At 36.3% G+C, this 121,896-nt stretch overlaps 4 long non-coding RNA genes across 7 annotated transcripts; 3 read left to right on the top strand and 1 right to left on the bottom strand.

Annotated features, from left to right (window-relative positions):
- Positions 1-3,036: 3,036 nt before the first annotated feature.
- LOC140001825 (uncharacterized) lies at positions 3,037-117,153 on the bottom strand. The gene is made up of 4 exons (XR_011807378.1): positions 116,839-117,153; positions 72,581-72,703; positions 18,671-18,754; positions 3,037-3,131 (listed from the first exon to the last, which is right to left on the bottom strand). It is a non-coding gene; the product is annotated as an uncharacterized lncRNA (long non-coding RNA).
- LOC110353864 (uncharacterized) lies at positions 66,157-71,736 on the top strand. The gene is made up of 3 exons (XR_002405008.4): positions 66,157-66,528; positions 69,656-70,240; positions 70,726-71,736. It is a non-coding gene; the product is annotated as an uncharacterized lncRNA (long non-coding RNA).
- LOC106019067 (uncharacterized) lies at positions 95,186-102,656 on the top strand. 4 transcript variants are annotated; one of them, XR_002405010.4, is made up of 4 exons: positions 95,187-95,323; positions 95,468-95,528; positions 98,384-98,507; positions 102,534-102,656. It is a non-coding gene; the product is annotated as an uncharacterized lncRNA (long non-coding RNA). The 4 variants fall into 4 exon arrangements; XR_002405011.4 differs by lacking the exon at positions 102,534-102,656 and adding an exon at positions 98,719-100,551; XR_001193620.5 differs by lacking the exon at positions 102,534-102,656 and having other exon boundaries at positions 95,186-95,243; positions 98,384-98,734.
- LOC113842906 (uncharacterized) lies at positions 113,614-116,532 on the top strand. The gene is made up of 2 exons (XR_003495813.3): positions 113,614-114,079; positions 115,021-116,532. It is a non-coding gene; the product is annotated as an uncharacterized lncRNA (long non-coding RNA).
- Positions 117,154-121,896: the final 4,743 nt, after the last annotated feature.

The following is a 121,896-nucleotide window of genomic DNA, read 5'->3' on the forward strand; positions in this document are numbered from 1 at the left end:
AATATCAGTGAACTTTCACAGACAGACAGACAGACACGGATGAATGTAGCCAGCCATTGAGGTTTTTAAACATTTTTTCCAGATTAGTGTATTGTGAATTCAGAACAGCACATGGGGATGAAGTGAATTTAGAGACTTTTTCCTTCTCACGAACTTCCAACTTGTGAATAAATAGCTGGTTTAGTAGGTGCCTACTTAAATAAGATTAGATTTGCAGAGCTATATGATCCTTCCTGCAAATCCAAATATTTGGGCTTTTATTGTATTCTTATTCAGTTAACTATCTGCTCTCAGGTGTTAATCTTGTGACCTCAACTGACTTAGCAATAAGTCAATAAAAACTTTGCACTCTTCCCTGGTTTTACAGCTCATCAGATCAAAGTATCAAAGTTTTGATTTATCATTTCTTTTCAGGTCCCAGGTTTTCTGCTTGACTAGTCTATAAATGCAAAATAGTCTGGTATTGCAGTGCAAAATGCTGTTTCATATTACCAGGATCAGTATGGGGACCTGTTCAAAGCAATAAACAATATAATCTTTAAATATATTAGGAAAAATACCACAAACAGTGCTCTTAAAAAGGATAAGAAAACAGTGAGGTAATTCTGTAAAGATATAGCTAGGATGTTTTCTATTAGTGATGAAAATATTTTTTTTTGCTTTCTCATCTGTATTTTTCCCTTTTACAAATTAAGAGAACAAGCAATGGAAAAGCCATTAGATTTACCACAGATTTTACTAATTCCTTTAAATGGTTTATTTATAATATAATCCACTGCATCTGTTCAACTCAGACCTTATTAACTCATTTAATTGTAGTGCTAACTACTAATGTATGTTATGGTTCACCAGCAGAGAAAATACCGAATAACACATTTGTTTCAGGAGCTGTATTCTTGTCTGGAGTGGATGATACAGTTTATTACAGCAGTACACAAGTTAGTTTCAGAATTTTTATCCTCCTAGTTTTGTATTCAGAGGTGCTAGAATGACTGGGTCCCTGCACTTGTTAACCTACTGAAAATGTTGGTTAATTGTCTAGGAAATATGCCTGACTAATGCAGGATCAAGCTGATGATTTTTAGATAAACTATTTGTGTAATGTAGAACTATCAGATTGTTCATTTAGAGTTATCTAGAATAATCACATTGCCCTGTTTAGTGTAAGCTTAGTGTAAGTGACTTTAAATGAAGCCATGAAACTCTAGTCAACAGGCTTTACAGCAGAAGACAAGCGTGAAATTGTTTATATATGTGCATATATATATATTATTTATTTATTTATTTATTCCTGTTATATATCATGCCAACATGTGCTCTGTGAATTACAAGTCCTAAGAGAGTTCCCTTTGTTTATGGAGTTTTCAATTTGTTCTGACATAAGAGAGGAGTTAACAGTCACATCACTAGAAGAAAACATGATTTATAAAAAAATCCAAATAAAACAGTATGGCTATGAATCACAGCTCTAAAAAAAAAAAATGTTATTCTGTACTTCAAAGATTATTGAAACACCAAAGGAACACTACAAAATACTTTTAAGGTTTTTGTTTTTCTCACAAATTCTTGGGGGACATCTACAGTAATGTCTTCTAACAACAGTACTTTGAATTTCTCTGGTAGTTCCTCCAAAGATTTAAACATGCTTTACAAATATAAATGTACTAGGAAGTTAATCTAGTGAATATTGTGCACTCAGTGCATATAGTTGGTGTTTCTATCATGGCCTTTAAGTTATTTATTCATGTTATTTTATTATCTATTTTTTAGACACAATATTTATAAGTGTGAAGTGTATATGGCTCCATAATTGGAATATTGATGAGAATTCAATTAAAGAAACACAAAACATACAGAAAATCTCAGAGGAAGTATTTTACTATATCAGCAACTGTCACTGTAATATCTGAGTATATCTACTGTATATCTGTAATACCTATCATGCTAATAAAATCAACTTCTTTTTTCTTTGATAGGATGATCTTGAGGTCTCTTCCAACCTAGAAATCCTGTGATTCTGTGATTCTGTATTGTACTTTTTTTTTTTTTTTTTTTTTTTTTTTCATTGTATGGTTTAAGAGCTCTAGATTTCATCTGTGTAAAATATATATGTACATGTATATTAAACATCCATTTTAAGATACATGAGATTTCAGGTTATCATTGTTACTAATTTCATTTTTGTTTGTGTTTCAATAATTGTTCACTTATTATGTAGTTGTTCACCTGTTATGTAATTGAATACTTTTGAGCTGCTGTTTTTCTAGGTGTACGTTTAATTTTCTAGGTGTACACATAATGTGTACATTTTTTAATGTGTTAATTTAATGTCAATTCAATAAATTATGTTGTCTTTGTGGCAGAAGACTGTTGTCGATGGAAGGAAGACACAGACGCTCAATATGAGTGAACAGTGAACTTCAATTTTAATGGATAGCTCAGTCGCCTTTTATCTAGTTCGAACATAATCAACTCATACATATTGCAGAAACTAAGCTCAGGATTGGCTAACACTTCCCGGGCTTTTCAGTCTGTTCCTCCTTCTTTTAGTACCTGTCCCGCCTTAGGGACTTTCCTGATCGCCCAAGGGCATCGTGTCCTTGAGCCTGATTGGCTCTCAGCCAGCTGCGTACGTGCCCAGGCTCATATGAGTTGAGTACGGTACTTCACTAGCCCATTGCCTCTTAACTGCTCAACATCCACATGTCCTACTTCACTTAACCATTCCTCCACAGAAGACCAGCCCAGTTGAACAGGCAACTTCTGGAACTAGGGCAGGAAAAGAGAATTTATTCTGGAAAGCAAGCTCAGGCTTCACTGGGAGAGAACAGAGTTGCAGTTCACTATTATAGGGAGAAAACAAGAAAAGCCAAAGCTCAACTGCAGGTGACATTGGCCAGTGTGGTGTCAAGCAATGAAATAGCTTTTTTTTCAAGTATGTTAACAGCAAGAGGTCAAAGGAAAGCATTGAAGTGATACTTGAAACAGATGGTCTCCTAACAAGTAAGGATGAGTAAAATGCAGAGACATTTAATACCTTTCTTTCTGCCTCAATATTCAGGATGTTGTGCGCCTGGACCTCACATTGAACGACCATGACTGGGGGAGCAGTGACTTTCCATCTGTGGTAACTGAAATTGTAAGGGAATAGTTGTGTCATTACAATGTTCATAAGTTCATGGAGCCTGATGAGATTCATCCCAGAGTGCTGAGGGAGTTAACGGATGTTATAGGTAAACCCCTCTCAATAATTTACCAAAGGACTTGGGATTCTGGAGAGGTCTGTGCTGACTGGAAGCTAACCGGCATTATACTTGCCTTCAAGAACGTCATGAGAGAAGATCCAGGAAACTACATAACCTCAGTCCCTGGAAAAGTTACAGAGAAGATTATTCTGGTGGTTATTGAAAGTCAACTAAAGAGCAAAGCTCTTATTGGCCATAGTTAACATGGTTTTGTCAAGAGAAAGTCCTGCTTTAGTGATTTGATCTCCTTTTAGGATAAGGCCGTCAACTAGGTGGATGAAGGGAAGGCAGTGGATATAATCTTTCTGTATTTTAGTAAAGTCTTTGATACTGTCCCTCATGGCATCCTTCTGGACAAACAGTCCAACTGGGAGATAAAGAAGTTCATGCTATCCTGGGTGATGAACTGGCTCAAGGATAGAGCTCAAAGTGTTGTGGTGAATGGAGCTACATCTGGCTGAAGGCTGGTCACTAGCAATGTTCCCCAGGGCTCAATTCTAGGGCCAGTCCTGTTCAACATTCTAATGCTGATTCTTCACATTAGAAGAAAAAAAAAAAAAAAAGTCTGCAAACATGTGGTGCAAGTTCTTACTTCAAACTCTTTAGGATATGTCTATAAATGGACTTCACTGGGGGACAGAGTTGAGTGGAAATGGCAAAAGAAGTCATGTTCTGCAGAAGTTTTATATAAAAACAAAGCTATACCAATCTGGAAGATACTTTTTTTTTTTTTTTTTCCTCCCCTCCTGGTAATTTTGGAAATATCCTAGGAGTTTGTAACCCGTTTCCATAAGAAATCAATTTGATTTAGGGTTAAGAGTTACCTGAAGTGAAAGAAACTACTCTTAAAACAGAAAGCATGGTGCTCAAGTTGCCTTTTAGGACCTTATTTTTTTAATACAGTGTAATTTGTCTGTAAGATCTAGGTCTTCATTAAGTCAGTTTATTCCCTACTAAGTTTGGTTTGTAGAGTTCCATAAAAATTATAATTCCTTATTGCTACGTTAGAATATTTAAATCTTAAAAACATATTCAGATGTAGTTACTTTTTCATCTGCAAAATGAAAACCAAATCTCTTTCTGAGAAGTATAACTCTTTCCTACTTCCTTCATAATATTAATTTTTCACATCTCTATGTCCAACAATCCTGTAGCACACCCTGGTTTGGAGGGCCAGCTAGAACATAGAGGCCATCCAGCAGATTGTAAATTGACATTTAGTGCATACTAGTGTTTACTTTTATCTTGAATTTGTGGAATTTCCTATGCTTCCAACTGGAAACACTGAGTCCTCTAATGAACTTAACTAAGACAATTTATAAATACAGAAAGATGATCACCATATATATACAGCCAGGGAGATGTTGCTGAGTGATCAATCACGTTGAAAAAAAAGAGAACTTCTTCCACAATGAAGGAATTGATAAATTCCACAGTAATACTGTGTTTGGGAGTTCTCAGCTGTTTCATTATATAGACAATTTTATTATCAGCTCTGAAACAGAAAAAAAGCCTTTAAGTATTCCCTGAAAGGAACAGCTTTTGTATGCTTCTGACCTGCTGCACATCATTTCATTACAGCAGTCATTGTTCTGTCTGTAATAACTTTGTATTCTGAATGATTCTATCCTCCCGTAAAAACAGTATCTGCACTCCTCAGATGAAGTGCACAGCCTGTGTCAGTTCATCTTTCAGAACTCATCTTATTTTTGTGTAGATACCTTGAACTTGTCATCATTGGTGAAATAAATCCACATTCTTTGGCTCTCGGCTGAAGTTTTGTTGAAGAATTTCTACTCCTGTGCCTTTGACAAGCTTCCACATCAGTTGCATGCTTTTAGTATCATCATTGCTTTTTTTTTTTTTTTTTTTTTTTCTCTAAATTGTATTCCTTTACTTCCGTGCATACATGTACTTATTTTTTCTCCTTTCACTTTTCTTTTACTTAATCCAATGTCTGGCGATATCAGTAGGAGTCTTTTGGTTGTTTGCAGTGGTCACTGCACAGGAATCTTTCTATTGTTTTTATGGTTTAGCTAATCTGTGTTAACATTTTTGCTTTGGCATAGAATTCTCAGAGTATAACTAGCTTTCCAAAATTAAGAGATGGATAGATTATCCCACAGGTAGCATTCAAAAGTTATTCAATCATGATTTACTCATTTTTGCATTCATAAGTGATTTGGATGACTACATGCTCTATCCAAGAAAAGGATTAAGAGCCTGAGGGTTAGAATCCTAGTTTGCATCTGTGCGTGTAATTAAAATGAGCCATTAGGGGATGTGTAATGGTGCAACTTATGTCTGTATAGCTAAATTTTCTTTATCCTGTACCCTGTGCTGCCCCCAAACTTTTCTCAGATGCCTGAGAGTGCTATTTTTTTTTTTTTTCATGAAAAAGAAATGCACCATGAGACTTGCTAGTAATTAAAGAAATGTGAACAGTCATGTGTTCTGTCCATAATATCAACTCTTAGGCAAAATTAGTAAATAATGGTAAATGAAATCCAGACCAACCGTTTAGAGTCCAAACTCCTAATGCAAGCCACTGGAGTGATTAGAACTTCTGAACTGTGATCCAGAAATCTTGAGTTTTGAGGAACCATTGATTTATGGAACTTGCATACACTTTTATAAGGACTAAAGACAGGCATCTTTGTCTATTCAGGAGACAGAATGTGAAGTTCTCTCTGAGTATATGTACATGTATCTGTTCTTTAATAGACCAGGGTAGTATTCTTTATTATATATATATTTATTCAGTTTATTTTATTATAGAGCAGACTGTAGAGATTGCATTTCCTGACTTCTATGTAATAATACAGTAGTTAGAACTCCTTTAGAACGAACTTTTTTTTTTTTTTCCATGAGTCTTGCAATCAATGTTCTTTTCTAGCCTGTTAGGATTCAAATCCACAGGAATATACCCAGGGTCTCAGACAATGATAACTTGGGTGGGTGAATAACATCACCCACTGAATAGGAGTTGCACATCAATTTGTGTAGGAAGGGACCTCCGAAAATTATCCAGCATGACCACTGGCTCAAAGCAGATCTAGTTAGATCAGGTTTCTCGTGGCTCTGTCTAATCAAGTCTGGAACATCTCCAAGGATGTAGATTCCACATCATGGAATATGGGTGACCTGTTCCAGTATTCATGGAAAAACAAATTTTCTAATATTTAATTAGGATATACTATATACTGTGTTCCTAACATGTCTGTTGCCTCTCTTCTATCACTCACAAGAAGAATCTGGATCCGTCTTCACTGTATCTTCTGATCAGGTAGCTGTACACAGCAGCTGTGTCCCCCTTAACCTCTTCCTCTTAAGGCCAAATAGGCCCAGATGTCTCATCCTCTCCTTGTACATCATGTTCTTCATCCTTTTGGCTATCTTAGTGGCTCTTCCTGGACCTGCTCCAGTATGTCAATATCCTCCTTCTACTGACAAGCCTAAAAGGGCAAAATACTCCAGATGTGGTCTCATAACACTTGGACAGAGGGGAAGGACAGTACTGCAGTCCTTATTTAGGCAAATGTCTCATTTCAGGAGTTCCAATATTTGGAAACTTCACAGATCAGTGGGATTTCTCTCCCGTGAAGCTTGAACTTCCCCAGATCTATCTCTGAGAATTGGCATTGCCATGGTGTTTGTTTTATTTACTGACAATCAGAAACATGATACAGTTAGATGGCTATAAGCTGTTTAATAACATTTTCTGCTACTTAGACTGAATGGCGATGGATGAGAAAGCAAACTGTGCCACATGGTTTAGCAACAGATAGTCACTAAATACCATAAAAGGCAATCTTACTGTTTCTCTGAAACATTTTTGGAATTAATCTCTGGGACTGGTCTAAGCCAAAGGTATATATTCCTGTAATAACAGTTTTTGTCATGAAAGCATGGTGGCAACATTGAAGTGGGGAATAATAAAACAAACAAATAAATAAATAAACAGCAGGAAAATAAAAGCAGAATACACTTTTTTTTTTTTTTTTTTCCAGGAATAATAATAACAATGAATGTCACCTTGCTTGAAATAAACCTATCTGTGTTGCCATGACACCAAGTAACAAGACTGACCTGGTTTAAAGGTGGTTAAGGAATCACAAACTAGAAATGCATGTCCTAAATTGAAAGGTCTTCTGACTATATTGGAGGTAAAACCAGAGGACCAAGATTAGAACCGAAATGTAGGGCTCTAACAAGCAAATACTCTTTGGCAGCCTCTGTTTCCAGGTTTTTCAAGAAATGTGAAGTTGCTGGTGGTTTTTCTAAAACTATCTTCAGAAATGCTGCCACTTTGAGGAACATTTACCAGCTGGTTTCCCATGTGCTCTTGGAAGATAGAGAAGTGCCAGGTTTCCCATTTGTAAAATGAGTGAAAATACAGATTATCAGTTATAATGAATTTAACATTTTGAAGAATTCTAGTGTGGCAAAAATAGAAGCACTTTTAAGTGGTCCTGAAATCTTTACTGAACAGTTCTGCACTATTAAAAAAAAAAAAAGTTAAAATAAAATCCACATCCACTTTGAACTCTTGTAAAGAAGTACATAGAGTGATTAAGAAGGACCAGGCTCTCCATTATACTTTATTCTTTTTACCAATTTCTTCTCTGTTGGTTTTGGGGAAATTATATTTACAGTGTGGTTTGAGAACTCTGAATGGAGTTCTATAGTCTCAGTCTATAATACTTTTTTTATATTTCTGCAAGATCATTCTGTATTTCATCTTCTTCTAACTGAAAGGGACAATTAAAACAGTGCTTAACCATGTTGGAATTCTCTTAGACTAGTGTGTAAATGGAAAAAAAAAAAAAGAGTCACTTAGAATTGTGAATCACTAAAGCAATTATTGTATATGTGAGCTATTTACTCTTCTGAGTTAGCCATGATACATAACTGAGCTATGTGGTGAGGAGTCCTCGATCTCAATGTCACATGTCAGACCTTTTACGTTTGCCTTTTAAATAAATCAAACTAAAAAGCTTCCACATGCCCTTCCTGTTCAGTCTGTCAGCAAATAAAGATGGGAGACCTTCTTTTTTCATGGAGGCAACCCTTTGAAGATGTTTAGAAAAGAAAGGGGAGGCTAGGATCAAAGGACTCCAGAACCTGTTCTGTGTAGTCAGTGGGTATTGTTCTTGCACATCTGTGTCAGTTCAATGTGTGTTTTTAGAGGCAGAAAATCTTCTCCCTTAAGGCAATGAGAGATCACTACACGCTACATTCTTTAGAATTTATTATGTGAATTCAATTTTTAAATTAAGTTTATAGGTAGTGACCCTAAATATACACAATCCTAAAAAAAACTATGTTAAGCTCAAGTTAAGGTCACAAGATGTAGCTATAATTTGGAGCAATAAAAATATCCAAAGGGAATGTGGAAGAAATACAATAAACATAAAGAAGTATAAGAAACCTAAATGAGTCTGATGAAAATGCACAAGAAACATTCAAGATTCCGCCCCCCCCCCGCCCCCCCCATACTCCATAGTGAAGTCATTTGGCAATAATTTTATTTTTTTCATAGCAGCCCAAATATGATTAAAGTCTTTTAAAGAAACCTGTCTCTTAGTGGCTTCAGCCAGCAGGTCTGTGCTCCTAAAATCACTCCAAAGTCAAACTTTTATCTATTAGTCCTTCATTGACAATGATCATTAGATCTTTTCTTGCTACCTTCTCAAAAATAAATAAATAAATAGGTAAATAAATAAATATAATATTTGACAGTTTTATGTTGTCTTTAAAGAGGCAAACAATATAGCCAGCAGACCAGTATGCTCACGTAAAGTACTCTAAGCAAATAGTGCTGCATTTTTCCATGAGCTCAGCTGAATGATAAACCCCATTATCTGGGATCTGCTTCACCTGCCCGGAAGAAAGACACTGTAGAACACTCTGAAAGTCCATGGTCATTATTCTGGGCCAAAAGTTGGGCCTCCCCCATGTCCGACAGTTGCTGCCAACCAATGAACCTACATATCTGTCTGCTCCAGTTAAATCAAGCACATCCAGTCTCTCTCCTTGATTCTGGTCCAAATACATTTGATTCTCCTTGTTTGCAAAGTTAAGAATCAGCTGATTGGAAGGACAGGCAGAAAATCACTGTGAAACTATTTTGAGCTGTTATTACCCACCTGCTTTCTCAAAGCCATACTGGGGTCTGGATATTTATTTAATGTAATGCTGCAGCTAGCTTTTGTACTTTTTTGAGATAGACTGTTGAATAAAACCCTATGTAAGGGATAAATATTATCATTCTCATAAGAAAGTGATTTTATTTGTTGAGGATGGAGTCTCTCTTTCCAGACCCACAAATCTTTCCCTTGACTTCTGGAAATGCTTGGCTTTCCAGGGGCACTCTTCGAGAACTTTAGTATTTTGCACTTTGTTGAGGATCAAAAGGCACCTGGATTCAGTATAGTTTAATTATTTGGGTAGCACAACCCCTAGATCTTCTAGATTTATATATACAATACCAAAAAATAATACCTGCATAAAGTACAAGTAAAATAAGAGAAGACACTGTTTCTTGCCACATTCCTAGGCTAAATTCTCCAAGCCAAGACTTTAAGCTGAATGGTCAGGCTTCTAAGAATTAGATTTGTACCATTGACTTGAATGGAAAATTGTGTTACAGCTGCAGGATTTGTTCCTATAGCTGATTACTCACAGGACAAATAAGAGGTTTGTAATCTATTAGAAATCTGGTCATTTTTCAGAACTTAGTACATTTTCTACATCATGAACTTCTCTTTAGAGAGTTTTTTTTTTTTTTTTTTTTTTTTTTTTCTCTGATGTCACCTTTTAAAATTAATGAATTTTTATGAAGATATGAATTCTCTGTGTGAGCATTTATTTTCCTGTTCTAGCTAGTCTCGGAAGCTTCCCCAAACTCTACTTTTTACAGCCCTGTAAAGCATGCCTTGTATTTCTTACCTTAAACAGTAGAGGGCAACCTAAGAATGAATAAGGGGATCCTAATAGTTCCTTCCAACAGTTCTTGAGATATTGTAAATTTTGTACTTTAAAAGTTATTACGAGTTATTGGTATATTAAATACACGTTAAATAAATTCACTATTCAATATTGACTGTAGATGTGATATTTCTCAGTACAATCTGAACTTTTCATTCTATGTCAGTTGACTATCTGACCTCAATGAAAGGGTCACACTATATTGCATTGCATTCTCATATTCAGCATACTCTGTCATTCATGAAATACATTTTGCAAACAGGTGGAATTAATGTGTAAATGTGGATGGGGAAATGACACTGTGGAAAAAAATAAGCTTTTAATGGAACTATCCTGGAAAAATACATGGATAATACTGATATAATTTATAGAACACATATAGTTTTCTATAGACACTTCTTGATCTTGGCATATAAATCTATGATTAATTCTACAGGCTTAAGTACAAATTCTATATCACTTCTCTCCCCCCCCCCTCAGTTCTCAAATCAACATAAAGAATTTAAGAGCATTCTATAGTCTTTGTCTAAAGTTAGCTTTAAGTGCTATTATGCTATATTGGATTTAGTGGAAGAATTAAGAACTTGCTTAAGAGAGCTGCAAGACACCAAAAGACGTGAAACGAGAGCCCAAGAGAAACAATCTTTTATAACATTAAATTTCATGAGTGCCTGGACGCAGCAATTGCCTTGTTGCTCATAGTTTGACGCAAATACTGCTACGAACTTATTTGTTAAGAGCCATCCTTTAGATCTCAGAAATTATCTTCAGCTACTACATAATAGACCTTATTTATATTCAGCTGTGTTTCATTGTCTTTCTTTAAACAAAAGTTTGAATTTTCAAACAAAGGTTACAACGGTATGTTCAAAGAACATTTGCTGCTACTGTTTCTCTAGGGAGCCTGCATGCCTTCCTTACAAATTTTTCTGAGGTTTCACCAGACTTATCCCTTAATCCTACTTCTCTTTTTCCCTCCTGTGGATCTTCTTTGCAAACAACACTCCAGCTATCATCTTTATTACAATGACTCAACTGTGTTCAGTCCTCCACTCCAATTTAAATTCTTGGCCAGTTTTCTCAGAGCTCTTCAATATCAGGGTAAACTCAGAATGTCTGAAACACAATTCTTAATAATTCATTTTCTCTTTGCTTTGCTATCTTTGTATGATATCACCTCTGTCCTTCCTGGCCCTTATGCCTGTAAACTGGGGTTTGTGCTAAACTCAACTTCCTCTCCAGAGCTGCAGGTACAAAGCTGTAGCTTTAACCATCCATCTCTGGGAAGAACATTTCATTTTCATCCATATGGAAACAAAATCTTAAGTTTTAGCTCTCACAGCTTTTAAACATTCAACTTACAATAAATAAATAAATAAATAAATTTAATTTGGTGCTGGTATGCAGACCTTGTTCCCTAACATATTTTACACCCTCATATTGCAGAGGGTTACTGCAGATTTATTACCTTCCCCTTGTAACAAAACACAAGTTGTCTGTCTTCTATTGAAAGGTTCTTTCTTGCAGCCCTTACTGTCTCTTCCATGATTCTGAGCTGTTAAACATGTCTTCTCTAGCACTGTCTTCATTCTTCTACTTGTTCAGTCAAGTATTTCTGTGCCATTTGCTATGAATCTCAGAAGAAAACTACCAATTTAGAATCTTTTGTTGAGGTTAACATGAATGGAAATTCGTGAGGAAGTATTAAACCTTAAACTTCACATTTTAATCTTGTCCCACTATTTTGAAAGAATGAAAATATGATAAAAACAGCTCTGATCAGAGTATTATTATTATTAAATCAAGGCATTAAACCTAGGCAGTATGTTCTGAGTGAGGTGTTGGTAAAATATAGGCAAACGTCAGATGAAGCCCCTCCAGAATCACAGAATGGCCAAGGTTGGAAGGGACCTCTGAAGATCTAGTCCACCCCCCATGCTGAGCAGAATCACCTAGAGCACATTGTGCAGGATGGCATCCAGGCGGGTTTAGAATATCTCCAGAAAAGAAGACTCCACAACTTCTCTGGGCAACCTGTGCCAGTGCTCTGTGACCCTCACAGTAAAGAAATGCCCTCTCATATTTAAGTCCCCTGCCTTGCATTATAGAAGGCTGCAGAGGCTGAGCCTTTAGGCTTTCAATAGATCTGTATCTTCCAGGCATCTCCATCCAGACTGCTTTCCAATCAAAGCACCATTTTTTTTCATGGGATTTACTCTTTATCATTTAAGCCACATTTTGTTTCTTTGCTGATTTGTATTGTCTCTTGCTATTTATTTCTGAGAACATTAAAATAGTTTAAATGCAACTCCTTGTTTCTGGAAAATCAGTTAAGAGTTTTAACTTTCAACAAATTCCAAATCAATACACAGTTATGTAGCCTACAAGACATGAAAGGGAAGGAAAAAAAGCAATGAAGTAGCTGGATATGTTTACTGACCTGGCTAGACTCATGACCACAGTATCATCACCCATCATTTTCCTCCTTTACTAATTTTCTGTATGTTCATGTATCTTTGTCCTTGTCTTGTAGGATCTAGACTGTTAGCCCTTTGTTATAAGGTCAGTGGAAGATAATGTGACTATTTTTGGGTGACTGCAAACAAATAACGATAATACATATACATTATTTCTCAGGAAAAAGAGTGAGTATCTTTGTCAAATGAAATATGAGTGTACCCCAGAGGTCTAGTTCTTAGTTTGTTTTCTTTTTTTATCCAGTGGTATGAGATACTGGACAGACATCACTTTTCATAAAAGTCTACTAAGTGTTTGCATTTCTTAGATGTCCTTCTTAATATAATATTGGCAAAGACTATGATTTTTTTTTTATTTATTTATTTTTTTAAATATTGGCTAGGCAACCATTGGCACAAGTATTAAAACAATATTACTTAGACAGAAAGCAAAACTGAGTGAAGGATTAACATAAGAGATTAAAATAACTTTTGGTTTTCATTTGTTGAAGGTGTAGTAATTATGACCACCAAGAATTTTTCCATCCACCTTATAATTGTGCTAAGAATGAGCTATTTCAGGGCTTTTGGGCATAAAGCTATGAACCAACATGGACTTTCAGTTGCTATAAACCTGCAAAGCTAGTCTGACTACAGCTAATCCGTTGCTGTGCCAGTGTGTTCGCTCTGGCTGAGGTCCTGGCACTCCTGCCTATATTGTGTATTACTGGAACCAAAAATTTTTCTGATGGGAAAATAGAAGCTGCTATGTTCAGCTGATTTGCCTAACTTCAATCTGCCTTACCTGCCATCAGCTGCAGGTAGAAGACTTAGTTTTACACATGTAAACCTCTTTGTGTTCTGTTTCTGAGCCAAATGACTTAGTTGTGACTTATTTGAACTGCTTTCCACTGTAATGGGAAGCATTGCCCTATTCAATGACTACTTGCAGGGTCAACTTCTATGCCTTAATGCTATCAGTGTCAACAGGGATCTGACAGCTGTCCCTTCCCCTAGGAAGCACAGTCACTCTTTCTTGCCATGATTACCTAGGATGGGCTATGCTAGCTGTAGTCCTGGGAACCATGGCTGCTAGTACATGACCCACTCTGTAGCCTAGGGGTACATAGCTCAAACTGCATGATACCTCTCCTCTCCTCTCCTCTCCTCTCCTCTCCTCTCCTCTCCTCTCCTCTCCTCTCCTCTCCTCTCCTCTCCTCTCCTCTCCTCTCCTCTCCTCTCCTCTCCTCTCCTCTCCTCTCCTCTCCTCTCCTCTCCTCTCCTCTCCTCTCCTCTCCTCTCCTCTCCTCTCCTCTCCTCTCCTCTCCTCTCCTCTCCTCTCCTCTCCTCTCCTCTCCTCTCCTCTCCTCTCCTCTCCTCTCCTCTCCTCTCCTCTCCTCTCCTCTCCTCTCCTCTTTCTTGATATTTTGTAATCTGGTGGTTATTAAACAGCTATTTTTTAAGTTATGTTTCATTATTCTTTAAGATCTTATCTGGAAGAAAAAAATGAAGTGTTTTCAGTACATGCTTTTGGTTTTACAGGCATTGGAGAGTGGAAATTTTCAAAACACAATGAAGGTAGCTTTATTCCAGAGAGGCAAAGGGTATTGTTAAATAGCAATGTTTGGGCCACTTGAAGAAATGGTTATTTATTTTCATAGGACAGGAAAAAAAACAAAGATTTTTAATGAAATTCTGTGTGGAGTCTTAATTCACTGGCACCTTCTTATAAATATTAAGTTTTATAGGAATATTATAATATAAAAATTTAATAAAATACAGTAATAGAAACAGACTAATGCCAAAAATGGAGTTGAATAATTTCTTTTTGAAATTCTAGTACTTCATATATATATTCAAAGATACTGTTTCCTTCTGTACTTATAAATACATACAGTGAATTGTTCAAATACATATATATTTTCTTAATATCTAAATATGGTCAGGGCTCACATACAATGTGTGTGGGCATAATGTGATGACTGACTGCTTTCTACTTGTAAATGGGTCCTACAGCCTGGGAGGCAAGCCTTCTATGGCTCAAAGGGCAATTCAGTTTTTATGTTTATTTAGTCCTCCAGCTTTTATTAGCTACAACTGTTTATCACAGTGTATCATGCATACACTTGTTCAACAGAAGATGAGCAAACAGCATTGAATTTATGATCCTTGTTCAATTCCAGCTGCAGAGAGAGGTATGAAATGCTCAGTGTTTGGCAAATACCAAGCATCCAGTTGAACACAAGTCAGAAAGAGTGAAAGTAACCCCTTGTAATCAGCCTACCATGTCAGAAAAGATGTTGTCATGTTGCAGCACAGAGATTCATGGTGATTGAAAGGAAGATTATAAACATATTTGTTGGTGCTCACTATGCTTCCCCTTGTATAGCTTTTCCAGAATTAAAAAAAAAGTGAGTTTGCATGTGGGATCTGGACTATGGGTTGCTGAAGTTCTATGGGTAGACTAGGTTTACTTCTGTCTGATGTTTCAGAATAAAATCATTTTACAGTTTGCAAGTGAAAATCCCTTGCAGGTGGGAAAGACAATTTTGTGTTACTAGATCTAAGCCTCAGAGCCTTGGAGCACTTTCACACAACCCTATGTTGTGAGACCCTGGTTTGTACTGTACATATTATCTTCCCCATATACTTTTGCTTCCATAGTGGGAAGCTCAGTTTTTTCATTGGAAAGAAGGTACAGTTTGTTCTGATTGGGTCCTTGGTATGGTTGTTTAAGGGTACACAACACCTGTGTCCCTGGTACCTAGACTAGACATAACTTTCATAACTCAACTTAGTCCACAAGTAGATAACAGCCTACCTTTTCTAATTACGGGAGATGTGTTGAGATGGGTTATGGTATTCACAAAGTTTCAGGCAGTTCTTCGGTCCTTTACCAAGAGCTCATAGTCATGGTACGTTAACAGAAAATATTTTAGTGTGGCATACCTATCCTGCCTGCATGATTTATGATATCCACTGTTCCCTCCAGTGGTTATATTTGGTTATTTTTCATAGTATATTTTGGGAACTGAAAACTTGATTACATCAATGCATTGATTAATTTTTCAGTTTCCAGTCCTCGTGTTTTTACAGGCTTCATTACCTCTGTGGAGTCTGCTATGGAGAACTAAGAACTATTCTATCACCAGTAGGATGATTCTCTAGTTAATTGTCTATACCCCTACTGAAAATTTTTCATACGGTGTCCCAAATAAAATAATGATAAAAAAGTTCAAATGCCATTAGACTAGCTATAAGTGTATACTCTGAACTTGTTCCTCTTACTGTCACATGACAAAGTGGCATCAGCGATTTGCTGTTTATTGTCAAGTTCATAGGCAAAGTTGGGCTAACTCATGATTTATGTTTGCACATTTTCTGCTTCCATGTATGGTTTAGCCATTCCCTCAGCTTAAAAAAAAACAGCTGCCTTTTCATTTCTGGAAATCCAAACATTGTGTATCTAGCACTGCTCTAGTGGCACTAGAGAGGTCTTCACTCTGTTTTGTTTCAGTGTACTTGTTTTCAAGAAAACTTGAATGATGAACAGAAGCATATACCAGCCACATCTGTGAAACCATCTTTTGCTTCCACCATTGTTTGGAGCAGTGGGTGGCCTTTCTGATGGTTTCAGTGAGCATTGAAATAACTCTACAATTGTTCATAATCGTAGGTTTAGTGAGGTAGGTTTAACTGGAAGCCAGCTCTGAGGTCTCTGTATATAAAACAGTAAGGCCATGGGAAGTTTAAGTCAGTTAGTGTCATCGAATTCTATTAAAAAGAAAATTATACTGACTTCATTGTCTGCCAGTAAGGTTTTTTGACTCAATCATTTTCATAGTCTACTTAACATGAAATCTTGGCAGAGTGGAAACAATACTTTCTAATTAGCATTTTTACTGATCAAGTCCAGATGATGATTACTATTATTCTCATTATTGTTATTTACATTGATTTGATACTTTTAGCTAATGGAATTTTTTACACCAAGAGATAAAAGCTGTACACTTCCCACTGTACATAATAAGGACATAATTTCAGGTCGAGGTGGCACAGTGGGCTTGTGTGCTGGTCTTTGATGTCTGGAGAGTTGAACTCACATTCTGTCTTTGATCTCAAGTGAAAATAAGCTCGGTGGGTCTTGTTTTAGCCTTCGTTCTCCACAGTATAAGTGCTCCCACAGTTCAGTATAATTGGCATTCTCTGTGTAAGAGAGGCCCTAGGCACTGGGTGTTGTGGGGGTCACTGCTGACACTTGTTGGCAAAGCTGAATGGGTGGCAAAACAGCTTGCATGGTGCCTGGTTTATATTTAGCACTACAGTGCAAAATATACTTATATTATTAATATAAAAGTGTATAGTTCCATAGCAGTTGACAGATATATCTCAGTTCATCCATATAGAATATTTTACAATATTATATAATTTTCATTATTTTTTAATTCACTTGACATACACCATACAGTATTTTTTAGATTCTCTCTATTGCTCTATCATATGCTTCATCTTAGAGTAACCCTCTAGTAAACCCTCCAAAGATTGCTAGGACCACATGCACTGTATATTTCTTCCTAAAAATGAATGCAGTAAATCATGGATTCTGAATGTTCAGTCAATTTTTAGCCTTGCATTTACCTCATTTTTTCACTTAATTCTTCTCAAACACTGCTCTGTCAAAGCTCAGTTTTGGATACTAATTACTCTTCAGCTGGTCACTGAAGATGTGGTGTATGTGGTGTATGTCCAAGCATCAACTCCTCAGCTTTAGGTGCAAAGACTCTTGTTTTACTGTGCATTTGTATGACAGTATCTAGCATAATTTGACCCTCTTGTTGCAATAGATAATATAAAAAATTGACAAGTGAAATACGTAACAGCAATTCACTACATTTAAAACTTAAAAATACTTTTAAACTTTTATTGTGCAGTTTACTCTCCTCAATGCAGTGTTAAAAATTGGGAGGAGGTTTGTGGGTGTGTAATTCATAGTTCTTTTTGATATTTGCTGCATTTCAAAGGAATTTAACTAAATGAAAACTAAGAAGCAGAAACAAAGACCCACATCACCTTATTTGTTGTTCAATAAGCCAAAATTGATCTTGGCTCCAAACTGTGGTTAATCTGTATGACTTTTCTCCCATAAAAGAAAGTCTAAATGTCAGTGTTAACCTTGTAATCATTTTTATGGTTTAAAAATGTGGAATACTTCACCATGTGATATAAAATTAAAACATTAACCCTCTCCCCAAACTGTGCCTCTTCCAATGTACTGCAGAGATTCTGGTGATTCATTTCCTATTTTAAACACTGAATAACTATATAAAACTGAGGAAACTTCCAGAAGAAATTCCATAAAAATATAAAGCAAGAGCTGTTGTACTTGAATCTAGAGTCCATGTTTGACTGCCTCCTACTTTCGATAGCTACCTAGTAGTTGATGCTTTAAAAGGATTTTTTTTTTAATATTTTTTTAAAATAGTTTATGGTTTAGGGCAAATAAGTTTAGGCACTCAGCTTCTGGAGACTCTTGGAGCTAATGGATGCTTAAAGTGCTATCTCAGGTTTTGCCTCAAGTCATACCCCACAGCAATATAATGTCCAAACCATTTTGGAGGGGAAAATACAGAGAGATTTTGGTAACCTTGATATTGTTGTCTTTTTAGACACAGTAGGTTCTGAGGAACTGGGAGCTTTTTTCTTTTTTGGGGGTGGGAGTAGGTAAGGGTGTGTCTTACCTCACAAAGTTGGGAAGCAGTCCCAAAGGTACTCCTGCCTACTACTTCTCAAGACCATGACAACTGTCAAGGACTGAAATTTCCCATTTCCCTTCCCTCCCCCCCCCCTGCACCCCACTGAGACTACTTGCCTTACATTAGTAGACACACAATTCACAAAAAAAAAAAATAATTGGATGATACTTCTAAACTTACTTATCCCTCACATGCTTTGGGCTATGAACGTTTGTTGAAGGGTTACCTATTTTTTCAGTTGTCTAGTTCCATGTGGCACCACTGCTTCTTCCCCAATGGACAGATGAAATGTGAATGGAAAAGCAGTGAGCTGCAAGAAAGAAGGAAAATAAATATCAGTGCTTCATCCTTTCATCTTTAACATACAAGCATATAAAATATATTATACATACAAACATATAAAATATATTTTATAGGGTAATCAGCTTTTAGGCATATTCTGTGATGAAATAGATAATCCTTTTAGGAAAAACAACAACAATAAAAAACTAGCGTCTTTCTCTGAATATCTGGAATTGGGTCTAGTATCACAAAATAGCCATGAAACCAACACTGTGGATCTAAATAACTGTTTAAGCTTCAAAATGTTCAAAGGTTTCTCATCTGTGTAGATATGCCTGAAGTATCTGTACACATTGTTGTTCTTTGTCTTTTTCTTGGGCTACTGGCTTCATAAATCCCAGCGTGAGCAGCAAGAAGCATGGCTGAATCCTTTCTCCCCTCAGTTTTTGGGAAGTGCAACATGTGTGCTGTACCTGAACCCTCACCTTGCCATTCTGCAGGACACCAGCCTGTCGGACTGGCGCAAAGACATGACCGCAAGGACATGTGTTTACTGGTGGGTGTGGGCAAACACAGGAAATTTTGCCCGTGTTCTAAGACAGTGAGACAAAAGCCAGCCATTTCATGTGCTGCACATTATGTGGTACACATAATGTGCTAGCATCACACTACATTTTGGAACTAACAAGCTCCAGTCAGAAGACGGATATGTTTGTTCATTGCACTATTGCAGCTATGCAGCTTCTAAAGAGAACTATCTCATATCTGATGAACAATTTATATCAGTCCTGGAACAAGGCGAGAGCTGAAGGTTACAATGTGTGTTAGTCCTGAATTCACTTTTCTTTCCTCCAAATGGGTAATGGGCTGATAATGATATGAGTGTGAGTTTTGAGAACAGCCCCTTTATTGGCCAATGAGATGTCTTTTAAAACTGTACAAGCTCATCTGTCTGTCTTTCTTTCTGTCTGTCTGAAACTTTCTGAGTTTGTCCCACTTATATATCGTTGAATATAGAATATAGTATATAGTATATAGTTGAATGCCTCCTCTCAGGGTTTTCAGCCAGGGTGCTGACATCCCATCATGTTGATGAGTACTGATGCTTCAAGAGTACCTGAATTTAGCAAGGAGGTTTACAGTGCCAGGGAAGAAAAAACGTGGAAACAAAGGAAAACCTGTCAGCCTGCTGGAAGGAGGCTGTGCTAAACCTCTTTGGGGATATCTCTACCACTTTTCAAAAAATTTGTTTGCAATAGGAACGATTTTGTTAAGGAATAATGTATAAGAGAGTTTCTCATAAGCAGTGACTCCAGCAACACAGAGGAAATAGCCAAATAAACATTAAGGAACAAATACCAGCTAGACCAAACTGAGAGATAATACAGAAGATGGATGACCTAGTAGTTTTAGTACCAATCTAAACCTGAAAAATTCATGTCACTTCCCTGCTCTGCCAAAAATTGTTTGTATGACCACAGGCCAAAGACAGATACTACAAGAAGATTTAAATTCACAGCTTAACCTTAGGCAAACATAATCTCTCTACCTACCTAATTTCTCCTGAACTTGGTAATTAGGAGCATTTGTTTAAATGCCTTTGTTAAAATTGCCTCCAGTACCTCTGTGCCCTGCAGATGAACACACACTTCTATATCTCTCTATTGAAGGAATAATGGCTGTAAGAAGCTTAAATAATGAAGAAAAATATGCTTATCTCAAGATGAAATGATTTGCCAGAAATGGTTATTTTTCTCCATGAACTATAATGGGAGACTGTATACACCACACATTGATGTCTTAACTGCACATGCTCAAGTTCTGGCAGGGAAATCCTGTCTTATGATATTAAATCATTTTAGAAGTTAGTATGAGATCTCTGTGATGTTACTATTTGAAAATGAGTAGTGAATAAAACATAGAGTTGTATGTACCTACTGAAATGATCTCTGTAGGGATCATTGCATGCAGCTTACAGAAGTCACACAGAAGCCAGTAGGACATCCATATTTTAATAGGATTTCATCGTCCTTTTTGTCATTTGGGCATTTATCCTGAGCAAAGGATATTTCAGCAGAATAATACCTTGCTTTTCTATTATTATAAATTAGGCACTTTTTACTGCCTGTCTGAAACCTCAGTCCAAGTAATGATGTGACTGAGCTGTGGCTTTATCCCACCATTTTGTTACTTTCTCACATGGAATTGGTCTAATTTTCTGTATGATATACAGAAATTTAAAGTAAAATGTACACGGTTCCCTTTATGATGAGCCTGACAAGTTAAATTAGGATGGGAATGTGTGGCTGTGCCAAAGCTGTTATTAGAACATTTACAATACTGTGTAGCCAGAATATAATCACGTTCAAACTTTATGCCCAGCAGACCTGTCTCTGACAGACCCAATTTCACTGGTGTTTTAGGTTCGTTTCTACAGTTCTCCTCATCACTTCTGGTCATAGGTCATTGAGACAAATGTACACAAAGTTTTTAGAAAAAAAATTGTTCTATGATGTGAAGAGCCAGAACAATGAAAATAACAAAATAAAACCAAACCACAAAACCACGTTATTTAAAATAAAATGATATTTCTAAATATTTATTGTGGACTTAGTTGTCCACAGTTGTCCTGGCAGGCCTGTGTGCAGGGTAGATGTGTGTGCATAAAGAATGGCACTTTCAAGTTTCATATTTAGTGTTTCCTACTAAGTTAGCTGACTGCCAGGCTTGCAGATTGAGCCCAGGCTTTGACAACTGAGATGAGGTCTGCCTAGCCCACCTTAACTGGTTCTACAGTTCAAATTGCCAATACTTTCTTGAAGATGCATCAAATTCTTAAGATCTGCTCAGGGATCTGGCGCTGTAGTTACCTACACCTCGAGGGCTGATAGACTCAGGTCAGTTAAAAATAATCAGATGGTAAGGCCTTATTCAGAAAGGGAAATGTTTTAATAAACAGGTAGAAGTTTCACCATAAAGTCCAAACCTCAATGCCACTTATAAATTAACAGTTTATTCTGAAATTGGGACTTAAACTCTTAAGGTGTTTTGGTTATCTTAAGATTTATCTTTTTATATTCTGTTCTACGTACTATACGATGTCATTTGGATTTTAATAACAAAGCCAACACTGAGATATATGTGTAGCAATGGTCAAAGTGTATCAAATTTTTCTCCTTCAAGTAATTAAAAATGGAATTTGGGACAGGCATTTGACCATCATCTGCTTAAGAATCTTTCCCAGTGAGGAGCTACTGTAACAGCTGGTATTTTTTGCATTCTCACATGTAAAACTGAATGCAGAGTAATTTACATGCTAAAAGTTTTGGAATGTGGTAAAACTGAAGAAGCAAAAGTATAGAAATACAAGGATACAGAACGACATTGCTTAGGTAAAAGGTACAAAGAAATTTACATTTAGAAAAGCAATATCTCTGCTTGATTATCTCCTAAGGATTTAAAATACAAAAATTTCACCCAGTTTTCAATAATTTTCTAAATTCAGAGCAGCATAAACATCAGATAAACACATTAACATTCAGATACTCTGAATAAACTAGGATGTTTTTTTTTTTTCTGGATGAAAAGTAGAACGTCTGACTCCCAACTATTCCTACTTATTTTTAGGCAAAATTGTGTTTTATTTTTCAGAAGTGAATCCTTCTGCTGCCAGACAAAGAAAGAAAAAAAGAAAGAGAAAGAAAGAGAGAAAGAGAGAAAGAAAGAGAGGAAAGAAAGAAAAAACAACAACAAATAATTTATACTAAGACTCAGGACATATTTGTGAAAAAGTTTATCTCTGTGAGACAGGGAGACAGGAGCAGCTGTAACAGAATTTTTTATGCTTCCATTTTTTTTTATTATTTTTTTTTTTTTTTCATGTAAACCTTTGTGGTCAGAGAAGGATCTATGTAGGAACAAGAGGAATTTTACAAAAAACAGACACTTCCATTTCCCTGATGTCTCATTCTTCATCATGCCAAGAGGTTTTAAAAATATGTATATGCTCTTTGCTTAAAAAAACATTCTGTTTATTTCGCCCTGACAAAAATGTGCCAACTGTTTTTGCCTCCACAAAAGATTAGTGAAATCTGCAAGTTGGAATCAGTAGAAAGATCTGAAGCAATTTGCTTAGACGAAGTACTGTGCACTTTTGCTTTTACTTTCTTCTCTCTCCTCCTCCATTTCTTTCTCAGAGAGTAGTGCTATACATAAGCTTTACTAGGAAGTATCTATGTTAGCAGATGTAAGAGAGTTACTGCAGAGTGTGTTTCAACCCATTGGGCTATTGATGTATATACTAGCAGTGTATTTTGGCTAATGATCTAAACAATACCACAGCTGGAAACCTTCAGATCCTGGACACTTGCCATACTGTAATGATATCATACAAACATGTATATGAAATGCATGTACATATACATGCACATACATGAATAAATGCACACAGAAATGGTGGCTAAGTATTTTTACAGATCATAAATCAATTTATGAAGCCTTTCAGCTTCAATGTTATGAAACGAAGCCAAAAATTTTCTAATATAATATGATGTGACTTAAGCAAAACATGGAAAATCATAAAAAGAATGTTCAGCTGGGGGAGAATTCATAAAGACCAAACAAGAAGTGCTTTCATAAATCTACTTGCCTGTGTTAGGATGAAGGCAACAAATTAAAGGTCTGTTCATGTGTAACAATGATATTTTGCACATGTAAACAGACCTTAGCTTCATTGTAAGATGACGATATTAAGGGGAAGAGGTAAGCAATACCAAAAAAATAAACATATCCCAGAGATGATGAATGTAACCACAGAGAGCTAGAAACAATCATGGGACAATGGTTGTATGCTGGCCTCTATCATGAAATGTATATGGGTTTCTTCAGCCTGTCGAAGGAAGCTGGAAAGGGAAGGGCTAGTGAAGGCTCTGCAATAAGGAGAGAGAGATGAAGAGCAGCAGCAGTGAGGTGCCAAAAGTGAGCATAACAAGCCACCCTTTCCTGCAATACCAAAAGCATTTGCCTTGAAACAGAAACAAAGATAGATAAGCACTTTAAATGTTCAATGAAGAAATCAAAGTTTAAGAAAGTTTTCCAGGTGGAAACCACCTGGAAATGTTGACCTTATGCTCAGAGTGACTTCAAAACTCAGGTTATTCAATGTCCAGTCAAAATGGTATGATTTTTCAGATAAACTGATTACTTAGTGCTCTTTTTAATGTGTCTTCATAATGTGTCTGAAGTTGGACATTCAAAATTAGCAAGCACTTATGAAACTCCTGATTCTTCTCTTCTTGCCATCTCCTTAACTATAAATAGAGACAATATTTATCAACTTTCAGAGAATAGTTTCCAATGCATGGAAAGAAGATTAAAGTAAATTTTCCATGAGGCAGTGGCTATAAAATAGAAAACATTGGGTGAAAACTTGAAACCTTCTTGAGGAAAAATCTGAACAAAGAATTAGCAAATGGTTGCAGAGTATTTTCCAAACATTCTTTTTCATGTCTTGAAATACAAAAAGTTACTGAAATCTACTTAATATGTTCATTTTTCTGTCAATTTATGATGGAGGAAAATGTTAAGAATAATAAAACCCAGTAAGTTTGTTTAGAAATGAGTGGAAGATCATGATGGTTAACGAGGAATGATTTTTCGTTAGATCAGTGCCCTTTCCTGCCTTCTGAATATTAACAACCAGTCTGTAACTCTCAGTAAGACTCTTTTATGCAATAAATGCAGACTATTTATGTGTTTGCATCAAACCTGCTATTACAGTGAATGAAGAATTTTGGAAATGTTTGTAGGGGAAGACTTTACTGACAAAGACATTGAAGAAAATGGGCAGCAACACACATGAAAGCTTTTAAAAGCACGCTGAAAAATTAGGTCTGAAAAATGGGTAGTTATAACAACTAGAAATTTGTGAATTACTGATCTGCACTGTGTATATTATCCTTTGCTTCTATATCTTCTAATGTTTACTTTATGAGTAAAATTGTGAAATTCTGATTACCATTTGTTGATTGAGAGTCTTCTGATTACAATAAATTAAAAACGTTGGTTTCAGGATAAACATGTACATTGGTCCTTCTTTATGGTCAGAAGACTAAGACACAGCATTTTAAAATGGCTTACCTCACACTTAATCAGTAATCATGGTTTTATTTCTAAGCAGCACTTTTAGGTTTAGAAGATGGACAATATCTTTTTATGTGTGTATTTATGTAAAAATCAGTTTCCTCAGTCTTCTGGGAAGATCTCTGTGCAGAGAAAATTAAAGGATAGTTCTGTAAAAAGGCAGAAGAGCACCAACAAATTTTGGTTTTAAAGTAATATCCTTATAGGATGTTGACAGCTGTTTTGTGATGGTGTACAACAGAAACATGATTCATTTATACCAAATGAGAGCCTCATGATAGTTTTGGTCAACATCTCTTCAAGTCATAGGTTTCCAGTGCTCTAGGTTAGGTTTTGGATTCATAAATTAAAAAATATATAAATTAAAAAATCATATGACTGTAAAATGGAGGTGAGTACAAATAATCTGGACTGTTTTTTCTGTCTCCAGAAAAGAAGTTTTAGGAACGAGTAAAAATACACTCTCTGTCTCCTCTGTTTCCGTGTTCAAAACCCCTATCTACATTCTCACACATGTTATCAATCACTCCACATCCATCTTAATAGAGTCAAACTTCACTCTCTTGCCTTTCAGCACCATGCATACTCTACATATTCTTGTAGGTCATCAACTTTCCTGAGTATCTGGGAGCTTAAAACCTTCAGCTGAAATGTACTTAATTCAACAGTGGCCTTACCAACCAAAACCAGGTTCAATCTGTTAATGTATTTATCTTTCTATAAAAAACAATGAATGGTGTCATAGTTGCAAGTATTTTTGATGCAGCATGATACTTTACCAGGCCCAGAGGAGATTTCCAACAGTAGTGTTCTTGCCTCCTTCTTCACTATGTCTGAAATGATTTAAATATAACATTTCAGAAACCTAAGGCCTCTTGTGTACAGTGGTATTCTTTTAATTGAATTGTTTATGTCATGCTATTACAAGCAATAGTGACTAATGCTATGCCTTTTTTATTTTATTATTTTATTTTTTAAAGAGTTCTGAGAGAGGCCAAACATCTGAAAATATCTTATGTCTTTTTTTTTTCTTTTTTTTTTTTTTTTTTTAACTTCTGAGGTGTCATTAGACTATTCCCATTATCTCTTTAAATATTACACTGTTTAGGCTACAAGAGGAAGTACATCTTCTAGTGCATCCTATTTGGTATTATTACATGGATGAACCAGTTCCAGACAGACTTGGTTTTGGATGACAGAATCCCCTTCAAAATAGATGGTATCAGATGTGCAGGCCACAGCTTGATCCCAAGATCTGATTTGCTCTAATCCCAAGATTCTACTTGCTTCCAAAATAAAACCTAAGACCCAGAACAAATTCCTTTATAAAAGCAGCAGCTGTTTGTTCACACCTTCCATGGCTTGTTTGGGCCACCCAGAAGAAACAGTCACAAATCAAAATGGAACTCACATTGTGCTGTTAAACACTCCCCAAAGATAAGAGAAACAGGCCTGTATCATTGATTATCTCACCAGCAAGAGACAGCAATGGGGGTTCACAGTATCTTGTTCTTCTGACAGTTAGTGTTAAAATAAAACAGGTTATGGGACAGAAAAAAAAGAAAAAGAAAAAGAAAAAGTTAAATATACTCAAATCTTTGTTGCTGTTGTACATAAAAGCAGTTAAAGAATGCAGACTATAGTAAACTTAAGGTGAATTGGTTTTAGAACTGGTTAATTACATAACAAATGCATTTAGTTAATGCACTGGTCACTGGTTAATGACATAACAGATGCAGGTGATGTGCTTCTATTTCAATAGTAGACAAAATCACTGAAGTGTTATTGGGCAGATTTAGGCTAAAAGTGAATTTGTTTTTTGTTCACAACATTTCTTTTAGAAAAAGGAAAATGCCTCAACTCCTTCCCCCCAGTCCTATTCTTTGGAATGCTTTAAATTAAATCAATTAACTTTACTTGAGAGCCAAGCAGGATTGTTGAGAAAAGAGCTTTCAATTTGTCTGAATGTCTGTGCTAAGTAGGCACATCTTGCCCATCTTTTCATTTGTCCAAAGATTGTTTAATGATTCCCTAACTCACCTGCAAAACCCATCCTGTATCACTTCTGATAAAGTATCCATTTAGCCCTTGGCACTGTTTTTCATTCGCGTGCATTAGGACCAGTAACTATTACAGCACTCTGAGTACCAGTAGTCATCCCAAGCTGTGTTTCTCAGAACATTTGGCTGGATGTTGGCGAGGGTTTCATATGGCTGTGGTGAGCAACACACATTCCACATTATTTAAAAGAATTTAGAGATGCAAAGTACACTAATGTGAGGAAATACTCTGTGGTTATGCTGTGGTTATGCCTTTTCTTACTTTTTTTTTTTTTTTTTTTCCTCCTGTCAAGTATAGTGTATGCAGTGTTTTATGTGCTGAGAACTGGCAAATTCGCCATGTTAGCAGTACCATACCACATTGTTGTAGGACATAGTAAGCGTTTCAGATCATTTGGGCAGTAACATATCTAAATTCATCAACGTGTGTATGGATTTATAAATATAACAATGTTAATGATATTTTTTAATTTCTGAGAAAAGAACTCTCCTCCCTCTTTGTCCCCCCTCCCCCCCCAAAAAAAAAAAAAAAAAGTGGGAATTGCTACCATTTTACTGATTTATAGTCTTTCTTTCAGCAAGAACATCACTATCTAGTACTAACTGAAACATCCAAAAGTATTCTGTAGTGTAAGACAGGAGTAGCAATATCTAACTTTAGTGTGCAAGAAGTAATAAATTAGCTAGTGTTGGAAAATAAATAGTTAATATACTAATCCTCTTCTTTATGCATTTTTCAAATGAACATAAATTCATGATGATGAAAGGTTAAAGAAAAAAAAAAAAGCATAATCTATTTTAGCTTTAACAAAAAAGGTCCAAACAAATGAAGCAAAAGATTATTCTATCCTTTTTCGTCAAAGAAAATAAAAATAAAATAAACATTTTAATTGGAGGATGGCATGACAGGGAATTTCTGGAATTCTCAGAATTGCCAGTGATGCTTCAAAATAGTAATTAACACCAAAGCACTCCTTTTAACTGTAATTTGAATAATTTAGTGTATGTGAACTAATGCCTAAATTACAATGTTTTGTCATACCTGAAATAGTTTGCTTCTATCTCTGTTTAGTTTAACAGGATAGAAGGATTCCTGCATGGTAATTTTATATAGTGAATTAACTAAATTTATGAATAAGATCATAATAATAATTTGGAGAAGAATAATAATATCCTCAGAATGTGACATTTCTTGACTTAGAAAAAACAGTGCATACTTCATGTTTTCTTCCTTAAGTTTTGAAAGATTTTCACCACTCAGATAATTTTTCTTTGCCACTTGTGATTGTGGCTATAATGTGACAACTTTAGTTGGGCTCTGCTCCATTCACAGTATTTTGTAATCAGTAAATTTTCCCTTTCTACTCTGATATAGCACTAATAACATTTATTTTAAAAGACAACTTGACACTGCAGATCTGGTGAGAGGCCTGCTGCACAGACTTTCTACGCATTTGTTCTCACTTGTCAGAGTGATTCTTACCATCCATGTTCAAAGTCTCAGCCATCCGCATGGCCTACTGTATCATGATGTTGTGTTCCCATGCATGGTCATAAGAATCATACCTAAAGAACAACCTTCAATCATTTTTATTAAATAATGTGAAAGCAGCACAATCTTTTTTTTTTTTTTTTTAAATTTTATTTTTTTCCCCTGGAAGTCTTTCATAAACCTCCTATCAGTGTTTCTAAGTCTACATAACACTAGACAGCCGTGTGGCTCTCCACTTTCAATGTGATTTTGAAGGCAGGCTCTGGAAAGTTGATAACATATTTCACGACCTTCGTGTCTGGAAGCAGTTTCCCCTGATTGAAGTCATATAAGTTCAGCTAAGTTGGAGTGTGTTGTAAATATTTATCTGGCAGTCTGACATATAAAGTTGTTCTGAAATTACAAAGTACATTCCTGTCTTTCATGTATTATTACCACTTTTTTCACTACACTTGTGAGCGATATTATTTAGAGAACCTTCTATAAGTGACTTATCATTGCTTGTTAAAGTTCTCACACTCTGTTGTACAGTCATTTTTTTAGGATGGTAGCTCTTAAGTTGTATCACTTCCCTATCTTTTAAAACATAAATATGAGATTATTTCAGAAGTGAAACAAGAATTTATGCAGTGAGGTAAGCATTGTTGGCACATTTCAATTTAAAATCTGGTTTTGTGGCACTTATTTCCACATACAGCTCCAGATGCTTTCTATTCCTGGCAAATCTATGGTGCTGACAACTTCTCTAATCATTAGGTCGTTTGTCATTACCTATCAAATAATTATATATAAAGTAATGCTTCTGGGTAGAAATTCTTTCCCAGAGAGAGAATAAATTCCAGTCCAGCTTCTCCTCTATTTCCTTATAATTTTTAAAATTTATCTTCAAAACTTTTTTTTTTTTTTTTTTTTTTTTTGGTGTGTGTGTGTGTGTGTGCGTGCTATACAGAGTGCTGCTTCTGAAATACACAATTTCTCTTTACAGAGATGTAAGACAGTTTCAAACAAAGTTAGTGTTAGGATGAATTATGCACTGCTGTTGGGCTCACAGTTAGAGCTTTTTTTCAAGTCCAAACATAGTTTTGTTTCTAAATATTTTGCAAGGCATTTAATGTGCTTAAAATGTGAACCATTTCTCTCAGTTATTGAATATATTTTCTAGACAAAGGAAAAACAGTGTTGGGTTGAAATAGCTTCAGATCACCCTCTGACATCTTGGTTTTCAAGGGCTTTGCAGTCCCTCAAACTCCAGACATTTTGAAAACCTTGTCACTGAGAGCTATTAGGATTATGTTGCTGACTGTGATGTATAGTTCCTCTAAATATTGTAACTATGGATAGTTTACCCCAATAATACTAGGAACAAATTCAGACACACCTATATTAAAAATGTTGACTCATAATGATAGGGTAAGATTTATTACTAGGTATTTTTTAATTGGTAATTTTTAAAAATAATTTTGTAAATACCATAAAACTCAGTAAATATTCTTAGAAGCCTGCGTCACACTGAATAGAAGGCATGGCTTCTCTTTTAAATAATGTATTACTGTAGAAACAATAGGAGAGAGTATTAACATGTAAAAGTTGTATTGTACATATATAAAAGTTGTATTGTATAAAAGTTATATATATTATATACATATTGTACAAATAAAAGTTTTATTGTATATGTAAGAGTATTAACATGTAAGTTGTCACTTACTTCAAAGCACTAAATTTTGCCATTAATGCAGATGTACCCTAAAGAGACCTAATGCGCAAGAAAAATTACATGATCAATTTAAAACAAACAAACAAACAAACAGAAAAACAATAATTCTGTGTAACAAGAGCATGAATTCTCACATTATACATGTAAATATAAAACTGATTTAAAAAGGTCGTATATCTCTAAGACAATTTAAAGTTTATGACCTAGTTTTTTCTTTTTTTTTTTTTTTTTTTTTTTTTTAAGTCGGTGTGCAGAAAAAATTAGGACTTATTTCATTTGCCTTTGGGCTGACAGGGAACTGAATAGCTGCAGAAATAAACAAGTTTGCTGAGATGTAAGGAAGTAATTTATATTGCTATTTAATTATCACTGTTGAAGAATCTCTAAATGTCACTGACAGACTCTGAAAGCAACTGTACCCAAATCCAGAGGGTTGATCACTGTGGCACAGGATTGTTTAGAGAAACACAAGAAAAAAGCCTAAAAAGGACACATAAGAAGGCGAGTGTGGAAAGCAGGCATGGGCCAGCCATACAGCAAAGTGCTTTCTGCAGCTCAGAATGGTTGGGCAGATCGGTGACTGATCCCCAAACTTACTGAGACTACGTAAACAGTGAAAAAAGTCTGAAATTCTTTCTGGTTCATTTAACAACAACAAAGTAGGCAGTTCCAAGACAGTATCATGATTCTAGACTGAAACATATAACATAATTTGGTGCTTTACATTCTGTTTAACACTCAGGGTATCACTATTTTGGTTTCTTAGGCAAGCTGAGAAAATTTTAAGAAAACCACCTGTGTATAAATAAATAATTTTGGACCATTTAAGAGAGATTGTCTTTTAGAGGACACAAGCTTTAATACAGAATCTGTTTGTCTGCCTAGCTGTCTTTCAGGAAATTTACAAGAAAATGATGTCTTAATTAAAACTAACAAACAAACAAACAAAACCAACAAAACGATAACAAAACTTTCTAACTATTTATTCAGTTAAAATAATTCCTAAAACTTCAGTGAAATATGCTGATTTTTCAACACTGGTATAAATTATAGTTATTTTGTATTTGAGTTCCAAGTTCAATAAAACATTTGTGTCTATAGAAATGTGTCTTCAGGAATATCACCACTAAAAACCAGTGGGACTCTTAAACAGAAAATTTTATGTGTGAAAATTTGTAGCCTATTGCTTTATAAAAACTGTGCATTACCTGTGTGCATACGGTAAGACATTCATGTCTGATTACACAAAGGGAATCGCAGTAGTGACATAGTTCTCCTTCGAGGTGTTTCATGTTGTAGGGCAAAGCATACCTGATTCGCTTATTTGTTTCAAAAGAAATGGAGAGTGAGGGATGGGGTTGGAAATAGACCGCTATGTGACCCAACAAAGAACAAACCACTCATGATCCAGCTAAACATGTGGTCTCATATAAACAAGAGTTGATAATTTACACTCTAGCATATATCTTGAAGGGATTAAATGTGATATTGATTCAATATATTGTGGTAGTTTCACTTTTCATGAAGGTATCATTCAATAGCATGAATATAAAGACATTAGGAAGACCACAAACTATTAGATTCAGAATGATTTGTATTGCCGTTATACCCAGCAGAGATATAATATAACAGAAGGTATGTGTAAGGAAGACTTCCCATGAAGTAGTCAAATGTTAAAAAATGAAGATTTAAGACTAGGAGCTTGGTGTTCTGTTCTTGGCACTTGTCACTAATGTTGGTATGGGATGTTTGGATGGCCAATACTTTATAATTTATTAATTAAATTAATAAAATAACCTCTTCAATAATACTTTTCTTGCACCTTTCATTACCCAGTTACACTGTGGTTTTATTTTCTCTCTTACAAGATTTATAAAGTACTTTGCAACTCTCAGGAGAATAAATGAGCAATAGAAGTGTAAAGTTATGAGGTTAATACAGTATTTACCAAATTTTACCCATATATTTCAATCAATAAAAAAACTGAGAGCATAGTGTTAAATATTTTTCACTGAACTAGCAGATATCATATGACATGCAGAGTAAGCTTGTTGCTGTGGTTCATATATATTTCTCTGAAAATATCTGATGCTGTTTTTTGTCAAAAGTAGATTATGGACTAGATAGCAGTAGTTTGATCCAACTGGATGATTTCTGTGTTCCAAAACCTAAATGTTTCACACCATGGCGGGGAAGAAGATATCGTAGTGTTTCTTGACTGCTGTAATGACACCTCTCCAGTATTACCAACGTTTCAGTTTAATCACTTTGGAGAAGTGTAACACAAAATGTACATCCAAGAAATATACATTTCATTTGGCATCTGAATGTATGGCACTACTATGAAATTGTTTTATTTATCTCTCATAGTCACTGAAGTACAAATGAAGTACCTACTTCCCTAGGTAGATTACTGTGTGTGATTCATTATAGGAAGAGTGTTTAACAGTAAAACAATTATTTATTTATTTGTTTATTTATCTGTCACAGAGGTTTCAGCACTTTGCCTGGTCCTGAGATTTTAAGCATTTGAGCTTGAAAAAAGTAGAATCTTTTCTGGATTGCTCTCCTTTAAACTTAGGTAGTTCACTGATTTATTCATGTATTCTACTGTTTAAAAATAAATAAATAAATAAAAATTCTTATATTTTTTGCTTCTACCAGTCTTTTAGTTAAATAGCTATACTATTAAAGCTGAGATTATGGAAAACACTTGAAGAAAGGCATCAAGCTCAATGCATAATTTGGTGTTCCTCAAGAGATTTTGCTTATTTCCTCAATTTTGCTTATTTCATATGACAAATCCATGAACATCCACCTCTATTCCAAGAGAGTTTGAACACTTGTTATATTTCAGAAATACAGAAATACATCTATCATTACTGTGTACCTTTCCTTTACTGCCATTTTTTTATCCTGCGCTTTTAATCTTGCAGCTATCGCATTAGAAATTCTTGATTAAACAGTTCTGTCACATATCATTGTTGGTAATGTTTCAGTGCAACATTCCTGTTGCATGCAACTCAAAATTTCTTTATTCTTAAAGAGGAAAAGAAAGAAAATATTTAAGAAAGAGACTCAATTTTTCATTAAGTGTTGAAACATCTTTATATTGGAAACAGAAGAGGACAAATTTTACCTCAGAGATTATGCTGTTGTTTTTGAACTTGTGATCCAATGGATTGTAATGTCAGTCTCACTCCTGTAAGTTATAAGCAACACTCGCCCTGAGGAAACTTCTTTCCTCTTGTGTAGGAAATGTAGCCAGCTTCAAATACAGAAATATATTTGCATCACTCCATTGGAAAGAAGGATATTGTGCTTATGACTCTATTTCTGGCAGTACTCTAAGCACCTTATTATTTCTATTCAAAGAAATGTCTTCTGATACTAAATAAATAAATAAATAAATCTTTCACAGACTTTTAGTAAAACTAAATAACACCTTCAATATTTGGTGTATCTTCAGAAATACTTTATTTGTGTCTTTGGTCCTGAGACTCACGGATATTCTGTTAAGGTGACTACATTCTGCTCTTCTGTTCTCTTAACAAAAAGTTGAGAGCTTTTTTTTTTTTTTTTTTTCACATTTTGATATGTCAGAGATCTGAGATTTGTAATAATATCAGTGGGGACTCAGTTTCTGTACAAGAAAACATAATCTGTCTTCACTCTGTACTTTCTGAAAACCTGTCCCATCTGAATCTTGGCAGCATTAAAGATATCCATCACTACTAACTATGCTTGTCTTGAAACAATGCGCTGATCAGCCTGTTTAAGAAGTCTTGATTTAAACATTTCTATTTCATCACCGCACTTGAGTATCCCTACATGGAGTCACATGCATAGTCCTGGAGATGTACTTTGTAATCTGATTAGTGCTCCAAGATGATGGAGGTGGACGTGGCTGCCTGCCTTTCCACAAGCATCTCTGGAGGGCTGGCCTGAGCAGGTTTTGCCAGATACAAGGAATGTTGCCTTGAACTTTACAATTATTACTCAGAAAAATTACTCACTCTGGCTGTAACCCAAAATTGGGCAATTTACTTCTGATGACTACATTGCACATTCTGTATTTTGTTTTACTGTAGCTATGTAAGTCCCCTCCAATGGCTCTTTTCTCATTTTCAAGGAGCTTACAGGTATGCTTCTCCATAGATTAAGGAGTGCATCTGTGAGCTGGAGAGACATATGCATATGGTTAATCAGCGGATGATGAGAAATCAGTGCCCCGTTTTCATTGTTTTATGTGATTAAAATTTCCTATTCATGCAAAGAATGACTTTGAGATGTGTAGAGAAATCACCATCTGGATACTGCTGAGTGGGGATGAGTGTTTTTTTTTTTTTTTTTTTTTTTTTTTTTATGAGGGAGCTGTTTTATTTTAATTTTCTTTTTAGAGAAAATGAAAACTAAGGCTATCCTTTACAATAATACAGGGTTGTGGGATCAGACTGTCAATGTCTGGTTCTGTCGTTCCCGCCAAAAATAACTTTGAGGGCTAAAAGAATTAAAATATTAACTTACCCAGAGAAAGAAAAATAATCTGCTGTTTCTACAACAGCCTTTCACTGTCTCTTTGCAGCTGCCTCAGAAATACTCAGTAGGATAAGAAATAGGTCTTAGTTGCTATTAAAGATCATACAAAAATATATGTGGGAGTCTCCTCTGAAATAGGAAGCTGATTCATTTTATTGTATTTTACAGAGATGAATTATGTATTGCTACACAGCTTCTGAAGGATTTAATCAAACTCTTTATAGATATTTAGATTTATCTGAAAAACATATGAGGTACATAAAGCTTTTTTTATATATGTTTAGGGTTGGAGATGAAGATTTAAGTGCTAAATGCTGAGGTGCTTCTTATCTATTTGAATATAATGGTCTATGGTTTTTAGTGCTACTGTGCTACTGATATCTGAGCAAGAATAAAAATATGGTTTTCTTCTTTGTGTGACATGTATTATTTATTTTCAGCTTGTGTTTGTATATATATTCTTAGAGGTATGAACGAGAACGTGGAAGCTGGCATGAAGCGAGGAAGATATATAGAACAAGCTAACACTGTAATTAGCAATGTTTATTGTTTCTGTCTACTGCTCCTCTCCGGTAATAGAGATAGGTAATGCTTGAATGAAATGCATGGACATGATTAACCTGTTTTCAGACAACGAGCACTGGGATCGTAGGAATTTAGCAAATGTTACTTCAAATGGTTGTTGTGTTTTATTTCTTAAAGTTTAACTGTCTTACCGAAATAAATATATGATACACTGTGACACTCCATCTGTGAATCTGTCTGTGTCTGGAGTCTTTCCCAGGACCTCCTTGAAAGGAGATTTTTTTATGTCAAGGGATTCTGTCTCATTATATAGCCCTAAATATTGGAAATATATTCACCAAATGGCCATATGTCATGACATCCCATCATTACTATCTAACAGATGGTTTAATGAAAATCTAGCTCTATGCTTTCTATCAAATCCAGTTATAAGCAACAGCTAATGAAAATTATGCCTTGAGAGGAGCGTTTGCTTTTTAAAATTAAATTGATGTTTAGATAAATTTATTGCTAAGGTGGCTGAGCATTTTGACATGGGGGCCCACACAACCACTACACTGAAGTCAGGAGCTTGCTTTTCTCCCTTGCTCTCTGGCTGGTGCAGTGGAACCTTTTTCAGCTGCACTAGAGACAGAGGGATTTGTAGTACCTTTATTTTATTTTTATTTATTTATTTATTTATTTATTTATTTATTTATTTTTGTGGTTTGGAAAGTGTGGGAGAAAACCTCTGACTAAAAATCTCCCAAGAATGATAAAATATAGAAGCAGTGTTGAACCCTGCTAAGGGAGAGAAACTCAAATCAATGAATGAAGTCTATGTGAAGCAGTGAATTTAGGAGGAAAAAGGGGAACATCAATAGCAGTGGCCAGCAACAAATGCATCTTTTTACTTTGTACTTAGTAAGAAAACAAGATACAGGCACGGAAGATGGCATAGCACATTACCACCTCCACAAGACCTGTTCTCAGAGCAGTGAAGATTCTGTGTTGCTTTAAGTAATAACCTCAAACTGATATGCTATGATATGTTATGCTACTGATATGCTGATAATGTTACTTTATGCTGTAATAAAAGCTTCTACAAACACAAAAAGAAGCAGCAGTAATATTTTTATAATTCTGCATTCCCTGATTTCTGAGCAGGTTTGTACTGTACTTTCTCCCTGCAGACTGAAATCTGCTGCAGTCCAATAGCTATACTTTTACTGGCTCATTCAAACTGTTCCTCAATCTGTAGTTTCTTCCCACGAAGATCTGTTGTAATATCTATTCAATTCTTGCTTGCACACAAATCACCAATGTCTGGTATCTATATAGGCAGTTTCTATCCCACAGTGAATCTGGAGATTAAGGAGGCACAGAAACATTTCTCCACTGCTGTTAAACCCTATTTTTAGATATCTCTGGTGTTTTAAACTCTGGATTTGGACCCACATCATACTTGAGCTATTTCTGCTTTTTAAAAATTCCTGCAGACTGGACAATCTTTAAAGGTTTTAACCTGTTAGATGTGGCTGGCTTCCAGGAAATTATGGCATAACATAGTTCAGAGCATGAAAAATGTCTTCTGAGGTGGAAATAAACACTCCAGGGGGAAAAGAGTGTCACTTCCATATAAAGGAATCATCATTCTTTCCTGGACTTTCTGAGGGACTGTGGAAAGCAGGATATTGTTTCTAGATTCCTTCACTCAGAATCAGCACAGTTTGTGGCAGGGTTTGTGGAGCCAGTGAAGCATATGTGGATAGGAGGCATCATTCAAAGTGTAGCTTGGGACACCAGGTTTAGATCATCTCAGATTGATCTAAAGCCTTTAAAGCTTAGATCCACACTGTGATGGCTATGGTCATATGGTCATAGAACCACCAGAGTTCAGGGTTTCTGCCACTGCACGGAGAAAGTCATTTCAAAATGAAATGATGTCTGAGAATACGTTTGCTGTAAATTGTCACACCCTAAGGCAGTTAATACACCCCATTTTTTTGCATACAGTTAAAATAGAAGCAAAAACATGGAGCAGACCACTTTTTGAACACAGCTCCTGTACTTAACTTTATTTCATTAGGTTTGAAGGTAGATTCTAGATAAAGTATTTTCCCAAGTATGTAAAAAACAAAACAAAACAAAACAAAACTAGTTATGCATTTCAAATGAAAGAGAACTTAATTTTAAAAATGGCTAATTTTATACTTGTTTTCATTGATATTTCTGCATTTTTTTGCATTTTTAAAACAAAGATATTTTATTTATATAAATAAAAATGTTACCAAACCCCAACATTATATAAATTCAATAACCCAATAATTTACAAATTTTAAATTAAATATGTCTTCTTTATTCTGAAAATATACAAACCCGTTTGATTTTCCTCCATTTTCTTTCACATTTTTAACAAGCAAACCCAGCATTCCAATAAATCAGTAAAATAATAAAAACTATTGCATTAAAGCACCCTTTATGCACTTCAAGCCCACAACTGCAGCTCCAGCTGTCTATAATTTAAAGAGTCAAAAGCTTAAATTTCTGAAAAAAGCTGAAGAATGGGTCTTGTATTCTTCCAGTGGATTTAATCTTTCAGGGTAGGAGACATGCCATGTCAGACCATGGCAGATTGCACTTTCTGGGTACAGCTGCACCTGCTACTTGCTTGGAAAATTTCATATCAGATTCTTAATGGCCATTCCAGAAACAAACAAACAAAAAACCCCACAACTTCACAATTAACTACATGAGAAATTTTCAAAAGATTTAATTAAACATACACAATATCCCTGCAAAGGCTTTTAACTTCACAATATGCTGTATTTTACTGTTAGTGCTCCATGTTTCAGTTAATGCATCCAGTTTTCCAGAGTGTGTTCATTTTACTCTCATTCAATCTGCTTCTCATGTACTTCTTTTAAAGGTACATTGCAAGTAATAGCAATAAATCCCCATAGAGTGGTATATATTGAACTGGCAACTCTGCAGCAGACATATGTTTGAAATACACTGTAGACTGAAATAGTAAGCATCTAAATTGATATCTACAAAGACGGTATCTCCTTGTTTATGGTTCACAGGCTGCCAAAGAAAATACTACATTCTCACAGTGCGGCCTAAAAAATCTCCTGGTACTTGCAAAAAGAATTGGACAAAGACAGGAAAATCCATTGTTGGAGGGTTTGACATTTGCTTGAAATGAAAACTTAAAATTACAATTTTTTCCAGGGGGAAAAAAACAAAACAAAAAACAAACACTATTATATATTCAATTTCAAATGAACTAAAATATTTGGTTTAAAAAATTGTAAATTGAATTTAGAATCACTACAAGAATACACATTTTTTAATTTTTTGAAATACCCTAAGTTAAAATTGTGTTCTTCTTCTTATGTACGTATTTGTATTACTTTTTAATTTTAAATGTATTTCCTTATTTACATTCAATTTATTTTTTTTTTGAAGCTTATTGTAAAGAAAAATTATTTCAGACATACATGTATAGCTTATTTTATTTTTCTCATTAGACTGCCTCGTGTTTAAAGTTTTCACAGAAGAATCTGAAATTTAGAAGTAGAAAATAAGATGAGCTCTCAGCACAATTCATGTTGAAGCCTGTTTTTAATAACTGAATGGCAGCTTGGTTGCATTTAGCTGCAATAATAAAACATCTGCTACTCTAAATTGTATTCAGTGAGGCACCTTGCTTTCTTGTTCCAAGTATTTCTTCCCTTGTTTGATGTTATAACTGAGCAGTTTTACACATCGCTTCAAGGTGTCAAATTGTTTTATTACAACAGAGGAGATACTTTGGAGAAGGAATTATAATTAAACACTTAAAATGCCAATCAAAGCTTCTATTCAGAATGTTTAGCATACATTTAAAAATGTAATAAATAAAATGCGTGGGAGATGTGATTTAGAAACTGCTGAAACCCAGAGGAGCTCATTCCTGGAACAGTTTGAAGCATGCTGGGGGCTGAGAATTGTGAATGCCTAGCTGTGCTGAGGAACTGGGATTTCTGTGGCACCCACTTTCCCAAGGAGGTGGCTCATGATTCTTGAAGGTCAGGCAGCCCAGCTGGGTCAGGAGCCGGAGCTATTGTAGAGAAGACGTACATGCTGTCAGATAACAGGGATTCTCTCATTTCCAATGGGAAGACATTGACATACCTTCCTATAGTATCTAGTATTCTAACGATTCAGTATTTTTTCATGGGAAAACATTGTGTTCCCTAACCAGCTCTCCTAGGGAGGCAGCTGCCTCATCTGACTGTAACACACAAGAAACTTGCTTCTCCATTCACTTAATTCATTCACATAAAGATCACTCTAAACTTCTGTATGCTCATAATATGGTCTTTATGCACATAATATATTATGTATGTTTATAATATATTCTGTATGTTCATATATGGTATAATGATAATTATTATAATAATAATTACTGTCAACCACTGCTAAAACTGAAGTCAACACCATTGGCTAGAATAAATCACAAGTCTGATTTAAAAAAAAAAGTTTCTGTTTAAACTTGGTTTCCAGCTTATTTTCCCGAGCGAAGCTATCATGTCATGTCTTTGTAATAATAAATGAAAAGATTGCTTGTGAGGTTTAGTCTAAATTCTAAGCATGCACAAATCTTAATAGATCTATGGTGCTCACGTAACAAAGATTTCTGATATGCAGTGTAAAATACCTACTTTTTTACTGAAATTTAATGAAAAGCTTCAATACTTTGCTCTCAAGCTCTAGTGAGTTCAAGTGAATTTTGCCAGGCAATTTCCATTCAGCTGAAGATCAATTATATCTCTGACCTTCAGAGTTTAGCTCTTTAGGTCAGATTAGATTATTACAAATCTGGAGATCATTTTGAGTTCTTGGTGTCAACTGACATGACAATTGTCACATAAACATTAACAAAAACTTCAGTTTCAGATCACTTACTGATAGGACTTAGCATTAAATGTATCTAAATATAGCTGTGGTGGGTTACAGCTCTTAAAAAGCTTTGTGTTTTATTATAGGACAGTATAGCTCTCATACTTTTGGCTGGGTTAGAGTTAATTTTCTTTGTAGAGGCACACAATGTTGTGTTTTGAATAAAAGCTGCAGTAAATAATAAGGGGAAGTGGGGGTGGGGTGAGGTGAGGTGGAGTGGGGGAAGAAGACATGACACGTTCAGAGTGATGATGTCTGTCTTCCCAAGAAACCGTTATATGTGATGAGCTCTGCTTTCCTGGGAGTGCCTGAACACCTGCCTGCCAATGGGAAGCAGCAAATGAATTCCTGATTTTGCTTTGCTTGAGCGCCCAGCTTTTGCTTTACATCATAAACTGTCTTTGTCTCAACCCATGATTTCTTTCCCTTTTATCCTTCCCTTTCTCTCCACCATCCCACCTGGAGAGAGTGAGTGAGTGTCTGGGTTGTTCTGAACTGCCTGTCTGGTTAAAGCACAATAGCCAAAAGGTTAGTCACTATATGCAGAGTGCACAGTTGGTGATATCAGTACAGTAGCAAATAACAGACTACTAATTATAATTGTGGAAAGAAAAAATCATAAATAATTTTGCCATAAGCTTCATAATGATGATTTATTGGTGTTTTCAGCAAAAGATAGCAGACACCGCCTGTTTATTTCAGATGCTGTAATCCACACTTTTTCATGCCAAAATTGAACTACTACTTTGTGCTCTGCTTCTACTTAGTACTCAATATGAACTTTAACTTATTACATTGATGATTCTTTTTATTTTTATTTTTTTTTAAGTTAACTAGACCCTTACTCTGAGGTCTTTGTTAATTTCTCTTGTTTTCAAGATTGTTATCAAAGTAGCACTCCTGGACTTTAAGTGCAGGATCTAATATAGAATCCAGGTACGGCTGAGGCTTGCAGAGAAATCTGGAGACCACCTGTGCCACCCCTGCCCAAGCAGGGACACCCAGAGCAGCGTGCCCAGCACCACATCCAGGCAGCTTCTGAAGGTCTCAGAGGAGGAGACCCCACAGCCTCTGGGCAGCCTGTGCCAAGGCTCTGTCACCTGCACAGCACAGAAGGGCTCCTGGTGCTCAGGAGGAGCCTCCTCTGTGCCACTTTGTGCCCAGGGCCTCCTGTCCTGGCACTGGGCTCCACTGAAAAGAGCCTGGCCCCATCTTCTTTGCACCTTATCTTCAGGTATTTATTGGCATTAATGAAATTCCCCCAAGCCATCTCTTCTCCAGGCTGAACAGGCCCAGATCTCTCAGCCTCTTCTCATAGGAGAGATGCTGATGATAGGAGGTATGTCTTGCTACAGACCTTTTCCCAGGTCTCTGGTGCCTGGTGTTGCTGAAGACTGGTCATGTTAGTAAAGACTTCTGTGAAGAAGACTTTCAGTACCTTAGGCTTTTCTATGTCTCATGTAACTAGGTCCCCCATCTTCCTCAGCAGCTGACCAGTATATTCCCTCGTCTTCCTATTGTCACCCATGTATTTATAAAAGACCTTCTAGTTGCCTTTGATATTCCTTGCCAGATTCAATTCTATTAGAGCTTGGGTTTTCCTAACCTCCTCCCTGCATACTTGGACAGCATGTCTGTATTCCTCCCAAACTCTGTTTTTTTTGTTGCTAAATAAAAAAGACCTGGGAGTGAGACAAATAAATGAACTGCCATTCACCCATATTCCTTAATTGTTATCATACTTGTAGGTACAGTTTTGACCAAAGGTGACTAATTTTCTCTGAGACAAAACCTAGGTATGGTTTAGTGGATAGTCTGCACCCAGGATAATCCCAATAACCAACATGGTCAAGACTGCAGCAGATGATGAACATTTACCCATACATTCTTGTTTATTCCAACAGGCTTTTCCACCTCAAATACTCTTACATGTCTTCCCACCATCCTCCTTGGCATGCAATAAGCACTTACACCATTATACTATGAAGAAGCAACACCACAGTAGTGGGCTTCAATGTTACTTGCAGACAATTTGAATAAAACAAAACAAAACAAAACAAAACAAAACAAAACAAAACAAAACAAAACAAAACAAAACAAAAACATACAAAACTTAACATTATATTCCACTCTGCACAGCACAGAACTGAGAAGAGGCACAGACCTACTGCTAGGTGATGTAGATGTGTGTGGTCTGTGCTACTTGGCATCAAAGCTGGTAAGCTATTTCATAGACTTGAGGTATATGACTATGTAAGTGTAGCCTAAGAAATTTCAAGTCCTCTTGTGGCATATTTTGGTCAGTAGAAATGCCTGAATTGAAATTCCTTCTGTAACAAGACACAGATTGCCTGATAGGTCATTCTCCATTTGGTCTTCATATACATATATATTTCTCCTCCCCCCCCCCCCCCCCCCCCCCAAGTGGGTCTGTAAACTCCTTAGTTTTTCTACTGTCAGAACATTTTACAAGATCCTCTTTTTATTTACTTTGTCAGAAAACAGTTTTATGTGAATGTTGGGCAGTGCAGGGCATTACTCTGATCAGAACCATATGGACAGGTAGGTTATTTTTCATTATATTTATTCTGACTCAATCTGGAATAGTGGCAGACCCATTTACCATTAACGTTAGATAAAAATATCTCTGTTTTCTGTTTCAATCAACCATTCAAGAGATGCCTAGCACAGGTGGCCACTTTCTAAGACTGGAATAGAATTATTTGATATACTTGGAGATGATCTGGCATATTTTCCTGAAAGAGAGAGGCAGCCAGTAAAAAAGTTGCATCAGGTGGAAGTTTTGTTACATTGATGTCATGGCTTAACATAAATTTTTTGCTCTGATGGATGGTATTGTAAAAATGATGTTGTTAATTTCTCCTTTTTCTATCTTCATAAAAGATGCTTCCTTTGCTATGAAGAAAAGCTGCCAGCCTCGCATATCTCTGAGTCCAGCTTAGCAGATCTCAGTTCTACCCATCTCATCTTCCTGTTTTAGCAGCTATTATCAAGTCTTTCATTTGCTTCATATAAAACTTTGCTTCTGATAGTGGCATGTGTTAAAAACTCAGTAGAATGGGAACCAGCTTGTTCAGCTTACACTACTGCTCAAAACTGAAAGGCACATTATGATATTGCTGAAAGCCTTTACCAGCAACCCTTAAAAGGAAGGAAATTGCATCATCTGATGGACTTCTGGACTTCATAGAATCACAAAATGGCCAAGGTTGCAAGGGACCTCTGAAGATCATCTAGTTCAAGCCCCCTGCCAAGCAGGATCACCAAGAGCACATTGTGAAGGATGGCATCCAGGCAGGATTTGAATATCTTCAGAGAAGGAGACTGTACAACCTCTCTGGGCAACCTGTTCCAGTGCTCTGTCACCTCACAGTAAAGAAGTGCTCCCTTATATTGAGCCAGAACCTCCTGTGCTTCAGTTTGTGCCCATTGCCTCTCATCCTGTTTCTGGGCACAACTAAAAAGAGACCAGCTCCCTCCTCTTCACACCCTCCCCTTAGATATTTATACACATCTCTTTTCCAGGTTAAACAGGCCCAGTTCTCTCAGTCTGTCTTCATAAGACAGGTACTCCAGTCCTCCAGGCATTTTTGTAGGCCTCCTCTGAACTTGTTCCAGTAACTCTATGTCCCTCTTGTACTGGGGAGCCCAGAACTGGACACAATACTGCAGGTGTGGCCTCACCAGGGCTGAGCAGAAGGGGAGGATCACCTCCCTTGGGCTGCTGGCAACACTATTCTAAATATGGCCCCGGATCCCATTGGCCTTCTTGGTCACAAGGGCAAATTGCTGACTCATGGTCAGCCTGTTGTCCACCAGGACTCCCATGTCTTTCTCTGCTGATCTGCTCTCCAGCAGGACACTCCCCAGCCTTTACTGGTGTTTGGGGTTACTCTTCCCTAGGTGCAGGACCCTTCACTTGCCTTTGTTGAATTTCATTAAGTTACTCTTGGCCCATCATCCCAGCCTGACAAAGGTTCCTCTGAATGGCAGCACAGCCATCTGGGCTATCAGCCACTCCTCACAGATTTGGGTCATCAGCAAGCTTGCTTCGAGTACACTCTGTTCCATTGTCCAGGTCATTGATGAGTAAGTTGAACAACACTGGGACCAGTACTGACCCCCGGGGGACAGCCCTAGCTACAGGCCTCCAACTAGACTGTACCACTGAGCACCACACTCAGAGCTCTTCCATCCAGCCAGTTGTCAATACACCTCACAGATTTCACACTTTATGACTGTCAGAAGGCCAATAGGCAATCCTCACTGCTCAAACCAAAACCAGGGAAGAGTGAAGCAATGATGACCATAAAAGGGAAACCCTTTGAATATCTAATCAAAAAGTTTGCTTCTACTTGCCATTGAAGAAATACAGCTGCCATTCATCTAAATGGTGAAAAGATTAAAGGCTGCTTGACTCCTTGTTGACATTAGATGAGTAGGTAGCATCAGTTTCCAAAAATGCCTCTTTTTTCTCTCCAGTTGGCTGGAAGAATTCCCTTCTCTGTGATAAGAACTTTACTGCACTAGTCTGCAGTTTTTCCTGACTCCCATGAAGACTACTTTAAATGTGTGTTTAGAAACTGAATGTAACTGTCATGAGCAGGTTCCAACTGGTACAAAATGTACCTTCCCACCTTTCCTCTGGTTCTGGAAACAAAAGAAGTTTGTGCAAAAGTGACAGAATCACAGAATTTTTGGGGGTTTAGAAGGGACCTCAAAGATCCACTAGTTCCACCCCCCCATCATACGGAGGGACACCACCCACTAGATCAAGTTGCTCAGGGCCCCATCCAGCCTGGCCTTGAATACCTCCATGGGTGGGGGATCCACAGCTCCTCTGGGAAACCTGTGCCACTGCCTCACCACTCTCTGAGTGAACAATTTCTTCCTAGCCTCTAATCTAAATCTCCCCTCTTTTAGTTTAAAACCATTCCCTCTTGTTCTGTTATTACGTGATTGAGCAAAGAGTCATTCTCCATATTTGTATAAGTCTATTATGGTAAATTACTTCCTCTTCCAATTTAAGGACTTCAATTCTCATCATGAAAGTCTTGAAGGTAGTTTTCAGAGAGGACAGGATTTGGTTTGGCAAGTTCCATAAAATACCAAGTTGGGGATGAATTATTTTCCAATGAAACCAATGCAATAGTGTTGCTTTGAAGACATTAAGTGGTGATAAAATCTGTTTGTCCTTAAGAAATAGGTAGCGTCTTTCCTTTTCTATGTACTTTATTGAATATATTTAACCTCACAAAATGATTTCGTTTCCAGGTTTCTACCGTGATTTCTCTTTCTTCCTGCTCCTCCAAACAAATCTTTTTTCAAGAATTATTTACTTCCCAAGGGAGGAAGTATTAATGGCTTTTGGAAGATCACCAATTTCTGCATTATTGCCAGTGATTTTATGGGGAATTTGAGCAGATAATGAGATAAACTAAAGTATGAAATATTTGGTACATAGGAATACAACCATAGATAGGAAGTATTTTGATAACTGACCCAGAGGAGTATGAACAATTTCAGAAGTACTTAATGAAAAGGAGTAAATTAAAATGGATTTCAATGCTGAAAAGAATAAAACAGTAGGAAAAAAACCTGAAGTACTTTAGAAGAGTCTAAAAGTAACAACATCAGCCCAGGTTAGGGATCTGCCTATCGCTGCAGGTATATTATTGAGTGTTCAATAGGGTTAGTGAGGAATCAGATGAAGAATAACCCAAATCATTAGGGTTTTTGAGACCTGGGAAATTTTATTTTAAAAACAGCATTGCCATTATATAATTCATCGATAGATTTATCTGGAATACTGTATATGAAAATGGCCACCCTGTCTTAAAAAAAAAAAAAAAAAAGAATAATTCATAACAGAGAGTGGACCATATATGTCTGATGAAATCACAAAACCTTTGTCTATAAAAATGTTTATCAATAGAACATTCAAAGTCTATTTTGCTTGCCATAGCCAGTCATGGTAACAGATAAAATAATCTAAAAAAATGATAAAAAAATATGTTTGTAGCTTCTTTTATCCCAGGTCTTAAAAATGCAAGCTATTTATAAAACAAACAAACAAACAAACAAACAACAACTGTGTAACAAATTAAAATGTATGAAAGGTAATACTTTTCCACAAAATTCTTTGTTTTTTATTTTTATTTTATTTTATTTTTTTTTTCTTCACACAGAATGTTCCTAGAAACAGCCCAGGAAAAGGAAGAGGAAAGTCAAGAAAGTAAAATAACACATTTGTATTAGAAGGATGTAATGTATTTAAAACAGTTCTAAAATGGGTAATAAGTATTAGGTCTCAATGATTGTCTGTTTCTACTACTAAACTCCCACTTACTCACTTTTTAATTTATTTTTTAAATTTATTTTTTATTAATTTTTTTTTTATTATTATTTTTTTTATTTTATTAATGTGAATTGTCTGACACTGGTACTATTGAAAATATATCTGATATAACGTAGAAATGTCTATGTTTTATACCACTGATAAGAATTTGGTAAACAATTATTGCTACAGATGGTGAAAAGAAAAACAAGAGTTTGCTTTGGCAATGATGCTGGGTCAAATATTTCTCAATACAGATCCATCTGCTAAACCCATCTTAATAATGGATATGCAGTTGATGGTTAGCGATAAAGAAAGTGGACAAAACTGACACAGTAGGTTAATTTGAATATTTGGTGCAATATTCATAATTTTACCACCTCTTTTGTATTTTACATGCCAGTTTTGTCTTGCCCTAACTGAGACTGCAAACACATTGGGATGTCTTCATATATCACCTAGCACAATAATTGATCCTGATTGCCAAAATATAAACAGAAGTATTTGGAGAACTGAAGCATATCTGAATAATAATATTGACTTTGTCTCATATTATTGTATGTTAAAAGCAAAACTGAACTTTATCTATTACTAATACCATGATCAGATAAGGAATTTCCCCAGGTCCCTTAGCTATATCTGCAGATCCCATTGAGAGGGCAAGAAGAAAAACACCCCTAAATTATTTCTCACTGTTTAATAAAACTCTGAGCCAAATCTACTCATGTATATTTCCAGGGGATACAAGTCTGCCAAGTCTTTTTACTTAAGTAAATTGTTCTGAAATGCTTGGTCTGTAAATAATCAAAGTGATGCTATAGTCCTGTCAGTCACTCTCAGTGAAACAAATGGGGTATTTTAATTACTGCACATAACATTTTTTGTAACAACAAATCCCATCTTCCCTGCTTCCCTTCTGAGTTCTTCTCAGACCAGTTCAAACAAAACAAACAAACAAACAAAAAGGGATTTCCTACAGTTCTTTATTTGAAAGAAATAAAGGATATCAATCCAATAAACCTGTTATGCTACATTCCAGATGTGTAGCATTTAATGCACGATGGGATTGTGTAATGTAATTAAGGGACTTTGACTGAGAGACCAGACAAACAAAACATTCAAAGTTAATGGTTTGACAATGTCCTTCTTTCTCCAAGTCATGCAAAATTCTGCTTCCCTCCACCCTTTCCTTTAAAGGAGACAACTAAATAAGTGGGTACCTACCATAGGATAGCTACAGCAGGAATGAAATGGTGATGAGTTTTAAAGCCTTGATCAAGAACAGAAAACTCTTCTAGAGTTTTGGGTGTTTTTTGGGTGTTTGTAACAGAAGGAGAGGGAAAGGGAGAGGAAGGAGGAGGGAGAGGGAGGAGGGGGAGAGTGAAAAGGGAGAGGGAGGGGGGAGAGGGAGGTGGAGTGGAGGGTAAGAGAAGGGGGAAGGGAAGGGGAAGGGGAGGGGAGGGGAGGGGAGGGGAGGGTAAGAGAAGGGGGAAGGGAAGGGGAAGGGGAGGGGAGGGGAGGGGAGGGGAGGGGAGGGGAGGGGAGGGGAGGGGAGGGGAGGGGAGGGGAAGGGAAGGGAAGGGAAGGGAAGGGAAGGGAAGGGAAGGGAAGGGAAGGGAAGGGAAGGGAAGGGAAGGGAAGGGAAGGGAAGGGAAGGGAAGGGAAGGGAAGGGAAGGGAAGGGAAGGGAAGGGAAGGGAAGGGAAGGGAAGGGAAGGGAAGGGAAGGGAAGGGAAGGGAAGGAGCTGCATATAGACATGAAATCATCTCTTAAATAAACCGGAGGCATCACTTAATATTTACATGCAAGAAGTCATTTTGGTGTTCATTGTGTTACCACAACAAAAAATCCTGAATTTAGTCTATGAAAATACTTTAGCTTGTTTCTCAGTTCAGTGTTTAACTTTTTAATCTCTTAAGTCTTTTGAACATCTTCTTAGAATAGGACAGATGATACTAGTATACAGAACACAGTCTCCTGAGGTTCTATATTTTAGCCATAAGAGAACTGACAAATGGAGTTAAATCTTTGCACAAAAACATATTTCTACCTAGCGGTTATAAAAATGACTAGTATGCCACTGGGGCAAAATTTCATTGAAATTGATCAGACCATTAACTTTTGAAGTCATTTGAGCTAACAGTGTAGGTAAGGTGGCTGCGATTTGGTGACTTTATTACTTCAATGATGTCATCAATTATTACTTTGAAGAAGAGAGGGAACATAGCTTTTGTAAACTCCCAGGAGTGGAAATAAAACCCATTTTTATTGTAGGAGACACTAATGGCTTTTCATGGGCCAATTAATCTTTTTTATGGAAGTAGAACACTAAAGTCAAAATAATGACAAGACTTAAACATAATGCCATTCCTTATGACTCTTCAAACTGATTGTTAATACTTGAAGATACAGTCTGAAATCAACAAAGTAAAATATATCAAAAAAGGGGATGTGTCTGTGAAGAAAAAACATGATCACTATCAAGTTATTTCTTTTTTTTTTTTTTCTTCTGTTTATGACAGAAATTGGTCTGCTTATTCAAATGGATAACAAAATAAATATAAGTTTATGAGGCAGCAAAATAGCTGAGCAAATCTCATTCCAGGATGAAGACTCGTTCTTATATCTGGAAAGTAACTAGTAAGTTGTTTTCAGGATTTGTGATGTTTTACCTAGATGGCTGTCTTCAACTGCATGCCACATTTCTAGAAAGATATATATCAACTGGGAAAAAAGAAAAAAAAAAAGTAAAGAAGAAGAAAAAAGCAGGTTTTGAAAACATGAACTGCCAGGAAACGTTGAATGACTAGGGTATGTTTCATGTAGGAATCAGAAGACTGAGGAAGGGAGACATGAGTCTTCCAGCACACAAATTTAGGTGCAAAAATGTAATCACTTGCCTACTGATTGGTACTACATTCATGACAATGAATTTGCTTTCAACTGATATGTCAAACAGACATACTCTTTATATGTTTTTTATTATTTTCATATATATTTATTATTCATCATTCTGTTTTGTTTGTTTGTTTTAGAACAACGAAAGTCACATGATCTGAGAAATTTATCTGTAATTTCAAAATCTTAATTTTCTTAGCTGTATTGCAAGGGCAAGACCACAAAACTTTCAGTGTTGTTAAGAAGATATCTAACTTCCTCAAACATAGAAGACATTCAGAAGTTGTAAAGTGAACTGTTTGTACATATAAACTTCCAAGGTTTTTAACTCTGTATAAGATAAAGTCATTTTTCATCTCACTTTAAAGGGTGCTGACTTTGTGCTTAAGTTCACTTACTGTGAACATTTTCTAAATATTTATCATTATACATAATTCATGTAGGTTGTTAATTCATGTAGGTTGTTGCCTTTTCAGAATCTTCTGTTTGATTTCTGTTTGATTCTGCAATTTCATTTATTTATTTATTTATTTCTGAATGGAAAATTAAGGGAGTTCTTTATTGTGTAGCTGATATCTCATTTTAGTATATTTCTGTGTTTGAGAAAGGCTGTAGGAGAAATGAATTACTATCAGAGGAGTAATACTGAATTGTCAGAGGAAACAGCTTTGCAGCTGAAAGTTCCTCCTGTGACTGGGATGGGAATACAGGAAGAGAACAAGGTGCCATAAATCACTGCACTCAGGTGGTGAGCAAGGAATCAGTAAAGAGACTTGGCTATGCAAAACTTAATTGTCGCTCTTCGTTGTGGAATCTTATCTCTGACTCCACAGCAAGTTGGATGGCTTTAATTTTTCAAAACTAGCAGCAGACTAAGACCCTGTTAAAGCAAGAGTTGAAAATTCTTGTGCAACTCAACAACACGTTTGTATTCTGCTAGTATAACTGCAAAATGCAATGGACTGTATGTGAAAACTGCAGTATATTTGGACAAAGGAGTGAGACTGTGTAATTAGCTCCCAAAGGAAAAGAAGACTGATTTATGCAGTAAGAGACCATTGACATAATATATTCATTATGAAACATATCTTCTGAAATATCAGTGAGCAGGAAGAGGGGATACAATGATAAAAATGCAGGTTAAATCTTAGCTCCTTGAACTGATGCAGTTCCACCATATATAACATCACATTAAATACCAATAAAGACCTGCTCTGTTGTATGAGAAATCTTTCTGTCCCTGCATATCCCCTGTATTTCTGCACTGTAGAAAGCAGAGTGACAAAAAGGTTCTGTGTAAAGCACCAAAACACAATATCTATTTTCATTTGTGAAAATGAAAGCTAACAATTTTTATTTAGTCTTTATAATCTTATTTTTGCTTTGCCTTCACTTAGCAATTTTCAAGTTAATACCACTTGTCTGAGTCAATTTCAATAGTAAAATCAAGATTTTAAGAGGAAAGTTGGATTGCAAACAATGGAGATTTTAGTAAAAGTAGATTAATATTAGCACAGAGTTTAAACTGCTATGGTAAATGATTTAGAAAATCTTGCAAAATTTTGAGTGTTTGTTGGAAACTTCTTTGGCCTGCTCTATTTTGAGAAATCACTCTGGTAGTCTTGCAACTATACTTATTCTCCTGGGAATTTTGATTAGGACAGAAGCACTCTGTCTTTGTTTCTCTATCTCTTCTGCTTCTAATCCCAACTGGAATCAGAGAGGACATAGCCTGAAAAACACAATAAGTATTTTTAATTTCAGCTTGGTAGGATGCTTGAGTTAGATCTGTTCTTACTTTATCTTTAATGATCTGCTCGCCTATTCTGAACTTTCTGAGAAACAAACAGGAATCTCTTTTGTGGTAAGCTTGTGGCCACTGAAGTGGATAAAGGAAAATTCTTTAGAAAGTAATGGTCTGCTGCTATTTCTGACAGGTCCCTATAAGGATCCTTTTCTCCTTCACTTTTGACAGTGCTTGCATTGTCTGTCATATCAATACAGGCTGTTTGAATTGATCTGAACTGTTGCCAAGGAAAGTTGTTGCAAAATAATGTGAACTCTCCATGTGGACAAGCCTAAACAAGCTTCTTCCTAAAGTGTACTAAGTTGAACTGTACAAAGGATCTCTTGTCAGGAATAAGATTTTCCATATTCTTTAATTCCATGTTATTTCCCTGCGGTCTGCCTGGATGGCTTGCCCTTGCTACTTTCACTTCCACAAGGCTGAATCATCCCTAGCTAAATCTGTCTGTCTCTCATAGTTGTTCTGTACAATCTTCACAGATTTATGAAAAGATTTTTTTTTCTTATCCAAATATAGAAATATTAATGATTTCTGCCCAGTATTATTAGATTGCCCTGAGGATTTTAAAGTAGCTTACTAAAATTACTGCTTGAGATATGCTTCAAACATACATGATAAACTTTGCAGAGTTATACAGTTGAGCTTGTGGTTTTTTAGATGTCTTAGGTCTTCTTCCAATGGCTGTCATTTACCCACTGAGCTCTTTTAGCAACTACATCTTTGGGGACTAATTGGCTGTAAAGCAGCCTGGCAGAAAAAGACCTGAGGCCCTCTTGGTATACACAAGCTTGAACATGAGCCAGCAGTGTGCCCTGGCTGCAAATAAAGCTAATGGTATACTGGGGTGTGTAAGGCAAGCTATTGCTGGCAGGCCAAAGTAGGTGCTCAGCATTGGTGAAGCCACATCTGGAGTGCTGTATCCAGTGCTGGGCTCTCCAGTACAAGCGACGCATGTGGCCACTGGAGAGAGTCCAATAAAGGGCCACAAAGGTAATTAATGGACTCTTCATAGGAACATCTGTCCTATGGGAAAGGCTGAGAGATCTGGGACTTCTTTGACCTAAAGAAGAGAAGGGTCATGGGGGAATCTCATCAATGTCTATAAATACCTGAAGGGAACGTGCAAAAAGTATGAAGCTAGGCTCTTTGCAGTGGTGCCCAGTGCCAGGGCAAGAGGCACTGGACACAAAGTGACACTAACTGGCACACAGGAGGCTCACTTCTAACACCAGGAGCACTTCTGTGCTGTTTGGTTAATGGAGCCCTGGCACAGACTGCCCAGGGGCTGTGGGCTTCTGAATGTCCTTGGAGACATTCAGAAACCACCTGGATGTGGTGCTGGGCACCCTGCTCTGGGTGTCCCTGCTTGGGCAAGGGTGGCACCAGAAGGCTACCAGAGGCCCCTGCCAGCCTCAGCTATTCTGTGATTCTCATATATCTAAATGTCACTTGAAATGGAGTTGTGTGAGATTATAAATGTCATGATACATAATTTAAACTTGGTTTGGAGGGGAATATAAGCTTTTGTATTGAGTGCCTTGGGTATTGCAAACCTAGTTGTTTTTGAACGTAGGACTAGATATATTGTAAAATTTTATTTGAACCAATAATGTGATAAGAACCTTCTGTTCACAGTTTGTTACAGTTCCTGGATGAAGAATATGAGATAGATACCTGAAAAGATAATAAAATGAAATTTATAATAGTTGGCTCAGCTTTTAATGATTGACATGATTTGGGCTCAGCTTAGTTTTAGAAAGTTCAGGTTTGCTCTGGAACTTGCTCTATTGCCTGTCCATACTTCATAGCATATGAAAACGATAACACACCATATGGTAGAACTTTATTTTATAACTATTTTTGACCTTTTTTTCAACTCCCAGTGTTTGCTTCAGGACAATTCCACCACTCTTTACCAAGACAGCAAGTACTGCAAGTTGGAACTGCACATTGCATGATGGTTGTTTCACCTTAGCGTGCATAAACTATTTACAGTGTGTTTATATAGAGATTATGGAAGCTCTGTGATATAGACCATTCACACATTATGAGCAGATTCTGATGTGTTTCAACCCCAGCAGTTCCTCAGTAGAAACAATACTACTAAAATCAGTGGGGCTCCTTTTGGAGTAGTTAAGTATGACTTAACATGAGGAAAGGCATTGGGATCTGGCCCTGTGTTTTCCATAGTATAGCTAACCATTATCTTTACAGATTCCTTTGTTCACTTTTTAGAAGTGATTGTGATCTCAGTACAACCATAACTGCAGTATAATGTGCAAGTAATGCTTCTTCCTAGCAACAATTTGTTTTGTTCATGTCAGGATCTAGACATTGCCCCTCCCTGACCCAAGCACAGAACAAGCTGCTCCTATTTTTTTCAGTGGAAAAATTAAAATTTCCATCACTTCAGCAGAAATGAATGAAGCACTGGGAGAGCAAAATCTTAATTGCATTTGCAGTTATATATATTGTACTTTGGCCATTTTTTAATTAGTAATAAATATATATTAATTAACATGTATATATTAATTAATTATATCATTTCAATTTCCCTCGATATCAGTACCTTAAAAATTTACTTTCCTCCCTTTCAAATTCAATTCTGAACAAATCCATTAAGATTTTAAATATAACAGTACTATTTGATGTTGTGTCTTTCCTTCTGAGTGGTTATTACGTTAATATTTTAGTCAAAAATTAATAACTACTGATACCTACAACTACAACTACAGTCTGCGATGTGCTCTCAGTCTTCAGGGGGATTTGAGGAGGTATAAAACCTGGAGAACTTCCAACTCTAAAGCACACTCATTTATCAATCTGTTGTCTCATGCAGACAGAGATTTTGCCTGTTATCCAATTTAAACATTCATTTAGAATGAATCTAATTTTTTATGCCTTGCTAACCTCAGTACAGAGCTTGTGGTTAACTCCAGTAAGACAGCTGAAGCCTAGAAAGGGTATTCAACAAGAGAGAGCCAAAAACTTAACTAGATACCATTGTAGAAATGACCATGGCAAATTTCAAACACAAAACAAATGTACTGCTTTTTGTTGCCATGACACAAAGTTTTGTAGTAATGTGTTAAGGATGTCAATATTGCCTTTTAATGGAGTTTGGGGAATTCAAACAAAATGAAAGGCTAAAGGCTATTTTGTGTTTTTAATTTACCAATAGGAATAATGATTTGGCAAACAACTGTACTGTAAAATGAAAAATAGTCATATTAGGACAAATACCACATTGCAATGTCAGACCAATGCTGTTTTGTCATTAAGTTAAGATAAATGCTGTACTTCAATGTCAAACTAACATTCACCACTTTTTCACCATAAGTAGGAAAGGCAACTGACCTTTGAGGTAAAAGTGACACATTATTCTCACCAAAGAAAAATAAAACATTGTCATTATCACACCAAAATTGTTGGAGGAATAGAGCTAGAATGGTTACAAAATCTAGATAAAACAATAATTGTTGTTTAGTATTAGAATTTCTGCACATAACAAAATTACATTACCAAATTTGTAATTATTTTTTAATGAAAAAGCATTTATATATATTTTTTCCAGTAACCCTTTTAAAATATTATAAATATTATTTATTATTTATTTTAAGAATCTATTAATCTGCTTTGACCTTCATTTAATTTGACAAACACTCACTCCATGATGTACCCTGGGTTCCTAATGTGTACCAAAAATTATATAAATTTTTTGAGTCAAATGTGATTTCTTTTTTCTTTTGTCTTTTTTTTTTTTTTTTAACTCACAGCAGATTTTTAACAATCTCAGTCTGTGTTCTTAGATTTGAAAGGGAGATTCAGTCAAGACACAGAAATACAGCTTAGGTCCTGAAATGACACTGTAAATAGAAGCAAAAATGGAGCATATATATGGAGTACCACTAAAAAAATCCTAAACCCACTGTACCAGCACTTCCCCTTGTCCCTGGCACTCCACTGATTGTAATAGATTTGCACTTGCACAAACAACAGCAGTGAATTTAAATATGGTAGACTTTCATCTGCATAAAAAGGAAGGAAAAACTGTTTACTGAAGTGTTGGTGATTTTGTTTTCTGTGAAGTGCCTGTATATGTCTCTGTGAGACAAATTACTGGAAACACATAAAATCCTATGGAAAAACCCTGCAAGAGCTTGTATCCATGAATAAACATATGCACTGTGAGGCATCTAATCTATTGAACATACAGATTTTGAAGGTACTAATCCTAGCACGAAAAGCTCAGTAAATATGCAAGTCTCTGAAGGATTATATCTGCTGTACTGATTTCCTCTTCTCCTTGTTTCAGTACTGTTATACCTTCCTTTTGACAAATGCAAGTTGGACCACTCTTTCTAACTCTCGTTATATATGAATAAACTCAGCCTGTTAACAGATATCTAACAAAATCTTATAATGTTTATAAGAAATTGATACCAGTGCCATTTACTAAAACAATTTATACTATGTCGTCTCTGCATGCGCTAGTATTTCTAGTCTAAGGAAAAGGAATAGAAAATGGAAACAGAAGTGTCCATACAAAAAAGGATAGTGCCATAAAACACAAGTTCGAAGTATTGGTGGAGCAGCTCTGAATTTCACTTGCTCATTTCTTTAAAGTCCATGGAAGAGGCCAGCAGAGTAACCAATTCATCTCTCAACTTGAGACATACATAAAATGTGTAAATATCAAACAGGTGTCTCTGTTGTGAAGATTTCAGTTTTCCTTGTTTTTAATGTCAATAAAATTATAGAAATAGCCTGGGTACTGAAAATGAAACAAGTGAAACACTTTATTAGGATTTTATGTTCCGGACTTCAGGTAGTCAGATGCAAAAATATTTTTATGAATGCTTCTTTACAAGTTCTTTGAGTATGTATAAACACAAATGTCTTTACATTTGAAAAGTGAACAAACAATCATTTAAAACAGGAAAAAATACCCATGAGTACGACATGGACTTGCAGAAACACAGTTCTTAGTATCTAAAGAGAGTAAAACAATATAAAAAATAATTTATGTAGACAATTTTGAATTCAGTTTTCTTATAAAACAAAACAAAACAAAAAACAACAACAACAACAAAAAACACTATGCTAAGAAAAAAGATTTTGACAGGTTTTGCTATTTGACAACACTTGTACTTTCTAATTGTCATGAGTGCTAACATAATGAAACTTTTTATTATTTATTTAGTATTTTTAATATGCACTCATAAACAAAGAAATAAATGACACTTGCATGCATATATCAAGCCTGGAGCAGCTTCACCTTAAGGGGATACTAAAGTTTCCATGGTTGTATGAATTGTGTATGTTAATGACATTTTTTAGACAGGGTTATACATTAAGTAATAGTGAACTCTTGCTTTTCAGAGTTAAGTGGAATTTAATCACCCAACCTTTGGATTTTTGGGGAGTTAAGCAATTAAATTCTCTGAACCTCTGAAAATTTGGGGTTAAAAGGGTCTGACAAACATAAAAAAAGGAAATTCATAATGATTGGTGACCCCAAAAGACTTGGAATTTGGGTAAGCTATGGACAAGTGTCTCAAAGTTCAGATGTTTATCTTATCCTCTGGAGCCTATGTAGTTGGGCTTGCAGGAGGATGATTACTTTTAAGATTTCTAGCACTTTTGCTTCTGGTCATTGCTGAATATAGTATTCCTCCTATTTGTTTCTGGAAAAGTGGTTTGAAGGGACTATATTTTACAGCAATTTTCATCTTTTCCATCTTAATCAGTAATTTCTCATGTAAAACTGCAGAAAATGGGAAACAATAAGTAACTTAAGGTTATTATTTAAGCCAAGGAAAATGGGAATTAGTAGTACAGTGTGTTCTGACTTGTCAAAGAGCAGACTTCAAAGTATCATGCTTAGAGGGGACTTTGGCTGAGCTCTTCAAGGACTGTCTTGGGATTAATGTTAAAAGTTTCAGTTATTGACCTGAACACGGGGAGGTAGAAGTCTCCTACTAGATCATGTCACAAAACTGGCATTTTCGGTACAAATGAGAATGAGAATCATTCAGGGAGAAAATGTGTATGTCTGAAGTGATAGGTTGAGAGGAAATATAATTTATATCTATAAATCCAATGTGCTATTTAAACTAAAGAAGAATGCTGGCACAAGTAAAAATTAGTATAAATTTGTAATGGAAATTAGAAAAATGTTCTTAAACATCAGAACAGTGAAAGTCTTGTAACAATGCTCCCATATGAACAGTGGAGGCAAGAAATATAATTGCTTTCAAGACAGAGCTAGAATAAATATTTTAGGAGATTACAAATTGTGATTGCCTGTGATTACAGATAACAGGAGTCATTGATCCAGAAAATGGTGTTTCATCCAAGTATTTAAAATATTCCTGTGAATTTGTAGAACATATGCATATGTTTTAAAATTTCAAAACTGTTACTAATGCTAAAGCTCATATATAGTGGACAGGTGGAAGTGGAAAATCAAACAAATAATTTAAACACACTGACCTTTTCTCCTGATGTTTGGCAAAAACAAAAAACAAACAAACAAAAAAAACCTGTTAATGGCATTTACTGTAATATTAGTAATTGTTCTGAAAAATCATTAATAATTAAATAAGATGCAAACATAATCTGCCTCATCTTAAATGTCAGCCTTTCTTAATTGACAGTTGTTAAAATTTTTCAAATGTCCTGTGGGAGTTGATTTTCCTCCTCAGAGGTCCAACTCTCCAAAATACAGAGCACAACAGACCTAATCTAGTACAGCATTTAAACTCAATTTTCAAAACATGATTGAAATCAAGCTGTAGCTGACATCATAAAGTCTGTGTGCTTAGGCCTATGTTAATTAGGGCAACATTTTCATATGGGATGAAGAAGAGAACATTTTGATTTTTCTGTTTCCTTTTTTTGTGTTCTATATTTTATTTTATTTTTATTTTTTTCAGGTAGCTTATGTTTTAGATGATCAATCCATTTTAAAGCATTTCCAAATGCAACTTCAGGTAGAATAACTATCCTTCCACTAATTGTTGTATGTGTTATCTAAAGGTAAATTTCTCTCCTTGTTACCTGGATGCTCTATAAATAAAGAGAAAATAATGAAATGTTTTTATTTATAGTAATGTTACCTGATTAGAGAAAAATATGAGGCAAAAGTTTCAAACAGTATTGCATTTCTGTCTTTATTAATTAATACTATGCTCTATGGAAGAAATACACTAGCAAAAACAAACTTAAAAATTCTGATTTTTTAGTGCTTTGAATCAGACATATCTATACAACAAACATTGATTTAGTGAAAATATGTGGAAGACTTTCTGCTTTTCTTGCATGCATTTGTTTTCCTTAAGCTTTGAGATAAAAATAAACAATTACCATCATAGTACTAGTAAATTTGGTTAGAAGATTAGAAGGCTGGTAACGTTCTACAACAGGGTTGCAGTATTGGTGGATAGGGGAAGAGCAACTAACATCATTTCCCTGGACTTGTGCAAAGCATCTGACACTGTCCCCAGTGATATTATTGTCTCTAAATTGGAAAGACATGGATTTGATGGATGGACCACTTGGAGGGTAAGGAGTTTGATGGATTGTCACACTCAAAGTGTTGCAGTCGACTGCTCAAGGTCCAGGTTGAGATCAATAATGAGTGGTGTCTCTTGGGGGTCAGTACTGGGAATGGCATTGTTTAACATATTTTTTGGTGACATGGACAGATTGAGTGCACCCTCAACAAGTTTGCTGATGACACTATCCTGTGTGGTGTGGTTAACACACTGGAAGGAGGGGATGCCATCCAGAGGGACCTGGACAGGTTTGAAAGGTGAGCCTATGTAAACTTCGTGAACTCATCGTCATGAGACCAAGTGCAAGGTCCTGCATCTGGGCTGGGGCAATCCCAAGCACAAATACAGGCTGGGCAGAGAGTGGAATGAGAGCAGCCCTGAGGAGAAGTCCAGGGAGTCTTGGTTGATGAGAAGCTCAATATGAGCGGGCAATGTGCACTTGAAGCCCAGAAAGCCAACCATATCCTGGGCTGCATCAAAAGTAGCCTGGCCAGCAGGTTGAGGGAGGTGATTCTCCCCCTCTACTCTGGTCTTGTGAGACCCCACCTGGAGCCCTGCGTTCAACTCAGGGGCCTCCAGCACAAGAAGGCATGGAGGTATTAGAACGACTCCAGAGGAGGGCCATGAAGATGATCAAGGGTCTGGAGCACCTCTTCTACAAAGATAGGCTGAGGGAGTTCGGCCCAAAACTGTAGAAGAGAAGGCTCTGGGGAGATCTTATAGTGTCCTTTCAGTGTCTAAAGGAAAGGTGGGGAGGGACTGTTTGTCAGGGAATATAGTGATAGGACAAGGAGTAATGATTTTAAACCAAAAGAGTGTAGGTTTAGATAAGGTATTTGAAATAAATTCTTTAATCAGAGTGTGGTGAAGCATTGGAAAAGGTTGCCCAGAGAAGCTGTGGATGCCCGACACCTGTAAGTGATGAAGGCCAGGCTGGATGGGGCTTTGAGCAACCTGGTCTAGTGGAAGGTATCCATCCCTGCCCATGGCAGGGGGCTTGGAATTATATGATCTTTCAGGTCCCTTACAAACCAAATCATTCTATGACTTTATGATTCTATGAAAGCCTGAGCCAAGGGAAATTAATTTAGTAAAACATTGTTGGTTTATGTTTGTTGCACTGTGTTTCACACAATCATTTTTCAGTAAGCCAGACTGGTGTGCAGAATGGAAAACAAGATGGACAGACAAGAAGCGTTAAGGAAGCAAATATTTGAAATTACAAAAGACAAATTAGAATATTATTTGTAGAACAGCATTTTCTGACATGATTCAAGTTTTTGATTTAATAAGTTTTACATTACAGTGCAAATATTATGCAAGTTATTTAGTTGGCAACATAACAATACTTAGGTTTTGACTGCATCACCTTCCCCTGACCAAGAAATATACGGAGAGTTGTCTTTCAAATAGTGTTTAAAACCCCAAAACATTTTATTCTGAGGAAAAATTTTGAATTGGTATTTGTTCTAGATTTTTAACTGACTCATAAACACAGCCATTCAAAACATATGATATTTGAAAATGGTAGGAAAGTCTGTTAGAGGCAAAAAATATATGACCTCTAATGCATAGTTTCTGATAGAAAGAAAATGCCATTTAATTCTAAATGACTTACATCTATTAAAAAATAAATAAAAATTAATGAAGGCACATAGTTTATAGTCCTAAGAGCAAGAATAATCAATCTTAACTAAGAATTTCAATTATAATCTAGATTCATCAAGACAAATATACTGTTTGGAGAAATACTATAGTTCCAGATTATTTCTTTTTTAGTGATTATCTTTTAGTAAATATAATTGTCATTATTCTCTGTACTATTTTTGAACACCTATAGGAGAAATACCATTATTTTTCATCTGAGTTGGGAGTGAATAAATAAGCTTGTAGATTTGAACATTAACTTAAAATTATAATTGCCTCTATTTTTCAGGCACGAATAGCACTATCTTCCAAAACACTTACCTGTGTCTCCTTTCACTCTTTCCGCTTGTATACATATAGATAAGGATAACTTACTATAGGTAAGAATGAATGTTCTGAGGTTATATGAAAACTGAGCAAGTATTAGAATACTCATAAGAAAAAGCCATCTTTCTCTCATCAGAGTTTTAAGCATATTTCTGGATTGCCAGCATTCAGATGAGGCTTACATACACAAGCTCTTTGCCTGTATGAACCTCTGGGACACTTTTGGCATTTCACTTGTGAATAACCTGTACAAGAGATCATGGAATACAGTTTTTGGTAGATGACAGAACCCAAGTGAATTGAGTTCATATTTGAGGCTGTCAGAAAGCTTTCTTATCCATATGGGCTTTACATTCTGGAAGAGGAGAAAATAGAATCTTTTGGCAATATTTTATTGCATTTGTGCCAGACATATGATATTTACATTAAATAGATGTTTATATGTTTTTGCACAGGAAGATTCATTCTTTTGTGTTAAAGCTCTCTCAGACACCAGTCTGGAAAGGTTTAAACACATGACTAAGTTTATGCATTTTTGCATAGTCACATTGAATCAATGCAATAACTTGTTGGGTGCCAAAATATTTCTTGACTTAAGTCCTTACAACATTTTGGCCAAAAGTACAGTATAGTTTTAGTAGTTCTATGCATTAAAATATATCAATTTTACAAGAAAAAACAAAAACAACACAAAAACAACAACAACAAAAACATAAACACAAAAAATGTCTGCTAGGCAATTCTTATTTCTCAACAGGTTGCACAAAAGTAACCTCAAGATGATCAAATACAATGTCATATTCAGGATTTTCCCTTATAAACTGTAAATGTGTCCTGAGATCCATATTTTGTTACATTAAAAGCAGAACTGAATTAAGGAAAATTTGCATAACATATGCCCAGTCTGTGGAATCAAAGATTATCTCTGTTCACCTATGGGATGAAATCTTCCTCAGACAGATGCAGGCATTTCACGATTAATCCATTTTCAGAATAATGGCAGTAAAAGGAAGTCTTAACATTTTAACTGTACATGAGGGAACAATCTAAATTCCAGTGTTGCAGTTTCTTTATTGTTTTATTTGATTAATCTGAAGTGAGAAAAACATTAAAAAATAAATAAAAAATAAAAAAGAGCTAAACCAGCAAACTGAATCATTTCCTCTTTTACGTCCACTTCTGTTAAATTATTAGGAATGTTTGCAATGAGACATGTTAGTTGGGATTCACTAAGTTATTTGAAATCCTTTAATAGTGGAAAACTAAGGTTTTTAATTGGCTTGCACAATGAATTTTATAGTTCAGATCCACTCCATTAGCAGATTGCTGGATTTTTTTCTTGTCACCATGCAAAATGTGAATTAAGCTTATTATTAAGTGGAGCGGATTTGAAGACAGGATCTTGCTTTCCTCCCAGATGTTTATAATCTTAATTTTGTCTGTCTACCAGTGGTTTGTGTAAAAAAAAAAATGGGGGCGGGGGGGGGGGGGAATTTAATCATAATAAGCACTGTTTCATGAAATAAGCTTTTTATTTTCTCTCTAATTCTGGCTAGAAAAAAATGCGTACACTTGATTTAAGAAATCTTCTGTCAAATACTGTCTAAAGTGAAGCATTTTAACAAAATATTTCAGTTTTAACAAAATTACATATTTAACTACAAACGTTTTCTCGCGTCCTGCCATGAGCTCTGCTAGTGAAAAATACCAGTTTAAAAATATTGTCTTGAAATATCACAACCTTCCAAAAGTTTTTTCAGTTCTATGTGCGTTGTTCTTCCATGTGCCATTAGAATCGGATAAAGAAATAAATAGCTTACATTACAAAGAAGGTCCTTGTTGTGGTTTATCAGTCTTGGAACAGGGAGTACTAGAAATATTGTGAGATAGGCGATTCTCAAGATTGCCAGCTCAATTTTGCAGGCCCAAGAGGGATCTCATTGCTTAGATAAACCTTTTAAGGCTTGTCCAGAACCAGACTTGGGTCACTTAAGAGTTCAGGAGAAAACTTCTGTTACATGAGCAGTTATTGCTGTACTCCTGCAATCTTATCTTCTGTACAGAGATTTGGTTAAAGTGCTCAAAGGTTTCAATATAATTTCTAATGATAAAATTTGTACCATTACTCTACAAAGTCACTATCTGTCACTATCTTACAGCTAAAGTACCCAATTAAAAAAAAAAAAAGAGGCAAAACAAAAATGTAATCCCCCCTCCCTCAAACAAACAAACTGTGAACCTAAAATGCATAAAGGGGCTAAGAGTTGCTGTTATATGATAGACAGACAAAATCAGTCATTACAAGAGCCTCATTGTTAATTTGCTTTCATATGTGTCTGGGCAACACCTGATATAACCTCTTGTTTATGCAGATACTTCATTGCTATGTTGTATGTTTGAAGGCTGTATAGCTGACCCTTTAAGGCAGAAAGTAGGCATTAGTGAAATACACTTTCATTATCTTTTGAGAAATGAGGAGGGGAGATTAGGAAATACCTCTGGTATGGCTTATATTTTGATCAGGTGCATTTGCAGACACATCTCTTATCCCTCCCCAAAATTACAGGAGGATTTACAAGTCTTACTGTGAAAGTGGTGTCAAAGACAGCTCTAAGACCTGACTCAAAAAAGACATTCTTCAGAGCTTCAATCCATCTGTTGAGAGCTTTCTTGGCAGGCAGCTCTCATCACAACAAGGTGTTCAAAGAGAGGGATTTACTCTGAACTGGCGAGTTGCAATGATGCTTCACAGGCATCATATGAATTGTATTAAAGTGTCTCAGGATTTAAATGAAACTGCATTGTTCTCCCTTGTAATTGACAATTTTAGGGAATATGCTATTGTTGAAATATGTTGAGACAGATGTTGACAGAAGAGACTTCTGTGAACTGTACTGAATATAATAGTTTTTGAATGAACTTGAGCTTACTGAAGAACAGCTTATTTTAACCTACCTGTCTACTACGTCATTTTACCATGATTTGGTTTCATTACTTCAAGGGATTCTTAGTTAGATCAAGTATATAATATATTTTTTTGCTGCTCTTACTGTTACTGTTATATAATGGAGAAGTATGTGAAATACAGTAACTGGATTAGTCAGTGGATGTTCATCTTCAGATTTTGTAGTGTTGGTATTGTGGTTTAACCCAGCAAGCAGCTCAAAACCACACAGCCTCTCACTCACTTCCCCACAGGGGGGTGAGAGAATCAAAAAAAGGTAAAACTAATGAGTTGAGATAAAGATAGTTTAATAGGACAGGAAAAGAAGAGATAATAATAATAATAATAATAATAATAATAATAATAATAATAATAATAATAATAATAATAATAATAAAAGAATATACAAAGCAAGTGATGCACAATGCCATTGTTCATCACCCATGGATCATCCCATAATCACCCATAGATCATCCCATCCCTGAGCAAACACAGCACCCAGATGAACCTCCCAGTTTTATTGTTCAGCATGATGCCATATGGTATGGAATATCCCTTTGGCCAGTCTGGGTCGGCTGTCCTGGTTCTATCCTCTGCCAGCTTCTTGTGTACCCCCAGCCTCCTCACTGATAGGACAGCATAAAACTGAAAAGTTTTTGTCTTACTCTAAGCACTGCTCAACAACAACTAAAACATTAGTGTGTAATCAGCATTATTTTTCTCTTAAATCCCAAACATGGCACCATACCAGCCACTATGAAGAAAATTTACTCTTACCTCAGCTGAAGCCAGGACAGCTGGATATTGAAGGGTAAGGAAATGTCTGGGGGATTTATAATGGGAATTGTTGCAGTGTTTAAGCTAATTTCTCCAGGATGCAGGAATCCTGGTAGCATCATTTCCTGATGCTTTTGAGAGAGGTATAAAGACAGCCAAATGAGCAAAATTGTGTCTGGGTAAAACTACTTTCCTTCTCATTTCACCAGTTGATTTAGTCCTAAACCTTCACAAGCTTTTATCCTGCAAGAATTATTGAGATAAAAAAGTAGAGAATACTCAAACATCATGCTAGGTGAGGGCCAGCATGAATAACATGTATCATCAGTGTGTCATGATTGTCCAAGACTCATCAAGCTCCAGCCCTAGGTCTGATGTTACCCCTTTGTATGTATAACTTGATTTTGCACCAAGCTCCTCAGCCAAAATGGAGGGCACAGCTGCCACAGAGGGGTTGGCTTGCCTGCAGAAAACGTATCCAAACTATGATGAGGCCTGCAAAAATATGTAGTTAACCAGAAGTGAAGAGAAGTGATAGGTGTCTTGAATTCTTGCCACTGTTCCCCAGACATCTCAAGACTTGCCCACGTAATTCAGGAGCATTGTATTTCACCATCTACATCTATTGCATATCTTCAGATGTTTTTATTTTTATTTATTTATTTTTAACATTACTCTCTGGAACACTGTTTTTTTACAAACTAAGTGCTGAAATTTACTGTCATATCTCATCCTGCTGACCTGCTTTTCACAAGTCTAACATACAACAGGAAGCATTTTGTCATAATCATGGTGGTCTAATGGCATAAGGAAATAGAAAATTGTAGAAGGGTGGTACTAGCTGGAAAACAGATGTATTTTCAGGCCAGATTTTTCACCTATTCTCTGAAGTTAAACATGTATATTGAAGCTCTGCAGAGGTATATTCATGGAAAGTTTGAAAAACTCATCATCTGGATAATTTTCAGAGGATAACATTATCCAAAAATTTTTGGAAACACTTTTGACATTTTAACACCGAAAACCAACTAAAATGGCTTACTGAATAACTATGGATTAAGGAATTATATTTTAAATTAAAATATTTTAAAAGGTTGAATAGACATTTTTTAATTGTCCACACAAAATACATTTATAACAGAACTTCTTGGTTACACTTATATGTTTTCTTTAATTTATTTAGGCTGGATTTATGTAAGCTTTAAATCAATGTAACAGACCAGAATTTATTTCTTACAGATGAAGATCATGGGGCTAGTCAAATTACTTAAAGGTATACTTTTATATAATTTACAGAATAAGATTTGTTATCTTGCCCCTCTCAAAATAGCTCTTTTTCTTTTGCTGACATGTCAGCAAAAACAAAGTGTTCAGCAAAGCAGAAATGTTTTACAGTAAAATATCACGTCTGGTTCCAATGAACAAAAATCCCCCCCAAACCTACTGCACAGAGATAAGGCTGTGCCTCTTTATTTTAGATAAAGTGTTAATGGGATGTTCCTGAGAAGGATGAGTTGGTTAGAAAATCTGTAGGAAAAGATTTTTTTTTTTTTTTGGTATTAAATAAAGTTACACTATTCAATCCTAAATACATTCAAGAATGTATTGGTTTAAAAATGTTTTACCAGGTGTAGTTGTTTAGGTCTGACTTCCTTTTCTGGAAGGATAAAAGATGTAAAATGCTTTGTTGCAAATTAAGTCCTTTGTTGTGTAACAGTGTCTGAAAGGCTTAGTTTTTGTACGCATACAAAGCAAAAACATATTTCAAAGCCTTGAAATTTAAAACGAAAGTTTATAAAAATAAATTTATAATTTATTTTGTTGATCTATAAAGGAAAGCTTACCTAATGGATTTCTACAGAGGATAATTTCCATATTCCTGTTCTCTTTCCTGAAAATGCTGGAATTTGTTAACTTCTCATTAATTATTTTATAAACAGTATAGAAACAAATTGAAGATTTGCACTAATCTGTGGAGAATAATGGGTGATAAGTGTCAAGAGTCCAGTTCAGAACCTGCAGTCAGTCTGTTACAGAAAAGCACTGATATTTGTTCTCTACTGCCTCCCTTGAAGGTGCACAGTCAATGTAAGTTTTTGTATAATAATATAATACGGTATGTACTATATTTATAGTGGTATGGAAATTCTATTTATTCTGCCTAACAAGGAAGTTCTCTCTATATATACACATATATATTTATATATATACATTTGAATTTTTGTTCTGGTTAGCCAGTTAGGTGTTTTTGTTTGTTTGTTTGCTTTTTTCTTTTTAAACTGCAGCAGCACAAATTTTCAGTCTCCGTATATTCTTCTCTGCTCACAGGTATGTTGCAGTTAATAGCTTTTTATATCTTTGAGACAATGCTCAAATTTATGGTGTTTTGTTGTTCTGGCTACTTTTTCAGTAAATTACCTTCATTTGTTCCATTGTCATTGCTCTGTGTTTCATCCATACACTTTTCCTGAGCTCTCTGTCTTTAATCATCATTCTTTTTTAACAGTGTTAATCGTATTTGAGGGGCTTTATTTTACTTTTGCATTTGAAGCAGTTTGTTTACTTGCATAAGGGGAGAAGTAAGAATCCTGTTTTTCAACTTCATAAATTAAAAGAAACCTAGAAATCCAGTGGAGGTCTTAAATCACGTAAACTAAGTAACTAGGTTATAAAGAATTTTCTCCCAGACAGGGAATCTGTTTTCTTCTTTCTAAGTTTTCACCACACCTGCAAGCTGACAGCTTGTGACTATTACAAGACACAGCATCTATCTATCCATCACTGTTTGTTTTGTTAATTAAGAACAGATGGCAAGTGCTAAAAATAAGTAAATAAATAAATAAATAAAATTACATGTATGTGGCTGTTGATTAAGAATAAAAAATAAAAAATCCATCTTGAACAAGTTATCCAGTGCATGCATGCACAAATGATGTAAGGACTAGAACTTTTTGGAAAATATTCAGTTTTGTTTATTTTCAGTTAATGAAATTGTTTTCTGTCCACAAAACATGCAAAAATGGTTTTGGTTGAAACTGAAAAGACTTCATTAGGTCAGCTGAAAGAAAGAAAAAAAAATAGCTTAAGCCTGAGTGGGTTCAGTAAATTAGATGAGCCCATTTAACGCTGAACAGAGTCCACCTGTGTCAGGTCAGACGTCCTGGTCAGATAACACCAGTCACATACCACTAGTTCTCCATTTCTTTGAAGTGTATTATACAAGTCAGAATGTTATGGTGCATTTGGCTAATAATATCTGATCTTTAAGATATTAAGGAATTTTCTGCAACAATTTTTAGATATCCTTGGATGTGATTGATACAAATTATTCAAATTGCAGCTTTCTTCGTTCTGGTCAGAACACTTGATTGAAAGAGATAAATCTCTCAAATGTAGTATTACTTCTACAAAGAAATATGAGTGTCCCTGATTACATCAACAAATTATAAGGTTTATTTTCATATAAGTATGGTAAAGAAAAGGATTCAGAATCCTGCAGAAAAGGAAATCTCAACAGAAAAACAAGTGGGTCTGCAGAAATACCTACACCTTCTCTGAGTTCATAAACATACTGAGCTCAGGATCTTGCATCCTTCCAACAGCCAGAAGAGTAATATTAAAGTAGGTCCTGCCTAAAGCAGGAGTCAGAATCTCCAACCAAAGTTGTGAAAAATGTATTTGCTAAATCTAGACATGTAACCATAAATCAAATATTATCTTAATTTTTCAGATGACATCTGTCTTTATTATTATTTTTATTGTCATTATTATTATTTTATGCACTGCTCTGAGACTTAAATGCATTTAGAAGGCTCATGTGCACAAGAAATACTTATTTTTAGATAGAATTAGAACTGGGTCATCTGCATTTCAAAAAGTCTGCTCTCAGAAGAGTTTCTCCAAGTTCCAAAGTTAACCTTTATCTTCTCTTACTTGAACCTTTTGCAAACTTTAAAAACATGGTAGTTGCTAACCTATAAATATAACTGTATGAACTACATGAGCTTAGGTTTTAACAGCTTTGATTCAAGACCGTATTTTCTGATTTTGTGCACTGTACTCTTTTGTATCCTAGTTCATGAAAAAAAATAAAATACAAGAATCTATACTATAGAAAGCCAGAAGTTCATGAAGCATGAAAACTTTTCTAGGAATGTTATTGTCGTATTATTTTAAAAGCACAAGTATGTTAAAATAAGCGGGAAAAGAAAAGATTATGATGATCAAGGAACACAGGGTAGAATTTTGCAACAAGAATTTCGTAAGAAGAACTGTTTGTTTGCTTGCTTATAATATATATATATATATACTATATCAAATATATATATACACCATATATAATAATATATATACCATAATATATATGGTATAACCTAACTGAAATTTGAAAAAGTAAGCTAATATTTAAATTGCCTAAAGGGATGAGAAAATATCTTAAATAGGTTAACACAACTTAATGTTATGGTCCCATTTTATTTGTTACTGCTGAGACTGGGACACAGTAGTAACTTTCTTCTGCCTGTCAGGAAGTATGCATGAAGATATATTGAGAAAGATATAGAACTCAAACTCTGTTTTGAGTCTGGTTCATGTTCTTCAGTCACAGGAGGCAGTACAAATAAATAAATAAATGAAATAATTATGGAATTCTTTTGGTATTGAAAACTCCAAATGTATCAAAACCCCAGCAATAACTGAGGTTTCACAAGAAAGAATTCCCGCTGAGAATGTTCATTTTTGTGTCACAAATGTAACACAGCAGTGATGTCCAAACTCCACTACTTCTTTAAATTGTGATAAACCAGGGAATATGGATATTATATTTTCAGGAAACATCCCCAACCTGAAACTTCAGAAACCTAGAAAAATCTGGATCCTTTGTTTACATAAATCATTTTCCATACAGCAGTTCTTACAAGGCAAAAAGTTAAACAAACAAGCAAACAAAAATAGTTTTTCTTTCTCTATGGACTTGATTTGAAAGCAGATGAAACAATGATGATTCTACCTGCTGCCCAGCTATGGGAAATTAGCTACTCCACCTGTTAGCTTGAACCCCTGGGAGCCAAATACCCATTTTGTTTCTCCTGTGCACACATTCACACTGACTTGCACACATAGAAACATATATTTTATTTGCCTGTTTGTTAGTTGTTCCTTTTAATGAAATAAGTTGTTCAGTTTTATTTATTTATTTTTTATATTCTTCTTTCAGTGTGGGAAAAATGAAGAAAGAAAAAAGAAAAAACACAACTTGCAAAACAATTTTGAAGTGCTGTCTGCCATGGATATAAGCCAGAATAGGCAGCTGGGCTTTATTTTTGCTTTGAAGGGTCCAAGGATGCACACAAACTACTGCACTCCCTCTTTTTCATGTATCCACCAAGTCCCATGGAGTTCTGGGCTGCATCTGAACCGTCTTGCTGACCCTTCCACTCAGTCCCCAGATTAGTGCTCCAAGCAGCCCTGCGATTATGCTGCTCAATACTGATTACAAAGAGTAAGGAGTGGGAGTATAGCTGAATTTCAAGTAAAAGACTTCCTTGCAAAACTTTGATTTGCAGATACCAGTGAACTTTGTGGGAAGAAGAACATCAGCTCTGACAGAAGGGGACAAGGCTGGAATTTTCCCCTGCATGGCTGCCTGCAAGCATGACCCAGTGCCAGCTGGCTCCCCACACTGAGCCACCATAGTTTGAAGCCTCTGTCTGAAAACACCACACAGACACGGATGAATGCCAGGAACAATGGAGTCAGCAGCTTTTTGATTTTCACTCCAGTGCTATTGCGAGTTTCTTGGGTACTTATGAAATCTCAAACTTTTTCAGGATGAGAAAAGGGCTATGAAGCTGGTGAAAGGCCTGGAACACAAGTCCTGTGAGGAGTGGCTGAGGGCACTGGGGTTGTTTAGTCTGGAGAAGAGGAGGCTCAGGGGAGATGTTATTGCTCTCTACAGCTACCTGAAAGGAAGGTGTGGGGAGCTGGGGGTCTGCCTCTTCTCACAGATAACTAGTGATAGGACTAGATGGAATGTCCTCAAGTTGCATCGGGGGAGATTTAAGTTAGAAATTAGGAGACATTTATTCTCAGAAAGAGTAGCCAGGTATTGGAATAGGTTGCACAGGGTGGTGGTGGAGTTGCCATCCCTGGGGGTGTTTAAGCAAAGGTTGGACTTGGTGCTTAGGGACACGGGACATGGTTTAGTGGGTGACATTAGTGGTAGGGTGATGGTTGGACCAGATGATCTTGGAGGTGTTTTTAACCCTAATGATTCTGTGATTTCAGGCTGAAGTTCTTTATACAGATTCCTAAAGATCGCTTTAAGGAACTCCATACTTTGAGGGTTGGATTTGAAGATGTGCATCTGTTGCTACAGAAGACTTGCTCCTGAGCTCTCTATCCAGTCACTTGGTCACTGTAGAGCGTACAACAATGAATCACAGTTATAAAAAGTTACAAAAAATATTTTGGTATAAATAATAAATAGAAAGAACTTTAAAATAAACTTCTTTCAATTTATTTCCCTTGTGATATGAGATGAACACTCTGTTATGTGGACAAAATTTGAAGCCTCTGACTCAAAAAGTGTGTTAAGCTGTCCTCTGTCTACTGGGGGAAAACAATTCCGTTCTCTTTCAACATGAATCTCATGCTTCATACTGTATTGGAATATGCGCTCAGAATTTCAGACTTAAGTCCTTCCAGTCTGTGACTACTGCAGGAATAAAAAAAGTGACTGTTCAAATGCTAACTAAATTTTGTTCAAGTGAAAAAACTACTGTTTTCCATTTTCTCTAAAACCATGTGCTAAGGTGCTTATGCATAATATTTTTTCTCCTTACATGAGCTCCACAGGCTGAAATTACTCAGGCCCACCAGTGGGTGATAGTTTCTGCACATAATGTGATTTCACACCCTATTAATCCATGTGCAACATGTTTATCCTAGGAATTGCTCTTTTGTATATGCTTGTCCACTTCTACTTTCCAAAAAACAACCAGAAAGACTTGTCTTCGATCTCTTATAGAGGCAATGTGGGTAGTTAGGGTCTGGTGGCCGGAAGATGTTGCGCTGTATGGAAAGATAGAGCCCATCCCTTGATGGGCAGTAGCGCGTGGTCTGTGACGTAAGCAAGCGGAAGCGACGTTGTGGGCCTAGGCTAAATAACACCATGTGACTCGACAATAAACGCCATTTGCCATCCACCACATTGGTGTCTGTGAGCTGATGGACCAAGCGGCCTGGGGCTGGTCGCCGTGCCGTTCCTGAACCAGGTCGCCACTGCCCCCTGAAGGCAACAAGGCAAAAAGAGTGGAGAAATGGGTTGTTAACCTCAGGCTACCACATGACATCCTAGCAGGCTTACTGTATAATAAAATGTAAGGTTTAGGAAGAAATGTGTGGTATCTTATCCCCAAGATGAAGCTCAATCTTTATAAGGCATGGCCACATAGGCATAAGTTGCTAAGCCAGAAAGTGGTGGCTGTCCAGGATGTCCAGTGAAGTTCACACTGACTGGAAAAGGGGAAACATAACCCCCATTAAAAAAAAAAAAAAAAAAAAAAAAGCTCTGGAAACTACAGGCCAGTCAGTGTCACCTCTGTGCCTGGCAAGATCATGGAACAGAACCTTTCAGAAAATGTACTAAGGTACATGGCGGACATAGAGGCAATTGGTGACAGCCAACATAGCTTCACTTATCATGTCTAAGATCACACAAATCATACCTAAGAATTTTAGTGGCCTTCTAAAACTGGGTTACAGCATTGGTGGATAAGGGAAGAACAACTGATGTCATCTACCTGGATTACTGCAAAGCCTTTGACTCTGTCTGGCATGACATACTTGTCTCCAAATTGGAGAGACATGGATTTGATGGGTGGACCATGTGGTGGTTAATGAATTGTCTGGATGTTCATCTACAAAAAGTTGCAGTCAATGGCTCAATGTCCAGGTGGAGACCAGTGATGAGTGGTGTGGCATCCCTCAAGGGTCTGTTTTGGGGCATACAACATAACTGTAGGATTGCTTGAAGAGGACAAAGTGAGACAACAAATCTTAATTTCTCTCTAAGGTTGAAAGGGATGTTTCTAGTAACAAATTATTTTTATCAAAGTTGCTGAAGAGCAGCCATACTTACAATTAATTACTGCAAGGTGTCACCAAGACTGCGGGTCTATCAAGTGAATGGGTTCTTGAAACCATAACCTCCCATGACGCAGTGCTAGGTGGTTTCAGCTCAGCTCTTCCTGATGTCACTGCCCTGTGGAAAATGCAGTGGGAGATGTTAGCCACAGTCCCTTCTAGCAGCTTAGAAACAGCTGCCAAATTTGCAGAATTCACAGCCATGTTCCTCTCACTGAGTTGCAGGAGCATGCAAGCTCTTTATCAGGCTAACAAGTACACCCCACGGTGATAATATGTAACATATTCAGTACTTTCAAAGTTTTGTGTGGTTTGCAATATGTATGGTTTGTTATGAGACCAGGTCTTTGATCATTTGCTATTGCCCATGCATTGAGGCATTCCATTTATAATTATGCCACCATTAAAACTCTTCAGCCTGGAAAGGTTTACCACCATAAGAGTATATTTTGCCGACAGTCAGCTGTCCAGTACTTAATAGCAACGTTGAACCCTCTGTGCCAGGATGTTCTATGGTTCACAATATATTAACATTTATGAAGTACTGCTAGATTTATTCAGCTGTGAAGTAAATGCTATTCCCAAGTAAGGAATTTCACATACACAAGGCAATTTGTCTGTATGGGGGAGAATTAGAGCCTTGGAACCAGAGAAATTTTCAATATATAGCCTCTTTATTAGCATTATGTATGAAAAATAGATTTCTGGATTTTTACCAGAATTTCAAGAAACCATCTGCTCAATGGCTGTATTTTAATACTTCTACAAAGGAGGCTGAATGTGGCGGCAAAATAACTGCTCTTCCTCTAATGTGAACATCAAGAGGCTGAGTTTTTGTTTCAGAAGAAAACTGAAATGACAGGAGCCAATTTGAAGATACAAGCCGTTTTCAAGGTGGATTAGAGCTTGCCCAGTGAGCAGTAAAAACGATTTTCAGAAGGTGCATCAGAAAAATAGAGGTTGTTCAAATGGATGGAACAGTCCCTCCATCCATCAGACTATCCATGGTCAGGCTTGGCAGGGAGCAGAATAAGCAGCAGATGAAGCATGACTGCAGGATCCTTCCTTGCTTCCACCACAAAATGAGATAGTTTTCTAAAAATGACACCTTTGTAAACTGAAAATATTTTTTTTTGTTATTGTTTTCCTTTATAGGTCCTTGAAAGTGCTCCTATTTAATTAATTAATTAATTATTTTACTGAGACAAACTAAGCTAAATCTGTTTACATTCTTTGTCCACTGGTCCATCAGTCATTTCAATTACTTTTTGTTCTCATCTTAGGCCTTTCTGTTTCTTCATTTTGTGTGTGTTTGCAGGTGTACGTTTATGTGTGTGTGCATGTGTGTGTGCATGTGGTGTGTTCACATTTGTGCCAAGTATGCCAAGAAGACTAGGTCTGACAGCATGTCTTCCTGGGGCTAAAAGGGCTTGAGCATGGGCTTGAAAAGAAGGCTGTATACCTCAGAATAAGGGCTTTATAGACTTCACAAGATATGTCTACACAAAGAAAAGTCTGAAGCATCATATTCCTGCAGCTCTCAGCATTTAATTCCACTGTGCTATTTTCATTCATCTGTTCCAGCTACCTTTGCCTGAAATTCAACTCTTTTTACTATATATATCACAGAGACTTTATTTCTACTCCTTAAACTCAATGTTGTCCAGGATATTAAAAATAAATATTATTTTAGAAATTGTAAAGATTTCCAAGATCTCATTGCAAACCACAGTCATTTGTGAATATGCATGGTTTGGGTGATTGATTATACTTGCCTATAATAAGTCAAAAATCACTGAATTTTTAAGTAACAAGTATCCATGATGTATTGATTTTAAGAATACATATATACATTTTAGCAAAATTAACAATACAAATATTTTAAAAATAAATAAGCAATACTTTTGTACAAGATAAAAGGTCAACTGGAAAGCTGTTCTCTATGTGAACTTTTTATAGCAAGATATTGGCTGCTTTTTATTGTTTAAGTCAGAGCAAGCATCGGCAATGATACTAAGTGATATAAAATGATATGGTGAATGTGATGCTAAAGTAAGTTATTGGGAAGAATGAACACCAGTATTTGCTCAGTTTTTAAATCCTTTAACATCAAACCAAAAAGTAAATTTGGCTATCCAATGCCAAAGTGATGAGCTTGTTCAAAATTCATAAAATCATTTGGTTGATCTTACTATGGGAAAAACATGCAGATGAGTAAAATGACCTGCCTAAAGTGCCTTTAAAAGATCTGTCATTAAAATGGTGAAAACTCCAACATTAATAACAAACAAAGGATTATGAAAATCCTGAAGGCTGCAATCATGTGTGCATGAGTCATGGTGGCCTTGACTGTGTGGAGCACAGTTTGTACAAAGGGCTTTGTCCAAACTCACATTCTGCTGTGCAAGTTGCAGCTATTCAGTTGTAGCCCAGAGGACTGTAACAGTACTTTCTGAGCTGGAAATACTAGTGTCCTTTTCTCATAGGTAGAGATTTGGGGAGATGTAGAGATTTGAGCAGCCATAAGTGGAAAAATAGAGAGCTTCCAAGGTTTGGACTGATGTCAAAGCAGCCTTTTGCCACACAAAGAAATTTGTAAACGTGGCTTATCAGTTAATTATGTGTTCAGGGGTCTAACCTAGAACATTCATTTTCTGAAGCCTTGATCTTAGAGTTCTATTCAGTCATGTTTAAAGCCATCAGTTCAATATATATTTGACTCCTTTGCAGACTAATATGCCTCACTGTGAGAAGGCTTTGACATATTCAGCCTAAACTTTTTATTCTTAGCTCCATCTTCTGATTCCCTAAACAGTTCTTTTTTTCATTGTTCATGCCCTTAACTGTCAACTATCTGTGGAGTGTTACCATGCCTCACCCCTCCTTGCTCTTTCTCCAAGATAAATACATTTAGGCTCTGTTATTAATTTATATATGTGTCATGTTTAATGTTCTTCTTTCAGCAACCTCTAATTGCCATAATGTTCTAGAAGACTTACTGCAGCCCAACTGCCTACAGAAGACCTGTCTCATCTTTGGTACCTTTCCCAGGTACAAGCCAAAGTATGCTAGTTCTTTCATTCAGCTTCTGTACTGCATAGTACTTTATAGGATTATGTCTGTTTTGTTATATATATAGAGAGAGAGAGAGACAGAGAGAGAGAGAGATAAAGCTTATATGCTACATAAATATCCCTAGATTTCTTCCTTCTTCTGTACTACATATAATTCAGTTCCAATCCTTCTCTCTCCCCCCATCCCCCTCAAGATTTATGACATTACAGTTATTCAAACAAAAAATTGCTTCCCTTAGCACTTCACTTTCCAGCTGGTACTAACACCTCTTCTAATTCTGTGCTGTCTCAGAATTTCATCCATGCTTTCTATACTATAACTTCCACATGGAGACATTCAGTAAGGCCAACTGCCAATCTAACTAGCTGTCTCTTCCAATATGATATTTCTTTTTTATTATAATCCTTTATTTGCTCTCTTTGCCAGTTCTGAATCTACATTTATACCTTTAATAATATAAATTGGTTTGGATAAATATGTCAAGCTAGCTTTTCTGACCTAGAATATCAAATGCTTTATTAAAATTCAGTTCTAATATATAACATTCATATGATTCTGTGATCTTTCAATACATGAATAACAAATTATCAAGACTTTTTTTTCTTCATAACTGACTATTTGTAGCCCATTCTCTTTTTCCTCTCATTAGTTTTCACATTATTTTACTCCCTTTCAATTTATTAGCTGATAAGAATTTTTCTCCTTTCATTTTTGAAAGCAATACACTTATTTTTCTCAGTATACTTGCGGCCTACTTTGTTTCCAATATCACGTACAAATAGAATTCTTGGTACTTCAATGGTTTGTTTATTGTCTGCCTTTCAGTACAACAGAAAACAAATCTGCCATAAGTGCATCTTATAAAATTATATGACTTTTATATATATTTATATTCAATAATACTTTATTAAAAGAAGATACACTAGAAGAATGAGTGGGAAGGGAAGGAGGTAGTGGCTATGCCCAGTGATGAGACAAGTTATCCAATTTTCTTCATCCAACCCATTTGAAGATGCTATTTGTATCTTCAGAGCACTATAGCCAATGTTAATGATCTTTGAGATACAACAGAGTGACAGCCTGTAGCAGCTATACTGCTTCTGTTTTTAGAGCAGCCATTGTCTCTATTAGTTTCAGAGTCTTTGAAACACAATTAATTACATGATCAGTATGCCCAAAATGTGGTGGTTTTCATTACTGGTGTTTCCAAAGGTTCAGAACAACCTGAAGACAAAAAAGTGAGGAAAGAGAGACAAGCACTCAAAAAAGTATAGTATGACACAAGAGTGTATTCAGACATATTTATTTTTGCAGTGTCTAAATCAACTTCACATCTTGTCATCAGGATAGATAATTAATATAACCTGTTAAGGTTTTAATGGATCAATATGTAATTAGCAGAACTAGCCATTTTGGAAAGACGAGACCTCATTATCTTCACTTATGGATGTGTATAATAAGCAAACAAACAAACCAACCAACAACAAAACTACAAAAAAGCAGAGTACAACAAAACATACAAACAACTTCCCTAAAAAAAAAATCAAGAAAAAAAGCAACCCCTGAAACATAGAAAAGGATATGAAAGCAAGGAGAATGGAACATATTGAAGAAAGTGTTTCTTTAATAGAATTGTCTAAACCAGGTCTGGGGTAGGAATTGACTGGGACTTTTACCTAGTTCCCACCACTTAGAGCTGCCACAGAAAACTGTATTACGCTGACTGCAGGGACAGTGAGTAAATGCCTGTAAGAAAATGGTGTCAACACAGTCAGCTAAAATCAATTCATCACTTCCAAGACAGTCAGTGTGAGGAACATGTGCTTTCATGAGAAAAGACAAAGATGGTAAACAATGTCATTTTAGCACTTGCAACTCTCTGTATACCTTTAAATACACAGAGTCCTGCCTACTGAATGCCTCTAGGAATTAGTTTAAATTTGCAGTGTTGACTATTTCGTGTTTCCGTTCTTCTTCTAGACTAGAAGTATGTTTGTATACTAAAATCAAAACAATAAAATTTTACATGGGATAAAGAAGGTGTGACATGAATAACATCATAGTCATAAAAATAGTAGTTGCATACTGCATTAAAAACAGTCTGGAAGACAAACCCTGTTTATCAGCAAGTTTCAAGGTTTGAAATTTTGGTTCTATTTTGGGACAGATCCTAAACCTACTGAAAACATAAACAAAACAAAAGGATGAAGAAGTATTAGCTTTTGGTTTAAAACTAGAAATGGTTTAATTTGAGAGGAGTCTTTGTCTTCACTATCTGTGTTCATATTTGTTTCTCTCTCTTGCAGTCTGGGATGGCTATTTTATTGACTGAGTCAGACTAAGAATTTGAACATGCATTTCTGTTATCGGGTCATATGAACCAATGAAATGTGAGGACGAATCTTGATCTTTCTTCTCATTGCTTGTTGAACAACTCAGAAGGTTTTGGAGCAGCAAAAATGCTCTTGTTTCTGGAAGACATATGCTTCAACAAAATTTAATTTATTTCAGAATATTTGTTCAGTTTTAATCATTGTCTCTTCCTCCTCTTCTATTACTATGGCTATGTGCAATTTTTAAAGAGATCTAAAACAGTAGTTGTTCAAATGTCACCACAATGCAGTGAGTGTTAATTATCTAAATCCTGCATTTTTAAAAATATTGTATATTTAATTCATTTTTATTTATTTATGAATATTTTTTGAGTGAGGTCTGCATCTGATTGTTTCCTGTTATTTGCCTACATGCTTACATTATGCATATCACATACTAATTATACTAGTATTGCATTAATATGCACATAAATGATTAACTGATTCCTGGAGGCAAAGCTATGCTTACCTGAACAAAGGCTTGTTTTCAAACTGTGCTTATATTTTCACTTACCCCTTCATGATTACAATACTTTCTTCTTTATGTATTATAATTATTTCCATAACCATTAACTATTTGTGGGATATTGTCTCAAGGGAAGAATTTCTTTATCACAAAGATGAGAGAAATCTGGATTTTCTGAGTCAAGGGCTACTGACATCACAGGAGAAAAAGGGGAGCAAAATAGAAAAGATAACCAAATGAACATTCTTGTCCCAAGATCAATGCTCGTCTTTGATGTTCTTTACCTTGACCCAGGACCTTCTGAATCTAGAAGAAAAACTAGAGGAAACAAATGCCATTTCAGAGAGATGGGAACAGAAAGCAAGGGGTCCCTCCTAACCTCTCCATGCACTCAAATGCTTTGGAGCATTTTTTGCATTTGGAGCTAGGCTGAGGCTTTATTAGGACTGTCTTGTTGTCAGAAGTCTAATAACCTCACTTAAAGTAAAAAAGCTGACTTTGGTAACATGGAGGTATGGAAATGACTCTGTCAGAGGTAGGTTTTTGCTTGGGAAGAAGTGCAGAGACATATCACACTTGAATTTAACTGCTGTTTCACTGTTAACAAAATTCAATGTGTGAAAACATTAGGCATTTCAAAATGGAAATTCTGAATATCCAAGGGAGAGTAAAGAACAACATATGAAAAATGGAGATTAAGACTTTAACTTGGCCTATGAAATAGGAGCACGAAAAGAATAGACTAGACTGTCATCACAGGGTGCCCGTTCAAGACTGACTTTGACATTTTGTTAGTTCAGTGGCTTTCTTCAATGCAAGAAAGAGCTGTATTCAGCTCTTCTTGTCCAGAAAGAGGTTTATCTTGGCCTTGGAATTTCATGAAATTAAATTTGAAAGAAAAACTGAGGTTTGGGTGAGAGATGTCTAAAAACCCAAAGGGCTCAGGCCTTCGTAAGGTTTCTTTATAACAAGGTTTGCAATGCTTTCCCTGCTTGCAGTTATAACCATGCAACATGAGAAAACTCTTCAACTATACCTATGCTTATGAAAGCTCTCCAACACTGCTGTGTGTGATGTACGTTGTGACCTCTGAACACACAGCTTTGCGTAAAAATAGCTTAGAGAGAACTACTGAGAAATACTAATGAATCCTCATATATGTGAGGTTGTGACCAGTATCTTTTGAAGTCCTAGCGGGAGTTATTTTTCAGATGGGAGTAGCTGAAAGACTTTGTCCCCATGGAGCTGCAAAAAATAACTTTTCTTGCCTTTATTGATATTAGTGGTATTGCAAGAGTTGTCAACATTAAGGTTAAGATTTTGTTTCCTTTATAAATCTTGTTTGTGGGGGTTTTCACATCTGGGTTATTTCAAATTACATCAAGCTTCGAGAAATTTGGTGTCTAAACTGTCAACATGAGTGTGATTTTTTTTAAGAAAAAAAATGTTTAAGCCCTTTAAAATATTAGAGCAATGGAGTGGGAAAGTATAATGTGTTCCCATGAGATCAATGGGAGTTTTGCCTATGACTTCAATGGAAACAGGAAGCAGGCCATAATTTGTAATCAGTTTCAGAATTCCCCTGCCCCATCCCTTGCTATAGTCTTTAGCTAATATTTAAAAGCAAATTCTGGGGTGTGTAGATGCATGTGTCTTTTCCTTCTGCCAACTTTTTAATAATATTTTTGTGGTGTTTTTACCTCAACTCACCTCTGGCTACAGTGTCAGTGTACCTCTACTGAAATAACACCTTTGCCAAAGCAATGGTAAACAAGCTACAGGTGCCCTTGAGGTGCCTCCAGTGCCCTTGATATGAGAGACTGGTATCCTGTTTCGAATCCCCTGAAACACCCAGCCACAGAGCTGGAGTAACCAGAGATGGAAAGCTGAGTATTGGGTCACGTGTTACTCTCCCCTGGCTGTCTAGAATTGTTCCCTGCAGTTTACAATCTAGTTTTAAATGACCTGAGTATTAAGGGGCATCCCCCTCTTTCCTCAGGAGTATATAACATTTTAACAGACCTTGCTTTAGGAAACATATCCAGATAGCCACTAGATACTCCCTGAACTCAGTTTAAAGGTAACCTCTTTGACCGCACAAAACAAATACATCGTCTTTGGCTTCTACATTCTTTCAGTTCATGCAGATGATGATGTCTGCTTCTTCTCACCTTCTTCAGGCATTACTTTACCAAGATATACATATAGGGATCTTTTTAATGTTTTCTTATAGTGTTGTCTTTATTTTATTTTGAATGTAAAAATATTTTATTTTGATTTAATTGTATTTTTTGGGGCAGCAAAAATAGATAATATAGGTAGTTTCTGTGTTTGTCATAGATCACAGTAAAATAGAAGTATCAACAACCACTCCTTTAATTGGTAAGATTTTACAGTTTATAAGTACTTTTCCTTTGTTATCTATTTGTTCTTGCACAAAGACTGACTACAGGATTTACTATCCAAAAATATGCCTGACAGCTGAAATAACATTCAGCTTTCCCCATGTTCAGGAATGTTTCATTATATCATGTCAGGTTGCATCATGGAGTACAAGTTACCTGAAATAATACAGCTAAAGAAAAGAAAAAAGTATAAATCAGGAATTTGAGCTTTCATCTTCAGTGTAAGATAGCACTACTGATTATGAGATAAAATGACTTACCAGAAACACGTGTTTTATGCTAAATTTGTTGCTCATAACAGTTGTTGTTTTTAATAATAAATTACATATCTGTGGTGTACATACCAGCTCATCCATTGCCAGATTTTGCCACATTCTAAAGTATATCTTAGCATGAATGAAGATTGGTAAAATATTATAGAATGGTATAGAGAACAATGCAGATTGATATACTCCATGGGGGCAGTTTGACTGTTTTATTTAATATTTGAGTTTCCAGAACAAGGTCTCTGGTAGAATCAAAGTTTTTTTTTTTTATTATTATTATTTTTATTTTTATTTTTATTTCATTTATTTCATGTAGTGCTTTTTTTTTTTTTTTTTTTTTTTTTTTTTTTTTAATGCTTTAATCAACAGCTCAGAAACCTGCAGGAATTGGTCCAATTATGTTTCTTCCACAAACTCAGTGAAACCGTGAGTAAATGATCCATTTTGTGATATAGCATTTTATGTTCATAAAAAACAGTATTTTGATAGTAGTGCAGACTGATTTAGTCCCACTGAGTGAAATCTCAGTGGAAAATTAAAGCTATAAAGTCCCACTGGCTAACTTCAGATTAGCCAGTATGGCTGAAGAAGCTAGAAAAGGAGAGAAAAAAAAATTAAAAAAACTGAGCTAGGTGAAATCCTGACCTCACTGTGATCAATGAAATTTCTTCCCTGATATCAATGAGGTAAAATTTTCAATATTTCCACACAAAATCTGTACTTAGGTACTACTGTGAAAGACCAAAATATATCTATCAGGTCAACATTTTTGTTAAAGACAATGGAAAATCTTAAATGGATTTTAAAGAAACAGCTTCCAACAATTCCCTAAAGAACAGTAGAAAAAGGAAATATTTTCTCAGTCCATGTAATATGAAATATTTCAGACTTTTTACAGTGCTTGCAGCTCCTTTTGGATTAGCAGGTCAGAGATTGCCCTATGAACATCTTTATTGACACAGCTCTGGTCCAAACTTATTCGTCCTTCCAGCCCTCAGCATTCCATATGTGTCACCAGTAAAGGGAGTAAATCATTATAAAATTAAAATGGGAGCTATGCATTTATCAGCTTTGCATCCTTTAATGAGGAGGTCTGATCTGGCACATTGGGAATCCTTGTCTTTTGTTGTTGTTATTGTGAAAGCCGAAGTGGCCCACGTAAAAAGCAGCCAAATTCTCTGTCTTTTAGTTTTAAACAAAGTTTTAACAGAACTGTCAACCACTGCATGCAGTATGTCAGTTAGCACTGTGGAGTAAAATTGACAAAGAGCACTTTATGTACCTTCAGAGCAAGTATATCTTTACCAACACTTTTGAGCTATTTTAAGTTTCTAAGCTGCAAGTATCTCCTGCTCTCTAGATTTGATAACAGTACAACCAAGACTGGAGATGAGTAGCACCTGGTAATTAATAATCTGGCCAGTCTGCAGTCTATAATGTGCAGAATGATTGAAGTTTGAAGTGTCCTGACTTTATTAATCCCTCCTCCAGAAGCTGTGAAATACTTGCTTCACAACCTAAGGCAAGCTTACTTTCTCCTCCTGCCATGTTACTGGCATGTGATGGTCTCTTAGAAGCATGTGAGAAATCAGAAAGGGGTTAATTCTGAGATGATATGCAGAAAAAGTAGTGGAATTCTTCATGACACTTGTCAAAAATGAAAATTCTCCTATAATTTTTTGAAAGTGAGTGATTTTCATAATGCTTTAATTGTTACTTTCAACACCACTTTATTCTTATCATGTCCCAGAACAGCAAGACCTCTGCATATGATGTGGTTAGCTATTAAGAACCCATGACTGAAATGAAAGTGAAATAAGATAAGGTATATTTTAAGAATTCTCTAGCTTTTCTTGTAGTGTTTTCATTTAATAACTTCTGTTACTCATAAATCATGAAAGAAACCTTTAATACCTACTAGGTAGAAAGCAAGAGTCTTTCACCTCTTGCAGGTAGACAAATACTTTTCTGTTAAAATAATTAAAGCAGAATGTTAATTTCTACCTGCCCATTCACTAATGCAATCTGACCTCAGTGGTTCCAGCACTAGGGTCTTTAACGTGGCATGCCCTGACAGCAGTGATGCTGACCTTCAGCAGCACCACATCCATACTGCACGTCATGTACCAGGCCCAATCTGCACTCATGTTTGTCTGCACTGCTCCACCAGCAGTGCCATGGCCACTCCTGCAGCCTTGGGTGCCATGCTGTGAGTTATCCTGTCGCCACTGCACTCCTCCATGTGCCATACCGTTGTGCTCTTTTTTTTCAGTAGTGATATGAAGGAGGCTCTGCCCACTACATTTTCTCTATGTGTGCATGGTTTGCTTATGGCACAAAAGTGTGTTAGTGTGGAAGATGACCTCTTTTCACTGACTATCATGGTGATTTGAACAGTTCATTACATATATATATGTTTATAGATGTAATATATATGTGTGTATATATATGTACACATATAGCTAAACACTAAAAGAGTTGTGAATTTCAGTTGCTGTGTATAACCTAATAGAGACTCCAGTAATCTAACTAATAGATTCAAGTAGAGACTGCAAAACCTGTATCTTAAAAACACTGTTAGACTTTGAGACATCATCAGAAAAAAGTGTGTGAGGGGTCACAAAACAGTGAAGTGCTGTCTGTGAGGACCTATTTATGGTAAAGTGTGATTGATGAAAGAAAAAGACAAAGTTGTGTGGCTGTGGGTAAATACAAACAGACAAAATGATACAGAATAAGACTTGACTTTCCATACTAGCTTTTTGACTAAATTTTCTGAAGTCTATTTTTAATAAATATGTTGAGTGCCATACTCCAGGCACATCACCCAGATTTGATATGCAAAATCAGGAGTGTTATTTAAAAGCTCTTTGTCAGATATAGTGGTAACAGAGGAACCAGGTCAGGTGCTGTGTGTAGGCAGGAGGCAAGGTGGCAGCTCAGGTGCTGTTTTTTTCCAGCCACCAGCCCACAGTTTGCACCACTGCAAACAGCACTGATGTGTGGGATTACCCCATCATGAGTGCTAAACTGTCAGGGTGCAGTGGGGACATCCTAGAAGCCAGGGATTGCAGGAGCTCCATGGGCTGGTCAGCTAGACAGGGCCTGTCAGCTAGAGTCCACCCCACCACCTCATCCAGGACCAGACCTGGGCACCATGTACCTCCCTGGGGATGGAGGTAGGGATGGGCAGAGGCCAGTTTGGGATTTAAATCCATAGGTCAGGGTCAAGGGTGACATCTATTTCAGTATTTCCAATATGGTTTTCCCTATTGTTTATTACCTGTCTGTGTAGTTTCAGTCCTTTAAGTGAAATTTCATTCAATGAAATGAAGAATTCTCTAGGACAGTTGATATTTCTGTCCTATAAGAGACGTCCTTTTTATGGCCCCAGTAGTCTTGGAACTAATGCAAATTAACAAGATCAGTTTTCGGAAAAGAGAAGCATACAATTCCCATTGTTTGGATGCAAAAATGATAAATTATTCTAAAATAATTAGAATTCCTAAATATGATGATCAACTTTATAGTTTTTATTAGAAATCTGGTGGACCAAATTCTATTTCAAAAATCTGATTTCTCATTGAAGAGGAACACCTCTTTTATGACTTACACTACAAAGGGTTTAGTTACAGAGAAACTGGTAAATTTTATTTAAATTCTCTTTTTGGTAAAGTTCCATTCTTTAAAAGGTGCTTCCAAATAATCTACTAATTTTGCAAAGACGTAGTTAGAGCTTCTTTGTTATAATATTTGTGTACGTCAAGCAAGAATGTTTAAAAAAAAAGTTTGTTAAGCAAGAAAACAAATAAAAGATCAAAGGTTATCCTGCTTATTTATGCCATGAATAAACCTAAATCAGCCCTTGCAGAACCCTTTAGTCAAAATACTTATGTTCTGTTGACACAAAAATAATAACAATCTTATGCATTTTATTCTTTTAGCTCTGAAATCTACATGTATATCCTTTTCTACCTACATTCCTTTAAGACAATATTCCTCATTAAATTGTATCCATTAGCAAATCGTGTGCTGTGGTTTTCAGTTCTGCAGGAATCCATATAATACTTTGTGAAATGCTGCCAAGGGACATTGCAATGCTAAAGGTATTGGATGCAGATATTGGCTCTGGAAATGTGTTGGAGAGAGAATAGATAGGGTCAGTTTCATTGTCTGTGGCGCCACATGGCATTGAGTGCTAATCAATATGAGCAATAATCTTGCAAACTTTTGAACAGCTGGGGTTCCAAGGACACAGTGCAGCATCCTGTTTTTTATGGCAGCACTTCCTATCCGAGCAGCCAAGTTAGTGGTATTGTAGAAACACTACAAAATCTTGACATTTTCCCTTCAAAAAGTTATTTTGTCTATGCTCCTACACTAGAATACTCTCTATTAGTAAAATAAAAATGGTTACTGTGTTGACCTAAGCACAGGCATATGATTAACTATACTATGAAACTGTTGGTAATTGGCAACTGTTATACTTCTGGCCTTGTCCTGGGCCCAGTAACACCCTTCCCCAAAAATCTTGACATCGACCCCTGACACAGGTCAGAGACTATTCCAGGGGAAAAACTGGATGTAACCAGCCAGTTTTTGCACAGAAGGGCAAAAGAATGTAGATGTAGGAATGCAAGCTCTGGCATCTGACATGGCCTCAGGGTCTTAGTTAATTTTCTTTACATTATAATTTGTAAACATTTTATCCAAAGTAGCCTTAAAGGGGAAAGTCTCCCCCCTAAATATTTCCTTAGCTAGACCTCTCACTGGTGTCCATATTGAAGGGCATTGGCACATTGCAATGCCTCCCAAGCATGCCAGTATCCACAACTGATAACACACCTGGACATTTATCTCACAGGTTTTAGCAATATTAACAACAAGGTATTTTTTGCCTTCCTCCTAGACACATCTTGTCTGCACCTTAGCCCCACCGGCCATACTCCTGTGCCATCTGAACTGGTGGGGTATACAAATACCAATACATATTGGTATTTGTAATGTTTGAGAATAATGGACAGACTGAACTTTCAAGGTTGAACCATTTTTTGTTACTGCCAATTTGATGGAAGGTTGAAATACCTTGCCTTGTGTTGGCCATCGGGAAGATCACATATCCTCTTTCACATGTGGGCTCTTTGATGCTAAAGAGCAATTCAAACTTTCAGGATTATGCTGTTTTTTGTTGTTGTTGTTTGTTTGTTTGTTGTTTTTTTTGTTTGTTTGTTTTTGGCAACTTAAAAGTGACTTTCTTTTATGTACATGGTAGAGCTAATCATCAGTTGGAGAGAATGTGCTGTGCTAAGTTATACTTGCAAACACTATGTCTGCAAGACAAGCAGAATAATTTTAAAACAATCTCCATAACTATAATTTGTTTGTTTTACAGAGGAAAACATTACTTCGTATTTGGTTGGGATCATTTATAGTTTAGGACATTGTTAAATTTTAACAGTAATGTTTTTCACTGTGACAAGCAGAGATAATTAGAACTATCTTAAATATTCAGCTTGAAATAACTTCTTGTTTTCCTTCTATGGGAAAAAAAAGTCAGTTTTATAAAAGAAGTAGATAAACAGCCCTACTTCTTTAGAGGGACATAGAGAGAAATAATGCTGTAAATAAATTAGTTAAATAATCTTTTAGGGCTTAATGAGAATATGGAAGCAACTATTAGTCTTACAAGCCAAATAATGTTAAACACATGACTTCCCTAATTAAAAACATAAAGTAATAGAGCTGTGACTAAAAAAATACAAGAAAGAAAAGTCTGTAATAGATTCTGTGGAACTCTATATGAAGACTCTGTGGAAATCCACATAAAAATACTGTTATAAAACATAAAATACATAACAGTGTTAGAAGAGTACTGTAAAAGTTTTTTTTTATTGTTTATAAAAGTCATGTTTTAAAACAAACAAACAAGCAAACAAGCAAAAGTCCTTCTCTGGACTCTCTCGAGCACTCGGTGTCTTCTTTGTAGCGAGGGGCCCAAAACTGAACACAGTACTCGAGGTGCAGCCTCACCAGAGACGAGTACGGGAGGACGATCTCTTCCCTAGCCCTGCTGGCCACACTGTTTCGTATACAAGCCAGGATGCTGTTGGCCTTCTTGGTCACCTGAGCATACTGCTGGCTCATATTCAGCCAACTATCAGCCAGTACTCCCTTCTCTGCCAGGCAGCTTTCCAACCACTCATCTCCCAGCCTGTAGTTCTGCTTGGGGTTTTTGTGCCCCAGGTGCAGGACCCGGCATTTAGCCTTGTTGAACTTCAGACAGTTGGCCTCAGCCCATCGGTCCAGCCTATCCAGATCCTCCTGCAGAGGATCCTGCAGATCCTCCTACCCTCGAGCAGATTGACACACACATCTAACTTGGTGTCGTCTGCAAACTTACTGAGGGTGCATTTGATCCCCTCATCCAGATAATTGATAACGATATTATTATTATTATTTTAAATTTTGCTTTTAAGTAAAAATATTTATTTTGTTTTGAAGACCAAGCATGCCTTCCATGTGGTCTTTAAGCCTGTAAAGAACCTCTCTATTAAAACAAACAAAAAAAACAAACAAACAAAAAAAAACATATAAGGTAATCTATTATCTGTTGGGGGTGGAATTACACTTTAATTTCACTACATTTTCAAACTGCATAAGAACACTAGAATGACCATAATAGTTTTGATGAAAACTCCATCTAGCCCAGTACTGTGCCTGTAGCAATGGCCATAAGTGGACATCAAGGAAAAAGACGATACATGAAAGTATCAATACTTTAAAATTCTTTAGAAATCCTTTAAAATTCTGCCATCTTCTTGCTACTTCCAGTTCAGGGAAATTCTTTTTTTTTTTTTTTTTTTTTTTCTTTTTTTTTTTTTTTAGTTTGTCTCTACATGGGCTTTTTACTTCATTGAGGAACAAAGGGGGCAATTCATTATTTAAACCCTTTTATTTTTTTTTCCTGTACTCTCCACATTTAGTATTCTGACACTCCTAGAGAAAAGATGGGTTTAAAAATGACTATGCATGGATGTGTGGTACTTTCTTCAAAATATCCTCTTGTGTTTTAACAGAAGGTTACCTCATGTAGAAATTGGAGATTTTACTAGTTCCTTTTGTTTTCATTGAAAAAAAAAATGAAGATGAAGAATAGTATCTTTCCTAATTTTCAGGAACAAACAGCATCAACCAAGCCAATCCAAACTTGATTTACATATTTGATAAACATATTTCCTTTTATCAGCTGGAAATGGTCAGAAAAGACTGACATAATGTTGGTTGCTGACCTTGTACACCACTCAGGAAAATTGCAATGGCTATTTAAGAAGTGAGCTCTTATAAAGGCAAAAATAAGAATTATACAATGCACTGAAGTTTCTTCTCTGTTCTGTTAACAGAAATACTCATCATGAGAGGGTAGGTAGATACAGGATAGGAACAGCATGGGTCAGTCAGTGTTTGAAAATGGTGGAAATTTTCAGTATTCCTCTATAATGGAAAACAGAGAGGTCAAATCTGTTAAATTTTCACTTAAACATATTTCCAAAAGCACACATGTATTTGATACTTGTCTTTATGAAGATTTTGCATGAGTTTCTCAAGACAGCATCTATCTGTCATGCCTGTTAAATTCCATGTAGCATTACACAGAACAGACCTATTAGTATCTCTGAGTGGGGTGGACCATAAACAAATCAAACTTGAGACTCAAATTGTTCTTTCTGAATGGAAGAGGCTGAGATAACGTGCAACACAGATAAAAGCAATACTATTTCTAAGTTTTCCTTACATATATGTCTTTGTGCATATATGTGCATAGCAGTACACTTGTGATCTCATAATGCATATGATATATCATATCATCCATATCATCCCTTAGCATTTGTATATTTGGAGTATGGTTAAGAATATAGCCCTTTCAAAGTCATGATGAGAAAAAATACCCCCTGAGAGATTAAAAGTTTACACAGTTACTGTGTTTTGTGAGATATATTGTAGCTACATATATTAAAATGCCAAAATGCTGATAGTCTTGTTTACTTACATGTGCTTTTTTTTTTTTTTTTTTTTTTTTTTTTTTTTGGGGGGGGGGTTGAAATATTGCAATACTGAGAGGAGGTGTAAAGATGGATTACAGACTGCATGAGTATAAATAAGTAACAGCATGTCTAGGGTGAATTTACATACCGGATTCATAGCATCTGTTCGGGGCTCAGCTTGTAAAGAACAAATCTTAAGGCTAAGCAATAGGAAGTACCCAAGAGCTCCCAACCTCTGTTACAGCCTAGAGACTCCCACTCATGATCCAGAGCACACAGTCCCCTCCTGAGTACAAGCCCTTGATTGAACAAGGGAGGAGTTTTTGGGAAGAAGCTGGAGGGATAGGGACCTGAAGCACAGGTCTAAGCTGGGTGGCTAAGAACTGGCTTCTCAGAATCTATACTTGCAAAGTTGATATTGCCAAATATTACCTGTGAAGAGGAGTGGCCACTTGGTTAGCCCCTGTGAGCTGCATTTGCCCTGTGGGCTGCAAATGATACCCTAAAAGTATCAACACCAATTCTTAAACAGACTTGAGCAACTAGAAATCACAAAACAATACAACCAAAGACAGGAATGTGCAATTATTTCAAATTGTTTGGACAGCAATTAAATGGATGCTTCTTTATTCATATTGTTATGTTAGCTTAAACATTTATAAACTCTTTTGCTCAGCAAGTATTACTTAGAATTGTAATTTTCACTAGAGCTTCATGAGATGATGTATTAAAATTAAGTTATATAATAAGGCCATTTGCTTAACTTTAGGATATATTAAGTTTAAAAAACAAATTTCAAAAAACATTATTCTTTGGACTACACCTGAAGAAGTGTCATGAAACAGACCTCTTATGGATGTAGACTACAGGGAGATATGAGATTAAAATACAATTTTAGATTTGTTGATTTTCATCTTTATTTGCACATTTTCTTCAAGTGAAGTTGGATACGATTGGGTATGATTCCGAGAAAAATCAGTCAAGAAAAAGAAAGAAGAGAAACCACTGACAGCAGAATTTTTCCTTTGAGATTGTGCAAACTGTACCTCGAGTCTGCTAACTTTCATTAACAAGTATTCTGGCCCAGCACCTCTAAATAAATACATGAGTGTTGCTACCTGTGTCTCCACTGTTTTACTGCCAAAATTCTTTATGACGATAAAAGAAAGGGGAGACAGGCATTTTATCTTCTTTCATCCCAATTCAGTATTATTAAGACAGTAAAACTGTGCCCAACATTAAGCAGAAAAACTTCGCACTTTGTTGAATTCTCCAATAACGAAGATCTGTAGCATTCATAACACTGACCAGATCTTCACTCCCTTTTCTTCTTCCTTTCATTCCATCTTCCACTTTCAGGAATATCCTGTTCTCCACTTGTTGACCTATCAGGTACTGAAGCTGTTCTAAAAGGTTGATTAAGTCTGCTGTGGTCTGTTTTTGCCAGTCATTTATAATCAGAACATTTAAAAAATATTTTAACTCTTAGTGGATGTTCAAAGTTTCAGTAGGAGTCTTGGCACATTTCTACACAAAAATTGTACTCAGTTCTTTCCTTGACTGCTGCAGAAACATTCCGGATTTACACTCAGAAGAAGCAAGATGAGATTCTGGCTTGGTATGTCAACTCATCACGGAAAGGAAACATCTGGATTCAAAGCTGTACTATAAGATCTTTTTCACAATGCCCAAGAAAACAAGGAAGCACTAGTAGCAGACACCCTCCTCTCTGCCAAGATTCTGCAAAAAATGATGGAGTATTTGTTTCTTGTTGAAAAAGATTATGCAGCAGCTACAGTGCAAAAAACATATTTTGCTATCTAAATATGCATTTTCACATTAAAAAAAAAAAAAAAAAAGATCATGTGAGAACTGGCATGCTTTATCTTGCAGAGAAACAGATTGCTGCCTTGGCTGACTGCAAACTTAACATTACAAATTACATTAAAAGCAAATTCGTTATCACTTAATTTGTGTACATAAATATGAGTGCACCCATACTTTGCTGTAGGCATTTCTGACATCTTCTAAACTAGAAACAAGTATGGATATGGCTGCATAACTTCATTTTCAGTACTTAAATTGCAAGCACAAAGATTATTTTTTTCCCTTTAAGACAAGACAGGAGACCTCCTGCAGCTCTCTTTTTTGACAAAAACCAGAACACACAAAAATCTGTCTTGTTAAACTACTTAGTCATTCGTAAAATTAAGAGTTGATTGAGATTTTTCACTCTTTTATTTTTTTTTTTTAATTTTTATTTTTTTAAAGAACATAGAGTTCTTGAATATATGATTTCACAGTGTTCCTTGCAGATCAACAGAATCAAGTTAACTACAATTCAGAGAAAAATCTGTCAAAATAAAGGAAGTATCTTTGCAGAAAAAAATGCTTACAACAAATATTTCCTGAGCACCAACAAAATACCTTGTACCTTGTGTGAAATTTCTAACCTTGATCAGATGATGTGTCAAATACCTGCATCACACCCTCTGTAACAAAATTAGGGATCATCAAATGTTTTCTATCAAAATTATTTTAGCAGAAAACGGAATTTTCTAAGAAAATTTTTCGTACTGAAAGTGTCTCTTTTCAGTCTCTTTTCATAACACCCATCATTTTTTTTTTGCCAAAAATCCTAAACCAAAACCTTTTCTGCCAACCCCAATACTTCTTTCTTCAGCCAATAACTTTGAGTTTTGACAAAAATCTGACATTGTTCCAGATATATAATTGTTTTTATATTATGAGACTGAGACTATATTACATAAATTCCATTTCATGTTTTTATCATGTCTCATTTTATATGCCTTCTTTCTAAAGTCAACAACTCCAACCTCTTCACTCTCTCTTCGCACAAATTTTTCATGGCCCTCAGTCTTTCTCAGAACTGTGAACTTTTGCAGTATCTTTTTTTTGGTGGTGTGACTTGTTCAGTACACCTCATTAGCAAGGTAAAACAGCCAACTTCTGAAAGCTGGAGTAACTTTTTTATCATTCTCCAATGTTGCCTTTTTAATATTTTGTCAGCTCAGCTCTATGTTTAGTTTCTTCTCCACATTGACAAAGGTGCTGCCTGAATATCTACGTTCATCTCCTGAGTTGACATAATTAAGTCAGTCATCTGTACTTAGTTCAAGTATTTTTCTTCAGTGTGCATTATGTTGCATCCGTCAACACTAAATTGTCATACCCGTCAACATGTGCTCATTTAGAAAACATGATTAAGACTCAAGCAGAGTCAAGATTTGTGCTTGGTCTTGTTTCATTTAACCCCTTACCCCCATCCCAACATTTTAACATATCACTACATGCAGTCAATGCTGAAACTATAATAATTTAGATGTATTCTCTACCTTTTTATTTCTCACCCGTCTTTCCAATTTGTAGGCTCTTTATTTAAGGATTATGCCCACAAAAATAAATAAATAAATAAATAAATAAATAAATAAATAAAAACTTTCATAAAGAAACACTAATTCATCATAAAATTCCTTTTTCAGATACATGAGATATGTGGAAAGAAACAATAGAAAAAGCGCCAAGAATGGTGCCAGAAAATTTTCTGGTTTTAAGAACAGAGATTTTTGAAGACCAGCTGAACAGAAGTAGGGAAAACAAATCAGAAGCCCTAAGTAATGAATAGTCATTGCTTGCTACATAGTGCTAACTACCTGAAGCATTGAATTTATGTTTATTTATGAATTATTTCTCCTGCACTACCAAAAACTATTTAGAGCTAGGAATGATATTGGAAGAAACAATAAAATTGGTTTCTGGATTAAAAAGTGATACAAATAAGTGATTTTTGAGACAATAAAGGTCTTAATTTTTTTTACTGAGCCAAACAGTTCCTTCAGTAGCGTTCAGCTTTAATCAATTTTTTGAAGTGATGGATAATACTTAGCACTTCAACAGACACAACGATAGAGAGAAACCTTATTTCCAGATATCTCATTATCAAGGTATAAGATATCTTGTTATATTGTTGGTGTTTTATGTATCTTGATACAGCTAAACAGGCATCTACTTACTAAAATTTGAATTGATGTCTATACATGTAAGAAAGGTAATTCGAAGCTCTCCAAAAACTTATTAGTAATGGAAAACAAACAAACCACAGTTATCTTCTCTGTGTCACATCTTTTATAGCATTCAGTTCTATTTTCAGTTTCCATTAGTTTTCTTTTAATGTTGAGATGAAAAGTTTAACCTTTCAGTTGCAGATTTCTATGTGAATAAATTATGATGATCTATTGTTGAAATATAGACTTGAAATATAAGTCTTTGTTTGTGCTCTCCCTTTCTGTTCCATAGCTAATATTTTATCCAACATATCTCTGATGTTTATGACTTAAAAATTATGCCAAAGTCTCATTTTCTCCTTTGCAGTCTCTTAAGTAGGACACTCATCTGGTCCAGTTATTATTAATAAGTTGGGCCATGTCTATGCTTGTCTGCTAATTGATGTTATCTGTCAAACAAAAGTAATAAAGCAGAGGGTGATGTGGAAAACTTTGGTTTCCTGATTCATCCAGATTATTTAATTTTGAGTTAATAATAAGTTTACCAGAGGATTTATTATTATTATTATTATTAAAGATAAGCTAAAATACTACATGTCTAAATCCATATTTAAACATTTTAAATGTGACTTGACTATCAGAGATACTGCCAACATATATTTCACTTCAATGAAAATTACAGACATTTGGGCTAAATGCTTCAGCCTTGTGATCAGGATACATCTGTATTGCACATTGCATCTTGGCTACCACAAGCAATCCGAATTCTGCAGAACTGGGCAGATTAGCCTGCATAGAGCACCCCAGAAACACAGCTATCATGTTTCTGATAATCTGTAACATACTTCAGCGTGTCATGCAATGTTTATGTTCCCTGGTATGGCAGTGTACAGCTTCTAGGCTCCTGTCTGTGAACTCTCTTGGGAGTTCACAATGAATATATTAGATATATTGGCTGTCCATACAGCATATGGAAAGAGGCGAATGCCAGAAATCTGACCAGACAGTAACCTAGGCAAGCCAACAGGAAATGTTCCATGTAATCCCTTGCCAAGATTTAAGCAATTTACCTTTGCCACAGGGAGAGATTTTGTGTTATATATGATTGATGGTCAATTGAACTGATAAACCCTGTATTTAAGGAATGAGTTAGGGTCAAAGCAACTTCTGTCAGAAGAGGAAGGGTTGAGTTTGTAACTTATTATTTCTATATAGCTCTATGTTACAACATTCACCTGCCATCAGGAGACTTGACCACAGGTTCATCTGCTCCCTAAAATGATTTGAAGCCACATCGCTGCTTCATGGAAGAGAATCTTTTCCCTAAAGCTAGCAGCTACACTAGTGTCATGTTTTTGGCTTGGGACAGAGTTAATTTTCATTGTAGTGTCTCACACAATGCAGTTTTTTGATGAAAAAAAAGGTGCTGACAGCACACTAATGTTTTAGTTGTTGCAGAGCAGTACTCACACAGAACTAAGGGCTTTCCAGCTCCTTGTGCTGCCCTTCCAGTGAGGAGCCTGGGGGTGCACCAGGAGCTGGAGGGGACCCAGCCTGGACAACTGGCCCAGACCGATGTCCCATGCCATATGGCATCATGCTCAGCAATAAAAGCTAGGGTAAAGAAGAAGAAGGGGAAGGACATTCAGAATGATGGCTTTTGTCTTCCCAAGAAACCGTTATGTGTGATGAGCCCTGCTTTCCTGGAAGTGCCTGAACACCTGGATGCTGATGGGAAGTTCAGAATGAATTCCTGGTTTTGTTTTATTGCACACCCAGCTTTTGCTTTACTGAGTAAACTGCCTTTGTCTCAGCCCATAAGTTCCTGCATTTCTACCTTTTCAATTCTCTCTGCCATCCCACCTGGGGAGGGTAAGTGAGCAGCTGTGTGGTGTTGAGATGTCTGCAGGTTTAAAGCACAACAGATGGGAAGGGGCTGTTCCTGTCCTGCTGGGATCTAGCACCAACACTGGTCCCATCTGGATTAGCAGCTGAGAGAAGTAGAAAGTAGACAACCAGATAGGAATTACAAGAATCTTTTACCACATACCCTCCCAAACTTTAACTTGTTATTGCTCAGGAAATTTGTGAGCAGAAAAAGAATATTAAGCTATTTCTCTTTCAAGGCTTAATTAAGTCCTCACTGGGGTAGGGGTAGAAAAGCCACATATATCTTTAGGGCTTCATAGTTTGAAGAAGGACTTTTTAAATCTATATTTCCTCTTTCTCAGCAAAGTCAGAGTGCAGAGTGTATGAGGCACCGCATGCCTGTGTGACTGTTGGTATGGAAAAGTAAGTATTTGTTCCTTGGGAGTAAATTAATTTGTTTGTCTATCTGTTGAATAATGGTTTGTTTGATTGCCGTTTGTCAGATCTGTGGTTTGGCTGCAATTTTTTGTTTGCAAAATCTGTTTGGGGCTGTCTGTTGTGAGTAGGAAAAAGGGCTTGCAGCTGAGGGGTGAAAAAGCCTTTCTGTTTTTGATCACTGACAACAGTGTTAACAGTTTGTTAGCTGTCAAACTTATGTGGCAGGATAGGATTGACCTAGGCAGTAGTTTCAGAAGCCCAAGAGGCAGAAAACTAGCAGCAGGTAAAGGATAACTTCCAGTGGAAGAGTGTTGCCTTAGACGTCTTCTACATGAGGAAAGATGCAAAGGAGACAAAATTAAAAAGACAGCAAATCAAGAATTTAAATGGAGCCTAAAATTTTGCAGATAGTAGGAAAACAAACAAACAAATAAATAAATAACCTTTTTATTTCAGTGTTGAAAACACTGTCATGATATGTGTGAGGTGACATGAGAGCTGAGAATTTGACTCAGAGAGGTTATGGAGGATGAAAACGTGGTTTGCATGTACAGCAGTATATTTCAGAACACATTAGGCAGGCATTGATGCTGGACCTACACAGATGTGATCCAGTTAAAGGCACAGAAATGCACTTTTCAGTTAGTAAGACCACAAAACTGCTATTCTGTACTGACAAGAGATCAGGATTAAGTGCCTGGAGATTGCAGCATGCAGTGTATCCACTTGCCTATTTGGATGTGGGATGCCAACCTGAGTTCAGCTTCTATTTCCAAAATCAGCCACCGTTTTTGGAGATGATCTCACTAAAACGTCTTGCTGAACCAGCCTGCACATTTCCTTGTAAGACATACACACCATTGTAGACATCTGCTTGGGCAACTGACATAGCGGCAAGAGAAAGAGTAGAAAGGTTTCCTGCATATCATGATTATGTAGATAAATATATATGCATTTACTATGTTTGCTGGACTGGCAGCTAGAACCTCAATCATATATATGACAGGTATCACTTACTGTATACTATTCCTGTTATGTTCCGTTAGAAATGGAGTGGTTGGGCAGCAGAAAGGCTACCTGTTTGCTGTGACATTGCAGTTGTGGTCTGGAAAGAGAGATCACTTCTTCAAGTGTAGCCCTTTATTTTTGCAGTCAAGTTAGGAAAATTGAGAAAGTGGAATGGCCCGCGAGAAGAGCAGGGAAAAAATTTCAGTAATGGAAAAGAAGAGTTTCTGAAGAAGTGATGTACTGCATTAAGGGGAAATCACACTTGACCAACTTGATAAATTTCTATGATGAAATGACTGGAGTAGTAGATGAGAGCAGAGCAATAGGTGTTTGCTTTTTTTTCTGTAGGGTCTTTGACATTGTCACCTGTTAGACACTCATAGACAAAATATTAATGTATGGATGGGATGAGAAGACATTCAGGTAGATTGAAAACTGACTGAACAACCAGGTTCAGAGTGTGGTGATCAGGGAAACAAAATCTAGCTGGAGGCCAGTAACTAGTGGTTTATCCCAGGGGTCAATACTGGGCCTAGTCTTGTTCTTAGAAGGTGATGTGGATGATGTGGCAGAATGTACCCTCAACAAATTTGCAGGTGACACAAAACTGAGGCAGTGGCTGATAAGCTAGAGGGTTGTGCTGCCAGTCAGAAGAACCTCAACAGCCTGGAGAGTTGGGTGGAAACTCTAATGAGGTTGAGAAGAACCTCATGAAGTTCAACAAGGAGAATTGCAAAGTCCTACACCTGTGGAGGAACAACCCCAGGCACTAGTACATGCTAGGGGAAAACCAACTGGAAAGCAGCTTTGCAGAAAAGGATATGGGGGTCTTGGTGGACATCAGGTTGAACTAATTAGTCAGCAATGTGCCCTTGATAATGGTTTCCTGAGTTGCATTGGGAGAACGTTGCCAGCAAGTTGAGGGAGGTGATCCTTTTCCTTAACTTAGCCCTGGTGAGGCTACACCTGGAGTACCATGTCCACTTCCGGACTTCTCATTGCAAGTGAAACACATACATAGCAAAGAGAGTCCAACAAAGGGCCATCAAGGGGCTAGAATAACTCTCATATGAGGATAGGTTGAGAGAATTGGGACTGTTCTAAAGAGAAAGTTCTGGAAGGATATTTTCAAAGTATGTAAATATGTGGAAGGAGGGTGCAGTGAAGATGGAGGCAGCCTGCCCAGTGACAGGACAAGCGACAATGGTCACGAACAGGAATGCAGCAGGCTCCACCAGGATGCACTTCTTTACTGTAGAGGTGACAGAGCACTGGTGCAGGTTGCCCAGAGAGGTGGTGGTCTCCCTCCTTGGTGATACTTAAAAGCCATCTGGACCTGGTCCTGGTTGACCTGCCCTAAGTGTCCCTTCTTGATCAGAGAAGTACAAGATGATCAGGTAGTACAAGATGATTTTAAGAGTTTGCTTCCAACCTCAACAGTGTTGTGATTTGTTGAATTTGTGGGGCCCACTGAATCACTGAAAATCATATGTTCAGTGCAAATGTAGAGAAAAGAACCCATGAGAATGCACTGTAGAGGTTTTTATTTCTATTCCATCTTACGGTGAATCTTATTTTTCAGAAAAGGTAATTGTTGCTCATTGTAGCCAATTTTCATTCATTTTAGTGAATTCTTCAATTAAACCTTGCTTTTGTTTCTAAAAGCCCTGTTCACATTTTTGGCATGGAACCATTAAGAAATAAAAAAAGATATTTCAAGTATTTAACTACTTTTGACTTGCCATCACAGTGAATATCATTCAGCAGCAAGAAACACATGCATTTAGGGTGGGAAGGGCTTAAGATTTGTCATTGTGCTGTTCCTCTTTTAGTGCCCTTGAGAAGAGTGAGAGCTGGTGCTAGAAGGATGTTCTGTAAATGTGGAAGAACCCATGATGGAGAGAGGACTCCAAGATGGAGGAGATTTCTCATGGAGATTTGTGTTGAACTTGTCCTGTAAGTGGCATTTCAACTGATGTGTCAACCAATGGAAAAGGGTCATCAAGAAATTCAAAACTCTTTTCTTAATTTTCACTTCAAAATTGGGGTAATAATCCACTGTTATCAAGACACTTTTCTGTTTTCATGCTAAGTAATTCTTCAATTATTTTTCACTGATTCTGAGATTATTGCTCACCATAATATTAAATGTCTTGCCCATCTGAAGGGTGAAGATGAAAGAACCTGGTGTCAGATTGGTCTGTACAGTTTTCACAGATAAGAGTGCAAGAAGAGTAGGACCTTCGAAGCCATAAATCACATGTATTTGACAATCTATTGACGACTGTAAAAAAAATCTCACTCCTGAGCTCATGCCTGGGTCCTAGTCATTCAGACTTAGATCCTCCAGGTGCACATCCCATGGGATGGATAATAATCATCCATTATATGTAAACACCAGTTCTTTCTCGGGTGGACTTTTATGATGAACGATCTAGATGCTCTGTGTTTTGGCTCTGGGAAAAAATCACTTCAGAAACCCATCTCTACAGACAGCATGAAAGATACAGCATCAGGTTTGCTTTCTTATGTGCTCCTTCAGCCTTGTCCTTACAAGATTTGTTTTTCAAATATCCACATGCTTTTATGCAGCAGCTCAGTTTCATTCCATAGAAACAATACCTCAGCTGTGAGTTGCAGCAGTTATATACAATGATATAACTTTTTTTTTTTTTTTTCCCCACAGATTTTTTATCTTTCTTACTTTTCCCTCCAGTCCCTTTTGTCCTACAGGTTCTTATAGTACAATTCCTACAGTCTTTTAATTCCCCAAATAAGTTAGCTTCCTTATTCTAACACCAAAGGTTCTGGGATTTTAAGTACAGAAATAGAGCTTAAAGTCTGTGAAGGGGGAAAAAAAAAGCACAAAGACTTTAAAATAAATAATTTTGGAAAGCAGATGTTGCAGAGAGTGCAAAATAAAAGCCGTACAAGTTTTAGAGTACATTTTGTTCCCAGAATTGCTGAACCGGACTGGATCTCAGTATACACTGTTTGCAGACGGCTTTTGTTCTGCCATGGGAGCTAATGGAAATGAAACAGGCTTTTTGTTGAGAAAGTGTATGAGACATGGACTGGGGAAACTGTGCTCATGAAGTAGATGTCTTAAATATTGAAGAGATATGTGGGTGTTTGAGTAAGAAATAGGTGCCAGCAAAGACGGTCCTACACATTATGCTAGGTCTCTCATTACCTACCTACATTATCTTCTGGCTCTTCTCCTGTTCAGAGTTCATGCCCAAGTAATTGTGTGCAGCTGTAGCTGTCATTCGGCTCTGGCCCAGGACAACAGAACATTGTAGTGACTCTGGGCCAGACCATGTTTGCTTGTTTGAGTCTTCTTCCCATACTTCTAATTTCATATATTACCCACCCACTTGGCTAAAGACCAGTCTCATGTGCCCAGCTGGCTAGCTTTGACTACTGACACCAAAACTGCTTCAACAGAAAATAAAAATGGACATTGTAGATCCCCAGCTAAATAAGCAACTTTGCTCTAGGCTGTCATGGACTCCCAGCTTATACATCCTGTCTACATCAGCTCTGGTAACAGTAGATTCTGTCTGTGGGATCCTGTGCCTGGCTGATTCCCCAGTGAGAAAGAAGGAGGGAAAAGCCTGTAACTGTTGGATCTAGCAGGCTCTCTGCTGACTCCTCCAGTAATTGGTCTAGTCCATGGAGAACAAGGACTTCAAAAAATCCATGATAAATCATGGGCACTACCAGACACAGATGATTCTACGGTTACTTTCGGTATCCACTCTTCATGATGGCTATAAGTCACCCATGCAGGGGTATGCAGGGTTATAGAAATATACAGGGGTATAGAAATATTTTACCAGCAGCATATGCCCTCCCTATACAACACAGAATGTTCCGAAATGCTGAATGTATGGGAAGAAGAAATTCACCTCCATGGAGAAGCCTATAATCCCAAGAAACATCTGGGTATACTTTCTACCTATCTCAAGCTGAAGTGCAGCTGTATAATCTTTTTGTGCAGGAGAATTCATTATTATTCTTGTTCATGTGTGTGTCTATCTATTTATCTATAATATGGTCTACTGTGCAATTTCAGCTATATATGCCAGTGAGGTTTTCTTTTCTGTGTGTAAGTAAACAAGAATAGGGTTGTTATTCACAACTTCCTGGGATGAAACAAGTGTAGGAAGACATCAAAGCGTCCTCATGTGGGAGACATGGGGTTCTAGATCAAGAAAGCTTATTTGGAGAGGGGGAAGCATATGGTAGCATATGGCCAGTCCCCAGTTTGTGACAGAATAGTGGGGACAGAATTGACAGTAACACTAGACTATTTAATTGGCAAAATGCCTAGAAGCTGGCTGTATGCTTAGAAAATGATAAGAAAATAGAAACAGGTCTCTAAGGCCTTCAAAAATGATGCAGTTTGTCCTCAAGTGCTCCCTCTGTTCCTCAAAGAGGGCAACAAACAGGAAACACAAACTCACAGACATCTGCATCTGTCTAGATCTCAGAGAGGCAGTTGACAAGTTTTTCACAGTCTTCCCACTGTCTATTCTGTCATTATTATCCCCATTCCACATTAACATTTCTCCAGAGCCCTCACCTTAGTCAAGCAAAGCTGTTTATTTTAGTTGCACCAATACCAATACAAAGAACAAAACTAGGGCCTCTCCCTGAGCACACAGGGTTTGAATGGTTAACATTTCCCCTCCTCTACAGGTGAAAAAACAGAATTGCCTTATCTGGGGTTCCTGTGCAGCAGTCCCTGGCCGATGCTACTTTCCAAGCCTGTGGGAAAGGTTAACCTGGCTCAGGCCAAAACTGGAGAGTGCTAACAGTTAAACAGCAGGGCAGGGCTCAAGGCCATGCCATGGTCCTGCACAGACAAAGGAAGCTTAATGTACAGCCACAATGCAGCATAGTGAACCTCTGCACATGCTGGCAATAGAAGACCTGTACGAGTCTCCCCCTAGAGCCTTAGCAGCTGTTTTAGATCTACCCACCTTCATTCTGGCTTGAGATAAACACCATGAGATCTGGGATAATGCAAATAAGGCACACATGGCCTTGATCTGGCTGAAATCCTGTCCCTGTCTCAGTGATGATAACCATGGTATTGTAGCTAATATTGAATTATGTGGCAATGGCCAATGTAGAGACACAATGCATGGCAGGTCCACAGCTAGGTCCGTGACTACAGATGGAAACCAAAGATAAAGGGAAATACAGGGCCTTGTGCCTGCATATAAAGGATGCAAAGCTGCTTCCAAGGACAATGATTCTGTGGTTAAGCAGGCAGAAACAGAGCAAGAAGGGGCTGTGAGAAGGTTTGCAGCCTATCTGTAGGAGGTTCACTAGCTGTGGGAGATCTGGCATGGTCAGACAGTCCTGACTTAGCATAAAGTTAGCTGGCACAATGTTAGCTCATCAACATTTTTTTGAGTACTATAAACTTACTTCACTGGCTCAAGTGTAAGTTTATCAGCACTCTGCATCGTGTAGTGGGAGTGTTCTTATTCCAGCGGAATCTGGATTTAATCTACAGCCAAACCATAGACGTAGCCAGAGAGAGCTGTAACTGAACAAGAAAATGGATAAGTGCACTAGAGGTAAAAATTTAGAAATAAAAGGGGTCATTACAGCATGGGGGGGGGGGCAAACTGGCAAATGTAAGCACTGAACAGAGAAATGAAAAGTATCCAAAATACCAACTGATTACAGAGGTATGATGTTATACACAGCATATACAATTCCTATGGATTTCAAGTGCAGAGCATGCTGTGACAAATGTTTTGCAAATGGCTCAATGGAAATTGAAATATACAGCCTTCACAGTAGGAAAGACAAGCAAAAAACACAGTGAATCGGCTTGTAACATGCTCCCTGCGATCCTTAATGTTCTTATATCACACCAGTAATTTCAGACAGTCCAGAAAAACTTCAGTGTTGCTAATTTTACTGGAAGACTCTCCTTCACTCTCTCTTCCTTACTACCAGGCCCATGCAACTAAACAGTGGACCTACTCTGATGACCTCTGAATCATCTCGAAGATATTTTGGGGAACAAAAGTGCATGAAGCAATGTCCAGCTCCTTGGTTTATAGATCCACTCTCTTTTAGGTAAGTGATATTTTATTGTTATTAGGATATTTTAGGCCACACTTAAGTCAAAACAGGTAAAGACCAATAGAAAAGAAATTCTTAATATTCACACCATCTCAGATAGAAAAGTTACTAGTGTTTATAAAAGATGTGGACAAAGAAATTAAAAGAAAACTAACTTATTCTGTTCACACTATATCATGATGATCTTTCTGTGCCTTATTAAGCTGACTCACTGTTCTAAGAAGGTGCAACTTCCAGGCCTTGGATATCTGTTACTCATCACTCAGAGAGATCTTGTCAGGAGCTCCCAGAAGAGAATTTACTTGTATGAGATCTTCTCTACAGAAACTTCCATCAGCTCCCAAATTCAGGCATACCTTGCAGGGTTTATCTTCAGCAGGATTCAGATCTCAGCCTGCATTGTCATTTTTTTTCTGGGTGGAGTATATTAACGCTTGCAGCCAAACTTCCATTTGAATTCCTAGAGGGACTCAAATTTTTCATCCTCTTCCTTTCTTACTTATGAGATAGTTTGTCTGTGTTTGTCTATTAAACAGAGGATTATTGCATATTCTTTGGCTACTAGACTGAAGGTCATCTGGAAAATATATCAGTTCATTCTTCCTTCAGGATAGAGCACCTCCACTTCCCTGTTGAAGATGCATTGACATCACTTTCCAATGTGAAATGTCTTACTCTGGATCTCCTATATCAATGTATGTGTTTTAGAAAGAATAAATATCATAAAAATCTAATTTGTGTAAATTTATGTTGGCAATTACTGTATTGACTGGGACTAGAAATCATGGTGATTGCCACTGACACTCAAGTAAGATGAATGCAAATGAAGAGGTAGTGATAAAGCACATAGTATTATACTTTTTCAATAAAGAAAGAACAAATAGAAAATTTGTTCACCGCAGTCCTTTTATATTGACTACTCTTCATCTCTTTGACGATTTCTCTCTGAGTTGCTTTGCTCTCACAAGTTGAGATCATCAGAAAAAAATGAACTTATCAAATTTATTTGGGAAATATTCTTGACTGCAAAGGATTTGTTATCTGTAGTCTCAAACTTGATCATGTTGCAGATGATGCAGTTCTATGCTGAAGGTTACCAGCTTCTAAGCATTGAAACAGTTCTGTTTTTGTTTAGCAGATGTTTTAAGACAACTACAGGAAGGACGTCTAGTATTCATCTAACTTTTGAGAGACCATGTGTTTAGAAATGCCACTTGCTAGAACAGTGACACATGAATTAGTAGAATTAGTTAAGAATGCGTATGTGTATGGCATAATACTGCATATTACAATTACAATACAGAAAATAGAACATAAAATTTGCACATGGTAGAAAGTTGATGAGAATGCAACATGTATAGGAAGAGAAATGTAACCTCAAGGGCTGGAATAATGGAAATGGGTAAAAATCTGTAACACAATGTGCAGGGATCAATAGCAACTGAGTAAATGTTGAAAATTGAAAGTTGCAGTGAGGTGGTAATTTCTGGATTTAGCCAGAAAATTCAGGCTAGATTATTTAAGGTTTAGTCACAGAGTAGACTGTGTATTACTGATATCACTGATGCGTCCATCCAGTTGATAGATGGTAACTAATTTAAGTTTTTAGATTATTTTTTAGATTATTTAATTCAACATGTTTTTTATTGTAGTTGTTGTAGCTTTGTTGTTGTTGTTGTTGTTTGCTTGTTTATTTTTGCAGGACATAATGTTATCTAAATCATAGTGTTTGGGATACTCTTACGGAGACATGTTAGATAGTAGTATTATAATTGTCATGATTTAAAGAGGTAAGTAAGTAAGGAAAACTTTGGAGAGAGACATTATGTCTACTGCCAGACCAACTGACAGATTTGGCAAAAGCAACTAAGTCTTCAGATAGACTGCTTTTCCTCAGAGATAAGAAAAACTTATATTCCTGAAAACCTGTGAATTCTTTCTGCTATAGAAGTTTATTTAAGAGCAAATATTTGAATGACTGATAAATAAGATTATTCCTACACTATGTGTGTAGGAATCTATCCCAGACAGATTACTGAGTATGTGGAAAAAAAAAAAAAAAAAAAAAAAAAGAAGACACAATCAAATTAATAATAATAATAAAAATAAATAAATAAAAACACTTGTTGAAATGTATTTTTTTTTCTGTACTTTCTTTAAGGGAGCTTATATGCTAAGTATAAGCCTGAAAACAATCATTTTGCATGGTTTAGTTTCATGTTGTTACATGTGAAAATATCCATGTTAAGCTTCATTGTTGTATAATGTAACTTATGAAGAATGTTTTTTAATAATTATTTCAAGACAAAAGTGTTTCAGATTAGGAAAGAGAATTAAGAGTTATTAACTTCTTTAGAGAAGTTTGATTCAGATTTCGCCACATGAAAATAAAATAGTAATGAGGAGAACTAGGCACTTGAAAAATAATATTTACTTTTTCCTGTCATAGAAACAGCTATAAAAATCACCTGCTGTTGCAGGACTCTGTGAGCTAATAGATTAAACTTTTCAGAATTATTTTCAGTTGTGATGTCAGTCCTCTAGAGTACACTGATGTTTTCCTGATGAATTTGCCTCACAAACAGTACCAAATTTAATTGAGCTATTGACATGTTTATTGACACAAGAGTCAAAAGACTTTGTCAACATAAATTGGCTGGCCCAAACATATCTGACCTGTCTGCCTTCCTAAGTATAAAACCAGACCCAATTTATCTTACGTCTAACCTTTATGGTGTCAGATAAAAGTGACAAGCACCATGACCCCTAAAATAATATGTGGACGGCAGCTATATGGTTTCAGTGTTTTAGTCCTTTTTCAGTTCCTAGCTACAGATGCCAATGAGATGGAGGCCAGGGTGCTTCAGCAGGACAGCAGCAGGAATGACGTGCTTGCCGAGCTGCATTGGCTTGTTAACTGTTAATCACTGTTAACACTTGGAAGAATGACAATATCTGCTTGCCACCAAACAATTTAAAATCCAGAATGTATTTACTGGGAAGATTGATGCACCCCTGAACACTACTCATGACCAAAACAGAAGCTAAACTGCACTCCTAATTCCTCCTCTAGTCAACATCACAACTGTCCCAAAACAACAAACACATCTAGAAACCTTACTATGGTATGATAACTATTTATTGTTTGGGTCTTGAAACACATGTAAATGTTCAGTGGAACCATGTGGAACACTCAGTGATGCCTCTAGGTAAAGTCAATGGCATCTTAATCGACTTTGGTGTAAGAAAACAAGGAAAACAAATCCAGCAGTGTCCAGGGTTGAATGAATGCCTCCACACTTTCCTGTGACTTATCAAGTGCCTACATCTCAGATTGGATATTCTTTTTGTCTACATTCCACACAGAAGATCTTGGAAAATGCTCCTTATAAAGACACCCAGGGATAGGCTTTGAAATATCACTGTACTGTACTGTTACCAAGCTAGGTAGGTGACTTGAAAATCCACCTATAATATTATTTTAAAACAATCATCTTTACTGAGTTGTGAGAAATGTCTATCTTTTTGCCTATCTTTTAATGACCTACTGATTATTAGTTGATGTCAAACCATGACTATACTTCTGAGATTTAAAAAAAAAAAAAAAAAAGTGTTACCTAAATGTGTACTTTACCACAGAATAATTAAGAATTTTTATTTTGTATCGTAAGGAATGTTTCAGCAATTCATGTCAATAGACTTAAATTTCAAAATGACTTGCCAATTTATTAATTTAAGGCACACATTGATTTCACTTGAATTAATCACTGTAAACTGAGACCAGATAGTGGAAAGACAGGCCCTTTAGTTTCAGAATTCAGGTGGTATATCTCTGTTAGGGTAATGATAGATATATGTACACATACATGTACTTTTGTATATAAATAATTACAATGTATGCATGAAATCATGGTTCACTGTATTTAATTTCTCTCTGTATTTGAATTTGTCTGAAATCAATAACTATATTCTCAGGCACCGTAAAAACTCTGTGTATCCTTTCAGCAGAAAGTGCTATATGTTTAAATATCTATCTATCTATCCATCTATCCATCTATCTATATTTCCTGGAATACTGTTAAGTTAGTATGTTTTCCCAATGTTGTTCAAAATAATGGAATATAAATTCTTTCTAAATACTTCATAATACCAACTTTTCCACCAGGAAATTTGCTCTTTGTTTTGCAATTTGCTACTAAAAGAAATGAAAACACAAAGCCAAACATTATACAAAGATTTCTAAATAGTTTCAATTTCTAAGATTTAAATCACCACAAAGCCATTTGATCCATCTACATTTCAAACAATTATAATTAAAGAGATTTATATTTACATCTGGCACTATGACAGAGTTGTAACTAGCATCTTTTGGATCCTATTGCCTACATGTAGACCCTATCACATCTGACAGTGCATTGGTAAAACAGAGAAATGGAGAAAGCTATTAGCAAAGCATGCTTCAGAGACAGACAGTAATAAATGGTACTTAGTATTAGAGTTAAGAAAATACTTGTTTTATGTACTTGACAGATTTCCTGAAATCGTGTGGAAAGGAACGCTCTAAATCTGTTGCAGAAAGAAAGCATTAAATAATATTTTCTGTTAAGATAGGTCTATTCTGTATATACATATATCCCATACTGTATATTAGAACAGAGTTTGAAGCAGGATTGAGATTTTTTTGTACTATCACAATACAAGTAATTGAAGATAATAATTTTGTATTCAAATATTCCTGCAGGTTTATCTGAGTTATTGGAGATCTAAATTCATAAAATCACACTTCTAGTATTACATATAGTAGCTGCAGTTGGGGAAATCAGGAAGAGGACCTCCTCAAATTGTGTAATGCAGCTTTGTGCTTCCTGACCTGTATTTGGGCAGGGGAGGGGAGGTTGTGGTCAGGCAGACTATGTTCTCAGTAACAGGTGATCTCTCATTTCTCCCTCTCTAATTCCAGAAGATTGAATAGGAAAACTTGTTACAATGAGTTTGAATTTCTATCAAGGGTTCCCTACAGGAAACAGTCACATGGTGGTCTGGGGGGTGCAAAGACTCGCCCTTACAGAGATGACAGAAGCTAGAGCACTTGAAGCACATAGCACAATTGGTTCACTCTGAAATCTAGGTGGAAACAGCTAAGTAAAATCTGTCATGAAAAGAACTCAATGGTCTGTGAAAGTTATGTTTTTGTTCATTCTTCTGAAGAAGACATCTAGTTAGAAAAAAAAAGATCTAAATTTTTCTAGGAAAGATAGCTATAAATCCAAAGGCAAGTTAGATTTTATTATTTAGCATTGGCCCAAAGCTCCAGAAAAGCAACCTTGGAAGGTTAACATTCTTTATGATAGAGTGAAAGGACCAGTGAAGAAAAGTAGGATTTCTGGAATACCCTGAAATCAGATTGCCATGACTTTTCTGTTTCTTTAAGTTCCTTTAAAGCACTACAGGAAGAAGCACGAGAATGACTTTGCTGGTAAATTCCTTTCCTGAATGGAAGAGCTAGGAAGGCTGAATAAAGAAATCTCAGAGTCTCTGACGTGAGATGACTAGAACAAGCCATAAGGTTGGAAACTTGAAGTTGCTGTGTGTCACTGATCAGTTTAAATTCCAACACTGATTGAAGTAAAAAAAATATTAGCTTCCTTGTCTTTTAATATATACTGAACTGTAATTGATACTGCAGTAAACAGTCTAAGAAAAAAGATCTCTCCAGCTCATCCCAAATTTCTTCCAAATGAAGCATCCAAAGGTGTACAAAAGCAGAGTGGAGAAAACTCTGCAACATTTCAGGAAAAATAAATAAATGATAATAATAATTTGTTCTAACAAACATTTTATTCTGAAGCACTTGATGGTTTTCAGCTGCCATAGGCAGAGGAAGATAGCTGTAACACTGCATTATAAAAAATTTAAAGATATTGCACTCCACATAAGTTTTAACATTTATATATATATATATATATATATATAAAGGAAATTTTAAGGGTAAGATGAATGGGCTGTCAGTTGAAAGAAAGGGAAAACTAAATTTAAAGTTGGACACTGTTATGCAAGACAGTGTTATGCCAAAAATTGTAATATTAGCACTGAAAGGAGAGCCACAAGCAGCAGAGAGTAAGGTGGTAAACTTCATGCTTATGGTAGTGAACTTATCCTCACTGAGGGAGTCTGTGAACTAAATTTATAGGGGAACAACCTACTGGACAGGATTCAATCTGTAATTGGACCAGAGGAAAAAATATCCATTTAAGGACTAAAAAGAAGTCATGGTAAGGTGATGCTGACTTGGTTCTCTACCTGTTCCATCCTGGGTCCATCTGATCTCCTAATACCTCTTCAGAGGTTGGGGAAACTTACAGCATGGGGTGGACAATGGTGCTTTCTTCTCAAATACTCTTTACCTGTGGTTGAGGCTAAAAGAAGAAGTAGACAGAACTTCTATGCCTGTAATGGGGGTAGAGAATATGGGAACAACGTTTTACCAGAATGTCTTCTGTTCTGTAAATGTGAGATCTGATTCAAGATGGTTTATTCCTCAGTGTAAGCTACCTCCTTAGAGCAGAACATAAAACCATGCATATAAAGAGGGGTAATGTGCACTTTGATAAGTATCACCCTGTAGAGTTTTTTCATGCATCTTTGTTGACATACAATTGAAACCAAATAAATGTGTAAAAAGCAGACACTACCCATAATTACCTTTCCTAGCTTACAAGCTTCTGGAGACCTTAACTAGTGAAAACCTTCTCATCATAGTAAGTCCACTCTGGATTTTAATTTGCTTGTGGCACTAAGAATGCGATATGACTTCTCTCTGTGCATGTTGATACAGTACTTCTAGTCCTTAAAACCTCCTACTCTGAAATTGTGTAGTTCTAACCTGGAACAGCTGCACTGGCAAATTGCTGTACTCAATGCCACAAACTTCCTAAGTCCTTCCCTGAGAAAGGTAGAAATTGAAACTGTGCTTTTCTATGCATAGATAGATAGATAGATAAATAGATAGATAGATAGATAAAAAGGGGGAAGAAGAAAAAAAGGAAACAGTTTATTTTACTTCAAACTTATCATGACCTATCTGTGTTTCAAAATCAAAAGCCTTTAAGAAAAGTATAGCGGCTTGCTGAGGTGAAGAGAGAACTTGTGTTTAGATATTACCTCTGGCTGAAGTTGCTGTTGTGCTTTATGTCTAACATTAGCTGTACATTAGGTTTACTACAGTGAAAATCTCCATGATAAAGGGTTATCACACATATACTGTGGCTATGTAACTTAGAAGAGAAATACTCATGTTTAGCCCATGTAGACCTCAAAGAGTTTTTGATCACTGTTTGCTTAACAAATTTGCAGGAGATATCTTAGCTAAGAGTTATAGCCTCCCTCTAATTCCCAAAGTAGTTGTAGGAAAACAGAAACTCTCTCAAAGTGTTTGTCACTCAAAGCTCTTATAGAACTCTCTCTTTGAGGAAGCATTTTTCACTAGTACCTTTCACACCTTAAAAAATGTCACACATCAATTTCTGAATTTATTTTGTTGTAAAATAGTTGCTTTTATTAATCTAGAATGTATTTAGCACTAATTGTGCTATTTAAAATATACATTCTATATACATGCATGATAACAACCTTCTTAGAAAAAACTTTTATACTCTGTCCCATTCAGTAGAAGAACCTATTGATAATCCAGTGGGAAAAGTTCAGTTTTTAATTTACTTAATGTAAATGATGCTATAAGTATGTGAAATGATATACTAAAATGTCATTGCCACTGGCTCTGTTAGTAATGGAAAGTCAGAAATACCTTCTTTGACTATATATACAGTATATCTTTAACTATTTCAACAAACACAGAAAATAAATTGCTATTTATATGGAGCAAATATTTCTGTCCTCTGGGTATTAAGTATTAGTTCTGTGACTCCCACACCAAGAATGACCTTCATTTACCCCAATAAAGGGTAGGAATTTACTTCCAATAAAGGAAGAAAGCAAGAAAAAATAAACTGTAGCCTTCTAATGGAACTACACTGAGAAAGACAGTGCATGATAGTGATTCTCAAACGAAGAAACCACACACCTAGAACTGGGTGCTAGCAGGTTATTTAGGATGTGCTATCTATACCTTGCTATAGGACCTAGGATGGGAGTTGCAAAGGGTCTGTAGATTCCATTCCATTCCATTCCATTCCATTCCATTCCATTCCATTCCATTCCATTTCTAGAATCCATTCTAGATTCAATCTTTACTAAAGTCTCCTTTTTAAATGTATGTGAAATCTTTCTCCTGCTTCTAGATTGAAGTTGCCAATAAGGAGTTGCACATCACAAAAAACACAAGCAATAAGCTATGTCTTCTAGGAGATGCCAAGCCAAAACAGTAGTATCTATGTCTATATAGAGATGTGTTATACTATTCTGTACATGTATATTAGCCTATTAAAATATTTATTTATACACATATAAAAACACATATAATGTAGTGGTAATTTGTCTTCTCTCAGTTTGAAAGTATTTAATTAGTGAAGATAATTTTGATGGTTGTTTATAAGAATATTACAAAAATAAAAGTGGTATTTATTTCCCTTCCTTTCACATCAAGAAGTCTGTGTTGATTGGGTTGCTCATTTCTACACTCCTAACAGAGAAATCAAAAACCAAAACACCTACATTTTCATATAAATAGTCAAAGATCTTCCCCAAGTGACAAAATCATTCATTATATAAAATGTACCTCATTTTAATATGAGTGAGATTTAAATTAAAATTATCACTGAACTTTTTTTGTTTGTTTTTGGTCAAGTGGGTTCTCAGGACAAGTCTGTAAATTTATAGTTATATCAAAGAAGTGTTTTTTGTTTGTTTGTTTTTGTCTGTGACATCTGAAAAAATGTTTCATGTGAATGTTACATCTGTTAGAAAAGTATTTGAAAGCTTTGCAGTTTAGAACTTCATAAATTTAACTTTTTTAACTTAGAGAATATTTAACTTTTAACTTTTTAAAAGTAAAATTATATGGACATGAAATACTCTTTTTTTTTTTTTTTCCTATAAATTTTATTCATCTAGCAGATAAATACTTTTATATTTAACTATTGAGGTATGCTAACATGTTAAAAAAGATTTTCAGTGTTTAACATAACCTGACTATCAAAAGTATATAAATACAAAGATTTAATGTGAAATACAAGTGGTACATTTATGTATTGATGCTTTGCAAGGCTTACAGCTAATGAGATGGAGACTTTTTAAAGACTCTCTATAATTTCTCTTATTGGGACAGCTGCATTCTGCACACACAGTGTCCCAGGTGAATCCATTTTTGTATTAGTACATATCTGTTATCTGACATAATACAACTGCAGTAACGTTGAGGATTCAAGTCACCATTTAAAAATATATATAGAACTGAAAACAAAACAAAACATTTTATTAATAACTACTTATCTTGTTTTCAGTTTTATTTTTTAGTTTCTTAGTTTTTTGTTTTTTTTTTACTTTTATTATTTTTTTAAACTTTTAAAACAGATTTTTCATGCAGAAACACGCTACAGAATCTTTAGTGATAATTATCTCCTTTTCCAGCTTTTCAGATTTTCTGCATAGCGTGACTTGGTCACTAATGTAGAGTAAATGCACAGAACTAAGTGTCAGGAGAGCACTTACCAACAGTGTAGTACTCTCAATAGTACACTTTGTACTCTTTCTGCATTTATTGCAGTTGCTGTACAATTTTTAAAGTTTCAAACCTCATTAAACTGTCTGTTCTCATTATGGTAAACCAGTGTTTTCTTAGCATAGTTTGACATATTTCAAAGCATTGTGTTTCTAATGTATGTACCCTCTAGTTGTTGATACAACTCTGATCCCAAAAATTGCATATTAAACTAAGAGATTAAAAGAGATGAACAGGGATTTAAGCCCTTCCTTTCTGCTAGAAAATTGTCATCTTGTTTTTCTAAATTAGAAATTTTAGAAATTTTTTTAGAAAAAAAATTTCTAAATTACTTCCTACTAAATTACTTACCTTGAAATCACTTATGTCTGACTTTATAGCTAAGATATAGCTAAGATGCAGTCCTTATACTTCTCTTTCTTACTAGGAAAGGAAAAAACTCTGGGTTTTGCTATAGTACTGAGATGGTAAGTGATTGGTGAGAAAGTAGTAAATGTTTTCAGAAGTAAAATGGGTGGGAAAGCATTTACAATTGCTCGTTAGTAATATTGCATATAATTAAAATAGAGAATGTATGGAACATAGGATAAATGGCAAATGTAGTAAGCCTTTTTTTTTTTTTTTTTTTTTTCCTTTTCAGACTTATACTGTCTAGTACTGAGAGATAGGTTGGATTGCTTAATTTCTGATTGAAAAATGATGAATAAAAGTATCTTTGGTAATTATATTTCTTCAGTGTAAGAAATAATAAGCATAGGTCATAGGTCCTGATCCACTAAACTAATAGCAGATTAGCTATTTTGGTACTTGGAATGCTTTGCACAATAAACATTGCTATGGACTGATGCATAATCATAACCTTCAGCCAAGCACTTCCTTACTAGTTTGTCTTGAGTCTGAGGTTTTTGTCTGTACAGATTTACAACGGCACTAGCACTGTTGCTTACTCCAGCATTTCAGTAAGTTTCTAAACTGCCAGAGAACTTAGAAAATATAATGATACATATATTAAATTATAAGTATTTTAAAGTAGCTGATCCTATTTCTGCTTATGCTCTCAATGACTATTTTTGTTGCATTTCTCACACGATATAAAAGTCATTGCAATTAAAGGATTTTTGCATATTTATGCAAGCTGTAAGGCTGAAGAAGTCACAGCTGAATCCTGTACAAATATTGACAAAAGCTGTATTTCTAAAATCTACAGAAGACTAATAATTCTCACCAATAGTTCTCTTGTAGTTCAACCACTTTAAGGCAGTCTGAAGGAATGGGTTCATTCAAAAAATTAGGGCATTTTTTCTTGATTTCAAACATCCCACACCCACTCTCTCTCTCCTCGTGGCCTTTGTAGGCACAGAGCAAAGCAGAGCTAAAGCCTGAGATCTTCCTTTCTTTAAGGAGATAAAGTAATGCATTTGTTACACATAGCAGTAATATTGGGTCTGAGTTTTGAGTACACTAAAATACTAATGCCCTTTACATATAGGTTGATATTATATATAGGCCCATGCCATGTGTCAAAGGGAGAACGGCATTTCTCCAAGGACAGATAATATTATTTATAACAGAGGTCTTGCAGTTTTCAGTGATAGTATCAATTGTTTACAGCTGCCTGAAACAAGAAGTTGAGTTGGTCTGATAAGAGCTTGAGGCTTGGGTCCAAGCCAGATACTCTTACCAAGGCTGCAGTGGTGAGTGTTACAAGCCTCTGTAGCCAGAGAGTTGCTGAAAAATTAGAGTAAGTATTTGGAGGTAAAAGCTTGATTCTATGGCAAAAACATCATTCACATTAATGATTCCAAGATTTCACCCCTACTGTGAAGTTTGTATAACATTTGTACAGGGCATTGTTAAAAGAACTGCCTGCACTAGTGCCAGAAATATGACATTGCTTAGATTTCATGAAATGCTTAATTTTATTTTCATTTATGAAGATTATGGTGAAATCAAATTCTGTTATAATGATCGTGTTGATTTTTCAGACATTTTACTGCTATGAACATACTGTTCTGTGGACAGAACATTAACTGAAATACTTTTGATAATGAAACAAGCAGTAGTATAAAAATAACTAATCTCAAAGTGGGAAACTTTCCTGTTATAGAATTTCATAATTAAAAGCTCAAGCAATGGTATTTCTAAGATGGCAATTACATATAGCAGGGTAGAAATGCTGATGAGCTGGCAGCCAACATGTTGATTACAGTGGGAGCCTGAATATAAATCTGTATCCCCTTTTAAACTGTGTTTAGGCAAGGAGAGAAAATTAGAGAAATGATGTGTGGGGAAAAAAAAAAAAAAAAAAAGATTAAAAAAAATACAAAAGGAAAAGGATTAAAAAAAAAAAAAAAAGTTTTACAAGTGAGCTACCCATGATACCTGCTGATATTCAGAACTTTATGCTGTTCTGAACATCCCTGCTTCATGGAACGCAGGATTGCACTTTATGGAAGGAGGGATAGTCACTGGGCAGCATCTCTGTTGACATCTGACCCCTATGCCAGCAGTCACTCTAAATGTTTACAGAGGAAATGGTTACCCCAACTATGAGCAGTATGGATTATACAAAACATTAAAATATTCATTTTAATTGCCTACTTTTGTTTTAAATATGTCTTTCTTTTCACTCAAGTGATGCAGTTTTTCCACTTTTTTTTTTTTTTTTTTTTCCTCCTGTAGCTATTTTTTGGGTTGTATCCAGCTGTGTGCCCAGTTCTTGCGAAGGGAAGAGCAGATAGTTTCTTCCCTTTCTTTCTCCCCCTCCGGAGGCGCGGTGCCGCGGCTGGGCCAGCAGAGGGAGGTCACGGCTCGCCGGGCGCAGCGACGCCGCCGGCCCAGAAGCTGCAGTACAGCAGGGAGGGAAGAGCAGCCTCCAGCAGCGCCTCGGCAGCTAATCGGCGGTAGAAGCCGCCCACCCGACTGGAGAGATTCTAAGCAGAATATGAAGCTTTGCTTGTTGTACTTCTAATATCTCTAAAGATTTTCTCAGAGAAAATAAGAAAACAAACAACAACAACAACAACAAAACTTTGTGGGGACAAAATACATCCAGAATATATATATGTATTTTACTACATTTCAAAGAAACCCATTTCAGATAAAACAACAAGATAATGGTGATCCTAACGATACCGGTGTTGTGATCAGGCTTACTTCTGACAATTTGATCTTTGCTGAATTGCTGTGACTGGGACTTCTTTAATTTTGAAACATGTTCAAAAGGCCTGTACTGATAAGTGCAGGAGAACTCATTCTGTCACAACTATTTATTTATTTATTTATTTATTTGCTGTACCCCCTCCTACATGTGTGAATATTCTCAAGTGGAGATAATTTTGACCTACTTGTTCAAGACAAAAGCATAAGCGTGCATTCACTGCATAACTGAAATCTTACACAAATGTGAGTGAAACTTGCTTAATTTTGTATTTATTTAAATGTGTTTTTTTTATTATTATTTTCCTTTATTATTTTTTTTTAATTAACAGCAGGATCTGTATAGTGTGTAAAGACATAGTCTTAGATGATTCTTGTCCCTTTCTTTTGTTACTACCACAGCAAAATCACTGTTGTTAAATCAGACCAGTCCCTAAATGTGGAGCAGTAGGATGGAGATGAAGTGATAAACAATGGACTGCAGTGTTTTTGTTTTGTTTTGTTTTAGTGGATTTCTTTTTTTATATACATTCAGTTAATGATTTTCCCATCATAATCAATTTAGCTAAAATCTTCTTTTTTATTGTTTAGGCAAGTACTAAAGTAGACCTGTATGCTACAGAGAGCATAAAATTCTTTTTTTTTCTAGGCCCATCTATCTATAGGCTTCATATTCTTACTTCAGCTCCCATCTTCCTTTTCTCATCATTCAAGTCCACAATTATTCTGCTTTCCATATGAAAGTTATTAATAGGTTTTGATAACTTTTTGACAAAGAAGGGTGGGAACGATTCTCCTTTGATTGGAATTACTTTATGTGATTCATCTGCACAAAGGTGTACTGATAGCACACATGCACCATATTACCCTCTTCTCCACTTATAAATCTCCCACTAGTGGGAGATTTAGCAGTTGATCTCTTCCAACTTCCCACTAGCTTCCTGACCTCCAGTTTCACCTTTCTGACACTACACTCACATGCACACAAACACAGTTCTTCGCAGCTTACCTGGGGATTTCTTTTTCAGGGACTATCTTTAAAGTGTTACAAGTCATTTGAGCTGCAGAATAGCTACACAAAACCAGATTGGCTAGTCATAACTGCTGGTCATAACAAGCCTTTTGTAAAACTCTAGCCTGATTTTATTTTATTTTTCTTATTTGTTTATTTCTCCTTTCTAATGGAGTGCTCATCACAATGCCATTAGAGTACTCTTTAGACTGATGAATCAAAATAATCCTATCTCCTGTTTTTTGTAAGTGTAAGAAGTGTTTCTAGAAGGCTTTAGATAAAAGGGTATATTTAAAAACATAACAGCAAAAGCACATGCATGCATTTACCTTGCTGAAATATTTGGCAAAGAAATGTGTCTTCCATCTGGCATGATAAGCTTGTGAAGGTTCTTCACACCCAAAGTCTGTGACAGAACTAAAGCAAGCGAACAAGAAAGATCTTCCTCTGAAAAGATGGCCTTTATTCCATTGAGCTCTCTTGTGCTGGAGGACATTTATCTGCCACGAGATTTAGATCAGTTAGATATTTGGGCAAAGTTCTTGAAACACACTGGTCAAATGGACCAAGACCTTGAGCTTGGCATGAAGTTCTGGCAGTGTGCAAAGGAAAATTTTGTTGATTGCTTGCCTGTGTTGCTAAGGCATACTGCAGCATTTTGTATAGACTGAGCTTCAAACTTCCTGCTGAAGTACCTTGTATCACTATGGTTTGGCTGAGAAATGACTAAGAGCAGATGACTAGATGTCTGGATACCATATGGTCATCTTTCTGTAAATTATGGGGATTACAGTCTGAATTAAGTCTTTTACATGTCAATAAAGGAAAACGTACTGTACATTTGAACTCTTCCCATCAGTACTGACCTGTCTTCCTACTGAGTTCAGCTGATCTTTTTTTTGGCTAATCTCTGATGGAACAGTGATGCCAGCTGATGTCTTTTTATGATCCTGCCAGCTCAATCAGATCAATCATGTAGTAATTGAAAGCAGATTATAAAAAACACTAGAGGAAGAATTACTTCTCTTTAAGAGTCTGCAAAAGAATAAACCTAGCAGTAGAGATGTAATTTTCTGTCTTTTCTAACAGGATGCATTCTTCTCTAAAACAACTTACATTATGTTAGTTGCATGTACTGAAGTTAGAAACTTCTGCCACTTGTCAAGCAAAACATCAGAATTGCATGGTTATCTGTGTAGTGCAAAACTAAAATCCAGGAGGATAAGAAGAAATGTTTAAATTCTTTTCAGTGATTGATGGTACTAATGGTGACTTTTCTCATCGGTATAGCCTTACCAAACAGGCTCATTTCACAGGTCACCTCCTTTTGCTAGGTTAGTTGTTTTCCCTTTGTCTGGATTCTCTAAAGACGTACTGGGGATAAAACCTATGATACTGGATATTAAAGAATGATGTAGCCAAAGTTGATCTTGAACATGTTAATCAATCAATGGTGTACTTAGAGGAAGGTAGGGAGAGGAGATGCTCTCTGTGAATGATTCACTGTCAATTTTGATAATACCATGATAGTCATTGTTTGTCATTTTTTCATGAATCAACAAGAATCATGGTGGACTAACATTGTTAGGATGTTGAGAACTTGAATGAGTGAGATAGTGAGGGATAATGGTGTACAGATGACTATTCAGTCATAGAATCATAGAATCCAGGGTTTTCATTAAGGCATAATAGTGCATAAGCAGAATGGAGTGCCTGGATTCCTGCAGGCATGTGACACCTTAAAAAGAACAATGAAACCACTTTTCTCTGTTCTTCTAATGCTGTTACTCATCCTTGTTGCTATTCTGCTCTCTCCTAATACACAAACAAATTCCCCAAACAAATCTTCCCTTTGAGCATACAAAGTCTCTAGAGCAGGGGCTTCTCAATTTGAAGATTTGTTTTCCATCAGTATGTCTCAAATTCAGCTTCTTATCTTCACAATTTTGACCGCAGGTGAACACAAACAAATCCACCTGTGTTCTAAGGTTCTGAACTTTTGAACAGTAATGAATTTTGTGGGACCCAATTCTGGTGGGGTAAAAGGTGAGTGCATTGAGAAAGGCTGCGGAAAACAAATTTTAACATTAAAGGTGGGGAGGAAGCAAAGAGAATGGGATAATCATAAGAAAGAATTTAATAGAAAACTGTAACTACACTGATGGTCTATTTATTTCACGTTTTATTAACATGGTGACTGCCTTGTTTTGGAGCTTTCCATCTCACTTCTGATCTGTGTTACTCATGTTCCCATTCAAATGCCTTTGGGAAAGAAAAAAAAAAAAAGACACCATGAAAACAGCATGATACATGGTGTATTTCATAGATAAATTGTTGATAGTGCCTGCTACAGAAATTTTAATTCACTGTCTTGCTTTGATCTAGTACTTTTTCCTCTCATGTACAGAGCATGGCGTGGAATGAGCAGCACCTCTTACCTCACACATTGACAGGCCCCCATAAAACATAAACAATATTTGTAATTTCATTCAAAAACCACAGGAACAACAAAATGATGGCAACATATTAATGATGTTATTATTTTCCCAGCATTTCTCAGTCCCTACAGACCTTTCTGCCTGCTTCTACTGTGTTCTACAAAGCCTGCCACCCTCTGATGCCTGCAAGAGAGAGTGCTTTCAAAGCACAGTCTTGATTTGTATTTGTGTGTTTTAGGAACTGTGAGTTTATGCCTGCTTATTGTCTATTGCATTTTTAAAGTGATGGTTCCATATTTATCAAAATGAGCAATAGAGAACTTGTAGAAGTAGACTGACTAGGGGTGGAGAAAGCAGGGACATGTCAGATGTCACTGCTCTCTGCACTTCCTTCCTGAAGGGTCATCTGTGTTTGGTCTTGTCATGTTACTGTTTGTTTTTTTGGGGGGGTTCCCAATCCTGATAATAAATAAATAAGTAAGTAAATTATATATATATATATATATATATATATATATATTCCAGTCACGTAGTGTGGACTCACTTACTTAAGTAGTGTTGTGTGTGAAGGGAACCTGAGTTCATGGCACTTTGAACATGGATGTGTGTGCAGCTAGGGGACACAAACAAGCCAAGTACAGGATATTCCTTTAATGCACTGCTAAATTGAAGGAGCAAGATTATATCATGCAACAAAACTCCACAGAGCTTGGCCTGCTTGGATCTGGATTTCATCTTCAAAGCTGTATTTAGGATTTTGATAGTTAAGGTTGTGCTCAATTTGCCACTTGTTTTAAAATAACATTTTTCTATTAAAAATATTATTGGCCAGATGGTACTTTTTATAAATTACAATAGCAGTATTTTATAAGTGACTGCAAATCACTGACTGAATACATGACACTGTACAAACATATGAATTTTATTTTGAACAAGATATGTAAAGTACTTTACTAACAGTGATACTTGAATACAGACCTGTCTAGTCTCTTGTTTTCTGTTTAAAACTGTGTTTTTTCTGTCTCCTGCTCCCCTGTTCTGATGCTTACAGCTTGAGTAAAGTTGGTGCCACAAGCTTAGCTCTTGCTCTGGGTCCTACTAGACACGCATGGCTGATAACTGCTCAGTGGGTGTCTGTTGAGCACAATCCCCTGGCAGGACAGGGCCTCATTCTTTTAGTATCTGCATTTCCACAGGTCATATCCCTCCCAAACTTCATCATTACACCAAGATTACCCTTGCCTGATGCAAAAGATGAGGATAAATTATTGCACAGGGAAGATGCAGAGAGAGTTGCAGTTAGAAAATACTTGCATCTCTGCTTTCTGATTTTGCACTGAGGATACCAAAAACAGAGTGGTGATCAACTCTCAGCTACATGTATGTGTGGCCAGCTCACTTAGTGGGAACAGTGTTGAGAATTATGAAGTTTTAGGTGTTAAAGCAGACAGGCAAGAAACAGAGGACAGGGTAAGTTTTTTATAGAAAGTGCAGATTACTCAATTCTTGTATGCAAATTTGTCATCCATTATACGACTTTGTCCAAAAGCACTGAGAACTTACAAAGACATATGGAGTCCTGCAAAGCAGGATGTTAAACACTTATCAAATGTAGGCTCAACCTTTCTTATGCTTGGCCTTTAATTTTCAAAATGCCAGACCCATTTCTTTTAACATTTTTTTTTCTATGAATTATACAGTGTATCAATGGCAGAGGAAGAGATAAAACTGAAAACTATTGGTTGTGATCTCTTGCCAGGTCATGAGTCCCCCACTTGCCCTAGGAGCCAAGGTTAATATTTATCTATGCCCCATGGCACTAGTTTTGAAGGTGTTGATCCCAGGGATTAATTCCTGCTTTAAACTGGCAGTTAACAGTTCAAACAACATTTTTATTGGCATACAGTAGTTAAATGTCTAGTAGTGTGCTGATGGGTTTATGATGATTAAAGTGAATTAGGAGTTCGTCTTTGAGTTACACACTACTAGGGGCACTGGGTCATTTGGGTACCCTGGGTTAACGTATGTGAGATGTGCAGTAACCAGAGTACACAGAAAAGGAAATGTTTATTTTTAAACATTGTACTTTGGACCATTTTCTGTTCAATTTACATTGGGAAAGTAAGCCCTCAGGCTACCAGTTCTTCAGTGACCTAGTGCTTGAGCACACGTGCTCCTCAGGACACAGTCCAGGCCCTGTTGCTCATATTTCAGTAGTCATGCTCCATGGAATACAGCATCATGCTGTAGAAAGAAAAAGATGTTTGTAAACCCCTTATCTCATCTTTTACTGCTTGATGATTAGACAGTTTGAAAACTTCAGTGTGACTAGAAGCTTGAGATCTATATTCTGGCCACCTGCTATAGGTACGTATCTCATACAGTGTGACTATGCCCGCTCTCTGCAGGGAACCACAATCTACCAGTGACTGCAGCTCCACTCAAGTGACATTTCCAAACCCCTTTTAGCACCTGTCTCAGGGTGCCAGAACAGGTTGTACAAATAGGCCAGAGGGAATTTCTGAGCAGAATATAAATCCCAGTGCTGCAGCCAGTGTGCGTGCTGCTGTCCCCAAGATGCAGTCTCCTAACTCTATTTTCAACTCTGTTGAAAAATACTATCTGTAACTACTATTAATGGATTGTTTCTAGCAGGCTAATTAATCAAGACAAACTGGTGATAAACGTTTCTCCTTATATAAATTATAAGAACTTACTGTCTAATTATAGGGTGAGTGCATCCAGTACTTGAGCTGAGAAGGGTGACACATGGGTGTAGCGAGGCTATTCTGTGCGGCTCAGCTGGTGTGCCCTGCTGCTGAGATTCCAAGGAATTCTGCTCATGAACCATAGCTAGCCTCTTTCCTCATTGCTATTTATTTGTGTTGTCTGACTTTTTGTTTCCTAATTAAATGTGACATGTGCTGTTTGGAAGAATCTCATTGGCCT

Source organism: Anas platyrhynchos, chromosome 2 (genome assembly GCF_047663525.1).
Source record: "Anas platyrhynchos isolate ZD024472 breed Pekin duck chromosome 2, IASCAAS_PekinDuck_T2T, whole genome shotgun sequence".
NCBI classification, from domain to species: domain Eukaryota; kingdom Metazoa; phylum Chordata; class Aves; order Anseriformes; family Anatidae; genus Anas; species Anas platyrhynchos.